We start from the raw sequence: 144,179 nt of genomic DNA on the forward strand, positions 1-144,179 counted from the left end.
ATAGACCAGGGCCATATTCCCTATATAATACTCTACTGTAGACCAGGGCCCTACTCCCTATAATATAATACTCTACTTCAGACCAGGGCCCTATTCCCTATATAATACTCTACTGTAGACCAGAGCCCTATTCCCTATATAATACTCTACTATAGACCAGGGCCCTATTCCCTATATAATCCTGTACTTTATAACAGGGCCCTACTCCCTATAATATACTCTACTTCAGACCAGGGCCCTATTCCCTATATATTACTCTACTTTAGACCAGGGCCCTATTCCTCATATAATACTCTACTGTAGACCAGGGCCCTATTCCCTATTTAATACTCTACTGTAGACCAGGGTCCTATTCCCTATATAATACTCTACTTTAGATCAGGGTCATATTCCCTATATAATACTCTACTTTAGATCAGGGCCATATTCCCTATATAGTACTCTACGTTAGACCAGGGCCCTATTCCCTATATAATACTCTACTGTAGACCAGGGCATTATTCCCTATATAATACTCTACTTTAGACCAGGGCCCTATTCCCTATATAATACTCTACTCTAGACCAGGGCCCTATTCCCTATATAATACTCTACTGTAGACCAGGGTCCTATTCCCTATATAATACTCTACTTTAGACCAGGGCCCTATTCCCTATATAATACTCTACTGTAGACCATGGTCCTATTCCCTATATAATACTCTACTTTAGACCAGGGCCATATTCCCTATATAATACTCTACGTTAGACCAGGGCCCTATTCCCTATATAATACTCTACTGTAGACCAGGGCCGTATTCCCTATATAATACTCTACTTTAGACCAGGGCCCTATTCCCTATATAATACTCTACTGTAGACCAGGACCATATTCCCTATATAATACTCTACTTAAGACCAGGGCCCTATTCCCTATATAATACTCTACTGTAGACCAGGGCCATAATCCCTATATAATACTGTACTTTAAACCAGGGCCATATTCCCTATATAGTACTCAACCTTACACCAGGGCCCTATTCCCTATATAATACTCTACTTAAGACCAGGGCCCTATTCCCTATATAATACTCTACTATAGACCAGGGCCCTATTCCCTATATAATCCTCTACTTTAGACCAGGGTCATATTCCCTATATAATACTCTCCTGTAGACCAGGGCAATATTCCCTATATAATACTCTACTTTAGACCAGGGCCCTATTCCCTATATAATACTAAACTGTAGACCAGGGCCCTATTCCCTATATAATACTCTACTTTAGATCAGGGCCCTATTCCCTATACTATAATACTCTACTTTAGACCAGGGCCCTATTCCCTATAATACTCTACTATAGACCAGGGCCATATTCCCAATATAATACTCTACATTAGACCAGGGCTCTATTCCCTATATAATACTCTACTTTAGAAGAGGTCCCTATTCCCTATATAATACTCTACTTTAGACCAGGGCCCTATTCCCTATATAATACTCTACTTAATACCAGGGCCATATTCCCTATATAGTACTCTACTATAGACCAGGGCCATATTCCCTATATAATACTCTACTATAGACCAGGGCCCTATTCCCTATATAATACTCTACTTCAGACCAGGGCCCTATTCCCTATATAATACTCTACTTAATACCAGGGCCATATTCTCTATATAGTACTCTACTATAGACCAGGGCCATATTCCCTATATAATACTCTACTGTAGACCAGGGCCCTACTCCCTATAATATAATACTCTACTTCAGACCAGGGCCCTATTCCCTATATAATACTCTACTGTAGACCAGGGCCCTATTCCCTATATAATACTCTACTATAGACCAGGGCCCTATTCCCTATATAATCCTGTACTTTATAACAGGGCCCTACTCCCTATAATATACTCTACTTCAGACCAGGGCCCTATTCCCTATATATTACTCTACTTTAGACCAGGGCCCTATTCCTCATATAATACTCTACTGTAGACCAGGGCCCTATTCCCTATTTAATACTCTACTGTAGACCAGGGTCCTATTCCCTATATAATACTCTACTTTAGATCAGGGTCATATTCCCTATATAATACTCTACTTTAGATCAGGGCCATATTCCCTATATAGTACTCTACTTTAGACCAGGGCCCTATTCCCTATATATTACTCTACTTTAGACCAGGGCCCTATTCCCTATATAATACTCTACTTAATACCAGAGCCCTATTCCCTATATAATACTCTACTTTAGACCAGGGCCATATTCCCTATATAATACTATACTTTAGGCCAGGGCCCTATTCCCTATATAATACTCTACATTAGACCATGGCCCTATTCCCTATATAATACTCTACTGTAGACCAGGTCCCTATTCCCTATATAATACTCTACTGTAGACCAGGGCATTATTCCCTATATAATACTCTACTTCAGACCAGGGCCCTATTCCCTATATAATACTCTACTTTAGACCAGGGCATTATTCCCTATATAATACTCTACTTTAGACCAGGGCCCTATTCCCTATATAATACTCTACTGTAGACCAGGGCATTATTCCCTATATAATACTCTACTTAAGACCAGGGTCCTATTCCCTATATAATACTCTATTGTAGACCAGGGCCATATTCCCTATATAATACTCTACTGTAGACCAGGGTCCTATTCCCTATATAATACTGTACTTTAGACCAGGGCCATATTCCCTATATAATACTCTACTTTAGACCAGGTCCCTATTCCATATATACTACTCTACTGTAGACCATGGTCTTATTCCCTATATAATACTCTACTTTAGACCAGGGCCATATTCCCTATATAATACTCTACTTTAGGCCAGGGCCCTATTCCCCATATAATACTCTACTTAAGACCAGGGCCCTATTCCCTATATTATACTCTACTGTAGACCAGGGCATTATTCCCTATATAATACTCTACTTTAGACCAGGGCCCTATTCCCTATACTATACTCAACATTAGACCAGGGTCCTATTCCCTATATAATACTCTACTCTAGACCAGGGCTCTATTCCCTATATAATACTCTACTTAAGACCAGGGTCCTATTCCCTATATAATACTCTACTGTAGACCAGGGCCATATTCCCTATATAATACTCTACTTAATACCAGGGCCCTATTCCCTATATAATACTCTACTTTAGACCAGGTCCCTATTACATATATACTACTCTACTGGAGACCAGGGCCTTGTTCCCTATATAATACTCTACTTTAGACCAGGGCCATATTCTCTAAATAATACTCTACTATACACCAGGACCCTATTCCCTATATAATACTCTACTTTAGACCAGGGCCATATTCTCTAAATAATACTCTACTATACACCAGGGCACTATTCCCTATATAATACTCTACTTAAGTATATGGCCCTATTCCATATATAATACTCTACTGTAGACAAGGGTCCTATTCCCTATATAATACTCTACTTTAGACCAGGGCCCTATTCCCTATATAATACTCTACTTTAGACCAGGGCCATATTCCCTATATAATACTCTACTTTAGACCAGGGCCATATTCCCTATATAATACTCTACTTTAGACCAGGGCCATATTCCCTATATAATACTCTACTTTAGACCAGGGCCCTATTCCCTATATAATACTCTACTTTAGACCAGGTCCCTATTCCCTATATAATACTCTACTGTAGACCAGGGCCCTATTCCCTATATAATACTCTACTTTAGACCAGGGCCCTATTCCCTATATAATACTCTACTTTAGACCAGGGCCCTATTCCCTATATAATACTCTACTGTAGACCAGGGCCCTATTCCCTATATAATACTCTACTTTAGACCAGGGCCATATTCCCTATATAATACTCTACTTTAGACCAGGGCCATATTCCCTATATAATCCTCTACTTTAGACCAGGGCTATATTCCCTATATAATACTCTACTTTAGACCAGGGCCATATTCCCTATATAATACTCTACTTTAGACCAGGGCCCTATTCCCTATATAATACTCTACTGTAGACCAGGGCCCTATTCCCTATATAATACTCTACTTTAGACCAGGGCCCTATTCCCTATATAATACTCTACTTTAGACCAGGGCCATATTCCCTATATAATACTCTACTTTAGACCAGGGCCCTATTCCCTATATAATACTCTACTTTAGACCAGGTCCCTATTCCCTATATAATACTCTACTGTAGACCAGGGCCCTATTCCCTATATAATACTCTACTTTAGACCAGGGCCCTATTCCCTATATAATACTCTACTTTAGACCAGGGCCCTATTCCCTATATAATACTCTACTGTAGACCAGGGCCCTATTCCCTATATAATACTCTACTTTAGACCAGGGCCATATTCCCTATATAATACTCTACTTTAGACCAGGGCCATATTCCCTATATAATCCTCTACTTTAGACCAGGGCTATATTCCCTATATAATACTCTACTTTAGACCAGGGCCATATTCCCTATATAATACTCTACTTTAGACCAGGGCCCTATTCCCTATATAATACTCTACTGTAGACCAGGGCCCTATTCCCTATATAATACTCTACTTTAGACCAGGGCCCTATTCCCTATATAATACTCTACTTTAGACCAGGGCCATATTCCCTATATAATACTCTACTTTAGACCAGGGCCCTATTCCCTATATAATACTCTACTTTAGACCAGGTCCCTATTCCCTATATAATACTCTACTGTAGACCAGGGCCCTATTCCCTATATAATACTCTACTTTAGACCAGGGCCCTATTCCCTATATAATACTCTACTTTAGACCAGGGCCCTATTCCCTATATAATACTCTACTGTAGACCAGGGCCCTATTCCCTATATAATACTCTACTTTAGACCAGGGCCATATTCCCTATATAATACTCTACTTTAGACCAGGGCCATTTTCCCTATATAATCCTCTACTTTAGACCAGGGCTATATTCCCTATATAATACTCTACTTTAGACCAGGGCCATATTCCCTATATAATACTCTACTTTAGACCAGGGCCCTATTCCCTATATAATACTCTACTGTAGACCAGGGCCCTATTCCCTATATAATACTCTACTTTAGACCAGGGCCCTATTCCCTATATAATACTCTACTTTAGACAAGGGCCCTATTCCCTATATAATACTCTACTGTAGACCAGGGCCCTATTCCCTATATAATACTCGACTTTAGACCAGGGCCCTATTCCCTATATAATATTCTACTGTAGACCAGGGCCCTATTCCCTATATAATACTCTACTTAAGACCATGGCCCTATTCCCTATATAATACTCTACTTTAGACCAGGGCCATATTCCCTATATAATACTATACTTTAGGCCAGGGCCCTATTCCCTATATAATACTATACTTCAGACCAGGGCCCTATTCCCTATATAATACTCTACGTTAGACCAGGGCCCTATTCCCTATATAATACTCTACTGTAGACCAGGGCATTATTCCCTATATAATACTCTACTTTAGACCAGGGCCCTATTCCCTATATAATACTCTACTCTAGACCAGGGCCCTATTCCCTATATAATACTCTACTGTAGACCAGGGTCCTATTCCCTATATAATACTCTACTTTAGACCAGGGCCCTATTCCCTATATAATACTCTACTGTAGACCATGGTCCTATTCCCTATATAATACTCTACTTTAGACCAGGGCCCTATTCCCTATATAATACTCTACTGTAGACCATGGTCCTATTCCCTATATAATACTCTACTTAATACCAGGGCCCTATTCCCTATATAATACTCTACTTTAGACCAGGTCCCTATTACATATATACTACTCTACTGTAGACCAGGGCCCTGTTCCCTATATAATACTCTACTTTAGACCAGGGCCATATTCTCTAAATAATACTCTACTATACACCAGGACCCTATTCCCTATATAATACTCTACTTTAGACCAGGGCCATATTCTCGAAAGAATACTCTACTATACACCAGGACACTATTCCCTATATAATACTCTACTTAAGGATATGGCCCTATTCCATATATAATACTCTACTGTAGACAAGGGTCCTATTCCCTATATAATACTCTACTTTAGACCAGGGCCCTATTCCCTATATAATACTCTACTTTAGACCAGGGCCATATTCCCTATATAATACTCTACTTTAGACCAGGGCCATATTCCCTATATAATACTCTACTTTAGACCAGGGCCCTATTCCCTATATAATACTCTACTTTAGACCAGGTCCCTATTCCCTATATAATACTCTACTGTAGACCAGGGCCCTATTCCCTATATAATACTCTACTGTAGACCAGGGCCCTATTCCCTATACTATAATACTCTACTTTAGACCAGGGCCCTATTCCCTATAATACTCTACTATAGACCAGGGCCATATTCCCAATATAATACTCTACATTAGACCAGGGCTCTATTCCCTATATAATACTCTACTTTAGAAGAGGTCCATATTCCCTATATAATACTCTACTTTAGACCAGGGCCCTATTCCCTATATAATACTCTACTTAATACCAGGGCCATATTCCCTATATAGTACTCTACTATAGACCAGGGCCATATTCCCTATATAATACTCTACTATAGACCAGGGCCCTATTCCCTATATAATACTCTACTTCAGACCAGGGCCCTATTCCCTATATAATACTCTACTTAATACCAGGGCCAATATCTCTATATAGTACTCTACTATAGACCAGGGCCATATTCCCTATATAATACTCTACTGTAGACCAGGGCCCTACTCCCTATAATATAATACTCTACTTCAGACCAGGGCCCTATTCCCTATATAATACTCTACTGTAGACCAGAGCCCTATTCCCTATATAATACTCTACTATAGACCAGGGCCCTATTCCCTATATAATCCTGTACTTTATAACAGGGCCCTACTCCCTATAATATACTCTACTTCAGACCAGGGCCCTATTCCCTATATATTACTCTACTTTAGACCAGGGCCCTATTCCTCATATAATACTCTACTGTAGACCAGGGCCCTATTCCCTATTTAATACTCTACTGTAGACCAGGGTCCTATTCCCTATATAATACTCTACTTTAGATCAGGGTCATATTCCCTATATAATACTCTACTTTAGATCAGGGCCATATTCCCTATATAGTACTCTACGTTAGACCAGGGCCCTATTCCCTATATAATACTCTACTGTAGACCAGGGCATTATTCCCTATATAATACTCTACTTTAGACCAGGGCCCTATTCCCTATATAATACTCTACTCTAGACCAGGGCCCTATTCCCTATATAATACTCTACTGTAGACCAGGGTCCTATTCCCTATATAATACTCTACTTTAGACCAGGGCCCTATTCCCTATATAATACTCTACTGTAGACCATGGTCCTATTCCCTATATAATACTCTACTTTAGACCAGGGCCATATTCCCTATATAATACTCTACGTTAGACCAGGGCCCTATTCCCTATATAATACTCTACTGTAGACCAGGGCCGTATTCCCTATATAATACTCTACTTTAGACCAGGGCCCTATTCCCTATATAATACTCTACTGTAGACCAGGACCATATTCCCTATATAATACTCTACTTAAGACCAGGGCCCTATTCCCTATATAATACTCTACTGTAGACCAGGGCCATAATCCCTATATAATACTGTACTTTAAACCAGGGCCATATTCCCTATATAGTACTCAACCTTACACCAGGGCCCTATTCCCTATATAATACTCTACTTAAGACCAGGGCCCTATTCCCTATATAATACTCTACTATAGACCAGGGCCCTATTCCCTATATAATCCTCTACTTTAGACCAGGGTCATATTCCCTATATAATACTCTCCTGTAGACCAGGGCAATATTCCCTATATAATACTCTACTTTAGACCAGGGCCCTATTCCCTATATAATACTAAACTGTAGACCAGGGCCCTATTCCCTATATAATACTCTACTTTAGATCAGGGCCCTATTCCCTATACTATAATACTCTACTTTAGACCAGGGCCCTATTCCCTATAATACTCTACTATAGACCAGGGCCATATTCCCAATATAATACTCTACATTAGACCAGGGCTCTATTCCCTATATAATACTCTACTTTAGAAGAGGTCCCTATTCCCTATATAATACTCTACTTTAGACCAGGGCCCTATTCCCTATATAATACTCTACTTAATACCAGGGCCATATTCCCTATATAGTACTCTACTATAGACCAGGGCCATATTCCCTATATAATACTCTACTATAGACCAGGGCCCTATTCCCTATATAATACTCTACTTCAGACCAGGGCCCTATTCCCTATATAATACTCTACTTAATACCAGGGCCATATTCTCTATATAGTACTCTACTATAGACCAGGGCCATATTCCCTATATAATACTCTACTGTAGACCAGGGCCCTACTCCCTATAATATAATACTCTACTTCAGACCAGGGCCCTATTCCCTATATAATACTCTACTGTAGACCAGGGCCCTATTCCCTATATAATACTCTACTATAGACCAGGGCCCTATTCCCTATATAATCCTGTACTTTATAACAGGGCCCTACTCCCTATAATATACTCTACTTCAGACCAGGGCCCTATTCCCTATATATTACTCTACTTTAGACCAGGGCCCTATTCCTCATATAATACTCTACTGTAGACCAGGGCCCTATTCCCTATTTAATACTCTACTGTAGACCAGGGTCCTATTCCCTATATAATACTCTACTTTAGATCAGGGTCATATTCCCTATATAATACTCTACTTTAGATCAGGGCCATATTCCCTATATAGTACTCTACTTTAGACCAGGGCCCTATTCCCTATATATTACTCTACTTTAGACCAGGGCCCTATTCCCTATATAATACTCTACTTAATACCAGAGCCCTATTCCCTATATAATACTCTACTTTAGACCAGGGCCATATTCCCTATATAATACTATACTTTAGGCCAGGGCCCTATTCCCTATATAATACTCTACATTAGACCATGGCCCTATTCCCTATATAATACTCTACTGTAGACCAGGGCATTATTCCCTATATAATACTCTACTTCAGACCAGGGCCCTATTCCCTATATAATACTCTACTTTAGACCAGGGCATTATTCCCTATATAATACTCTACTTTAGACCAGGGCCCTATTCCCTATATAATACTCTACTGTAGACCAGGGCATTATTCCCTATATAATACTCTACTTAAGACCAGGGTCCTATTCCCTATATAATACTCTATTGTAGACCAGGGCCATATTCCCTATATAATACTCTACTGTAGACCAGGGTCCTATTCCCTATATAATACTGTACTTTAGACCAGGGCCATATTCCCTATATAATACTCTACTTTAGACCAGGTCCCTATTCCATATATACTACTCTACTGTAGACCATGGTCTTATTCCCTATATAATACTCTACTTTAGACCAGGGCCATATTCCCTATATAATACTCTACTTTAGGCCAGGGCCCTATTCCCCATATAATACTCTACTTAAGACCAGGGCCCTATTCCCTATATTATACTCTACTGTAGACCAGGGCATTATTCCCTATATAATACTCTACTTTAGACCAGGGCCCTATTCCCTATAATATACTCAACATTAGACCAGGGTCCTATTCCCTATATAATACTCTACTCTAGACCAGGGCTCTATTCCCTATATAATACTCTACTTAAGACCAGGGTCCTATTCCCTATATAATACTCTACTGTAGACCAGGGCCATATTCCCTATATAATACTCTACTTAATACCAGGGCCCTATTCCCTATATAATACTCTACTTTAGACCAGGTCCCTATTACATATATACTACTCTACTGTAGACCAGGGCCCTGTTCCCTATATAATACTCTACTTTAGACCAGGGCCATATTCTCTAAATAATACTCTACTATACACCAGGACCCTATTCCCTATATAATACTCTACTTTAGACCAGGGCCATATTCTCTAAATAATACTCTACTATACACCAGGGCACTATTCCCTATATAATACTCTACTTAAGTATATGGCCCTATTCCATATATAATACTCTACTGTAGACAAGGGTCCTATTCCCTATATAATACTCTACTTTAGACCAGGGCCCTATTCCCTATATAATACTCTACTTTAGACCAGGGCCATATTCCCTATATAATACTCTACTTTAGACCAGGGCCATATTCCCTATATAATACTCTACTTTAGACCAGGGCCATATTCCCTATATAATACTCTACTTTAGACCAGGGCCCTATTCCCTATATAATACTCTACTTTAGACCAGGTCCCTATTCCCTATATAATACTCTACTGTAGACCAGGGCCCTATTCCCTATATAATACTCTACTTTAGACCAGGGCCCTATTCCCTATATAATACTCTACTTTAGACCAGGGCCCTATTCCCTATATAATACTCTACTGTAGACCAGGGCCCTATTCCCTATATAATACTCTACTTTAGACCAGGGCCATATTCCCTATATAATACTCTACTTTAGACCAGGGCCCTATTCCCTATATAATCCTCTACTTTAGACCAGGGCTATATTCCCTATATAATACTCTACTTTAGACCAGGGCCATATTCCCTATATAATACTCTACTTTAGACCAGGGCCCTATTCCCTATATAATACTCTACTGTAGACCAGGGCCCTATTCCCTATATAATACTCTACTTTAGACCAGGGCCCTATTCCCTATATAATACTCTACTTTAGACCAGGGCCATATTCCCTATATAATACTCTACTTTAGACCAGGGCCCTATTCCCTATATAATACTCTACTTTAGACCAGGGCCCTATTCCCTATATAATACTCTACTGTAGACCAGGGCCCTATTCCCTATATAATACTCTACTTTAGGCCAGGGCCCTATTCCCTATATAATACTCTACTTTAGACCAGGGCCCTATTCCCTATATAATACTCTACTGTAGACCAGGGCCCTATTCCCTATATAATACTCTACTTTAGACCAGGGCCATATTCCCTATATAATACTCTACTTTAGACCAGGGCCATTTTCCCTATATAATCCTCTACTTTAGACCAGGGCTATATTCCCTATATAATACTCTACTTTAGACCAGGGCCATATTCCCTATATAATACTCTACTTTAGACCAGGGCCCTATTCCCTATATAATACTCTACTGTAGACCAGGGCCCTATTCCCTATATAATACTCTACTTTAGACCAGGGCCCTATTCCCTATATAATACTCTACTTTAGACAAGGGCCCTATTCCCTATATAATACTCTACTGTAGACCAGGGCCCTATTCCCTATATAATACTCGACTTTAGACCAGGGCCCTATTCCCTATATAATATTCTACTGTAGACCAGGGCCCTATTCCCTATATAATACTCTACTTAAGTATATGGCCCTATTCCATATATAATACTCTACTGTAGACAAGGGTCCTATTCCCTATATAATACTCTACTTTAGACCAGGGCCCTATTCCCTATATAATACTCTACTTTAGACAAGGGCCATATTCCCTATATAATACTCTACTTTAGACCAGGGCCATATTCCCTATATAATACTCTACTTTAGACCAGGGCCCTATTCCCTATATAATACTCTACTTTAGACCAGGTCCCTATTCCCTATATAATACTCTACTGTAGACCAGGGCCCTATTCCCTATATAATACTCTACTGTAGACCAGGGCCCTATTCCCTATACTATAATACTCTACTTTAGACCAGGGCCCTATTCCCTATAATACTCTACTATAGACCAGGGCCATATTCCCAATATAATACTCTACATTAGACCAGGGCTCTATTCCCTATATAATACTCTACTTTAGAAGAGGTCCATATTCCCTATATAATACTCTACTTTAGACCAGGGCCCTATTCCCTATATAATACTCTACTTAATACCAGGGCCATATTCCCTATATAGTACTCTACTATAGACCAGGGCCATATTCCCTATATAATACTCTACTATAGACCAGGGCCCTATTCCCTATATAATACTCTACTTCAGACCAGGGCCCTATTCCCTATATAATACTCTACTTAATACCAGGGCCAATATCTCTATATAGTACTCTACTTAATACCAGGGCCATATTCCCTATATAATACTCTACTGTAGACCAGGGCCCTACTCCCTATAATATAATACTCTACTTCAGACCAGGGCCCTATTCCCTATATAATACTCTACTGTAGACCAGAGCCCTATTCCCTATATAATACTCTACTATAGACCAGGGCCCTATTCCCTATATAATCCTGTACTTTATAACAGGGCCCTACTCCCTATAATATACTCTACTTCAGACCAGGGCCCTATTCCCTATATATTACTCTACTTTAGACCAGGGCCCTATTCCTCATATAATACTCTACTGTAGACCAGGGCCCTATTCCCTATTTAATACTCTACTGTAGACCAGGGTCCTATTCCCTATATAATACTCTACTTTAGATCAGGGTCATATTCCCTATATAATACTCTACTTTAGATCAGGGCCATATTCCCTATATAGTACTCTACGTTAGACCAGGGCCCTATTCCCTATATAATACTCTACTGTAGACCAGGGCATTATTCCCTATATAATACTCTACTTTAGACCAGGGCCCTATTCCCTATATAATACTCTACTCTAGACCAGGGCCCTATTCCCTATATAATACTCTACTGTAGACCAGGGTCCTATTCCCTATATAATACTCTACTTTAGACCAGGGCCCTATTCCCTATATAATACTCTACTGTAGACCATGGTCCTATTCCCTATATAATACTCTACTTTAGACCAGGGCCATATTCCCTATATAATACTCTACGTTAGACCAGGGCCCTATTCCCTATATAATACTCTACTGTAGACCAGGGCCGTATTCCCTATATAATACTCTACTTTAGACCAGGGCCCTATTCCCTATATAATACTCTACTGTAGACCAGGACCATATTCCCTATATAATACTCTACTTAAGACCAGGGCCCTATTCCCTATATAATACTCTACTGTAGACCAGGGCCATAATCCCTATATAATACTGTACTTTAAACCAGGGCCATATTCCCTATATAGTACTCAACCTTACACCAGGGCCCTATTCCCTATATAATACTCTACTTAAGACCAGGGCCCTATTCCCTATATAATACTCTACTATAGACCAGGGCCCTATTCCCTATATAATCCTCTACTTTAGACCAGGGTCATATTCCCTATATAATACTCTCCTGTAGACCAGGGCAATATTCCCTATATAATACTCTACTTTAGACCAGGGCCCTATTCCCTATATAATACTAAACTGTAGACCAGGGCCCTATTCCCTATATAATACTCTACTTTAGATCAGGGCCCTATTCCCTATACTATAATACTCTACTTCAGACCAGGGCCCTATTCCCTATAATACTCTACTATAGACCAGGGCCATATTCCCAATATAATACTCTACATTAGACCAGGGCTCTATTCCCTATATAATACTCTACTTTAGAAGAGGTCCCTATTCCCTATATAATACTCTACTTTAGACCAGGGCCCTATTCCCTATATAATACTCTACTTAATACCAGGGCCATATTCCCTATATAGTACTCTACTATAGACCAGGGCCATATTCCCTATATAATACTCTACTATAGACCAGGGCCCTATTCCCTATATAATACTCTACTTCAGACCAGGGCCCTATTCCCTATATAATACTCTACTTAATACCAGGGCCATATTCTCTATATAGTACTCTACTATAGACCAGGGCCATATTCCCTATATAATACTCTACTGTAGACCAGGGCCCTACTCCCTATAATATAATACTCTACTTCAGACCAGGGCCCTATTCCCTATATAATACTCTACTGTAGACCAGGGCCCTATTCCCTATATAATACTCTACTATAGACCAGGGCCCTATTCCCTATATAATCCTGTACTTTATAACAGGGCCCTACTCCCTATAATATACTCTACTTCAGACCAGGGCCCTATTCCCTATATATTACTCTACTTTAGACCAGGGCCCTATTCCTCATATAATACTCTACTGTAGACCAGGGCCCTATTCCCTATTTAATACTCTACTGTAGACCAGGGTCCTATTCCCTATATAATACTCTACTTTAGATCAGGGTCATATTCCCTATATAATACTCTACTTTAGATCAGGGCCATATTCCCTATATAGTACTCTACTTTAGACCAGGGCCCTATTCCCTATATATTACTCTACTTTAGACCAGGGCCCTATTCCCTATATAATACTCTACTTAATACCAGAGCCCTATTCCCTATATAATACTCTACTTTAGACCAGGGCCATATTCCCTATATAATACTATACTTTAGGCCAGGGCCCTATTCCCTATATAATACTCTACATTAGACCATGGCCCTATTCCCTATATAATACTCTACTGTAGACCAGGGCATTATTCCCTATATAATACTCTACTTCAGACCAGGGCCCTATTCCCTATATAATACTCTACTTTAGACCAGGGCATTATTCCCTATATAATACTCTACTTTAGACCAGGGCCCTATTCCCTATATAATACTCTACTGTAGACCAGGGCATTATTCCCTATATAATACTCTACTTAAGACCAGGGTCCTATTCCCTATATAATACTCTATTGTAGACCAGGGCCATATTCCCTATATAATACTCTACTGTAGACCAGGGTCCTATTCCCTATATAATACTGTACTTTAGACCAGGGCCATATTCCCTATATAATACTCTACTTTAGACCAGGTCCCTATTCCATATATACTACTCTACTGTAGACCATGGTCTTATTCCCTATATAATACTCTACTTTAGACCAGGGCCATATTCCCTATATAATACTCTACTTTAGGCCAGGGCCCTATTCCCCATATAATACTCTACTTAAGACCAGGGCCCTATTCCCTATATTATACTCTACTGTAGACCAGGGCATTATTCCCTATATAATACTCTACTTTAGACCAGGGCCCTATTCCCTATAATATACTCAACATTAGACCAGGGTCCTATTCCCTATATAATACTCTACTCTAGACCAGGGCTCTATTCCCTATATAATACTCTACTTAAGACCAGGGTCCTATTCCCTATATAATACTCTACTGTAGACCAGGGCCATATTCCCTATATAATACTCTACTTAATACCAGGGCCCTATTCCCTATATAATACTCTACTTTAGACCAGGTCCCTATTACATATATACTACTCTACTGTAGACCAGGGCCCTGTTCCCTATATAATACTCTACTTTAGACCAGGGCCATATTCTCTAAATAATACTCTACTATACACCAGGACCCTATTCCCTATATAATACTCTACTTTAGACCAGGGCCATATTCTCTAAATAATACTCTACTATACACCAGGGCACTATTCCCTATATAATACTCTACTTAAGTATATGGCCCTATTCCATATATAATACTCTACTGTAGACAAGGGTCCTATTCCCTATATAATACTCTACTTTAGACCAGGGCCCTATTCCCTATATAATACTCTACTTTAGACCAGGGCCATATTCCCTATATAATACTCTACTTTAGACCAGGGCCATATTCCCTATATAATACTCTACTTTAGACCAGGGCCATATTCCCTATATAATACTCTACTTTAGACCAGGGCCCTATTCCCTATATAATACTCTACTTTAGACCAGGTCCCTATTCCCTATATAATACTCTACTGTAGACCAGGGCCCTATTCCCTATATAATACTCTACTTTAGACCAGGGCCCTATTCCCTATATAATACTCTACTTTAGACCAGGGCCCTATTCCCTATATAATACTCTACTGTAGACCAGGGCCCTATTCCCTATATAATACTCTACTTTAGACCAGGGCCATATTCCCTATATAATACTCTACTTTAGACCAGGGCCATATTCCCTATATAATACTCTACTTTAGACCAGGGCCATATTCCCTATATAATACTCTACTTTAGACCAGGGCCATATTACCTATATAATACTCTACTTTAGACCAGGGCCCTATTCCCTATATAATACTCTACTTTAGACCAGGGCCCTATTCCCTATATAATACTCTACTTTAGACCAGGGCCCTATTCCCTATATAATACTCTACTTTAGACCAGGGCCATATTCCCTATATAATACTCTACTTTAGACCAGGGCCCTATTCCCTATATAATACTCTACTTTAGACCAGGTCCCTATTCCCTATATAATACTCTACTTTAGACCAGGGCCCTATTCCCTATATAATACTCTACTTTAGACCAGGGCCCTATTCCCTATATAATACTCTACTTTAGACCAGGGCCCTATTCCCTATATAATACTCTACTGTAGACCAGGGCCCTATTCCCTATATAATACTCTACTTTAGACCAGGGCCATATTCCCTATATAATACTCTACTTTAGACCAGGGCCATTTTCCCTATATAATCCTCTACTTTAGACCAGGGCTATATTCCCTATATAATACTCTACTTTAGACCAGGGCCATATTCCCTATATAATACTCTACTTTAGACCAGGGCCCTATTCCCTATATAATACTCTACTGTAGACCAGGGCCCTATTCCCTATATAATACTCTACTTTAGACCAGGGCCCTATTCCCTATATAATACTCTACTTTAGACAAGGGCCCTATTCCCTATATAATACTCTACTGTAGACCAGGGCCCTATTCCCTATATAATACTCGACTTTAGACCAGGGCCCTATTCCCTATATAATATTCTACTGTAGACCAGGGCCCTATTCCCTATATAATACTCTACTTAAGACCATGGCCCTATTCCCTATATAATACTCTACTTTAGACCAGGGCCATATTCCCTATATAATACTATACTTTAGGCCAGGGCCCTATTCCCTATATAATACTATACTTAAGACCAGGGCCCTATTCCCTATATAATACTCTACGTTAGACCAGGGCCCTATTCCCTATATAATACTCTACTGTAGACCAGGGCATTATTCCCTATATAATACTCTACTTTAGACCAGGGCCCTATTCCCTATATAATACTCTACTCTAGACCAGGGCCCTATTCCCTATATAATACTCTACTGTAGACCAGGGTCCTATTCCCTATATAATACTCTACTTTAGACCAGGGCCCTATTCCCTATATAATACTCTACTGTAGACCATGGTCCTATTCCCTATATAATACTCTACTTTAGACCAGGGCCATATTCCCTATATAATACTCTACGTTAGACCAGGGCCCTATTCCCTATATAATACTCTACTGTAGACCAGGGCCGTATTCCCTATATAATACTCTACTTTAGACCAGGGCCCTATTCCCTATATAATACTCTACTGTAGACCAGGACCATATTCCCTATATAATACTCTACTTAAGACCAGGGCCCTATTCCCTATATAATACTCTACTGTAGACCAGGGCCATATTCCCTATATAATACTGTACTTTAAACCAGGGCCATATTCCCTATATAATACTCTACTCTAGACCAGGGCCCTATTCCCTATATAATACTCTACTGTAGACCAGGGCCCTACTCCCTATAATATACTCTACTTCAGACCAGGGCCCTATTCCCTATATAATACTATACTGTAGACCAGGGCCCTATTCCCTATATAATACTCTACTGTAGACCAGGACCCTATTCCCTATATAATACTCTACTTTATAACAGGGCCCTACTCCCTATAATATACTCTACTTCAGACCAGGGCCCTATTCCCTATATATTACTCTACTTTAGACCAGGGCCCTATTCCCCATATAATACTCTACTTTAGACCAGGGCCCTATTCCCCATATAATACTCTACTTTAGACCAGGGCATTATTCCCTATATAATACTCTACTTTAGACCAGGGCCCTATTCCCTATATAATACTCTAATGTAGACCAGGGCCCTATTCCCTATATAATACTCTACTTTAGACCAGGGCCCTATTCCCTATATAATATTCTACTCTAGACCAGGGCCCTATTCCCTATATAATACTCTACTTAAGACCATGGCCCTATTCCCTATATAATACTCTACTTTAGACCAGGGCCATATTCCCTATATAATACTATACTTTAGGCCAGGGCCCTATTCCCTATATAATTCTCTACTTAAGACCAGGGCCCTATTCCCTATATAATACTCTACGTTAGACCAGGGCCCTATTCCCTATATAATACTCTACTGTAGACCAGGGCATTATTCCCTATATAATACTCTACTTTAGACCAGGGCCCTATTCCCTATATAATACTCAACTCTAGACCAGGGCCCTATTCCCTATATAATACTCTACTGTAGACCAGGGCCCTATTCCCTATATAATACTCTACTTTAGACCAGGGCCCTATTCCCTATATAATACTCTACTGTAGACCAGGGTCCTATTCCCTATATAATACTCTACTGTAGACCAGGGCCATATTCCCTATATAATACTCTACTTTAGACCAGGGCCCTATTCCCTATATAATACTCTACTGTAGACCAGGGTCCTATTCCCTATATAATACTCTACTTTAGACCAGGGCCATATTCCCTATATAATACTCTACTCTAGACCAGGGCCCTATTCCCTATATAATACTCTACTTAATACCAGAGCCCTATCCCTATATAATACTCTACTTTAGACCAGGTCCCTATTCCATATATACTACTCTACTGTAGACCAGGGCCATATTCCCTATATAATACTGTACTTTAGGCCAGGGCCCTATTCCCTATATAATACTCTACTTAAGACCATGGCCCTATTCCCTATATAATACTCTACTTTAGACCAGGGCCATATTCCCTATATAATACTGTACTTTAGGCCAGGGCCCTATTCCCTATATAATACTCTACTTAAGACCAGGGCCCTATTCCCTATATTATACTCTACGTTAGACCAGGGCCCTATTCCCTATATAATACTCTACTGTAGACCAGGGCATTATTCCCTATATAATACTCTACTTTAGACCAGGGCCCTATTCCCTATATAATACTCAACATTAGACCAGGGTCCTATTCCCTATATAATACTGTACTTTAGACCAGGGCCCTATTCCCTATATAATATTCTACTGTAGACCAGGGCCCTATTCCCTATATAATACTCTACTTAAGACCAGGGCATTATTCCCTATATAATACTCTACTTTAGACCAGGGCCCTATTCCCTATATAATACTCTACTCTAGACCAGGACCCTATTCCCTATATAATATTCTACTGTAGACCAGGGTCCTATTCCCTATATAATACTCTACTTTAGACCAGGGCCATATTCCCTATATAATACTCTACGTTAGACCAGGGCCCTATTCCCTATATAATACTCTACTGTAGACCAGGGTCCTATTCCCTATATAATACTATACTTTAGACCAGGGCCATATTCCCTATATAATACTCTACGTTAGACCATGGCCCTATTCCCTATATAATACTCTACTGTAGACCAGGGCCCTATTCCCTATATAATACTCTACTGTAGACCAGGGCCATATTCCCTATAGAATACGGTACTTTAAACCAGGGCCATATTCCCTATATAATACTCTACTCTAGACCAGGGCCCTATTCCCTATATAATACTCTACTGTAGACCAGGGCCCTATTCCCTATATAATACTCTACTTTAGACCAGGGTCCTATTCCCTATATAATACTGTACTTTAAACCAGGGCCATATTCCCTATATAATACTCTACTCTAGACCAGGGCCCTATTCCCTATATAATACTCTACTTTAGACCAGGGCCCTATTCCCTATATAATACTCTACTTAATACCAGGGCCATATTCCCTATATAGTACTCTACTATAGACCAGGGCCATATTCCCTATATAATACTCTACTATAGACCAGAGCCCTATTCCCTATATAATACTCTACTTCAGACCAGGGCCCTATTCCCTATATAATACTCTACTTTAGACCAGGGTCCTATTCCCTATATAATACTCTACTTAATACCAGGGCCATATTCCCTATATAGTACTCTACTTTAGACCAGGGCCCTATTCCCTATATAATACTCTACTTTAGACCAGGGTCCTATTCCCTATATAATACTCTACTTAATACCAGGGCCATATTCCCTATATAGTACTCTACTTTAGACCAGGGCCCTATTCCCTATATAATACTCTACTGTAGACCAGGGCCCTATTCCCTATATAATCCTGTACTTTATAACAGGGCCCTACTCCCTATAATATACTCTACTTCAGACCAGGGCCCTATTCCCTATATATTACTCTACTTTAGACCAGGGCCCTATTCCCCATATAATACTCTACTTTAGACCAGGGCATTATTCCCTATATAATACTCTACTTTAGACCAGGGCCCTATTCCCTATATAATACTCTACTGTAGACCAGGGCCCTATTCCCTATATAATACTCTACTGTAGACCAGGGTCCTATTCCCTATATAATACTCTACTTTAGATCAGGGTCATATTCCCTATATAATACTCTACTTTAGATCAGGGCCATATTCCCTATATAGTACTCTACTTTAGATCAGGGCCCTATTCCCTATATAATACTCTACTTTAGACCAGGGCCCTATTCCCTACATAATACTCTACTGTAGACCAGGGCATTATTCCCTATATAATACTCTACTTTAGACCAGGGCCCTATTCCCTATATAATACTCTACTCTAGACCAGGGCCCTATTCCCTATATAATACTCTACTGTAGACCAGGGTCCTATTCCCTATATAATACTCTACTTTAGACCAGGGCCCTATTCCCTATATAATACTCTACTGTAGACCAGGGTCCTATTCCCTATATAATACTCTACTGTAGACCAGGGCCATATTCCCTATATAATACTCTACGTTAGACCAGGGCCCTATTCCCTATATAATACTCTACTGTAGACCAGGGTCCTATTCCCTATATAATACTCTACTTTAGACCAGGGCCACATTCCCTATATAATACTCTACTTTAGACCAGGGCCCTATTCCCTATATAATACTCTACTGTAGACCAGGTCCCTATTCCCTATATAATACTCTACTGTAGACCAGGGCCATATTCCCTATATAATACTGTACTTTAAACCAGGGCCATATTCCCTATATAATAATCTACTCTAGACCAGGGCCCTATTCCCTATATAATACTCTACTGTAGACCAGGGCCCTATTCCCTATATAATACTGTACTTTAAACCAGGGCCATATTCCCTATATAGTACTCTACTATAGACCAGGGCCCTATTCCCTATATAATACTCTACTTTAGACCAGGGCCCTATTCCCTATATAATACTCTACTTAATACCAGGGCCATATTCCCTATATAGTACTCTACTATAGACCAGGGCCATATTCCCTATATAATACTCTACTATAGACCAGGGCCCTATTCCCTATATAATACTCTACTTCAGACCAGGGCCCTATTCCCTATATAATACTCTACTGTAGACCAGGGCCATATTCCCTATATAATACTCTACTGTAGACCAGGGTCCTATTCCCTATATAATCCTGTACTTTATAACAGGGCCCTACTCCCTATAATATACTCTACTTCAGACCAGGGCCCTATTCCCTATATATTACTCTATTTAGACCAGGGCCCTATTCCCCATATAATACTCTAATTTAGACCAGGGCATTATTCCCTATATAATACTCTACTTTAGACCAGGGCCCTATTCCCTATATAATACTCTACTGTAGACCAGGGTCCTATTCCCTATATAATACTCTACTTTAGATCAGGGTCCTATTCCCTATATAATACTCTACTTTAGACCAGGGCCCTATTCCCTATATAATACTCTACTTAATACCAGAGCCATATTCCCTATATAATACTCTACTTTAGACCAGGGCCATATTCCCTATATAATACTCTACTTTAGGCCAGGGCCCTATTCCCTGTATAATACTCTACTTAAGACCATGGCCCTATTCCCTATATAATACTCTACTTTAGGCCAGGGCCCTATTCCCTATATAATAATCTACTCTAGACCAGGGCCCTATTCCCTATATAATACTCTACTGTAGACCAGGGCCCTATTCCCTATATAATACTCTACTGTAGACCAGGGTCCTATTCCCTATATAATACTGTACTTTAAACCAGGGCCATATTCCCTATATAGTACTCTACTATAGACCAGGGCCCTATTCCCTATATAATACTCTACTTTAGACCAGGGCCATATTCCCTATATAATACTCTACTTAATACCAGGGCCATATTCCCTATATAGTACTCTACTATAGACCAGGGCCATATTCCCTATATAATACTCTACTATAGACCAGGGCCCTATTCCCTATATAATACTCTACTTCAGACCAGGGCCCTATTCCCTATATAATACTCTACTGTAGACCAGGGCCATATTCCCTATATAATACTCTACTGTAGACCAGGGTCCTATTCCCTATATAATCCTGTACTTTATAACAGGGCCCTACTCCCTATAATATACTCTACTTCAGACCAGGGCCCTATTCCCTATATATTACTCTATTTAGACCAGGGCCCTATTCCCCATATAATACTCTACTTTAGACCAGGGCCCTATTCCCTATATAATACTCTACTGTAGACCAGGGTCCTATTCCCTATATAATACTCTACTTTAGATCAGGGTCCTATTCCCTATATAATACTCTACTTTAGACCAGGGCCCTATTCCCTATATAATACTCTACTTAATACCAGAGCCATATTCCCTATATAATACTCTACTTTAGACCAGGGCCATATTCCCTATATAATACTCTACTTTAGTCCAGGGCCCTATTCCCTGTATAATACTCTACTTAAGACCATGGCCCTATTCCCTATATAATACTCTACTTTAGGCCAGGGCCCTATTCCCTATATAATACTCTACTTAAGACCAGGGCCCTATTCCCTATAGAATACTCTACTTAAGACCAGGGCCCTATTCCCTATATAATACTCTACTCTAGACCAGGGCCCTATTCCCTATATAATACTCTACTTAATATCAGGGCCCTATTCCATATATACTACTCTACTGTAGACCAGGGCCATATTCCCTATATAATACTCTACTGTAGACCAGGGCCATATTCCCTATATAATACTCTACTGTAGACCAGGGTCCTATTCCCTATATAATACTGTACTTTAGACCAGGGCCATATTCCCTATATAATACTCTACTCTAGACCAGGGCCCTATTCCCTATATAATACTCTACTTAAGACCAGGGCTCTATTCCATATATACTACTCTACTGTAGACCAGGGCCATATTCCCTATATAATACTCTACTGTAGACCAGGGCCATATTCCCTATATAATACTCTACTGTAGACCAGGGTCCTATTCCCTATATAATACTGTACTTTAGACCAGGGCCATATTCCCTATATAATACTCTACTCTAGACCAGGGCCCTATTCCCTATATAATACTCTACTTAAGACCAGGGCTCTATTCCCTATATAATACTCTACTTTAGACCATGGTCTTATTCCCTATATAATACTATACTGTAGACCAGGGCCCTATTCCCTATATAATACTCTACTTAAGACCAGGGCTCTATTCCCTATATAATACTCTACTGTAGACCAGGGCCCTATTCCCTATATAATACTCTACTTAAGACCAGGGTCCTATTCCCTATATAATACTCTACTGTAGACCAGGGCCCTATTCCCTATATAATACTCTACTTTAGACCAGGTCCCTATTCCATATATACTATTCTACTGTAGACCAGGGCCCTGTTCCCTATATAATACTCTACTTTAGACCAGGGCCATATTCTCTAAATAATACTCTACTATACACCAGGGCCCTATTCCCTATATAATACTCTACTTTAGACCAGGGCCCTATTCCCTATATAATACTCTACTTAAGTATATGGCCCTATTCCATATATAATACTCTACTGTAGACAAGGGTCCTATTCCCTATATAATACTCTACTGTAGACCAGGGCATTATTCCCTATATAATACTCTACTTTAAACCAGGGCCCTATTCCCTATATAATACTCAACATTAGACCAGGGCCATATTCCCTATATAATACTCTACTGTAGACCAGGGCCCTATTCCCTATATAATACTCTACTGTAGACCAGGACCATATTCCCTATATAATACTCAACATTAGACCAGGGCCCTATTCCCTATTTAATACTGTACTTTAGACCAGGGTCATATTCCCTATATAATACTCTACTTTAGACCAGGGCCATATTCCCTATATAATACTCTACTCTAGACCAGGGCCCTATTCCCTATATAATACTCTACTTTAGACCATGCTCTTATTCCCTATATAATACTATACTGTAGACCAGGGCCCTATTCCCTATATAATACTCTACTTAAGACCAGGGTCCTATTCCCTATATAATACTCTACTGTAGACCAGGGCCATATTCCCTATACAATACTCTACTTAATACCAGGGCCATATTCCCTATATAATACTCTACTTTAGGCCAGGGCCATATTCCCTATATAATACTCTACTTTAGGCCAAGGCCCTATTCCCTATATAATACTATACTGTAGACCAGGGCCCTATTCCCTATATAATACTCTACTTAAGACCAGGGTCCTATTCCCTATATAATACTCAACATTAGACCAGGGCTCTATTCCCTATATAATACTCTACTTAAGACCAGGGTCCTACAGCTCTAACAGTTGACCGGGGGCAGCTCTAACAGTTGACCGGGGGCAGCTCTAACAGTGAACCGGGGGCAGCTCTAACAGTTGACCGGGGGGCAGCTCTAACAGTTGACCGGGGGCAGCTCTAGCAGTTGACCGGGGGCAGCTCTAACAGTTGACCGGGGGCAGCTCCAACAGTTGACCGGGGGCAGCTCAAAACAGTTGACCGGGGGGCAGCTCTAACAGTTGACCGGGGGGCAGCTCTAACAGTTGACTGGGGGCAGCTCTAGCAGTTGACCGGGGAAGCTCTAACAGTTGACCGGGGGCAGCTCTAACAGTTGACCGGGGGCAGCTCTAACAGTTGACCGGGGGGCAGCTCTAGCAGTTGACCGGGGGCAGCTCTAACAGTTGACCGGGGCAGCTCTAGCAGTTGACCGGGGCAGCTCTAACAGTTGACCGGGGGCAGCTCTAGCAGTTGACCGGGGCCAGCTCTAGCAGTTGACCGGGGGGCAGCTCTAGCAGTTGACCGGGGGTAGCTCTAACAGGACAAAAATTTGACTTGTTGGAAAGGTGGCATCCTATGACGGTACCAGTTGACAGTCACTGAGCTCTTCAGTACGGCCCATTCTACTGCCAATGTTTGTCTATGGAGATTGCATGGCTGTGTGATTTTATACACCTTTTAGCAACGCGTGTTGCTGTAGTAGCTGAATCCACTGAGGGGATGTTGTGGCGGGCGGATTAGTATTAGCATTAGTTTAAATGATAGGTGTGTACAATCCTGTTAGTCTGGTTGTGTAAGAGGCTGTTGTCACCTAACTCTGTATCTAGATTCACCACGGCTCTGTAACTCTGTATCTAGGTTCACCACGGCTGGGCACAGCTCGTGTTCTTACCCCCCCTGTCTGAAACTTGCATGTTCGGAACGAGGAACGAGACAAACTGTTCTTAGTACGAGAACACAAGACTATGGGGTTGGTTTGACACGTTGAGACAGTTGTGGTGGTTTAAGAACAAGGTTGGGCTATACTTAAAAATAATTATAATAATATGTAACTAGGCAAGTCCGTTAAAGAACAAATTATTATTTACAATGACGGCCCTAGGAACAGTGGGTTAACTGCCTTGTTCAGGGGCGGAACGACAGATTTTTACCTTGTCAGCTCGGGGATTCAATCTAACAACCTTTTGGTTACTGGCCCGACTCTCTAACCACTAGGCCACCTGCCGCCCCAAATATATAAGGCAAGCCCCAACTCAGAATCATGGGGCTCTGCCCCTCTGTTCACTCTGTGTGCATGTAGGGACCTGCTCCCTTATTAATACGTGAATAACAGATGTTTGATTTAAGTATAACTCAGACTTGTGTGATAAGTTTGTCTCTCCTCGTTTGATTATACAGAAATAACCACCACAGTGTCCACATACTTTTGCATATATAGTGTATATCCTTGTCCTCTCCTTGGTTGAATTAGGGGGCGTCTTATAGAAAAATAAAACATTTATAATTGAAGTCAGTAACCATAGTAAGTCACATAAATAGACGTCAACATCAGCCAATCAGCATAATACAACATGTGACGGTCTTATTTAGAAAATAAGTGTTCTGTTTCAAGGTAACCTCGATCATATATGTAATGTTTGTCTCTTTACAGTTCTGAACTAACCACAATCTGTCCTTCCCAGCACAGTTCATGATGTGGTGGGAATGATGTGATTTACTGTATTTAGTCATAAATAGCAGGGATTCTACCATGCTAACTCCAGTTGAACTGCTAGCATTCAATGTATCCTAAATACACAAAAATAAAAAATAATTTAAAAAAAGTAATTTGGTAATGACGTACAATAAAAATATCTTCTCAAGTCATATTTACCTTTATTTTTCTATAATCTCCCTCCAAGTAGATAAACTTTTGAAAAAACGTTATAATCATGTAATTTTTTTGTTGTGGTGGTATTGACACTTAGAGACGATACTTAGAGACGATACTTAGAGACGATACTTAGAGACGATACTTAGAGACGATACTTAGAGACGATACTTAGAGACGATACTTAGAGACGATACTTAGAGACGATAGCAGAGGGTCAAAAGCCTGGGTGTGAGACAGGACAAAAACAGTGCAAAACGGTGAAATCCACACATGAAATGCTTTAGAAAATAACATTTAAAAAAAACATTGGTAGCTGAAAAAAAAAGTTGAAGGTTATTTTAGTCTCTACTTAATGAATGCGAGAAAAAAAATATATATAAATAAACATTTTATCTTAAAAATCTAACCCATCTATGGAGACTGTTTAGTGCCAGAAATAAGGTGTTAAATAACACGTTTCCTGATCTTTCTGATCTCAGACACGTCAGAACAATCTTTCTTTAGATTGTTTTGGGGGGACCATCTGATCCATGTCGTGTATCTGTTATTCAATGCGTCTGTATGGGGCTAATAGCAGTAAGACCAAAACGTATTTTTGTTGTTGTTGAAATAATGTTATATATATTTTTGGGATACTTAAAGGTTTTGTTTTTTGCTTCAAAAGCAGCTCAAACACAACACAACTACACAATATTTGCTGCGGCCAACAGAGGGAGTCCTCTGCATGAACAGTGTTTAAGCCACAGATCACAAATCTCGCGAGAGTTGAGTTGGTCAAACCGTTTCCTCATTCACCGCTTGAACATTACAGTAGTCGAAAAGAATCTTAGACAGCTATTAATGATGAATATTGGGGAAAGTGGTGGAATGTGTTAAAACAATCTTAGACAGCTATTAATGATGAATATTGGGGAAAGTGGTGGAATGTGTTAATTGTAGGGGTGCCCATGGAGCCGGGGATCAGACATGTCCCGTGCGAGAGAGGCAGGTTGAGGTTACCAGGGTAGAGAGAGTAGAGCAGAAGTTGTTTAATTTAATGATTAGAGTAGGGGGGGGTGGTAATTTTATTTGATATAATTTAGAAATTAGTGAGTGTAGCGTTAGATGGTCGGTTATTTATTTAGTACATGTTTATTTTTCAAGTAAAGTATAAAGGGAGTTGAACTCCAGTCTGTAGGTGGCGCTAATGCAACACATTGGAAGCCCGTACATAAATCCGCTACTGAGTTGTATTAGTCTATAAATAAATCTCGTCGCCAGAATTCATCTCTCCCCTGTCTTATTCGACTAGTATTTTTGAAAGTTCAAGGATAATAATTCAGCCATGTTTATTGCTTGCCAACATTTTACTCCCTCTATGTTTAATATAACACACATACATTAATTATTAATTTCGGTTGCCTATCCTGACGTGAAGTTTGTTATTTAGAAACGATTTAACTCTAGCCACAAAATGACGGAAATTCGGGACGACAACATTGTACCGGAAAACACCCCCCCCCTGCTCGTTGAGAGTTCTGCTCTTCAGTCCGGTGTCAGTTTAGCCGACATTACACCTGCGCCGTTAAACCTCGTCGAAGACCAGACGTAATGAGAGGCTTTCGAGGAGCTGCTTTACTCACTTCGCTGTTGGTAAGCACAACAACATTGTGTTTCAATGTATTTTATCATATAATCATCTAACGTTGCCGATATACAGGTTCGGTTATGACTTGTGATGGATGCACTTGTGTAGTTACTGTATCAAGCTAAATGACTTTTTGGTTTAATGCATTTCAAAACGCAACCTCAGTCCTGGAGACCTGGGTGTTTTCGTTCCAGCCATTAACAAGCATCAACTATCTACGGTTTCTGCACCTTCAGTCTTTACATACATTTGATTCACGTGTAGTGCTGGGCTGGAATAAAACCATGCTCACCTCTCCAGAGGAGAGGATTTGGAGAATCTGCAGAAGACTAAACTAGTTTACTACTTTGGTTCAGACCTCTCTTTTGTTGCTGTAGTTTTAAAACAATTAGTTAAGCTAGTTATAACAACTGAAACAGCTAGTTATCAGCTAGTTATCAGCTAGTTATAACAACTGAAAGCAGCTAGTTATCAGCTAGTTATCAGCAACTGAAAGCAGCTAGTTATCAGCTAGTTATCAGCTAGTTATCAGCAACTGAAAGCAGCTAGTTATCAGCTAGTTATCAGCTAGTTATCAGCAACTGAAAGCAGCTAGTTATCAGCTAGTTATCAGCAACTGAAAGCAGCTAGTTATCAGCTAGTTATCAGCAACTGAAAGCAGCTAGTTATCAGCTAGTTATCAGCTAGTTATCAGCAACTGAAAGCAGCTAGTTATCAGCTAGTTATCAGCTAGTTATCAGCAACTGAAAGCAGCTAGTTATCAGCTAGTTATCAGCAACTGAAAGCAGCTAGTTATCAGCTAGTTATCCGCTAGTTATCAGCTAGTTATCAACAACTGAAAGCAGCTAGTTATCAGCAACTGAAAGCAGCTAGTTATCAGCTAGTTATCAGCAGCTGAAAGCAGCTAGTTATCAGCTAGTTAACAGCTAGTTATCAGCTAGTTATCAACAACTGAAAGCAGCTAGTTATCAGCTAGTTATCAGCTAGTTATCAGCAACTGAAAGCAGCTAGTTATCAGCTAGTTAACAGCTAGTTATCAGCTAGTTATCAGCAACTGAAAGCAGCTAGTTATCAGCTAGTTATCCGCTAGTTATCAGCTAGTTATCACCTAGTTATCACCTAGTTATCAGCTAGTTATCAGCTAGTTATCACCTAGTTATCAGCTAGTTATCAGCTAGTTATCCGCTAGTTATCAGCTAGTTATCAGCTAGTTATCAGCTAGTTATCCGCTAGTTATCACCTAGTTATCAGCTAGTTATCAGCTATTGTTGTAAAGCAAAGCTGCAATCAGCAGTTTCCGGTGAAAAGAGAAATGTACCAATGGGGTTATGGAGTCAGGACTGAGTTAGATGTGTGCCGGTTGGAGACCATCCATGATATCAAAACGTTTTAACCATGTTTTGAGGCTATACAGGGTTTTTTGTATTTTACATTTATTATAAACTTAAAATGGACGACGAAGAAAAGCTCAAATCCAGTCTATTCACCCACTGGTTCATTCAGCTGCAAAGACAAAGCATGATGACACAACATGTATTTATCACCTCCTACTAGGCGGGTCAACTCCGAACACAGCCAATGCATCTCTGTTGCTAGGGAGGAACTGAATTCCTCTCACTGGTGTAGTGGGCAGCAGGCAGCCTAGTGGTTAGAGTCGTTGGACTAGTAACTGAAAGGTTCAAAGATTTAATCCCTGAACTGACAAGGTACAAATCTGTCGTTCTGCCCCTGAACAAGGCAGTTAACCCACTGTTCCTAGGCCGCCATTGTGAATAAGAATTTGTTCTTAACTGACTTGCCCAGTTAAATAAAGGTAAAGATATATATATATATATATATATATATATATATATATATATACAAAAAAAAGTCACGGCCCTGCCTGATGCTAGAACCTGTGTATCTGTGTGAGAGAGGACTGTAGTAGGGGGGTCGTTGTGGTGGGCCCCTCTGTGTGAGATAGGACTGTAGTAGGAGGGTTGTTGTGGTGGGCCCCTCTGTGTGAGATAGGACTGTAGTAGGGGGGTCGTTGTGGTGGGCCCCTCTGTGTGAGATAGGACTGTAGTAGGAGGGTTGTTGTGGTGGGCCCCTCTGTGTGAGAGAGGACTGTAGTAGGGGGGTCGTTGTGGTGGGCCCCTCTGTGTGTGAGAGGACTGTAGTAGGAGGGTCGTTGTGGTGGGCCCCTCTGTGTGAGAGAGGACTGTAGTAGGGGGGTCGTTATGGTGGGCCCCTCTGTGTGAGATAGGACTGTAGTAGGGGGGTCGTTGTTGTGGGCCCCTCTGTGTGAGAGAGGACTGTAGTAGGAGGGTTGTTGGGGTGGGCCCCTCTGTGTGAGAGAGGACTGTAGTAGGAGGGTTGTTGTGGTGGGCCCCTCTGTGTGAGATAGGACTGTAGTAGGAGGGTTGTTGGGGTGGGCCCCTCTGTGTGAGAGAGGACTGTAGTAGGAGGGTTGTTGTGGTGGGCCCCTCTGTGTGAGAGAGGACTGTAGTAGGGGGGTCGTTGTGGTGGGCCCCTCTGTGTGAGATAGGACTGTAGTAGGAGGGTTGTTGTGGTGGGCCCCTCTGTGTGAGATAGGACTGTAGTAGGGGGGTCGTTGTGGTGGGCCCCTCTGTGTGAGATAGGACTGTAGTAGGAGGGTTGTTGTGGTGGGCCCCTCTGTGTGAGAGAGGACTGTAGTAGGGGGGTCGTTGTGGTGGGCCCCTCTGTGTGTGAGAGGACTGTAGTAGGAGGGTCGTTGTGGTGGGCCCCTCTGTGTGAGAGAGGACTGTAGTAGGGGGGTCGTTGTGGTGGGCCCCTCTGTGTGAGATAGGACTGTAGTAGGGGGGTCGTTGTTGTGGGCCCCTCTGTGTGAGAGAGGACTGTAGTAGGAGGGTTGTTGGGGTGGGCCCCTCTGTGTGAGAGAGGACTGTAGTAGGAGGGTTGTTGTGGTGGGCCCCTCTGTGTGAGATAGGACTGTAGTAGGAGGGTTGTTGGGGTGGGCCCCTCTGTGTGAGAGAGGACTGTAGTAGGAGGGTTGTTGTGGTGGGCCCCTCTGTGTGAGAGAGGACTGTAGTAGTAGGGTCGTTGGGGTGGGCCCCTCTGTGTGAGAGAGGACTGTAGTAGGGGGGTCGTTGTGGTGGGCCCCTCTGTGTGAGAGAGGACTGTAGTAGGAGGGTTGTTGTGGTGGGCCCCTCTGTGTGAGAGAGGACTGTAGTAGGAGGGTTGTTGTGGTGGGCCCCTCTGTGTGAGAGAGGACTGTAGTAGGAGGGTCGTTGTGGTGGGCCCCTCTGTGTGAGAGAGGACTGTAGTAGGGGGGGCGTTGTGGTGGGCCCCTCTGTGTGAGAGAGGACTGTAGTAGGAGGGTCGTTGTGGTGGGCCCCTCTGTTTGAGATAGGACTGTGGTGGGCCCCTCTGTGTGAGAGAGGACTGTAGTAGGGGGGTCGTTGTGGTGGGCCCCTCTGTGGTTTTTTGTATTTTACATTTATTATAAACTTAAAATGGACGACGAAGAAAAGCTCAAATCCAGTCTATTCACCCACTGGTTCATTCAGCTGCAAAGACAAAGCATGATGACACAACATGTATTTATCACCTCCTACTAGGCGGGTCAACTCCGAACACAGCCAATGCATCTCTGTTGCTAGGGAGGAACTGAATTCCTCTCACTGGTGTAGTGGGCAGCAGGCAGCCTAGTGGTTAGAGTCGTTGGACTAGTAACTGAAAGGTTCAAAGATTTAATCCCTGAACTGACAAGGTACAAATCTGTCGTTCTGCCCCTGAACAAGGCAGTTAACCCACTGTTCCTAGGCCGCCATTGTGAATAAGAATTTGTTCTTAACTGACTTGCCCAGTTAAATAAAGGTAAAGATATATATATATATATATATATATATATATATACAAAAAAAAGTCACGGCCCTGCCTGATGCTAGAACCTGTGTATCTGTGTGAGAGAGGACTGTAGTAGGGGGGTCGTTGTGGTGGGCCCCTCTGTGTGAGATAGGACTGTAGTAGGAGGGTTGTTGTGGTGGGCCCCTCTGTGTGAGATAGGACTGTAGTAGGGGGGTCGTTGTGGTGGGCCCCTCTGTGTGAGACAGGACTGTAGTAGGAGGGTTGTTGTGGTGGGCCCCTCTGTGTGAGAGAGGACTGTAGTAGGGGGGTCGTTGGGGTGGGGCCCTCTGTGTGAGAGAGGACTGTAGTAGGGGGGTCGTTGTGGTGGGCCCCTCTGTGTGAGAGAGGACTGTAGTAGGGGGGTCGTTGTGGTGGGCCCCTCTGTGTGAGAGAGGACTGTAGTAGGGGGGTCGTTGTGGTGGGCCCCTCTGTGTGAGAGAGGACTGTAGTAGGAGGGTTGTTGTGGTGGGCCCCTCTGTGTGAGAGAGGACTGTAGTAGGAGGGTTGTTGTGGTGGGCCCCTCTGTGTGAGATAGGACTGTAGTAGGAGGGTTGTTGTGGTGGGCCCCTCTGTGTGAGAGAGGACTGTAGTAGGGGGGTCGTTGTGGTGGGCCCCTCTGTGTGAGAGAGGACTGTAGTAGGGGGGTCGTTGTGGTGGGCCCCTCTGTGTGAGAGAGGACTGTAGTAGGAGGGTCGTTGTGGTGGGCCCCTCTGTGTGAGAGAGGACTGTAGTAGGGGGGTCGTTGTGGTGGGCCCCTCTGTGTGAGAGAGGACTGTAGTAGGGGGGTCGTTGTGGTGGGCCCCTCTGTGTGAGATAGGACTGTAGTAGGGGGGTCGTTGTGGTGGGCCCCTCTGTGTGAGATAGGACTGTAGTAGGGGGGTCGTTGTGGTGGGCCCCTCTGTGTGAGATAGGACTGTAGTAGGGGGGTCGTTGTGGTGGGCCCCTCTGTGTGAGAGAGGACTGTAGTAGGGGGGTCGTTGTGGTGGGCCCCTCTGTGTGAGATAGGACTGTAGTAGGGGGGTCGTTGTGGTGGGCCCCTCTGTGTGAGAGAGGACTGTAGTAGGGGGGCCGTTGTGGTGGGCCCCTCTGTGTGAGAGAGGACTGTAGTAGGGGGGTCGTTGGGGTGGGGCCCTCTGTGTGAGATAGGACTGTAGTAGGGGGGTCGTTGTGGTGGGCCCCTCTGTGTGAGATAGGACTGTAGTAGGGGGGTCGTTGTGGTGGGCCCCTCTGTGTGAGATAGGACTGTAGTAGGGGGGTCGTTGTGGTGGGCCCCTCTGTGTGAGAGAGGACTGTAGTAGGGGGGCCGTTGTGGTGGGCCCCTCTGTGTGAGAGAGGACTGTAGTAGGGGGGTCGTTGGGGTGGGGCCCTCTGTGTGAGAGAGGACTGTAGTAGGGGGGTCGTTGTGGTGGGCCCCTCTGTGTGAGAGAGGACTGTAGTAGGGGGGTCGTTGTGGTGGGCCCCTCTGTGTGAGAGAGGACTGTAGTAGGGGGGTCGTTGTGGTGGGCCCCTCTGTGTGAGAGAGGACTGTAGTAGGGGGGTCGTTGTGGTGGGCCCCTCTGTGTGAGAGAGGACTGTAGTAGGAGGGTCGTTGTGGTGGGCCCCTCTGTGTGAGAGAGGACTGTAGTAGGGGGGTCGTTGTGGTGGGCCCCTCTGTGTGAGATAGGACTGTAGTAGGGGGGTCGTTGTGGTGGGCCCCTCTGTGTGAGAGAGGACTGTAGTAGGGGGGTCGTTGTGGTGGGCCCCTCTGTGTGAGAGAGGACTGTAGTAGGAGGGTTGTTGTGGTGGGCCCCTCTGTGTGAGAGAGGACTGTAGTAGGAGGGTTGTTGTGGTGGGCCCCTCTGTGTGAGATAGGACTGTAGTAGGAGGGTTGTTGTGGTGGGCCCCTCTGTGTGAGAGAGGACTGTAGTAGGGGGGTCGTTGTGGTGGGCCCCTCTGTGTGAGAGAGGACTGTAGTAGGGGGGTCGTTGTGGTGGGCCCCTCTGTGTGAGAGAGGACTGTAGTAGGAGGGTCGTTGTGGTGGGCCCCTCTGTGTGAGAGAGGACTGTAGTAGGGGGGTCGTTGTGGTGGGCCCCTCTGTGTGAGAGAGGACTGTAGTAGGGGGGTCGTTGTGGTGGGCCCCTCTGTGTGAGATAGGACTGTAGTAGGAGGGTCGTTGTGGTGGGCCCCTCTGTGTGTGAGAGGACTGTAGTAGGAGGGTCGTTGTGGTGGGCCCCTCTGTGTGAGAGAGGACTGTAGTAGGGGGGTCGTTGTGGTGGGCCCCTCTGTGTGAGATAGGACTGTAGTAGGGGGGTCGTTGTTGTGGGCCCCTCTGTGTGAGAGAGGACTGTAGTAGGAGGGTTGTTGGGGTGGGCCCCTCTGTGTGAGAGAGGACTGTAGTAGGAGGGTTGTTGTGGTGGGCCCCTCTGTGTGAGATAGGACTGTAGTAGGAGGGTTGTTGGGGTGGGCCCCTCTGTGTGAGAGAGGACTGTAGTAGGAGGGTTGTTGTGGTGGGCCCCTCTGTGTGAGAGAGGACTGTAGTAGGGGGGTCATTGTGGTGGGCCCCTCTGTGTGAGAGAGGACTGTAGTAGGGGGGTTGTTGTGGTGGGCCCCTCTGTGTGTGAGAGGACTGTAGTAGGAGGGTCGTTGTGGTGGGCCCCTCTGTGTGAGAGAGGACTGTAGTAGGGGGGTCGTTGTGGTGGGCCCCTCTGTGTGAGATAGGACTGTAGTAGGGGGGTCGTTGTGGTGGGCCCCTCTGTGTGAGATAGGACTGTAGTAGGAGGGTTGTTGTGGTGGGCCCCTCTGTGTGAGATAGGACTGTAGTAGGGGGGTCGTTGTGGTGGGCCCCTCTGTGTGAGATAGGACTGTAGTAGGAGGGTCGTTGTGGTGGGCCCCTCTGTGTGTGAGAGGACTGTAGTAGGAGGGTCGTTGTGGTGGGCCCCTCTGTGTGAGAGAGGACTGTAGTAGGGGGGTCGTTGTGGTGGGCCCCTCTGTGTGAGATAGGACTGTAGTAGGGGGGTCGTTGTTGTGGGCCCCTCTGTGTGAGAGAGGACTGTAGTAGGAGGGTTGTTGGGGTGGGCCCCTCTGTGTGAGAGAGGACTGTAGTAGGAGGGTTGTTGTGGTGGGCCCCTCTGTGTGAGATAGGACTGTAGTAGGAGGGTTGTTGGGGTGGGCCCCTCTGTGTGAGAGAGGACTGTAGTAGGAGGGTTGTTGTGGTGGGCCCCTCTGTGTGAGAGAGGACTGTAGTAGGGGGGTCGTTGTGGTGGGCCCCTCTGTGTGAGAGAGGACTGTAGTAGGGGGGTTGTTGTGGTGGGCCCCTCTGTGTGTGAGAGGACTGTAGTAGGAGGGTCGTTGTGGTGGGCCCCTCTGTGTGAGAGAGGACTGTAGTAGGGGGGTCGTTGTGGTGGGCCCCTCTGTGTGAGATAGGACTGTAGTAGGGGGGTCGTTGTGGTGGGCCCCTCTGTGTGAGATAGGACTGTAGTAGGAGGGTTGTTGTGGTGGGCCCCTCTGTGTGAGATAGGACTGTAGTAGGGGGGTCGTTGTGGTGGGCCCCTCTGTGTGAGATAGGACTGTAGTAGGAGGGTCGTTGTGGTGGGCCCCTCTGTGTGTGAGAGGACTGTAGTAGGAGGGTCGTTGTGGTGGGCCCCTCTGTGTGAGAGAGGACTGTAGTAGGGGGGTCGTTGTGGTGGGCCCCTCTGTGTGAGATAGGACTGTAGTAGGGGGGTCGTTGTTGTGGGCCCCTCTGTGTGAGAGAGGACTGTAGTAGGAGGGTTGTTGGGGTGGGCCCCTCTGTGTGAGAGAGGACTGTAGTAGGAGGGTTGTTGTGGTGGGCCCCTCTGTGTGAGATAGGACTGTAGTAGGAGGGTTGTTGGGGTGGGCCCCTCTGTGTGAGAGAGGACTGTAGTAGGAGGGTTGTTGTGGTGGGCCCCTCTGTGTGAGAGAGGACTGTAGTAGGGGGGTCGTTGTGGTGGGCCCCTCTGTGTGAGATAGGACTGTAGTAGGAGGGTTGTTGTGGTGGGCCCCTCTGTGTGAGATAGGACTGTAGTAGGGGGGTCGTTGTGGTGGGCCCCTCTGTGTGAGATAGGACTGTAGTAGGAGGGTTGTTGTGGTGGGCCCCTCTGTGTGAGAGAGGACTGTAGTAGGGGGGTCGTTGTGGTGGGCCCCTCTGTGTGTGAGAGGACTGTAGTAGGAGGGTCGTTGTGGTGGGCCCCTCTGTGTGAGAGAGGACTGTAGTAGGGGGGTCGTTGTGGTGGGCCCCTCTGTGTGAGATAGGACTGTAGTAGGGGGGTCGTTGTTGTGGGCCCCTCTGTGTGAGAGAGGACTGTAGTAGGAGGGTTGTTGGGGTGGGCCCCTCTGTGTGAGAGAGGACTGTAGTAGGAGGGTTGTTGTGGTGGGCCCCTCTGTGTGAGATAGGACTGTAGTAGGAGGGTTGTTGGGGTGGGCCCCTCTGTGTGAGAGAGGACTGTAGTAGGAGGGTTGTTGTGGTGGGCCCCTCTGTGTGAGAGAGGACTGTAGTAGTAGGGTCGTTGGGGTGGGCCCCTCTGTGTGAGAGAGGACTGTAGTAGGGGGGTCGTTGTGGTGGGCCCCTCTGTGTGAGAGAGGACTGTAGTAGGAGGGTTGTTGTGGTGGGCCCCTCTGTGTGAGAGAGGACTGTAGTAGGAGGGTTGTTGTGGTGGGCCCCTCTGTGTGAGAGAAGACTGTAGTAGGAGGGTCGTTGTGGTGGGCCCCTCTGTGTGAGAGAGGACTGTAGTAGGGGGGGCGTTGTGGTGGGCCCCTCTGTGTGAGAGAGGACTGTAGTAGGAGGGTCGTTGTGGTGGGCCCCTCTGTTTGAGATAGGACTGTGGTGGGCCCCTCTGTGTGAGAGAGGACTGTAGTAGGGCGGTCGTTGTGGTGGGGCCCTCTGTGTGAGAGAGGACTGTAGTAGGAGGGTTGTTGGGGTGGGCCCCTCTGTGTGAGAGAGGACTGTAGTAGGAGAGTCGTTGTGGTGGGCCCCTCTGTGTGAGAGAGGACTGTAGTAGGAGGGACGTTGTGGTGGGCCCCTCTGTTTGAGATAGGACTGTGGTGGGCCCCTCTGTGTGAGAGAGGACTGTAGTAGGGGGGTCGTTGTGGTGGGCCCCTCTGTGTGAGAGAGGACTGTAGTAGGAGGGTTGTTGTGGTGGGCCCCTCTGTGTGAGAGAGGACTGTAGTAGGAGGGTTGTTGTGGTGGGCCCCTCTGTGTGAGAGAGGACTGTAGTAGGAGGGTCGTTGTGGTGGGTCCCTCTGTGTGAGAGAGGACTGTAGTAGGAGGGTCGTTGTGGTGGGCCCCTCTGTGTGAGAGAGGACTGTAGTAGGAGGGTCGTTGTGGTGGGCCCCTCTGTGTGAGAGAGGACTGTAGTAGGGGGGTCGTTGTGGTGGGCCCCTCTGTTTGAGATAGGACTGTGGTGGGGGGGTCGTTGTGGTGGGCCCCTCTGTTTGAGATAGGACTGTGGTGGGCCCCTCTGTGTGAGAGAGGACTGTAGTAGGAGGGTCGTTGTGGTGGGCCCCTCTGTTTGAGATAGGACTGTGGTGGGCCCCTCTGTGTGAGAGAGGACTGTAGTAGTGGGGTCGTTGTGGTGGGGCCCTCTGTGTGAGAGAGGACTGTAGTAGGAGGGTTGTTGGGGTGGGCCCCTCTGTGTGAGAGAGGACTGTAGTAGGAGAGTCGTTGTGGTGGGCCCCTCTGTGTGAGAGAGGACTGTAGTAGGAGGGACGTTGTGGTGGGCCCCTCTGTGTGAGATAGGACTGTAGTAGGAGGGTCGTTGGGGTGGGCCCCTCTGTGTGAGAGAGGACTGTAGTAGGGGGGCCGTTGTGGTGGGCCCCTCTGTGTGAGAGAGGACTGTAGTAGGAGGGTCGTTGTGGTGGGCCCCTCTGTGTGAGAGAGGACTGTAGTAGGGGGGCCGTTGTGGTGGGCCCCTCTGTGTGAGAGAGGACTGTAGTAGGAGGGTCGTTGGGGTGGGCCCCTCTGTGTGAGAGAGGACTGTAGTAGGGGGGCCGTTGTGGTGGGCCCCTCTGTGTGAGAGAGGACTGTAGTAGGGGGGTCGTTGTGGTGGGCCCCTCTGGCCCTCCTCCCAGGGGTGACCTGGAGCTGAATTCCTCACTCCTCCCTAGTTCCCCAGCTGGCCTCCTCCTCCCTAGTTCCCCGGCTGGCCTCCTCCTCCCTAGTTCCCCAGCTGGCCTCCTCCTCCCTAGTTCCCCGGCTGGTATCTTTCCATACAGCCATATCCTATCCATCCTTGTCTGACTCAGTATTTTTCCATACAGCCAGTTCCTATCCATCCTTGTCTGACTCAGTAACTTTCCATACAGCCAGTTCCTATCCATCCTTGTCTGACTCAGTAACTTTCCATACAGCCAGTTCCTATCCATCCTTGTCTGACTCAGTATCTTTCCATACAGCCAGTTCCTATCCATCCTTGTCTGACTCAGTATCTTTCCATACAGCCAGTTCCTATCCATCCTTCCCCTTGTCTGACTCAGTAACTTTCCATACAGCCAGTTCCTATCCATCCTTCCACTTGTCTGACTCAGTAACTTTCCATACAACCAGTTCCTATCCATCCTTCCCCTTGTCTGACTCAGTAACTTTCCATACAGCCAGTTCCTATCCATCCTTGTCTGACTCAGTATCTTTCCATACAGCCAGTTCCTATCCATCCTTCCCCTTGTCTGACTCAGTAACTTTCCATACAGCCAGTTCCTATCCATCCTTCCCCTTGTCTGACTCAGTATCTTTCCATACAGCCATTTCCTATCCATCCTTGTCTGACTCAGTATTTTTCCATACAGCCAGTTCCTATCCATCCTTGTCTGACTCAGTAACTTTCCATACAGCCAGTTCCTATCCATCCTTGTCTGACTCAGTAACTTTCCATACAGCCAGTTCCTATCCATCCTTGTCTGACTCAGTATCTTTCCATACAGCCAGTTCCTATCCATCCTTCCCCTTGTCTGACTCAGTATCTTTCCATACAGCCAGTTCCTATCCATCCTTCCCCTTGTCTGACTCAGTAACTTTCCATACAGCCAGTTCCTATCCATCCTTGTCTGACTCAGTAACTTTCCATACAGCCAGTTCCTATCCATCCTTCCCCTTGTCTGACTCAGTATCTTTCCATACAGCCAGTTCCTATCCATCCTTGTCTGACTCAGTATCTTTCCATACAGCCAGTTCCTATCCATCCTTGTCTGACTCAGTATCTTTCCATACAGCCAGTTCCTATCCATCCTTCCCCTTGTCTGACTCAGTAACTTTCCATACAGCCAGTTCCTATCCATCCTTCCCCTTGTCTGACTCAGTATCTTTCCATACAGCCATTTCCTATCCATCCTTGTCTGACTCAGTATTTTTCCATACAGCCAGTTCCTATCCATCCTTGTCTGACTCAGTAACTTTCCATACAGCCAGTTCCTATCCATCCTTGTCTGACTCAGTAACTTTCCATACAGCCAGTTCCTATCCATCCTTGTCTGACTCAGTATCTTTCCATACAGCCAGTTCCTATCCATCCTTGTCTGACTCAGTATCTTTCCATACAGCCAGTTCCTATCCATCCTTCCCCTTGTCTGACTCAGTAACTTTCCATACAGCCAGTTCCTATCCATCCTTCCCCTTGTCTGACTCAGTAACTTTCCATACAGCCAGTTCCTATCCATCCTTCCCCTTGTCTGACTCAGTAACTTTCCATACAGCCAGTTCCTATCCATCCTTGTCTGACTCAGTATCTTTCCATACAGCCAGTTCCTATCCATCCTTCCCCTTGTCTGACTCAGTAACTTTCCATACAGCCAGTTCCTATCCATCCTTCCCCTTGTCTGACTCAGTAACTTTCCATACAGCCAGTTCCTATCCATCCTTCCCCTTGTCTGACTCAGTAACTTTCCATACAGCCAGTTCCTATCCATCCTTCCCCTTGTCTGACTCAGTAACTTTCCATACAGCCAGTTCCTATCCATCCTTCCCCTTGTCTGACTCAGTAACTTTCCATACGGCCAGTTCCTATCCATCCTTGTCTGACTCAGTATCTTTCCATACAGCCAGTTCCTATCCATCCTTGTCTGACTCAGTATCTTTCCATACAGCCAGTTCCTATCCATCCTTCCCCTTGTCTGACTCAGTATCTTTCCATACAGCCAGTTCCTATCCATCCTTGTCTGACTCAGTATCTTTCCATACAGCCAGTTCCTATCCATCCTTGTCTGACTCAGTATCTTTCCATACAGCCAGTTCCTATCCATCCTTGTCTGACTCAGTATCTTTCCATACAGCCAGTTCCTATCCATCCTTGTCTGACTCAGTATCTTTCCATACAGCCAGTTCCTATCCATCCTTGTCTGACTCAGTATCTTTCCATACAGCCAGTTCCTATCCATCCTTGTCTGACTCAGTATCTTTCCATACAGCCAGTTCCTATCCATCCTTGTCTGACTCAGTATCTTTCCATACAGCCAGTTCCTATCCATCCTTGTCTGACTCAGTATCTGTCCATACAGCCAGTTCCTATCCATCCTTCCCCTTGTCTGACTCAGTATCTTTCCATACAGCCAGTTCCTATCCATCCTTGTCTGACTCAGTATCTTTCCATACAGCCAGTTCCTATCCATCCTTGTCTGACTCAGTATCTTTCCATACAGCCAGTTCCTATCCATCCTTGTCTGACTCAGTATCTTTCATTACAGCCAGTTCCTATCCATCCTTGTCTGACTCAGTATCTTTCCATACAGCCAGTTCCTATCCATCCTTCCCCTTGTCTGACTCAGTAACTTTCCATACAGCCAGTTCCTATCCATCCTTCCCCTTGTCTGACTCAGTATCTTTCCATACAGCCAGTTCCTATCCATCCTTCCCCTTGTCTGACTCAGAATCTTTCCATACAGCCAGTTCCTATCCATCCTTGTCTGACTCAGTATCTTTCCATACAGCCAGTTCCTATCCATCCTTGTCTGACTCAGTATCTTTCCATACAGCCAGTTCCTATCCATCCTTCCCCTTGTCTGACTCAGTAACTTTCCATACAGCCAGTTCCTATCCATCCTTCCCCTTGTCTGACTCAGTAACTTTCCACACAGCCAGTTCCTATCCATCCTTCCCCTTGTCTGACTCAGTAACTTTCCATACAGCCAGTTCCTATCCATCCTTGTCTGACTCAGTATCTTTCCATACAGCCAGTTCCTATCCATCCTTCCCCTTGTCTGACTCAGTAACTTTCCATACAGCCAGTTCCTATCCATCCTTCCCCTTGTCTGACTCAGTAACTTTCCATACAGCCAGTTCCTATCCATCCTTCCCCTTGTCTGACTCAGTAACTTTCCATACAGCCAGTTCCTATCCATCCTTCCCCTTGTCTGACTCAGTAACTTTCCATACAGCCAGTTCCTATCCATCCTTCCCCTTGTCTGACTCAGTAACTTTCCATACGGCCAGTTCCTATCCATCCTTGTCTGACTCAGTATCTTTCCATACAGCCAGTTCCTATCCATCCTTGTCTGACTCAGTATCTTTCCATACAGCCAGTTCCTATCCATCCTTGTCTGACTCAGTATCTTTCCATACAGCCAGTTCCTATCCATCCTTCCCCTTGTCTTACTCAGTATCTTTCCATACAGTCAGTTCCTATCCATCCTTCCCCTTGTCTGACTCAGTAACTTTCCATACAGCCAGATCCTATCCATCCTTGTCTGACTCAGTAACTTTCCATACAGCCAGTTCCTATCCATCCTTGTCTGACTCAGTATCTTTCCATACAGCCAGTTCCTATCCATCCTTGTCTGACTCAGTATATTTCCATACAGCCAGTTCCTATCCATCCTTGTCTGACTCAGTATCTTTCCATACAGCCAGTTCCTATCCATCCTTGTCTGACTCAGTATCTTTCCATACAGTCAGTTCCTATCCATCCTTCCCCTTGTCTGACTCAGTATCTTTCCATACAGCCAGTTTCTATCCATCCTTCCCCTTGTCTGACTCAGTATCTTTCCATACAGCCAGTTCCTATCCATCCTTCCCCTCGTCTGACTCAGTAACTTTCCATACGGCCAGTTCCTATCCATCCTTGTCTGACTCAGTATCTTTCCATACAGCCAGTTCCTATCCATCCTTCCCCTTGTCTGACTCAGTAACTTTCCATACAGCCAGTTCCTATCCATCCTTCCCCTTGTCTGACTCAGTATCTTTCCATACAGCCAGTTCCTATCCATCCTTGTCTGACTCAGTAACTTTCCATACAGCCAGTTCCTATCCATCCTTGTCTGACTCAGTATCTTTCCATACAGCCAGTTCCTATCCATCCTTGTCTGACTCAGTATCTTTCCATACAGCCAGTTCCTATCCATCCTTCCCCTTGTCTGACTCAGTATCTTTCCATACAGCCAGTTCCTATCCATCCTTGTCTGACTCAGTATCTTTCCATACAGCCAGTTCCTATCCATCCTTGTCTGACTCAGTATCTTTCCATACAGCCAGTTCCTATCCATCCTTGTCTGACTCAGTATCTTTCCATACAGCCAGTTCCTATCCATCCTTGTCTGACTCAGTATCTTTCCATACAGCCAGTTCCTATCCATCCTTGTCTGACTCAGTATCTTTCCATACAGCCAGTTCCTATCCATCCTTGTCTGACTCAGTATCTTTCCATACAGCCAGTTCCTATCCATCCTTGTCTGACTCAGTATCTTTCCATACAGCCAGTTCCTATCCATCCTTGTCTGACTCAGTATCTTTCCATACAGCCAGTTCCTATCCATCCTTCCCCTTGTCTGACTCAGTATCTTTCCATACAGCCAGTTCCTATCCATCCTTGTCTGACTCAGTATCTTTCCATACAGCCAGTTCCTATCCATCCTTGTCTGACTCAGTATCTTTCCATACAGCCAGTTCCTATCCATCCTTGTCTGACTCAGTATCTTTCCATACAGCCAGTTCCTATCCATCCTTGTCTGACTCAGTATCTTTCCATACAGCCAGTTCCTATCCATCCTTCCCCTTGTCTGACTCAGTAACTTTCCATACAGCCAGTTCCTATCCATCCTTCCCCTTGTCTGACTCAGTATCTTTCCATACAGCCAGTTCCTATCCATCCTTCCCCTTGTCTGACTCAGAATCTTTCCATACAGCCAGTTCCTATCCATCCTTGTCTGACTCAGTATCTTTCCATACAGCCAGTTCCTATCCATCCTTGTCTGACTCAGTATCTTTCCATACAGCCAGTTCCTATCCATCCTTCCCCTTGTCTGACTCAGTAACTTTCCATACAGCCAGTTCCTATCCATCCTTCCCCTTGTCTGACTCAGTAACTTTCCACACAGCCAGTTCCTATCCATCCTTCCCCTTGTCTGACTCAGTAACTTTCCATACAGCCAGTTCCTATCCATCCTTGTCTGACTCAGTATCTTTCCATACAGCCAGTTCCTATCCATCCTTCCCCTTGTCTGACTCAGTAACTTTCCATACAGCCAGTTCCTATCCATCCTTCCCCTTGTCTGACTCAGTAACTTTCCATACAGCCAGTTCCTATCCATCCTTCCCCTTGTCTGACTCAGTAACTTTCCATACAGCCAGTTCCTATCCATCCTTCCCCTTGTCTGACTCAGTAACTTTCCATACAGCCAGTTCCTATCCATCCTTCCCCTTGTCTGACTCAGTAACTTTCCATACGGCCAGTTCCTATCCATCCTTGTCTGACTCAGTATCTTTCCATACAGCCAGTTCCTATCCATCCTTGTCTGACTCAGTATCTTTCCATACAGCCAGTTCCTATCCATCCTTGTCTGACTCAGTATCTTTCCATACAGCCAGTTCCTATCCATCCTTGTCTGACTCAGTATCTTTCCATACAGTCAGTTCCTATCCATCCTTCCCCTTGTCTGACTCAGTATCTTTCCATACAGCCAGTTTCTATCCATCCTTCCCCTTGTCTGACTCAGTATCTTTCCATATAGCCAGTTCCTATCCATCCTTCCCCTTGTCTGACTCAGTAACTTTCCATACGGCCAGTTCCTATCCATCCTTGTCTGACTCAGTATCTTTCCATACAGCCAGTTCCTATCCATCCTTCCCCTTGTCTGACTCAGTAACTTTCCATACAGCCAGTTCCTATCCATCCTTCCCCTTGTCTGACTCAGTATCTTTCCATACAGCCAGTTCCTATCCATCCTTGTCTGACTCAGTAACTTTCCATACAGCCAGTTCCTATCCATCCTTGTCTGACTCAGTATCTTTCCATACAGCCAGTTCCTATCCATCCTTGTCTGACTCAGTATCTTTCCATACAGCCAGTTCCTATCCATCCTTCCCCTTGTCTGACTCAGTATCTTTCCATACAGCCAGTTCCTATCCATCCTTGTCTGACTCAGTATCTTTCCATACAGCCAGTTCCTATCCATCCTTGTCTGACTCAGTATCTTTCCATACAGCCAGTTCCTATCCATCCTTGTCTGACTCAGTATCTTTCCATACAGCCAGTTCCTATCCATCCTTGTCTGACTCAGTATCTTTCCATACAGCCAGTTCCTATCCATCCTTGTCTGACTCAGTATCTTTCCATACAGCCAGTTCCTATCCATCCTTGTCTGACTCAGTATCTTTCCATACAGCCAGTTCCTATCCATCCTTGTCTGACTCAGTATCTTTCCATACAGCCAGTTCCTATCCATCCTTGTCTGACTCAGTATCTTTCCATACAGCCAGTTCCTATCCATCATTCCCCTTGTCTGACTCAGTATCTTTCCATACAGCCAGTTCCTATCCATCCTTGTCTGACTCAGTATCTTTCCATACAGCCAGTTCCTATCCATCCTTGTCTGACTCAGTATCTTTCCATACAGCCAGTTCCTATCCATCCTTGTCTGACTCAGTATCTTTCCATACAGCCAGTTCCTATCCATCCTTGTCTGACTCAGTATCTTTCCATACAGCCAGTTCCTATCCATCCTTCCCCTTGTCTGACTCAGTAACTTTCCATACAGCCAGTTCCTATCCATCCTTCCCCTTGTCTGACTCAGTATCTTTCCATACAGCCAGTTCCTATCCATCCTTCCCCTTGTCTGACTCAGAATCTTTCCATACAGCCAGTTCCTATCCATCCTTGTCTGACTCAGTATCTTTCCATACAGCCAGTTCCTATCCATCCTTGTCTGACTCAGTATCTTTCCATACAGCCAGTTCCTATCCATCCTTCCCCTTGTCTGACTCAGTAACTTTCCATACAGCCAGTTCCTATCCATCCTTCCCCTTGTCTGACTCAGTAACTTTCCACACAGCCAGTTCCTATCCATCCTTCCCCTTGTCTGACTCAGTAACTTTCCATACAGCCAGTTCCTATCCATCCTTGTCTGACTCAGTATCTTTCCATACATCCAGTTCCTATCCATCCTTCCCCTTGTCTGACTCAGTAACTTTCCATACAGCCAGTTCCTATCCATCCTTCCCCTTGTCTGACTCAGTAACTTTCCATACAGCCAGTTCCTATCCATCCTTCCCCTTGTCTGACTCAGTAACTTTCCATACAGCCAGTTCCTATCCATCCTTCCCCTTGTCTGACTCAGTAACTTTCCATACAGCCAGTTCCTATCCATCCTTCCCCTTGTCTGACTCAGTAACTTTCCATACGGCCAGTTCCTATCCATCCTTGTCTGACTCAGTATCTTTCCATACAGCCAGTTCCTATCCATCCTTGTCTGACTCAGTATCTTTCCATACAGCCAGTTCCTATCCATCCTTGTCTGACTCAGTATCTTTCCATACAGCCAGTTCCTATCCATCCTTCCCCTTGTCTGACTCAGTATCTTTCCATACAGTCAGTTCCTATCCATCCTTCCCCTTGTCTGACTCAGTAACTTTCCATACAGCCAGATCCTATCCATCCTTGTCTGACTCAGTAACTTTCCATACAGCCAGTTCCTATCCATCCTTGTCTGACTCAGTATCTTTCCATACAGCCAGTTCCTATCCATCCTTGTCTGACTCAGTATATTTCCATACAGCCAGTTCCTATCCATCCTTGTCTGACTCAGTATCTTTCCATACAGCCAGTTCCTATCCATCCTTGTCTGACTCAGTATCTTTCCATACAGTCAGTTCCTATCCATCCTTCCCCTTGTCTGACTCAGTATCTTTCCATACAGCCAGTTCCTATCCATCCTTCCCCTTGTCTGACTCAGTATCTTTCCATACAGCCAGTTCCTATCCATCCTTCCCCTCGTCTGACTCAGTAACTTTCCATACGGCCAGTTCCTATCCATCCTTGTCTGACTCAGTAACTTTCCATACAGCCAGTTCCTATCCATCCTTCCCCTTGTCTGACTCAGTATCTTTCCATACAGACAGTTCCTATCCATCCTTCCCCTTGTCTGACTCAGTATCTTTCCATACAGCCAGTTCCTATCCATCCTTCCCCTCGTCTGACTCAGTATCTTTCCATACAGCCAGTTCCTATCCATCCTTGTCTGACTCAGTATCTTTCCATACAGACAGTTCCTATCCATCCTTCCCCTTGTTCTGACTCAGTATCTTTCCATACAGCCAGTTCCTATCCATCCTTGTCTGACTCAGTATCTTTCCATACAGCCAGTTCCTATCCACCCTTGTCTGACTCAGTATCTTTCCATACAGCCAGTTCCTATCCATCCTTGTCTGACTCAGTATCTTTCCATACAGCCAGTTCCTATCCATCCTTGTCTGACTCAGTATCTTTCCATACAGCCAGTTCCTGTCCATCCTTCCCCTTGTCTGACTCAGTATCTTTCCATACAGCCAGTTCCTATCCATCCTTGTCTGACTCAGTATCTTTCCATACAGCCAGTTCCTATCCATCCTTGTCTGACTCAGTAACTTTCCATACAGCCAGTTCCTATCCATCCTTCCCCTTGTCTGACTCAGTATCTTTCCATACAGCCAGTTCCTATCCATCCTTGTCTGACTCAGTATCTTTCCATACAGCCAGTTCCTATCCATCCTTGTCTGACTCAGTATCTTTCCATACAGCCAGTTCCTATCCATCCTTGTCTGACTCAGTAACTTTCCATACAGCCAGTTCCTATCCATCCTTCCCCTTGTCTGACTCAGTATCTTTCCATACAGCCAGTTCCTATCCATCCTTGTCTGACTCAGTATCTTTCCATACAGCCAGTTCCTATCCATCCTTGTCTGACTCAGTATCTTTCCATACAGCCAGTTCCTATCCATCCTTCCCCTTGTCTGACTCAGTATCTTTCCATACAGCCAGTTCCTATCCATCCTTCCCCTTGTCTGACTCAGTATCTTTCCATACAGCCAGTTCCTATCCATCCTTGTCTGACTCAGTATCTTTCCATACAGCCAGTTCCTATCCATCCTTGTCTGACTCAGTAACTTTCCATACAGCCAGTTCCTATCCAATCAGAACGCATGGTTTTCATGTGTTTCCATTCCATCCACTCCATTCCAGCCATTACTCTGAGCCCGTCCTCCAGTCAGCAGCCTCCGGTGGTCCACATCATTTAGAGGTCCAGACATGAGTGTATCAACTCCATTTAACTGTGTTCCATGTTTGTCCTGTTTCCAGATCTACCTCCCGCCGGTCCAGATGACTTATATCTTTGTCTATGGGACTCTGAAGAAGGGTCAGCCCAACTCCTTCAGGATGCTGCCGGACCAAGGGAACGGGAAAGCAGAGTTCTGTGGTCACGCCCGCACCGTAGACGTCTACCCGCTGGTGATCGCTGGGAAGTACAACATCCCCTACCTGCTGAACCGCCCCGGGGAAGGTCACAGGGTCCAGGGGGAGGTGTACAGGGTGGATGACACCATGCTGAGCTTCCTAGACGCCTTCGAGGGCTGCCCCACCATGTACCAACGCACCTCCGTTCAGATAGAGCTGGAGGACTGGAAGGTGGAGGGGACAGAGAGGAGCCCAGGCAGCATGATGGAGGCCTTCTTCTACAGCACCACCTCCTACCAGCCTGCCTGGCTCAAACACAACTTCTATGGGAACTACGACGCCTACGGAGACCATGGCTTGGTGTACGTCGACAGGGAGGACAGAGTTCCACTGAAGGATCTATAACCTGGGTGCCATCATGGTAGCAGCACCAGCAGGTCTGGGACCTGGCTAGAGGATAGATAGGCTGCTACACAGGATAGCTTTTTAGATATGTTGTTTTTACAGTTAACTACTTTCTACTGTCCAGGGATGCAAACTGCTGAGGGCCCTAAAAGGAGACACTTTGTTGTTGTTACACTGAAACATGTAATAAATCCCTGCTAGGGAGAAATGCAGGTTTTAACTAATTAAACAAAGAATATGATCAACATGATCTGTCTGTGTGTAAAATAAAAAGTGGTTCATGTGAACCAAACTCACAGCTAAAACATGTAAAGAAAACAATCCAATGTTATTTGTTGCCTAAACTTTACTGCAAATGACACTCAAGTCTTCAGAAAAAAACAATACACTGATATTACAGTTACCATGACAGCCTTTATAATAGAACGCTTGTTACCATGACAGCCTTTATAATAGAACGCTTGTTACCATGACAGCCTTTATAATAGAACGCTTGTTACCATGACAGCCTTTATAATAGAACGCTTGTTACCATGACAGCCTTTATAATAGAACGCTTGTTACCATGACAGCCTTTATAATAGAACGCTTGTTACCATGACATAGATGATGGCTTCTGCCGCCGTTGTAAAGATTGGCTCTAGATACTGTCGTGTCGTTGACTATCATTAAATGTGAAGACTGTATATTATCGATTCTCTGTGTAATTTAATTATGCGACTAAACTAATCATGTAACTTTAATTAACTAGGAAGTCGGGGCACCACGGGAACATATAAAAAGTTTCAACCTTTCAATAACTGTTCAGATATTTTCATATCTGCACGAACCCTAGCATAGAATCATGAATCGGCGATATACAAATTGTCTTAATTATTTATTTACTAACTAACTTAATCAATCACAGAATTACATCAACACACACACACACAATTAGTTATACATTGGGTACTAAACAAGTCCCTAGTGGACGAAACCGGTATGACAGCTTGGTAGACAAAGGAAAGGGGGTGGGGACCGCTCAAGAGCGGGAGACTCATAGAAATTGCTAGTACTTTGAAAATAAATTGTAATTTACATATTTCCGAGTGTCTTGTCTCTCTGTGGTCTCCGGTCCGTCTGATGGAGAGAGTCAACAGAAAAGTCTCGGGTTGCGTTCCTAATGGATACGTCAGGCGTACGCCATGTTGTCGCATAGAATAGGTGTTTTCGGAGGTTGTCTATTCTTCGTCCAAGGTTACGTACATTTCCAGCTGCAGACTGAAAAGACCTCGTCTAACATTTGTTCCTTCGGTGGAAATGTTTTTAGAGTTGAATCATTTCTAGCCGTGTGGCCAACGCTGTATGGTCTCCTCGGCCTATAGAGTTGTAGTTCTTAACTATTTCACATGTAGCTACCCCTTCCTGTTTTCTGATGTAAGGGCCTATAGAGTTGTAGTTCTTAACCATTTCACATGTAGCTACCCCTTCCTGTTTTAAGGGCCTATAGAGTTGTAGTTCTTAACCATTTCACATGTAGCTACCCCTTCCTGTTTTAAGGGCCTATAGAGTTGTAGCCATTTCAACGTGGGGACTCCGTCCCGGCGTTCTGACTTAATGTAACATTTTGTAGGACGTGGTTTTATACTCAATGGAAGAAGGGGCGATTTCATGACGCCTGATGTAATGTCTGGCCACTGACTCGTTAAACTTTTTATATGAAAATCAATACTCTCATTTAGAAGGCTAACATCACATTAAATCTTTTCACAAATAGTTTCATATTTACTCATTTTATCCAACATCTAGACGTACATCTGAGAAGTGTACACAGAGATACAGTCATGTGGGTCTCCTGTCTTTCAGGAGGTCACCAAATGAACCAAACTCGACGTGATTGGTCTTTAGGTACCCACGGACTATTCCCACGTTCTCAAAAATATGGAAATATTGTTTAGTATATACACCCGAAAGGGCCACATCATGGCAACGCAGACAGGTGCTTAGTAAAGTAACCTAGAGTAAAGTGAGCCGGTACTCCAGAGGTGAAGAGAGGGCAGGGTGAAAGAAGAGGCCTAAAGGACAGGAAGGAGCCGTCTAGAAGAGGGTTGATCAGTGTCCTCTTAGTCCTCACTGGCTCCGTGGTCAGTAAGGATCCTTCCTCTGGGTCAGGAGGGGTCGACTAGCTTAACAGGTAGCACTACGGATCACCTCCATCCACCTGGAGACAGACAGACAGGTTAGAGACAGACAGGTAGCACTACGGATCACCTCCATCCACCTGGAGACAGACAGACAGGTTAGAGACAGACAGGTAGCACTACCACACTACTGAAGACAACACTACTGAAGACAACACCACACTACTGAAGACAACACTACTGAAGACAACACTACTGGAGACAACACTACTGAAGACAACACTACTGAAGACAACACTACACTACTGAAGACAACACTACTGAAGACAACACTACACTACTGAAGACAACACTACACTACTGAAGACAACACTACACTACTGAAGACAACACTACTGTAGACAACACTACTGAAGACAACACTACTGGAGACAACACTACTGAAGACACCAATACACTACTGAAGACAACACTACTGAAGACAACACTACTGAAGACAACACTACTGGAGACAACACTACTGAAGACAACACTACTGAAGACAACACTACACTACTGAAGACAACACTACACTACTGAAGACAACACTACTGGAGACAACACTACTGGAGACAACACTACTGAAGACAACACTACTGAAGACAACACTACTGAAGACAACACTACTGAAGACAACACTACTGAAGACACCACTACACTACTGAAGACAACACTACTGAAGACAACACTACTGGAGACAACACTACTGAAGACAACACTACTGGAGACAACACTACACTACTGAAGACAACACTACTGAAGACAACACTACTGAAGACAACACTACTGGAGACAACACTACTGGAGACAACACTACACTACTGAAGACAACACTACTGAAGACAACACCACACTACTGAAGACAACACTACTGGAGACAACACTACTGAAGACAACACTACTGAAGACAACACTACTGGAGACAACACTACTGAAGACAACACAACACTACTAGAGACATCACTACTGAAGACAACACTACTGAAGACAACACTACTGAAGACAACACTACTGTAGACAACACTACACTACTGAAGACAACACTACTGGAGACAACACTACTGAAGACAACACTACTGAAGACAACACTACTGAAGACAACACTACTGAAGACAACACTACACTACTGAAGACAACACTACTGAAGACAACACTACTGAAGACAACACTACTGAAGACAACACTACTGAAGACAACACTACTGAAGACAACACTACTGAAGATAACACTACTGGAGACAACACTACTGAAGACAACACTACACTACTGAAGACAACACTACTGGAGACAACACTACTGAAGACAACACTACTGAAGACAACACTACTGAAGACAACACTACACTACTGAAGACAACACTACTGAAGACAACACTACTGAAGACAACACTACACTACTGAAGACAACACCACTGAAGACAACACTACTGGAGACAACACTACTGAAGACAACACTACACTACTGAAGACAACACTACTGAAGACAACACTACTGGAGACAACACTACTGAAGACAACACTACTGAAGACAACACTACTGAAGACAACACTACACTACTGAAGACAACACTACTGGAGACAACACTACACTAATGAAGACAACACTACTGAAGACAACACTACTGGAGACAACACTACTGAAGACAACACTACTGAAGACAACACTACTGAAGACATCACTACTGGAGACAACACTACTGAAGACAACACTACTGAAGACAACACAACACTACTGAAGACAACACTACTGTAGACAACACCACACAATAATAAGACAACACCACACAACAGGTTGGCAAGGCGACTGACCTCTGGAAGGTGTAGTGGCTCTCTGATCTGAAGTAGTACACGTGAGACTTGAAGTGGAGCTTGAAAACATAGTCCTTCTGGATGTTCTCTGTCTCCGCGGGAACCGTCAACGAGTAGCCTAGCAACGGGAGGCTGGCCAGAGGGTAGTCATCCTATAGAGGACAGAGAGGCCCTTTAGACTACTGCATCCCATAATAAATACTATATAATACACTACTCAGAGGGTAGTCATCCTATAGAGGCCCTTTAGACTCCTGCATCCCATAATAAATACTATATAATATACTACTCAGAGGGTAGTCATCCTATAGAGGCCCTTTAGACTACTGCATCCCATAATAAATACTATATAATATACTACTCAGAGGGTAGTCCTCCTATAGAGGCCCTTTAGACTACTGCATCCCATAATAAATACTATATAATACACTACTCAGAGGGTAGTCATCCTATAGAGGCCCTTTAGACTACTGCATCCCATAATAAATACTATATAATACACTACTCAGAGGGTAGTCCTCCTATAGAGGCCCTTTAGACTCCTGCATCCCATAATAAATACTATATAATACACTACTCAGAGGGTAGTCATCCTATAGAGGCCCTTTAGACTACTGCATCCCATAATAAATACTATATAATACACTACTCAGAGGGTAGTCATCCTATAGAGGCCCTTTAGACTACTGCATCCCATAATAAATACTATATAATACACTACTCAGAGGGTAGTCATCCTATAGAGGCCCTTTAGACTACTGCATCCCATAATAAATACTATATAATACACTACTCAGAGGGTAGTCATCCTATAGAGGCCCTTTAGACTACTGCATCCCATAATAAATACTATATAATACACTACTCAGAGGGTAGTCATCCTATAGAGGCCCTTTAGACTACTGCATCCCATAATAAATACTATATAATACACTACTCAGAGGGTAGTCATCCTATAGAGGCCCTTTAGACTACTGCATCCCATAATAAATACTATATAATATACTACTCAGAGGGTAGTCATCCTATAGAGGCCCTTTAGACTACTGCATCCCATAATAAATACTATATAATACACTACTCAGAGGGTAGTCATCCTATAGAGGCCCTTTAGACTACTGCATCCCATAATAAATACTATATAATACACTACTCAGAGGGTAGTCATCCTATAGAGGCCCTTTAGACTACTGCATCCCATAATAAATACTATATAATACACTACTCAGAGGGTAGTCATCCTATAGAGGCCCTTTAGACTACTGCATCCCATAATAAATACTATATAATACACTACTCAGAGGGTAGTCATCCTATAGAGGCCCTTTAGACTACTGCATCCCATAATAAATACTATATAATACACTACTCAGAGGGTAGTCATCCTATAGAGGCCCTTTAGACTACTGCATCCCATAATAAATACTATATAATACACTACTCAGAGGGTAGTCATCCTATAGAGGCCCTTTAGACTACTGCATCCCATAATAAATACTATATAATACACTACTCAGAGGGTAGTCATCCTATAGAGGCCCTTTAGACTACTGCATCCCATAATAAATACTATATAATACACTACTCAGAGGGTAGTCATCCTATAGAGGCCCTTTAGACTACTGCATCCCATAATAAATACTATATAATACACTACTCAGAGGGTAGTCATCCTATAGAGGCCCTTTAGACTACTGCATCCCATAATAAATACTATATAATACACTACTCAGAGGGTAGTCATCCTATAGAGGCCCTTTAGACTACTGCATCCCATAATAAATACTATATAATACACTACTCAGAGGGTAGTCATCCTATAGAGGCCCTTTAGACTACTGCATCCCATAATAAATACTATATAATACACTACTCAGAGGGTAGTCATCCTATAGAGGCCCTTTAGACTACTGCATCCCATAATAAATACTATATAATACACTACTCAGAGGGTAGTCATCCTATAGAGGCCCTTTAGACTACTGCATCCCATAATAAATACTATATAATACACTACTCAGAGGGTAGTCATCCTATAGAGGCCCTTTAGACTACTGCATCCCATAATAAATACTATATAATACACTACTCAGAGGGTAGTCATCCTATAGAGGCTCTTTAGACTACTGCATCCCATAATAAATACTATATAATACACTACTCAGAGGGTAGTCATCCTATAGAGGCCCTTTAGACTACTGCATCCCATAATAAATACTATATAATATACTACTCAGAGGGTAGTCATCCTATAGAGGCCCTTTAGACTACCGCATCCCATAATAAATACTATATAATACACTACTCAGAGGGTAGTCATCCTATAGAGGCCCTTTAGACTACCGCATCCCATAATAAATACTATATAATATACTACTCAGAGGGTAGTCATCCTATAGAGGCCCTTTAGACTACTGCATCCCATAATAAATACTATATAATACACTACTCAGAGGGTAGTCATCCTATAGAGGCCCTTTAGACTACTGCATCCCATAATAAATACTATATAATACACTACTCAGAGGGTAGTCATCCTATAGAGGCCCTTTAGACTACTGCATCCCATAATAAATACTATATAATACACTACTCAGAGGGTAGTCCTCCTATAGAGGCCCTTTAGACTACTGCATCCCATAATAAATACTATATAATATACTACTCAGAGGGTAGTCATCCTATAGAGGCCCTTTAGACTACTGCATCCCATAATAAATACTATATAATACACTACTCAGAGGGTAGTCATCCTATAGAGGCCCTTTAGACTACTGCATCCCATAATAAATACTATATAATACACTACTCAGAGGGTAGTCCTCCTATAGAGGCCCTTTAGACTACTGCATCCCATAATAAATACTATATAATACACTACTCAGAGGGTAGTCATCCTATAGAGGCCCTTTAGACTACTGCATCCCATAATAGTAGGTTTATATAGGTTAAGGTTAGGTTAGAGTTAGGTTAAGGTTAGGTTAGAGTTAGGTTAAGGTTAGAGTTAGGTTAGAGTTAGGGTTAGGTTAGAGTTAGGTTAGAGTTAGGGTTAGGTTAGAGTTAGGGTTAGGTTAGAGTTAGGGTTAGGTTAGAGTCAGGGTTAGGTTAGAGTTAGGTTAAGGTTAGAGTTAGGTTAGAGTTAGGTTAAGGTTAGAGTTAGGTTAGAGTTAGGGTTAGGTTAGAGTCAGGGTTAGGTTAGAGTTAGGTTAAGGTTAGAGTTAGGTTAGAGTTAGGGTTAGGTTAGAGTTAGGGTTAGGTTAGAGTTAGGTTAAGGTTAGGTTAGAGTTAGGTTAAGGTTAGAGTTAGGTTAGAGTTAAGGTTAGAGTTAGGTTAAGGTTAGAGTTAGGTTAGAGTTAGGTTAAGGTTAGAGTTAGGTTAGAGTTAGGTTAAGGTTAGAGTTAGGTTAAGGTTAGAGTTAGGTTTAGGTTAGAGTTAGGTTAGAGTTAGGATTAGGTTAGAGTTAGGTTAGGGTCCTTACCTGATGTGACTTGTAGAAGAACAGGCTGAAGTTGGTAAAGACCACCCAGAGTTTCTGCCATCCATTACTGTTCTTAAACTTCCTCAGCAGGTTACCTGATAACTGGTTCTGATTGGGGGACAGAGGACCAATAGGAAGAGACATTAACACAGGAGTAACCAATAGGAATAGAGATGAACACGGGTTGTCTGGTCTTGAAGTTACAATGCTCTCCATCGGGTTATAACACACCTCTCTGTACCGGGTTATAGCACACCTCTCTGTATCGGGTTATAACACACCTCTCTGTATCAGGTTATAACACACCTCTCTGTACCAGGTTATAACACACCTCTCTGTATCAGGTTATAACACACCTCTCTGTACCAGGTTATAACACACCTCTCTGTACCAGGTTATTATAACACACCTCTCTGTACCAGGTTAAAACACACCTCTCTGTATCGGGTTATAACACACCTCTCTGTACCAGGTTATAACACATCTCTCTGTATCAGGTTATAACACACCTCTCGGTACCAGGTTATAACATACCTCTCTGTACCAGGTTATAACACACCTCTCTGTACCAGGTTAAAACACACCTCTCTGTATCGGGTTATAACACACCTCTCTGTATCGGGTTATAACACACCTCTCTGTATCGGGTTATAACACACCTCTCTGTACCAGGTTATAACACACCTCTCTGTACCAGGTTATAACACACCTCTATCTACCAGGTTATAACACACCTCTATCTACCAGGTTATAACACACCTCTATCTACCAGGTTATAACACACCTCTATCTACCAGGTTATAACACACCTCTATCTACCAGGTTATAACACACCTCTATCTACCAGGTTATAACACATCTCTATCTACCAGGTTATAACACACCTCTCTGTATCAGGTTATAACACACCTCCCTGTACCAGGTTATAACACACCTCTCTGTACCAGGTTAAAACACACCTCTCTGTATCAGGTTATAACACACCTCTCTGTATCAGGTTATAACACACCTCTCTGTATCGGGTTATAACACACCTCTCTGTATCAGGTTATAACACACCTCTCTGTATCAGGTTATAACACACCTCTCTGTACCAGGTTATAACACACCTCTCTGTATCAGGTTATAACACACCTCTCTGTATCAGGTTATAACACACCTCTCTGTACCAGGTTATAACACACCTCTCTGTATCAGGTTATAACACACCTCTCTGTATCAGGTTATAACACACCTCTCTGTATCAGGTTATAACACACCTAAGGGTCAGGTAGGTAGAGAAGACATAGAGGTTAGACAGAGACAGAGAGGTTAGACAGACACAGAGAGGTTAGACAGACACAGTACTGAGGGTCAGGTACGTAGAGAAGACAGAGAGGTTAGACAGAGACAGAGAGGTTAGACAGACACAGAGAGGTTAGACAGACACAGAGAGGTTAGACAGACACAGAGAGGTTAGACAGACACAGAGAGGTTAGACAGACACAGAGAGGTTAGACAGACACAGTACTGAGGGTCAGGTACGTAGAGAAGACAGAGAGGTTAGACAGAGACAGAGAGGTTAGACAGAGACAGAGAGGTTAGACAGACACAGTACTGAGGGTCAGGTACGTAGAGAAGACAGAGAGGTTAGACAGAGACAGAGAGACAGAGACAGAGAGGTTAGACAGACACAGAGAGGTCAGACAGAGACAGAGAGGTTAGACAGACACAGAGAGGTCAGTACCTCCACAGCCACACTAAAGTCCACCATGGACACGGAGGTGTTGCGGTGCCAGCAGACATGAACCGTAGTGTTTCCTCTCTGTGCTGCCTGACGCTCCAATGAGCTACGAGACGCACTCAGCTCCTCCTCTGACTCCGCCTCCACACCGCCCTCCTCTGGAGACTCTGAGAACAGCAGAGAGAGGAATTCATAAAGAGTTGATGAACAGAAACAGAGGACAAGCTGTTCTTTCCCCCGGTCCGACAAGTTGAAGGTCTCTAGGAGAACAAAACATCCTCGTCACAAAACCTAAATAAGAGAAGTGATCAGATGGACTCAAAGCTCGTGTTACAGGCTACATGTCTATACAGTTTGGTCGTGTTGCAGGCTACATGTCTATACAGTTTGGTCGTGTTACAGGCTACATGTCTATACAGTTTGGTCGTGTTGCAGGCTACATGTCTATACAGTTTGGTCGTGTTACAGGCTACATGTCTATACAGTTTGGTCGTGTTGCAGGCTACATGTCTATACAGTTTGGTCGTGTTGCAGGCTACATGTCTATACAGTTTGGTCGTGTTACAGGCTACATGTCTATACAGTTTGGTCGTGTTACAGGCTACATGTCTATACAGTTTGGTCGTGTTACAGGCTACATGTCTATACAGTTTGGTCGTGTTGCAGGCTACATGTCTATACAGTTTGGTCGTGTTGCAGGCTACATGTCTATACAGTTTGGTCGTGTTACAGGCTACATGTCTATACAGTTTGGTCGTGTTACAGGCTACATGTCTATACAGTTTGGTCGTGTTACAGGCTACATGTCTATACAGTTTGGTCGTGTTGCAGGCTACATGTCTATACAGTTTGGTCGTGTTACAGGCTACATGTCTATACAGTTTGGTCGTGTTACAGGCTACATGTCTATACAGTTTGGTCGTGTTGCAGGCTACATGTCTATACAGTTTGGTCGTGTTACAGGCTACATGTCTATACAGTTTGGTCGTGTTACAGGCTACATGTCTATACAGTTTGGTCGTGTTACAGGCTACATGTCTATACAGTTTGGTCGTGTTACAGGCTACATGTCTATACAGTTTGGTCGTGTTGCAGGCTACATGTCTATACAGTTTGGTCGTGTTGCAGGCTACATGTCTATACAGTTTGGTCGTGTTACAGGCTACATGTCTATACAGTTTGGTCGTGTTGCAGGCTACATGTCTATACAGTTTGGTCGTGTTACAGGCTACATGTCTATACAGTTTGGTCGTGTTACAGGCTACATGTCTATACAGTTTGGTCGTGTTACAGGCTACATGTCTATACAGTTTGGTCGTGTTACAGGCTACATGTCTATACAGTTTGGTCGTGTTACAGGCTACATGTCTATACAGTTTGGTCGTGTTACAGGCTACATGTCTATACAGTTTGGTCGTGTTACAGGCTACATGTCTATACAGTTTGGTCGTGTTGCAGGCTACATGTCTGTACAGTATGGTGGTGTTACAGGCTACATGTCTATACAGTTTGGTCGTGTTACAGGCTACATGTCTATACAGTTTGGTCGTGTTACAGGCTACATGTCTATACAGTTTGGTCGTGTTGCAGGCTACATGTCTATACAGTTTGGTCGTGTTACAGGCTACATGTCTATACAGTTTGGTCGTGTTACAGGCTACATGTCTATACAGTTTGGTCGTGTTACAGGCTACATGTCTATACAGTTTGGTCGTGTTGCAGGCTACATGTCTATACAGTTTGGTCGTGTTACAGGCTACATGTCTATACAGTTTGGTCGTGTTACAGGCTACATGTCTATACAGTTTGGTCGTGTTGCAGGCTACATGTCTATACAGTTTGGTCGTGTTACAGGCTACATGTCTATACAGTTTGGTCGTGTTACAGGCTACATGTCTATACAGTTTGGTCGTGTTACAGGCTACATGTCTATACAGTTTGGTCGTGTTGCAGGCTACATGTCTATACAGTTTGGTCGTGTTGCAGGCTACATGTCTATACAGTTTGGTCGTGTTACAGGCTACATTTCTGTCAGTTAGGGCTCAGCCTGTACTCTGTGGGAAGGTTAGTTAGGGCTCAGCCTGTACTCTGTGGGAAGGTTAGTTAGGACTCAGCCTGTACTCTGTGGGAAGGTTAGGTTAGTTAGGGCTCAGTCTGTACTCTGTGGGAAGGTTAGGTTAGTTAGGACTCAGCCTGTACTCTGTGGGAAGGTTAGGTTAGTTAGGACTCAGCCTGTACTCTGTGGGAAGGTTAGGTTAGTTAGGGCTCAGCCTGTACTCTGTGGGAAGGTTAGGTTAGTTAGGACTCAGCCTGTACTCTGTGGGAAGGTTAGGTTAGTTAGGGCTCAGCCTGTACTCTGTGGGAAGGTTAGGTTAGTTAGGACTCAGCCTGTACTCTGTGGGAAGGTTAGGTTAGTTAGGACTCAGCCTGTACTCTGTGGGAAGGTTAGTTAGGGCTCAGCCTGTACTCTGTGGGAAGGTTAGTTAGGGACTCAGCCTGTACTCTGTGGGAAGGTTAGTTAGGGCTCAGCCTGTACTCTGTGGGAAGGTTAGTTAGGGCTCAGCCTGTACTCTGTGGGAAGGTTAGTTAGGGCTCAGCCTGTACTCTGTGGGAAGGTTAGGTTAGTTAGGGCTCAGCCTGTACTCTGTGGGAAGGTTAGTTAGGGCTCAGCCTGTACTCTGTGGGAAGGTTAGTTAGGGCTCAGCCTGTACTCTGTGGGAAGGTTAGGTTAGTTAGGACTCAGCCTGTACTCTGTGGGAAGGTTAGTTAGGGCTCAGCCTGTACTCTGTGGGAAGGTTAGGTTAGTTAGGACTCAGCCTGTACTCTGTGGGAAGGTTAGGTTAGTTAGGGCTCAGCCTGTACTCTGTGGGAAGGTTAGGTTAGTTAGGACTCAGCCTGTACTCTGTGGGAAGGTTAGGTTAGTTAGGACTCAGCCTGTACTCTGTGGGAAGGTTAGTTAGGGCTCAGCCTGTACTCTGTGGGAAGGTTAGTTAGGGCTCAGCCTGTACTCTGTGGGAAGGTTAGTTAGGACTCAGCCTGTACTCTGTGGGAAGGTTAGTTAGGGCTCAGCCTGTACTCTGTGGGAAGGTTAGTTAGGGCTCAGCCTGTACTCTGTGGGAAGGTTAGGTTAGTTAGGGCTCAGCCTGTACTCTGTGGGAAGGTTAGTTAGGGCTCAGCCTGTACTCTGTGGGAAGGTTAGTTAGGGCTCAGCCTGTACTCTGTGGGAAGGTTAGGTTAGTTAGGACTCAGCCTGTACTCTGTGGGAAGGTTAGGTTAGTTAGGGCTCAGTCTGTACTCTGTGGGAAGGTTAGGTTAGTTAGGGCTCAGCCTGTACTCTGTGGGAAGGTTAGGTTAGTTAGGGCTCAGCCTGTACTCTGTGGGAAGGTTAGTTAGGACTCAGCCTGTACTCTGTGGGAAGGTTAGTTAGGGCTCATGGCCTGTGGGCCCTTTAACTCCCTCTGTAGAAGTAGTAGTAGTAGTAGGTACTATGACTTACTGCTCTCTGATCGACTGGTGGACTGTAAATCAGAGGAAAGACCATTCATCTGTTCAGCCAGGTCTAGGGGTCAGGTACTATGACTTACTGCGGTCTGATCGACTGGTGGACAGTAGGTCTGTTACTCTGCTCTACCACGTCTAGGGGTCAGGGGTCAGGTACTATGACTTACTGCGGTCTGATCGACTGGTGGACAGTAGGTCTGTTACTCTGCTCTACCACATCTAGGGGTCAGGGGTCAGGTACTATGACTTACTGCGGTCTGATCGACTGGTGGACAGTAGGTCTGTTACTCTGCTCTACCACATCTAGGGGTCAGGGGTCAGGTACTATGACTTACTGCGGTCTGATCGACTGGTGGACAGTAGATCAGAGGAAGGTCTGTTACTCTGCTCTACCAGGGGTCAGGTACTATGACTTACTGCGGTCTGATCGACTGGTGAACAGTAGGTCTGTTACTCTGCTCTACCAGGTCTAGGGGTCAGGGGTCAGGTACTATGACTTACTGCGGTCTGATCGACAGGTGGACAGTAGATCACAGGAAGGTCTGTTACTCTGCTCTACCAGGACTACAGCCATCCTGATGTCCTCCATCCATTTCACCATCTCTGATACACAACTAGGTACAGAGTACAGACATGGGTTAGATGCACAGCTAGGACCTCTCTGATGACTGAATGTGGCCCCCGGGGCTAAATGAGTTTAACACCTCTGCTCTAGAACACCCTAGAACATTCTAAACCACCATGGAACACTCTAGAACACTGAAACATTCTAAACCACCCTGGAACACTCTAGAACACTGAAACATTCTAAACCACCCTGGAACACTCTAGAACACTGAAACATTCTAAACCACCCTGGAACACTAGAACACTGAAACATTCTAAACCACCCTGGAACACTCTAGAACACTGAAACATTCTAAACCACCCTGGAACACTAGAACACTGAAACATTCTAAACCACCCTGGAACACTAGAACACTGAAACATTCTAAACCACCCTGGAAAACTGTAAAACACCATAAAACATCTTGAAAACTGTAAAACACCCTGAAACATCTAGAACACCTTTACCTTGCTGCCACGACGACAGACTGGCGCTGACCAAACAGAGTGAAGGAATGAGGAACTCCCCACTCATCCTCACTCTCCCTGATCTGAGGACACAGACACGGATCAGAGGAGAGTGACTTCTACTGATGTACAGCTGTGTTATGTTATCTGAAGCTAACAGCATGGGGCCAGCTTCCCGGACACACATTAAGTCTAATCCTGGAATAAAAAGCATGTTTTCTCTATATATCTGGCGTTTTAGTCCGGGACTAGGCTTAATGTGTGTCCAGGAAACTGGCCCATAATGTTATGGTTCAGGTTCTGGAGACTCTTACTGTCATGCCGTAGAGAGGCAGCTGGCCGTGAACTTTGAACTGGTTGTCTGCTGTCATACCTCTGCTGGTGTACACCAGGGAATCACTGAACTGGAGGAGGAGGAGAGAGTGAGGAACACAGAGATATGAGACATCACTGAACTGGAGGAGAGAGGGAGGAACACAGACAGGGATAGGGTGAGTGAGGAGCAGAGGAGTCATGTGACAGGAAGTAGGAAGTAATGACTAACCAGGAAGAACATTCTCTGCTGTAGTCCTTTCCCTGAGAGCTTACTGAGACAGCCCAGTCTGATAAACTCCTGGATGGGTTACAGAAACAAAACACACAGAGTAAACAACAACATGTCTGGAAGTTAGATACACACAGAGTAAACAACAACATGTCTGGAAGTTACATAAACACAGAGTAAACAACAACATGTCTGGAAGTTAGATACACACAGAGTAAACAACAACATGTCTGGAAGTTAGATACACACAGAGTAAACAACAACATGTCTGGAAGTTACATACACACAGAGTAAACAACAACATGTCTGGAAGTTACATACACACAGAGTAAACAACAACATGTCTGGAAGTTACATACACACAGAGTAAACAACAACATGTCTGGAAGTTACATACACACAGAGTAAACAACGACATGTCTGGAAGTTAGATACACACAGAGTAAACAACAACATGTCTGGAAGTTAGATACACACAGAGTAAACAACAACATGTCTGGAAGTTACATAAACACAGAGTAAACAACAACATGTCTGGAAGTTAGATACACACAGAGTAAACAACAACATGTCTGGAAGTTACATACACACAGAGTAAACAACGACATGTCTGGAAGTTAGATACACACAGAGTAAACAACAACATGTCTGGAAGTTACATACACACAGAGTAAACAACAACATGTCTGGAAGTTACATACACACAGAGTAAACAACAACATGTCTGGAAGTTACATACACTTAGGACAACATGAGGATTGATGTACGACAACTTGGAATAAATCAGTACAATAGTTGTCAGAGCAAAGCCAGGGACAACTGTTATCTTATCCTGCCCGGTATAACCAGGTCCTGGATCCCTGTCAGAGCTGTTCTCTTACCCTGCCCGGTATAACCAGGTCCTGGATCCCTGTCAGAACTGTTCTCTTACCCTGCCCGGTATAACCAGGTCCTGGATCCCTGTCAGAGCTGTTCTCTTACCCTGCCCGGTATAACCAGGTCCTGGATCCCTGTCAGAGCTGTTCTCTTACCCTGCCCGGTATAACCAGGTCCTGGATCCCTGTCAGAGCTGTTCTCTTACCCTGCCCGGTATAACCAGGTCCTGGATCCCTGTCAGAGCTGTTCTCTTACCCTGCCCGGTATAACCAGGTCCTGGATCCCTGTCAGAACTGTTCTCTTACCCTGCCCGGTATAACCAGGTCCTGGATCCCTGTCAGAACTGTTCTCTTACCCTGCCCGGTATAACCAGGTCCTGGATCCCTGTCAGATCTGTTCTCTTACCCTGCCCGGTATAACCAGGTCCTGGATCCCTGTCAGAACTGTTCTCTTACCCTGCCCGGTATAACCAGGTCCTGGATCCCTGTCAGATCTGTTCTCTTACCCTGCCCGGTATAACCAGGTCCTGGATCCCTGTCAGATCTGTTCTCTTACCCTGCCCGGTATAACCATGTCCTGGATCCCTGTCAGATCTGTTCTCTTACCCTGCCCGGTATAACCAGGTCCTGGATCCCTGTCAGATCTGTTCTCTTACCCTGCCCGGTACAGCCAGGTCCTGGATCCCTGTCAGAACTGTTCTCTTACCCTGCCCGGTATAACCAGGTCCTGGATCCCTGTCAGAGCTGTTCTCTTATCCTGCCCGGTATAACCAGGTCCTGGATCCCTGTCAGAACTGTTCTCTTACCCTGCCCGGTATAACCAGGTCCTGGATCCCTGTCAGAGCTGTTCTCTTACCCTGCCCGGTATAACCAGGTCCTGGATCCCTGTCAGATCTGTTCTCTTACCCTGCCCGGTATAACCAGGTCCTGGATCCCTGTCAGAGCTGTTCTCTTACCCTGCCCGGTACAACCAGGTCCTGGATCCCTGTCAGAGCTGTTCTCTTACCCTGCCCGGTATAACCAGGTCCTGGATCCCTGTCAGAACTGTTCTCTTACCCTGCCCGGTATAACCAGGTCCTGGATCCCTGTCAGAGCTGTTCTCTTACCCTGCCCGGTATAACCAGGTCCTGGATCCCTGTCAGAGCTGTTCTCTTACCCTGCCCGGTATAACCAGGTCCTGGATCGCTGTCAGAACTGTTCTCTTACCCTGCCCGGTATAACCAGGTCCTGGATCCCTGTCAGAGCTGTTCTCTTACCCTGCCCGGTATAACCAGGTCCTGGATCCCTGTCAGAGCTGTTCTCTTACCCTGCCCGGTATAACCAGGTCCTGGATCCTTGTCAGAACTGTTCTCTTACCCTGCCCGGTATAACCAGGTCCTGGATCCCTGTCAGAGCTGTTCTCTTACCCTGCCCGGTATAACCAGGTCCTGGATCCCTGTCAGAACTGTTCTCTTACCCTGCCCGGTATAACCAGGTCCCGGATCCCTGTCAGATCTGTTCTCTTACCCTGCCCGGTATAACCAGGTCCTGGATCCCTGTCAGATCTGTTCTCTTACCCTGCCCGGTATAACCAGGTCCTGGATCCCTGTCAGAACTGTTCTCTTACCCTGCCCGGTATAACCAGGTCCTGGATCCCTGTCAGAACTGTTCTCTTATCCTGCCCGGTATAACCAGGTCCTGGATCCCTGTCAGATCTGTTCTCTTACCCTGCCCGGTATAACCAGGTCCTGGATCCCTGTCAGATCTGTTCTCTTACCCTGCCCGGTATAACCAGGTCCTGGATCCCTGTCAGAACTGTTCTCTTACCCTGCCCGGTATAACCAGGTCCTGGATCCCTGTCAGATCTGTTCTCTTACCCTGCCCGGTATAACCAGGTCCTGGATCCCTGTCAGATCTGTTCTCTTACCCTGCCCGGTATAACCAGGTCCTGGATCCCTGTCAGATCTGTTCTCTTACCCTGCCCGGTATAACCAGGTCCTGGATCCCTGTCAGAACTGTTCTCTTACCCTGCCCGGTATAACCAGGTCCTGGATCCCTGTCAGATCTGTTCTCTTACCCTGCCCGGTATAACCAGGTCCTGGATCCCTGTCAGAGCTGTTCTCTTACCCTGCCCGGTATAACCATGTCCCGGATCCCTGTCAGAGCTGTTCTCTTACCCTGCCCGGTATAACCAGGTCCTGGATCCCTGTCAGAGCTGTTCTCTTACCCTGCCCGGTATAACCAGGTCCTGGATCCCTGTCAGAACTGTTCTCTTACCCTGCCCGGTATAACCAGGTCCTGGATCCCTGTCAGAGCTGTTCTCTTACCCTGCCCGGTATAACCATGTCCCGGATCCCTGTCAGAGCTGTTCTCTTACCCTGCCCGGTATAACCAGGTCCTGGATCCCTGTCAGAACTGTTCTCTTACCCTGCCCGGTATAACCAGGTCCTGGATCCCTGTTAGAACTGTTCTCTTACCCTGCCCGGTACAACCAGGTCCTGGATCCCTGTCAGATCTTTCTTCAGTTCTAGAAGCTTCTGGATGTTCTCCATCTTCATCATGGTTCCCTGAAGCTGCAGCACCATCTCTGATATATCAGCTAGGGCAGCTAGAGGAAGAGAGTTAGTACACACACCATCTCTGATATATCAGCTAGGGCAGCTAGAGGAGGAGAGTTAGTACACACACCATCTCTGATATATCAGCTAGGGCAGCTAGAGGAGGAGAGTTAGTACACACACCATCTCTGATATATCAGCTAGGGCAGCTAGAGGAGGAGAGTTAGTACACACACCATCTCTGATATATCAGCTAGGGCAGCTAGAGGAGGAGAGTTAGTACACACACCATCTCTGATATATCAGCTAGGGCAGCTAGAGGAGGAGAGTTAGTACACACACCATCTCTGATATATCAGCTAGGGCAGCTAGAGGAGGAGAGTTAGTACACACACCATCTCTGATATATCAGCTAGGGCAGCTAGAGGAGGAGAGTTAGTACACACACCATCTCTGATATATCAGCCAGGGCAGCTAGAGGAGGAGAGTTAGTACACACACCATCTCTGATATATCAGCCAGGGAAGCTAGAGGAGGAGAGTTAGTACACACACCATCTCTGATATATCAGCTAGGGCAGCTAGAGGAGGAGAGTTAGTACACACACCATCTCTGATATATCAGCTAGGGCAGCTAGAGGAGGAGAGTTAGTACACACACCATCTCTGATATATCAGCTAGGGCAGCTAGAGGAGGAGAGTTAGTACACACACCATCTCTGATATATCAGCTAGGGCAGCTAGAGGAGGAGAGTTAGTACACACCATCTCTGATATATCAGCTAGGGCAGCTAGAGGAAGAGAGTTAGTACACACCATCTCTGATATATCAGCTAGGGCAGCTAGAGGAGGAGAGTTAGTACACACACCATCTCTGGTATATCAGCTAGTGCAGCTAGAGGAAGAGAGTTAGTACACACACCATCTCTGGTATATCAGCTAGGGCAGCTAGAGGAGGAGAGTTAGTACACACCATCTCTGATATATCAGCTAGGGCAGCTAGAGGAGGAGAGTTAGTACACACCATCTCTGATATATCAGCTAGGGCAGCTAGAGGAAGAGAGTTAGTACACACACCATCTCTGATATATCAGCTAGGGCAGCTAGAGGAGGAGAGTTAGTACAGGTGAATGCACCAATTTGTAAGTCGCTCTGGATAAGAGCGTCTGCTAAATGACTTAAATGTAAATGTAAATGTACACACACCATCTCTGGTATATCAGCTAGTGCAGCTAGAGGAAGAGAGTTAGTACACACACCATCTCTGGTATATCAGCTAGAGGAAGAGAGTTAGTACACACACCATCTCTGTTATATCAGCTAGGGCAGCTAGAGGAGGAGAGTTAGTACACACACCATCTCTGATATATCAGCTAGGGCAGCTAGAGGAGGAGAGTTAGTAAACACACCATCTCTGATATATCAGCTAGGGCAGCTAGAGGAAGAGAGTTAGTACACACCATCTCTGATATATCAGCTAGGGCAGCTAGAGGAGGAGAGTTAGTACACACACCATCTCTGGTATATCAGCTAGTGCAGCTAGAGGAAGAGAGTTAGTACACACACCATCTCTGGTATATCAGCTAGGGCAGCTAGAGGAAGAGAGTTAGTACACACACCATCTCTGTTATATCAGCTAGGGCAGCTAGAGGAGAGTTAGTACACACACCATCTCTGATATATCAGCTAGGGCAGCTAGAGGAGGAGAGTTAGTACACACACCATCTCTGATATATCAGCTAGGGCAGCTAGAGGAGGAGAGTTAGTACACACACCATCTCTGGTATATCAGCTAGGGCAGCTAGAGGAAGAGAGTTAGTACACACCATCTCTGATATATCAGCTAGGGCAGCTAGAGGAAGAGAGTTAGTACACACCATCTCTGATATATCAGCTAGGGCAGCTAGAGGAAGAGAGTTAGTACACACACCATCTCTGGTATATCAGCTAGGGCAGCTAGAGGAGGAGAGTTAGTACACACCATCTCTGATATATCAGCTAGGGCAACTAGAGGAGGAGAGTTAGTACACACCATCTCTGATATATCAGCTAGGGCAGCTAGAGGAGGAGAGTTAGTACACACACCATCTCTGATATATCAGCTAGGGCAGCTAGAGGAGGAGAGTTAGTACACACCATCTCTGATATATCAGCTAGGGCAGCTAGAGGAGGAGAGTTAGTACACACACCACCTCTGATATATCAGCTAGGGCAACTAGAGGAGGAGAGTTAGTACACACCATCTCTGATATATCAGCTAGGGCAGCTAGAGGAGGAGAGTTAGTACACACACCATCTCTGATATATCAGCTAGGGCAGCTAGAGGAGGAGAGTTAGTACACACACCATCTCTGGTATATCAGCTAGGGCAGCTAGAGGAGGAGAGTTAGTACACACCATCTCTGATATATCAGCTAGGGCAGCTAGAGGAGGAGAGTTAGTACACACACCATCTCTGATATATCAGCTAGGGCAGCTAGAGGAGGAGAGTTAGTACACACCATCTCTGATATATCAGCTAAGGCAGGTAGAGGAAGAGAGTTAGTACACACACCACCTCTGATATATCAGCTAGGGCAGCTAGAGGAGGAGAGTTAGTACACACACCATCTCTGATATATCAGCTAAGGCAGGTAGAGGAAGAGAGTTAGTACACACACCATCTCTGATATATCAGCTAGGGCAGCTAGAGGAGGAGAGTTAGTACACACACCATCTCTGATATATCAGCTAGGGCAACTAGAGGAGGAGAGTTAGTACACACACCACCTCTGATATATCAGCTAGGGCAACTAGAGGAGGAGAGTTAGTACACACCATCTCTGATATATCAGCTAAGGCAGGTAGAGGAAGAGAGTTAGTACACACCATCTCTGATATATCAGCTAGGGCAACTAGAGGAGGAGAGTTAGTACACACACCATCTCTGATATATCAGCTAAGGCAGGTAGAGGAAGAGAGTTAGTACACACCATCTCTGATATATCAGCTAGGGCAACTAGAGGAGGAGAGTTAGTACACACACCATCTCTGATATATCAGCTAAGGCAGGTAGAGGAAGAGAGTTAGTACACACCATCTCTGATATATCAGCTAGGGCAGCTAGAGGAAGAGAGTTAGTACACACACCATCTCTGATATATCAGCTAGGGCAGCTAGAGGAGGAGAGTTAGTACACACACCATCTCTGATATATCAGCTAGGGCAGCTAGAGGAGGAGAGTTAGTACACACCATCTCTGATATATCAGCTAGGGCAGCTAGAGGAGGAGAGTTAGTACACACACCATCTCTGATATATCAGCTAGGGCAGCTAGAGGAAGAGAGTTAGCACACACCATCTCTGATAGGGCAGCTAGAGGAGCAGGGCTCTCTGCTGTAACCTACCTCTGCTGTCTCTGAAGTCTTGGTGTGTGGGGGGGTAGTGTTTACACAGTCTCTCCAGAATCAGTTTGTAGTGCAGCAGGCGATGCAGGGGGCGCAGCAGGAACATGTTGAGGGACAGGTAACACACCTTCTGCTGCTCAAACTCTCGACACACCTCCTCCAGCCGCTGGGACGCACGGCACGAACGCTCCAACTCAACCAACACCTCACCGTGACGCTGCAGGAGGGACGTCAACTGCTGCTGGGGCAGAGAGGAGAGGGGTAGGTTAGGTAGAAGATGTAGGGGTTAGAGAGAGAGGAGAGGGGTAGGTTAGGTAGAAGATGTAGGGGTTAGAGAGAGAGGAGAGGGGTAGGTTAGGTAGAAGATGTAGGGGTTAGAGAGAGAGGAGAGGGGTAGGTTAGGTAGAAGATGTAGGGGTTAGCGAGAGAGGAGAGGGGTAGGTTAGGTAGAAGATGTAGGGGTTAGAGAGAGAGGAGAGGGGTAGGTTAGGTAGAAGATGTAGGGGTTAGAGAGAGAGGAGAGGGGTAGGTTAGGTAGAAGATGTAGGGGTTAGAGAGAGAGGAGAGGGGTAGGTTAGGTAGAAGATGTAGGGGTTAGAGAGAGAGGAGAGGGGTAGGTTAGGTAGAAGATGTAGGGGTTAGAGAGAGAGGAGAGGGGTAGGTTAGGTAGAATATGTAGGGGTTAGAGAGAGAGGAGAGGGGTAGGTTAGGTAGAAGATGTAGGGGTTAGAGAGAGAGGAGAGGGGTAGGTTAGGTAGAAGATGTAGGGGTTAGAGAGAGAGGAGAGGGGTAGGTTAGGTAGAAGATGTAGGGGTTAGAGAGAGAGGAGAGGGGTAGGTTAGGTAGAAGATGTAGGGGTTAGAGAGAGAGGAGAGGGGTAGGTTAGGTAGAAGATGTAGGGGTTAGAGAGAGAGGAGAGGGGTAGGGTAGGTAGAAGATGTAGGGGTTAGAGAGAGAGGAGAGGGGTAGGTTAGGTAGAAGATGTAGGGGTTAGAGAGAGAGGAGAGGGGTAGGTTAGGTAGAAGATGTAGGGGTTAGAGAGAGAGGAGAGGGGTAGGGTAGGTAGAAGATGTAGGGGTTAGAGAGAGAGGAGAGGGGTAGGTTAGGTAGAAGATGTAGGGGTTAGAGAGAGAGGAGAGGGGTAGGTTAGGTAGAAGATGTAGGGGTTAGAGAGAGAGGAGAGGGGTAGGGTAGGTAGAAGATGTAGGGGTTAGAGAGAGAGGAGAGGGGTAGGTTAGGTAGAAGATGTAGGGTTAGAGAGAGAGGAGAGGGGTAGGTTAGGTAGAAGATGTAGGGGTTAGAGAGAGAGGAGAGGGGTAGGTTAGGTAGAAGATGTAGGGGTTAGAGAGAGAGGAGAGGGGTAGGTTAGGTAGAAGATGTAGGGGTTAGAGAGAGAGGAGAGGGGTAGGTTAGGTAGAAGATGTAGGGGTTAGAGAGAGAGGAGAGGGGTAGGTTAGGTAGAAGATGTAGGGGTTAGAGAGAGAGGAGAGGGGTAGGTTAGGTAGAAGATGTAGGGGTTAGAGAGAGAGGAGAGGGGTAGGTTAGGTAGAAGATGTAGGGGTTAGAGAGAGAGGAGAGGGGTAGGTTAGGTAGAAGATGTAGGGGTTAGAGAGAGAGGAGAGGGGTAGGTTAGGTAGAAGATGTAGGGGTTAGGGAGAGAGGAGAGGGGTAGGTTAGGTAGAAGATGTAGGGGTTAGAGAGAGAGGAGAGGGGTAGGTTAGGTAGAAGATGTAGGGGTTAGAGAGAGAGGAGAGGGGTAGGTTAGGTAGAAGATGTAGGGGTTAGAGAGAGAGGAGAGGGGTAGGGTAGGTAGAAGATGTAGGGGTTAGAGAGAGAGGAGAGGGGTAGGTTAGGTAGAAGATGTAGGGGTTAGAGAGAGAGGAGAGGGGTAGGTTAGGTAGAAGATGTAGGGGTTAGAGAGAGAGGAGAGGGGTAGGTTAGGTAGAAGATGCAGGGTTAGAGAGAGAGGACTGTTAGCTGCTACTGTATAGATGCCAACTCCATGTGATTATCATGTTCAATCCCATGAGGTACTCCTACATATTCATCAGATGGCTGTAGTCTGTCTCCTCTGCTCTCATCCTTCTAGACCTATCGGCTGCCTTTGATACTGTGAACCATCAGATCCTCCTCTCCACCCTCTCCGAGCTGGGCATCTCCGGCGCGGCCCACGCTTGGATTGCGTCCTACCTGACAGGTCGCTCCTACCAGGTGGCGTGGCGAGAATCTGTCTCCGTACCACGTGCTCTCACTACTGGTGTCCCCCAGGGCTCTGTTCTAGGCCCTCTCCTATTCTCGCTATACACCAAGTCACTTGGCTCTGTCATATCCTCACATGGTCTCTCCTATCATTGCTATGCAGACGACACACAATTAATCTTCTCCTTTCCCCCCTCTGATAACCAGGTGGTGAATCGCATCTCTGCATGTCTGGCAGACATATCAGTGTGGATGACGGATCACCACCTCAAGCTGAACCTCGGCAAGACGGAGCTGCTCTTCCTCCCGGGGAAGGACTGCCCGTTCCATGATCTCGCCATCACGGTTGACAACTCCATTGTGTCCTCCTCCCAGAGTGCTAAGAACCTTGGCGTGATCCTGGACAACACCCTGTCGTTCTCAACTAACATCAAGGCGGTGACCCGTTCCTGTAGGTTCATGCTCTACAACATTCGCAGAGTACGACCCTGCCTCACGCAGGAAGCGGCGCAGGTCCTAATCCAGGCACTTGTCATCTCCCGTCTGGATTACTGCAACTCGCTGTTGGCTGGGCTCCCTGCCTGTGCCATTAAACCCCTACAACTCATCCAGAACGGCGCAGCCCGTCTGGTGTTCAACTTTCCCAAGTTCTCTCACGTCACCCCGCTCCTCCGCTCTCTCCACTGGCTTCCAGTTGAAGCTCGCATCCGCTACAAGACCATGGTGCTTGCCTACGGAGCTGTGAGGGGAACGGCACCTCCGTACCTTCAGGCTCTGATCAGGCCCTACACCCAAACAAGGGCACTGCGTTCATCCACCTCTGGCCTGCTCGCCTCCCTACCTCTGAGGAAGTACAGTTCCCGCTCAGCCCAGTCAAAACTGTTCGCTGCTCTGGCACCCCGATGGTGGAACAAACTCCCTCACGACGCCAGGTCAGCGGAGTCAATCACCACCTTCCGGAGACACCTGAAACCCCACCTCTTTAAGGAATACCTAGGATAGGATAAAGTAATCCTTCTAACCCCCCCCCCCCCTTAAAAGAGTTAGATGCACTATTGTAAAGTGGTTGTTCCACTGGATATCATAAGGTGAATGCACCAATTTGTAAGTCGCTCTGGATAAGAGCGTCTGCTAAATGACTTAAATGTAAATGTAAATGTAGTCAGACTCCACCTATAACCCACAGGTCAATACTCTGAGGACATGTTGAAGGGCAGATATCTGTCCTGTACCTTTAACCCCTGAATGTTCTTCAGCATGACGTCCCCGACACGCTGGTAGTCTCCTTTAATGTGGGCGTTGGACCGCCCCTCCCTGGAGACAGAGAAAGACATGGTTACCTGCTTCTGACCCCTCCCTGGAGACAGAGAAAGACATGGTTACCTGCTTCTGACCCCTCCCTGGAGACAGAGAAAGACATGGTTACCTGTTTCTGACCCCTCCCTGGAGACAGAGAAAGACATGGTTACCTGCTTCTGACCCCTCCCTGGAGACAGAGAAAGACATGGTTACCTGCTTCTGACCCCTCCCTGGAGACAGAGCAGTATTCACTAGGTCTGTACTCTCTCAGTAACCCGTCTGTCCATCTCTCTCAGTGACACCATAGTGAGGGTAGTAACCCGTCTGTCCATCTCTCTCAGTGACACCATAGTGAGGGTAGTAACCCGTCTGTCCATCTCTCTCAGTGACACCATAGTGAGGGTAGTAACCCGTCTGTCCATCTCTCTCAGTGACACCATAGTGAGGGTAGTAACCCATCTGTCCATCTCTCTCAGTGACACCATAGTGAGGGTAGTAACCTGTCTGTCCATCTCTCTCAGTGACACCATAGTGAGGGTAGTAACCCGTCTGTCCATCTCTCTCAGTGACACCATAGTGAGGGTAGTAACCCGTCTGTCCATCTCTCTCAGTGACACCATAGTGAGGGTAGTAACCCGTCTGTCCATCTCTCTCAGTGACACCATAGTGAGGGTAGTAACCCATCTGTCCATCTCTCTCAGTGACACCATAGTGAGGGTAGTAACCCGTCTGTCCATCTCTCTCAGTGACACCATAGTGAGGGTAGTAACCCGTCTGTCCATCTCTCTCAGTGACACCATAGTGAGGGTAGTAACCCATCTGTCCATCTCTCTCAGTGACACCATAGTGAGGGTAGTAACCCATCTGTCCATCTCTCTCAGTGACACCATAGTGAGGGTAGTAACCCGTCTGTCCATCTCTCTCAGTGACACCATAGTGAGGGTAGTAACCCGTCTGTCCATCTCTCTCAGTGACACCATAGTGAGGGTAGTAACCCATCTGTCCATCTCTCTCAGTGACACCATAGTGAGGGTAGTAACCCGTCTGTCCATCTCTCTCAGTGACACCATAGTGAGGGTAGTAACCCGTCTGTCCATCTCTCTCAGTGACACCATAGTGAGGGTAGTAACCCGTCTGTCCATCTCTCTCAGTGACACCATAGTGAGGGTAGTAACCTGTCTGTCCATCTCTCTCAGTGACACCATAGTGAGGGTAGTAACCCATCTGTCCATCTCTCTCAGTGACACCATAGTGAGGGTAGTAACCCGTCTGTCCATCTCTCTCAGTGACACCATAGTGAGGGTAGTAACCCGTCTGTCCATCTCTCTCAGTGACACCATAGTGAGGGTAGTAACCCGTCTGTCCATCTCTCTCTGTGACACCATAGTGAGGGTAGTAACCCGTCTGTCCATCTCTCTCAGTGACACCATAGTGAGGGTAGTAACCCGTCTGTCCATCTCTCTCAGTGACACCATAGTGAGGGTAGTAACCCGTCTGTCCATCTCTCTCAGTGACACCATAGTGAGGGTAGTAACCTGTCTGTCCATCTCTCTCAGTGACACCATAGTGAGGGTAGTAACCCGTCTGTCCATCTCTCTCAGTGACACCATAGTGAGGGTAGTAACCCGTCTGTCCATCTCTCTCAGTGACACCATAGTGAGGGTGGATTCACCTGGTCTGTCCTCTCAGAGGAGCAGTATTCACTAGGTCTGTCCTCTCAGAGGAGCAGTATTCACTAGGTCTGTCCTCTCAGTGGAGCAGTATTCACCTGGTCTGTCCTCTCAGAGGAGCAGTATTCGCTAGGTCTGTCCTCTCAGAGGAGCAGTATTCACTAGGTCTGTCCTCTCAGAGGAGCAGTATTCACCAGGTCTGTCCTCTCAGAGGAGCAGTATTCACTAGGTCTGTCCTCTCAGAGGAGCAGTATTCACTAGGTCTGTCCTCTCAGTGGAGCAGTATTCACCTGGTCTGTCCTCTCAGAGGAGCAGTATTCGCTAGGTCTGTCCTCTCAGAGGAGCAGTATTCACTAGGTCTGTCCTCTCAGAGGAGCAGTATTCACTAGGTCTGTACTCTCAGAGGAGCAGTATTCACTAGGTCTGTACTCTCAGAGGAGCAGTATTCACTAGGTCTGTCCTCTCTGAGGAGCAGTATTCACTAGGTCTGTCCTCTCAGAGGAGCAGTATTCACTAGGTCTGTCCTCTCAGAGGAGCAGTATTCACCAGGTCTGTCCTCTCAGAGGAGCAGTATTCACTAGGTCTGTCCTCTCAGAGGAGCAGTATTCACTAGGTCTGTCCTCTCAGAGAAGCAGTATTCATTAGGTCTGTCCTCTCAGAGGAGCAGTATTCACTAGGTCTGTCCTCTCAGAGGAGCAGTATTCACTAGGTCTGTCCTCTCAGAGGAGCAGTATTCACTAGGTCTGTCCTCTCAGAGGAGCAGTATTCACTAGGTCTGTCCTCTCAGAGGAGCAGTATTCACCAGGTCTGTCCTCTCAGAGGAGCAGTATTCACCAGGTCTGTCCTCTCAGAGGAGCAGTATTCACCAGGTCTGTCCTCTCAGAGGAGCAGTATTCACCAGGTCTGTCCTCTCAGAGGAGCAGTATTCACCAGGTCTGTCCTCTCAGAGGAGCAGTATTCACCAGGTCTGTCCTCTCAGAGGAGCAGTATTCACCAGGTCTGTCCTCTCAGAGGAGCAGTATTCACTAGGTCTGTCCTCTCAGAGGAGCAGTATTCACTAGGTCTGTCCTCTCAGAGGAGCAGTAGTCACTAGGTCTGTCCTCTCAGAGGAGCAGTATTCACTAGGTCTGTCCTCTCAGAGGAGCAGTATTCACCTGGTCTGTCCTCTCTGAGGAGCAGTATTCACTAGGTCTGTCCTCTCAGAGGAGCAGTATTCACTAGGTCTGTCCTCTCAGAGGAGCAGTATTCGCTAGGTCTGTCCTCTCAGAGGAGCAGTATTCACCAGGTCTGTCCTCTCAGAGGAGCAGTATTCACCTGGTCTGTCCTCTCTGAGGAGCAGTATTCACTAGGTCTGTCCTCTCAGAGGAGCAGTATTCACCAGGTCTGTCCTCTCAGAGGAGCAGTATTCACTAGGTCTGTCCTCTCAGAGGAGCAGTATTCACTAGGTCTGTCCTCTCAGAGGAGCAGTATTCACTAGGTCTGTCCTCTCTGAGGAGCAGTATTCACTAGGTCTGTCCTCTCAGAGGAGCAGTATTCACTAGGTCTGTCCTCTCAGAGGAGCAGTATTCACTAGGTCTGTCCTCTCTGAGGAGCAGTATTCACTAGGTCTGTACTCTCAGAGGAGCAGTATTCACTAGGTCTGTACTCTCAGAGGAGCAGTATTCACTAGGTCTGTCCTCTCTGAGGAGCAGTATTCACTAGGTCTGTACTCTCAGAGGAGCAGTATTCACTAGGTCTGTCCTCTCTGAGGAGCAGTATTCACTAGGTCTGTCCTCTCAGAGGAGCAGTATTCACTAGGTCTGTCCTCTCAGAGGAGCAGTATTCACTAGGTCTGTCCTCTCAGAGGAGCAGTATTCACCAGGTCTGTCCTCTCAGAGGAGCAGTATTCACCAGGTCTGTCCTCTCAGAGGAGCAGTATTCACCAGGTCTGTCCTCTCAGAGGAGCAGTATTCACCAGGTCTGTCCTCTCAGAGGAGCAGTATTCACCAGGTCTGTCCTCTCAGAGGAGCAGTATTCACCAGGTCTGTCCTCTCAGAGGAGCAGTATTCACTAGGTCTGTCCTCTCAGAGGAGCAGTATTCACTAGGTCTGTCCTCTCAGAGGAGCAGTAGTCACTAGGTCTGTCCTCTCAGAGGAGCAGTATTCACTAGGTCTGTCCTCTCAGAGGAGCAGTATTCACCTGGTCTGTCCTCTCTGAGGAGCAGTATTCACTAGGTCTGTCCTCTCAGAGGAGCAGTATTCACTAGGTCTGTCCTCTCAGAGGAGCAGTATTCACCAGGTCTGTCCTCTCAGAGGAGCAGTATTCACCAGGTCTGTCCTCTCAGAGGAGCAGTATTCACCAGGTCTGTCCTCTCAGAGGAGCAGTATTCACCAGGTCTGTCCTCTCAGAGGAGCAGTATTCCCCAGGTCTGTCCTCTCAGAGGAGCAGTATTCACTAGGTCTGTCCTCTCAGAGGAGCAGTATTCGCTAGGTCTGTCCTCTCAGAGGAGCAGTATTCACCAGGTCTGTCCTCTCAGAGGAGCAGTATTCACCTGGTCTGTCCTCTCTGAGGAGCAGTATTCACTAGGTCTGTCCTCTCAGAGGAGCAGTATTCACTAGGTCTGTCCTCTCAGAGGAGCAGTATTCACCTGGTCTGTCCTCTCAGAGGAGCAGTATTCACCAGGTCTGTCCTCTCAGAGGAGCAGTATTCACTAGGTCTGTCCTCTCAGAGGAGCAGTATTCACTAGGTCTGTCCTCTCAGAGGAGCAGTATTCACCTGGTCTGTCCTCTCTGAGGAGCAGTATTCACTAGGTCTGTCCTCTCAGAGGAGCAGTATTCACCTGGTCTGTCCTCTCAGAGGAGCAGTATTCACCTGGTCTGTCCTCTCAGAGGAGCAGTATTCACCTGGTCTGTCCTCTCTGAGGAGCAGTATTCACTAGGTCTGTCCTCTCAGAGGAGCAGTATTCACCTGGTCTGTCCTCTCAGAGGAGCAGTATTCACTAGGTCTGTCCTCTCTGAGGAGCAGTATTCACTAGGTCTGTCCTCTCAGAGGAGCAGTATTCACCAGGTCTGTCCTCTCAGAGGAGCAGTATTCACCAGGTCTGTCCTCTCAGAGGAGCAGTATTCACCAGGTCTGTCCTCTCAGAGGAGCAGTATTCACCAGGTCTGTCCTCTCAGAGGAGCAGTATTCACCAGGTCTGTCCTCTCAGAGGAGCAGTATTCACTAGGTCTGTCCTCTCAGAGGAGCAGTAGTCACTAGGTCTGTCCTCTCAGAGGAGCAGTATTCACTAGGTCTGTCCTCTCAGAGGAGCAGTATTCACCTGGTCTGTCCTCTCTGAGGAGCAGTATTCACTAGGTCTGTCCTCTCAGAGGAGCAGTATTCACTAGGTCTGTCCTCTCAGAGGAGCAGTATTCACCAGGTCTGTCCTCTCAGAGGAGCAGTATTCACCAGGTCTGTCCTCTCAGAGGAGCAGTATTCACCAGGTCTGTCCTCTCAGAGGAGCAGTATTCACCAGGTCTGTCCTCTCAGAGGAGCAGTATTCACCAGGTCTGTCCTCTCAGAGGAGCAGTATTCACCAGGTCTGTCCTCTCAGAGGAGCAGTATTCACTAGGTCTGTCCTCTCAGAGGAGCAGTAGTCACTAGGTCTGTCCTCTCAGAGGAGCAGTATTCACTAGGTCTGTCCTCTCAGAGGAGCAGTATTCACCTGGTCTGTCCTCTCTGAGGAGCAGTATTCACTAGGTCTGTCCTCTCAGAGGAGCAGTATTCACTAGGTCTGTCCTCTCAGAGGAGCAGTATTCACCAGGTCTGTCCTCTCAGAGGAGCAGTATTCACCAGGTCTGTCCTCTCAGAGGAGCAGTATTCACCAGGTCTGTCCTCTCAGAGGAGCAGTATTCACCAGGTCTGTCCTCTCAGAGGAGCAGTATTCACCAGGTCTGTCCTCTCAGAGGAGCAGTATTCACTAGGTCTGTCCTCTCAGAGGAGCAGTATTCGCTAGGTCTGTCCTCTCAGATGAGCAGTATTCACCAGGTCTGTCCTCTCAGAGGAGCAGTATTCACCTGGTCTGTCCTCTCTGAGGAGCAGTATTCACTAGGTCTGTCCTCTCAGAGGAGCAGTATTCACTAGGTCTGTCCTCTCAGAGGAGCAGTATTCACCTGGTCTGTCCTCTCAGAGGAGCAGTATTCACCAGGTCTGTCCTCTCAGAGGAGCAGTATTCACTAGGTCTGTCCTCTCAGAGGAGCAGTATTCACTAGGTCTGTCCTCTCAGAGGAGCAGTATTCACCTGGTCTGTCCTCTCTGAGGAGCAGTATTCACTAGGTCTGTCCTCTCAGAGGAGCAGTATTCACCTGGTCTGTCCTCTCAGAGGAGCAGTATTCACCTGGTCTGTCCTCTCAGAGGAGCAGTATTCACCTGGTCTGTCCTCTCTGAGGAGCAGTATTCACTAGGTCTGTCCTCTCAGAGGAGCAGTATTCACCTGGTCTGTCCTCTCAGAGGAGCAGTATTCACTAGGTCTGTCCTCTCTGAGGAGCAGTATTCACTAGGTCTGTCCTCTCAGAGGAGCAGTATTCGCTAGGTCTGTCCTCTCAGAGGAGCAGTATTCACTAGGTCTATCCTCTCAGTGGAGCAGTATTCACTAGGTCTGTCCTCTCAGAAGAGCAGTATTCACCTGGTCTGTCCTCTCAGAGGAGCAGTATTCACTAGGTCTATCCTCTCAGTGGAGCAGTATTCACCTGGTCTGTCCTCTCAGAGGAGCAGTATTCACCTGGTCTGTCCTCTCAGAGGAGCAGTATTCACTAGGTCTATCCTCTCAGTGGAGCAGTATTCACTAGGTCTGTCCTCTCAGTGGAGCAGTATTCACCTGGTCTGTCCTCTCAGAGGAGCAGTATTCACTAGGTCTGTCCTCTCTGAGGAGCAGTATTCACTAGGTCTGTCCTCTCAGAGGAGCAGTATTCGCTAGGTCTGTCCTCTCAGAGGAGCAGTATTCACTAGGTCTATCCTCTCAGTGGAGCAGTATTCACTAGGTCTGTCCTCTCAGAAGAGCAGTATTCACCTGGTCTGTCCTCTCAGAGGAGCAGTATTCACTAGGTCTATCCTCTCAGTGGAGCAGTATTCACCTGGTCTGTCCTCTCAGAGGAGCAGTATTCACTAGGTCTGTCCTCTCAGAGGAGTAGGATTCACTAGGTCTGTCCTCAGAGGAGCAGTATTCACTAGGTCTGTCCTCTCAGAGGAGCAGTATTCACTAGGTCTGTCCTCTCAGAGGAGCAGTATTCACTAGGTCTGTCCTCTCAGAGGAGCAGTATTCACTAGGTCTGTCCTCTCAGAGGAGCAGTATTCACTAGGTCTGTCCTCTCAGAGGAGCAGTATTCACTAGGTCTGTCCCCTCAGAGGAGCAGTATTCACTAGGTCTGTCCTCTCAGAGGAGCAGTATTCACTAGGTCTGTCCTCTCAGAGGAGCAGTATTCACTAGGTCTGTCCCCTCAGAGGAGCAGTATTCACTAGGTCTGTCCTCTCAGAGGAGTAGTATTCACTAGGTCTGTCCTCTCAGAGGAGCAGTATTCACTAGGTCTGTCCTCTCCACCGGGGTCTCTGAGGGGTCCTCCACCAGGGTCTCTGATGATGATCAGTCCTGTATGACCGGCTGCTGTAGTGACTCACTGGGTGATACACTGAAGAGTGGTGCTGAATACCTGGACGGACACACACACACACACACACACACACACACACACACACACACACACACACACACACACACACACACACACACACACACACACACACACACACACACACACACACACACACACACACACACACACACACACACACACACACACACACACACACACACACACACACACTCCTCACCATTGCTGCAGCCTCTGCTCCACCTCCTTGAGGAAGGCCTGGTGGAACTGATAGACTGGATCATAGTTGGTGTTGATCAGAGTCCTCACTGAGTCTGGCAGGACTTCCTCTTTACCCAGCACAGCCTGGAATGACTGGGACACAACACAGCTGTTAGACTTCCTGTTTACCCAGCACATCCTGGAATGACTGGGACACAACACAGCTTCCCCATTAAATAAAGGTGGAAAATACAAAACGGCTGAGAGAGAGCGAGAGCGAGAGAGAGACAGAGAGGGAGGGAGAGCAGGACAGACAATAGGCAGTAGCCCACCGCTCACCGTACTAACATGCTGATTACTGCTGATCTAAAGAGTCATTTTATGGTCACTACTAGTCTTACCATAGTTACTACTAGTCTTTACTACTACCACTGTTACTACTAGTCTTACCATAGTTACTACTAGTCTTTACTACTACCACTGTTATTACTAGTCTTACCACTGTTACTACTAGTCTTACCACTGTTACTACTAGTCTTACCATAGTTACTACTAGTCTTACCATAGTTACTACTAGTCTTACCACTGTTACTACTAGTCTTACCATAGTTACTACTAGTCTTACCACTGTTACTACTAGTCTTACCACTGTTACTACTAGTCTTACCATAGTTACTACTAGTCTTACCACTGTTACTACTAGTCTTACCACTGTTATTACTAGTCTTACCACTGTTACTACTAGTATTACCATAGTTACTACTAGTATTACCACTGTTACTACTAGTATTACCATAGTTACTACTAGTCTTACCATAGTTACTACTAGTCTTACCACTGTTACTACTAGTCTTACCATAGTTACTACTAGTCTTACCATAGTTACTACTAGTCTTACCACTGTTACTACTAGTCTTACCATAGTTACTACTAGTCTTACCACTGTTACTACTAGTCTTACCACTGTTATTACTAGTCTTACCATAGTTACTACTAGTATTACCACTGTTACTACTAGTCTTACCATAGTTACTACTAGTATTACCACTGTTACTACTAGTCTTACCACTGTTACTACTAGTCTTACCACTGTTATTACTAGTCTTACCACTGTTACTACTAGTATTACCATAGTTACTACTAGTCTTACCACTGTTACTACTAGTATTACCATAGTTACTACTAGTCTTACCATAGTTACTACTAGTCTTACCACTGTTACTACTAGTCTTACCATAGTTACTACTAGTCTTACCATAGTTACTACTAGTCTTACCACTGTTACTACTAGTCTTACCATAGTTACTACTAGTCTTACCACTGTTACTACTAGTCTTACCACTGTTATTACTAGTCTTACCATAGTTACTACTAGTCTTACCACTGTTACTACTAGTCTTACCATAGTTACTACTAGTCTTACCACTGTTACTACTAGTCTTACCACTGTTACTACTAGTCTTACCATAGTTACTACTAGTCTTACCACTGTTACTACTAGTCTTACCACTGTTACTACTAGTCTTACCATAGTTACTACTAGTCTTACCATAGTTACTACTAGTCTTACCACTGTTACTACTAGTCTTACCACTGTTACTACTAGTCTTACCATAGTTACTACTAGTCTTACCACTGTTACTACTAGTCTTACCACTGTTATTACTAGTCTTACCATAGTTACTACTAGTCTTACCACTGTTATTACTAGTATTACCATAGTTACTACTAGTCTTACCACTGTTATTACTAGTCTTACCACTGTTACTACTAGTCTTACCACTGTTATTACTAGTCTTACCATAGTTACTACTAGTCTTACCACTGTTATTACTAGTATTACCACAGTTATTGCTAGGCTCACCACGGTTACCACTAGTCTTACCACTGTTACAACTAGTCTTACCACTTATTACTAGTCTTACCATGGATAGAACTAGTCTTATAGTCTTACCAGGGTTAAAACTAGTCATACCAGGGTTATAACTATTCATACCAGGGTTACAACTAGTCTTACCACGTTTATAACAAATCGTACCATGTTTATAACTAGTCTTACCACGGTTATAACTAGTCTTACCACATTATTTATAACTAGTCTTACCACGTTTATAACTAATCTTACCACGTTTATAACTAGTCTTACCACGTTTATAACTAGTCTTACCACGTTTATAACTAGTCTTACCACGTTTATAACTAGTCGTACCACGTTTATAACTAGTCGTACCACGGTTAAAACTAGTCGTACCACGGTTAAAACTAGTCGTACCACGGTTATAACTAATCTTACCAAGGTTATAACTAGTTTTACCAGGGTTATAACGAATCTTACCACGGTTATAACTAGTCTTACCACGGTTACAACTAGTCTTACCACGGTTACAACTAGTCTTACCACGGTTACAACTAGTCTTATCACGGTTATAACTAGTCTTACCACGGTTATAACTAGTCTTACCACGGTTATAACTAGTCTTACCACGATTATAACTAGTCTTACCACAGTTACAACTAGTCTTACCACGGTTATAACTAGTCTTATCACGGTTACAACTAGTCTTACCACGGTTATAACTAGTCTTACCACGGTTATAACTAGTCTTACCACGGTTATAACTAGTCTTACCACGGTTATAACTAGTCTTACCATGGTTATAACTAGTCTTACCACGGTTATAACTAGTCTTACCACGGTTATAACTAGTCTTACCACGGTTATAACTAGTCTTACCACGGTTATAACTAGTCTTACCACGGTTATAACTAGTCTTACCAGGGTTATAACTAGTCTTACCAGGGTTATAACTAGTCTTACCACGGTTATAACTAGTCTTACCACGGTTACAACTAGTCTTACCAGGGTTATAACTAGTCTTACCACGTTTATAACTAGTCTTACCAGGGTTATAACTAGTCTTACCACGGTTATAACTGCCATGTCCTTCTGGAAGGTTCTCTCTGTGGTGAGAAGCTCCTTGGCGATGAAGTAGGCCTGGTCAGTCGGGAACTTCTGGAAGAAAGAGGGAGGAAATGTAAGAGAGGGCAACACAACATGAATACCCTCAAACACCAAGGCGGATTAGAGCAGAGGGCGTTTATTAGTCTGTCTTGTGTTTTGTTTCAATCTAAGCATATATCCTGCTTCAGCTAACCATCCTAAATGTCATTAGACATGAGGAGTTGTTGGTGTAACAGTGATGGTACAGGCCTACTATAATATACTATTATGTTAGGCTCAGTAATTAACATGCTAACTAATCATGAGGAGTTGTTGGTTTAACAGCGATGGTACAGGCCTACTATAATATACTATTATGTTAGGCTCAGTAATTAACATGCTAACTAATCATGAGGAGTTGTTGGTGTAACAGTGATGGTACAGGCCTACTATAATATACTATTATGTTAGGCTCAGTTATTAACATGCTAACTAATCATGAGGAGTTGTTGGTTTAACAGCGATGGTACAGGCCTACTATAATATACTATTATGTTAGGCTCAGTAATTAACATGCTAACTAATCATGAGGAGTTGTTGGTGTAACAGTGATGGTACAGGCCTACTATAATATACTATTATGTTAGGCTCAGTTATTAACATGCTAACTAATCATGAGGAGTTGTTGGTGTAACAGTGATGGTACAGGCCTACTATAATATACTATTATGTTAGGCTCAGTTATTAACATGCTAACTAATCATGAGGAGTTGTTGGTGTAACAGTGATGGTACAGGCCTACTATAATATACTATTATGTTAGGCTCAGTTATTAACATGCTAACTAATCATGAGGAGTTGTTGGTTTAACAGCGACGGTACAGGCCTACTATAATATACTATTATGTTAGGCTCAGTAATTAACATGCTAACTAATCATGAGGAGTTGTTGGTTTAACAGCGACGGTACAGGCCTACTATAATATACTATTATGTTAGGCTCAGTAATTAACATGCTAACTAATCATGAGGAGTTGTTGGTTTAACAGTGACGGTACAGGCCTACTATAATATACTATTATGTTAGGCTCAGTAATTAACATGCTAACTAATCATGAGGAGTTGTTGGTGTAACAGTGATGGTACAGGCCTACTATAATATACTATTATGTTAGGCTCAGTAATTAACATGCTAACTAATCATGAGGAGTTGTTGGTGTAACAGTGATGGTACAGGCCTACTATAATATACTATTATGTTAGGCTCAGTTATTAACATGCTAACTAATCATGAGGAGTTGTTGGTGTAACAGTGATGGTACAGGCCTACTATAATATACTATTATGTTAGGCTCAGTAATTAACATGCTAACTAATCATGAGGAGTTGTTGGTGTAACAGCGACGGTACAGGCCTACTATAATATACTATTATGTTAGGCTCAGTAATTAACATGCTAACTAATCATGAGGAGTTGTTGGTGTAACAGCGACGGTACAGGCCTACTATAATATACTATTATGTTAGGCTCAGTAATTAACATGCTAACTAATCATGAGGAGTTGTTGGTTTAACAGTGACGGTACAGGCCTACTATAATATACTATTATGTTAGGCTCAGTAATTAACATGCTAACTAATCATGAGGAGTTGTTGGTTTAACAGCGACGGTACAGGCCTACTATAATATACTATTATGTTAGGCTCAGTAATTAACAAGCTAACTAATCATGAGGAGTTGTTGGTTTAACAGCGACGGTACAGGCCTACTATAATATACTATTATGTTAGGCTCAGTAATTAACATGCTAACTAATCATGAGTCAAATGTGATCTGGCTTTGATTCAGCTTTGATCTTTACTACATGAAGTGAGAAGTGAACCTTCCATTTGAAATAATAATAATAATAATAATAATAATAAGTAATGAGTAGGACTATTAGATATGGGCAACATATCTTGATGAGATCTAGCCTGGTAAAGTGGAATACCACAGTTCCTTACAGACTCTCACTAGCCTGGTAAAGTGGGATACCACAGTTCCTTACAGACTCTCACTAGCCTGGTAAAGTGGGATACCACAGTTCCTTAAAGACACTCACTAGCCTGGTAAAGTGGGATACCACAGCTCCTTACAGACTCTCACTAGCCTGGTAAAGTGGGATACCACAGCTCCTTACAGACTCTCACTAGCCTGGTAAAGTGGGATACCACAGTTCCTTACAGACTCTCACTAGCCTGGTAAAGTGGGATACCACAGCTCCTTACAGACTCTCACTAGCCTGGTAAAGTGGGATACCACAGTTCCTTACAGACTCTCACTAGCCTGGTAAAGTGGGATACCACAGCTCCTTACAAACTCTCACTAGCCTGGTAAAGTGGGATACCACAGCTCCTTAGACTCTCACTAGCCTGGTAAAGTGGGATACCACAGCTCCTTAGACTCTCACTAGCCTGGTAAAGTGGGATACCACAGTTCCTTAGACTCTCACTAGCCTGGTAAAGTGGGATACCACAGTTCTAATTAGTTCTACTACAGTTCCTAGAGACTCTCTAACAAAGTAGAACAGTACTGTCCTATGGGCTGGATCGCTCTCTCAAGAGTATGGGGACATGTCCTCCCCCCATCCTCCAATCTCTCACCCTCTCTCTCTTTCCCTCCCTCTCCCTCTCTCACCCTCCCTCCCTCTCTCACCCTCCCTCTCTCACCCACTCTCTCTTTCCCTCCCTCTCCCACCTCCCACCCTCCCTCTCTCCCTCCCTCTCCCACCTTCCCTCCCTCCCTGAAAGACAAACCTTCCTCCGAACCTCGTCTTCATCATCCGTGCGAACGTAGCCAGCGTCGGTGAACAGTGGGGATGAGAGAGGGGAGGAATGGGCGTTGATGAGCGAGGGCTGGTGCCCGTTGAGGCTCTGACCCGGGCCGAAGGGAAAGGCTTTCTGCCCCTTCACCACCACTGGAGGGCTGGCCAATGGGGAGTCAGAGAGATCAGAGCTGCCTGAGATCACACCTGGAAGAGAGGAGGGGACAGGAACGAGTCAGAGCTGCTTGAGATCACACCTGGAAGAGAGGAGGGGACAGGAACAAGTCAGAGCTGCCTGAGATCACACCTGGAAGAGGGGAGGGGACAGGAACGAGTCAGAGCTGCCTGAGATCACACCTGGAAGAGAGGAGGGGACAGGAACGAGTCAGAGCTGCCTGAGATCACACCTGGAAGAGAGGAGGGGACAGGAACGAGTCAGAGCTGCCTGAGATCACACCTGGAAGAGAGGAGGGGACAGGAACGAGTCAGAGCTGCCTGAGATCACACCTGGAAGAGAGGAGGGGACAGGAACGAGTCAGAGCTGCCTGAGATCACACCTGGAAGAGAGGAGGGGACAGGAACGAGTCAGAGCTGCTTGAGATCACACCTGGAAGAGAGGAGAGGACAGGAATGAGTCAGAGCTGCCTGAGATCACACCTGGAAGAGGGGAGGGGACAGGAACGAGTCAGAGCTGCCTGAGATCACACCTGGAAGAGAGGAGGGGACAGGAACGAGTCAGAGCTGCCTGAGATCCTGGGAGACGCGCCTGACCCTGGGGGACGCGCCTGACCCTGGGGGACGCGCCTGACCCTGGAGGACACACCTGACCCTGGGAGACACACCTGACCCTGGGAGACACACCTGACCCTGGGAGACACACCTGACCCTGGGAGACACACCTGGCCCTGGAGGACACACCCCCCTCCCCCCCGCAGAATATCTCATCCAGCTCGGAGGAGAGGAGGGGGGGAGTGGCCAACATGGAACGACCCTTCATGTTAGACAACTCATCGTGTTACGTCCCTGCTCTGACTGACTTGGTTAGAGTTACCATACCTGTTCCTACCCACAAACTGCTGCCCCTCCTGGACCCCCTTCGCGCTCCTGTTAACCCCCCGACCCCGAACCATAACACCCAGCGGTTCAACCTCATCATTGACATGTGTGTGAGCGTCTGGCCTCGTTCTCTATCTATACCAGAACAGTGGATGTAGGAGACAGAAGAGCTGCTGCCTTCAGCTGCCTGCTAGACTGGACCTGAGATCTGCTGCTCTGGGTGTCTGGTGGAGGGTAGGGCCTGGCCCTCTGGTCCCCTCGGTCCAGCCTGGTGGCCGTTGGTCACTGTAGGGTCGTCCACCGGGGCCTGGAGGGTCAACCTGAGAGGAGAGTCTGTCTGGTCCACCGAGACACTCTGGAGAGGAGGGAGAGAGAGAAGTTAAAGGGGTACTCTGGAGAGGAGGGAGAGAGAGAAGTTAAAGGGGTACTCTGGAGAGGAGGGAGAGAGAGAAGTTAAAGGGGACACTGGAGAGGAGGGAGAGAGAGAAGTTAAAGGGGTACTCTGGAGAGGAGGGAGAGAGAGAAGTTAAAGGGGTACTCTGGAGAGGAGGGAGAGAGAGAAGTTAAAGGGGTACTCTGGAGAGGAGGGAGAGAGAGAAGTTAAAGGGGACACTCTGGAGAGGAGGGAAGTTAAAGGGGACACTCTGGAGAGGAGGGAAGTTAAAGGGGTACTCTGTGATATAAAGAGCAGAACACACGCTAACTCTATTCCTTCTCCTATGAATCAAAGAGAGAAAGGTCACTGTGATATACTGACCTCTTGTGGCACTGTGGATGTCTTTCTGTCCTGGGCTGCCAGGCTGCTGCCAGACACCTTCTTACTGTGTTTCCTGATGGGCAGAGAGGAGACAGGTGAAGTCTCAGTCTATCAACTGTTGAGGTAAAGGGACATGGGAACGTCGAGCCACAGACACGCCTCAGGGGAAGAGAGGCTGACGTCCAGACCAGGTGAAGTCTCAGTCTATCAACTGTTGAGGTAAAGGGACATGGGAACGTCGAGCCACAGACACGGGGGAAGAGAGGCTGACGTCCAGACCAGGTGAAGTCTCAGTCTATCAACTGTTGAGGTAAAGGGACATGGGAACGTCGAGCCACAGACACGCCTCAGGGGAAGAGAGGCTGACGTCCAGACCAGGTGAAGTCTCAGTCTATCAACTGTTGAGGTAAAGGGACATGGGAACGTCGAGCCACAGACACGCCTCAGGGGAAGAGAGGCTGACGTCCGGACCAGGTGAAGTCTCACCTTTCAAACGGGACCTTTTGGAACGCTGAGTCCTTGACGTAATCAAACACCTGCTTCTGTGTCCGACCGCTGCAGATATAGAGAGACAGAGCATGTTGAAACACAGAGGTCTGATGAAGCAGTCCCTGTAAAAGGACTGTCAGTGAAAGGCCCTGATACAATAGGAAAGGTCACATTGATGAGGCCAGTACCAATCTGTGTTGTTGTTGCTGGTTAATATGCATTTATCATGTAGTGTCCACTCAGGCCCCTCCTCTACCAGCTCCACCCACTCAGGCCCCTCCTCTACCAGCTCCACCCACTCAGGCCCCTCCTCTACCAGCTCCACCCACTCAGGCCCCTCCTCTACAAGCTCCACCCACTCAGGCCCCTCCTCTACCAGCTCCACCCACTCAGGCCCCTCCTCTACAAGCTCCACCCACTCAGGCCCCTCCTCTACCAGCTCCACCCACTCAGGCCCCTCCTCTACAAGCTCCACCCACTCAGGCCCCTCCTCTACCAGCTCCACCCACTCAGGCCCCTCCTCTACAAGCTCCACCCACTCAGGCCCCTCCTCTACAAGCTCCACCCACTCAGGCCCCTCCTCTACAAGCTCCACCCACTCAGGCCCCTCCTCTACCAGCTCCACCCACTCAGGCCCCTCCTCTACAAGCTCCACCCACTCAGGCCCCTCCTCTACCAGCTCCACCCACTCAGGCCCCTCCTCTACCAGCTCCACCCACCCACCCAGCCAGCCTCCCTAAACCTCTACAAGCTCCACCCACCCACCCAGCCAGCCAGCCTACCTAAACCTCTACAAGCTCCACCCACCCACCCAGCCAGCCTCCCTAAACCTCTACAAGCTCCACCCAGCCAGCCAGCCTCCCTAAACCTCTACCAGCTCCACCCACTCAGCCTCCCTAAACCTCTACAAGCTCCACCCAGCCAGCCAGCCTCCCTAAACCTCTACAAGCTCCACCCAGCCAGCCAGCCTCCCTAAACCTCTACAATCTCCACCCACCCACCCAGCCAGCCTCCCTAAACCTCTACAAGCTCCACCCACCCACCCAGCCAGCCTCCCTAAACCTCTACAAGCTCCACCCACCCACCCAGCCAGCCAGCCTCCCTAAACCTCTACAGGCTCCACCCACTCAGCCTTTCTAAACCTCTACAGGCTCCACCCACCCACCCACCCAGCCTCCCTAAACCTCTACAGGCTCCACCCACCCACCCAGCCAGCCTCCCTAAACCTCTACAAGCTCCACCCACCCACCCACCCAGCCTCCCTAAACCTTTACAGGCTCCACCCACTCAGCCTCCCTAAACCTCTACAGGCTCCACCCACCCACCCAGCCAGCCAGCCTCCCTAAATCTCTATAGGCTCCACCCACCCACCCACCCAGCCAGCCTCCCTAAACCTCTACAGGCTCCACCCAGCCTACCTAAACCTGAAGGAGGACCCCCTGGCGAAGAGAACAGCTTTGGCTTTGGGCTTGGGTTCCTCAAACAGTCTGAAGAAGGCGTGATACTCCACACATATTTTCCAGTAGATTTTACAGCAGTCTCTACTGGCCATCACAAACTCCAGAGTGTCCTGGTATGCACTCTGCTGCAGGGGGGGGTACAGCACAGACATAGTCAACACATAGCATTGGTTAGACCAGGAGAAACATGGGCTGTGTTCATCTATGCCTCTAATATAAACCACTGCTGTTGGAACCACTTCATAACTGTTGAATATTGCTGTGAATTTTACAACCAATCAACCAATCAGAATGTAGTATTCTGCCGTGGTGTAAGGACTTACATTGAGGTCTGGTCTGAGTTTGATGAGAAACCGTTTCCTCTTGAAGCTGAGCTTGCGGACTTTAGACCAGTTAAAAGCATTGATCTTAGTGTGTCCCTATAGGAGAGAGTTTAGACCAGTTAAAAGCATTGATCTTAGTGTCTCTATAGGAGAGAGTTTAGACCAGTTAAAAGCATTAATCTTAGTGTCCCCCTATAGGAGAGAGTTTAGACCAGTTAAAAGCATTGATCTTAGTGTCCCCCTATAGGAGAGAGTTTAGACCAGTTAAAAGCATTGATCTTAGTGTCCCCCTATAGGAGAGAGTTTAGACCAGTTAAAAGCATTGATCTTAGTGTCCCCCTATAGGAGAGAGTTTAGACCAGTTAAAAGCATTGATCTTAGTGTCCCCCTATAGGAGAGAGTTTAGACCAGTTAAAAGCATTGATCTTAGTGTCCCTATAGGAGAGAGTTTAGACCAGTTAAAAGCATTGATCTTAGTGTGTCCCTATAGGAGAGAGTTTAGACCAGTTAAAAGCATTGATCTTAGTGTCTCTATAGGAGAGAGTTTAGACCAGTTAAAAGCATTGATCTTAGTGTCCCTATAGGAGAGAGTTTAGACCAGTTAAAAGCATTGATCTTAGTGTCCCTATAGGAGAGAGTTTAGACCAGTTAAAAGCATTGATCTTAGTGTCCCCCTATAGGAGAGAGTTTAGACCAGTTAAAAGCATTGATCTTAGTGTCCCTATAGGAGAGAGTTTAGACCAGTTAAAAGCATTGATCTTAGTGTCCCTATAGGAGAGAGTTTAGACCAGTTAAAAGCATTGATCTTAGTGTCCCCCTATAGGAGAGAGTTTAGACCAGTTAAAAGCATTGATCTTAGTGTCCCCCTATAGGAGAGAGTTTAGACCAGTTAAAAGCATTGATCTTAGTGTCCCTATAGGAGAGAGTTTAGACCAGTTAAAAGCATTGATCTTAGTGTCCCCCTATAGGAGAGAGTTTAGACCAGTTAAAAGCATTGATCTTAGTGTGTCCCTATAGGAGAGAGTTTAGACCAGTTAAAAGCATTGATCTTAGTGTCTCTATAGGAGAGAGTTTAGACCAGTTAAAAGCATTAATCTTAGTGTCCCCCTATAGGAGAGAGTTTAGACCAGTTAAAAGCATTGATCTTAGTGTCCCCCTATAGGAGAGAGTTTAGACCAGTTAAAAGCATTGATCTTAGTGTCCCCCTATAGGAGAGAGTTTAGACCAGTTAAAAGCATTGATCTTAGTGTCCCCCTATAGGAGAGAGTTTAGACCAGTTAAAAGCATTGATCTTAGTGTCCCCCTATAGGAGAGAGTTTAGACCAGTTAAAAGCATTGATCTTAGTGTCCCTATAGGAGAGAGTTTAGACCAGTTAAAAGCATTGATCTTAGTGTGTCCCTATAGGAGAGAGTTTAGACCAGTTAAAAGCATTGATCTTAGTGTCCCCCCTATAGGAGAGAGTTTAGACCAGTTAAAAGCATTGATCTTAGTGTCCCCCTATAGGAGAGAGTTTAGACCAGTTAAAAGCATTGATCTTAGTGTCCCTATAGGAGAGAGTTTAGACCAGTTAAAAGCATTGATCTTAGTGTCCCCCTATAGGAGAGAGTTTAGACCAGTTAAAAGCATTGATCTTAGTGTCCCTATAGGAGAGAGTTTAGACCAGTTAAAAGCATTGATCTTAGTGTCCCTATAGGAGAGAGTTTAGACCAGTTAAAAGCATTGATCTTAGTGTCCCCCTATAGGAGAGAGTTTAGACCAGTTAAAAGCATTGATCTTAGTGTCCCCCTATAGGAGAGAGTTTAGACCAGTTAAAAGCATTGATCTTAGTGTCTCTATAGGAGAGAGTTTAGACCAGTTAAAAGCATTGATCTTAGTGTCCCTATAGGAGAGAGTTTAGACCAGTTAAAAGCATTGATCTTAGTGTCCCTATAGGAGAGAGTTTAGACCAGTTAAAAGCATTGATCTTAGTGTCCCCCTATAGGAGAGAGTTTAGACCAGTTAAAAGCATTGATCTTAGTGTGTCCCTATAGGAGAGAGGAGTTTCAGTTGGTTGGACAACATTCATACAGACATGACATAGTATTCTGTATCACAGAGAACACTTCCCAGACAGTCTCAAGACTGTTGGAAAGGCATTCCAGGTGAAGCTGGTTGAGAGAATGCCAAGTGTGAGAAAAGGGTGGCTACTTTGAAGAATCTAAATCGTAAAATATGCTGGACTGGTGTAACGCTCGCCGCCATTGGACTCTGGAGCAGTGGAAATGTGTTCTCTGGATTGACGAATCACACTTCACATCTGGCAGTCCGACGGACTAACCTGGGATTGGCGGATGCCAGTACAATGCTACTTGCCCCAATGCATAGTGCCAACTGTAAAGTTTGGTGGAGGAGGAATAATGGTCTGGGGCTGTTTTTCATGGTTCGGGCCCCTTAGTTCCAGTGAATAATGGTCTGGGGCTGTTTTTCATGGTTCGGGCCCCTTAGTTCCAATCATGTAGTGTATATATATATTTTTTTCTGTGTGTGGAAAGAACAGCTGACTGAAGAGCGGACAGCTGGGCATTCGTGCGTTTGAGTCCGTTTCTGCTGTGACATAGACTCCACAAAGTGATGAAACTTTATTGTTCCTCGGTAAGCATGGTGCTAGACAAATAAGTCTTCGGTTGCCTAGGCAACGCCCCCATCCCTTTTTTATTTTTTTCTCCAAATGGTTGTTACGGTGACCGTGGTCATTTGGCTGACCAATAACCCTCATCCAAAATGCCATGCCAGTCACAGCCCTAAGTGGTATGAAGAGGATTCCTAACGGCAGCATTACTCAAATCTAATGTTATTTGTCACATGAATACATCAGGTGTAGTAGACCTCACAGTGAAATGCTGAATACAACAGGTGTAGTAGACCTCACAGTGAAATGCTGAATACAACAGGTGTAGTAGACCTCACAGTGAAATGCTGAATACAACAGGTGTAGTAGACCTCACAGTGAAATGCTGAATACAACAGGTGTAGTAGACCTTACAGTGAAATGCTGAATACAACAGGTGTAGTAGACCTCACAGTGAAATGCTGAATACAACAGGTGTAGTAGACCTCACAGTGAAATGCTGAATACAACAGGTGTAGTAGACCTTACAGTGAAATGCTGAATACAACAGGTGTAGTAGACCTCACAGTGAAATGCTGAATACAACAGGTGTAGTAGACCATACAGTGAAATGCTGAATACAACAGGTGTAGTAGACCATACAGTGAAATGCTGAATACAACAGGTGTAGTAGACCATACAGTGAAATGCTGAATACAACAGGTGTAGTAGACCATACAGTGAAATGCTGAATACAACAGGTGTAGTAGACCTCACAGTGAAATGCTGAATACAACAGGTGTAGTAGACCTCACAGTGAAATGCTGAATACAAGAGGTGTAGTAGACCTTACAGTGAAATGCTGAATACAACAGGTGTAGTAGACCTTACAGTGAAATGCTGAATACAACAGGTGTAGTAGACCTTACAGTGAAATGCTGAATACAACAGGTGTAGTAGACCTTACAGTGAAATGCTGAATACAACAGGTATAGTAGACCTTACAGTGAAATGCTGAATACAACAGGTATAGTAGACCTTACAGTGAAATGCTGAATACAACAGGTGTAGTAGACCTCACAGTGAAATGCTGAATACAACAGGTGTAGTAGACCTCACAGTGAAATGCTGAATACAACAGGTGTAGTAGACCTCACAGTGAAATGCTGAATACAACAGGTGTAGTAGACCTCACAGTGAAATGCTGAATACAACAGGTGTAGTAGACCTTACAGTGAAATGCTGAATACAACAGGTGTAGTAGACCTCACAGTGAAATGCTGAATACAACAGGTGTAGTAGACCTCACAGTGAAATGCTGAATACAACAGGTGTAGTAGACCTCACAGTGAAATGCTGACTTACAAGCCTTTAACCAACAATGCAGTTTTAAGAAAATACCAACAAACAAAAAAAGGTAAGAGATCAGAAATAAACTCCCATGATCCTGGTGGATAAATATCTGGTGCACATATTACCCAGCAGTACCTGAAACACCAGCAGTCCAATATGAGACACAGCCAGACTGAGCTTGGTCCCCTCTCGGTCCTTAGCAGGGTGGAGTCTGACTCCATACATCTCCAACCGCCGGGCCATCTCCAATAGCTGATAGTCTGACTCGGCTGGCGTCTGGCCGCTGGGGACAAACAGGACACAGACCAACGCTTTAGTATGTCATAGTCTGACTCGGCTGGCGTCTGGGGACACACAGGACACAGACCAACGCTTTAGTATGTCATAGTCTGACTCGGCTGGCGTCTGGCCTCTGGGGACACACAGGACACAGACCAACGCTTTAGTATTTCATAGTCTGACTCGGCTGGCGTCTGGCCTCTGGGGACACACAGGAGACAGACCAACGCTTTAGTATTTCATAGTCTGACTCGGCTGGCGTCTGGCCTCTGGGGACACACAGGACACAGACCAACGCTTTAGTATTTCATAGTCTGACTCGGCTGGCGTCTGGCCTCTGGGGACAAACAGGACACAGACCAACGCTTTAGTATTTCATAGTCTGACTCGGCTGGCGTCTGGCCGCTAGGGACACACAGGACACAGACCAACGCTTTAGTATTTCATAGTCTGACTCGGCTGGCGTCTGGCCTCTGGGGACAAACAGGACACAGACCAACGCTTTAGTATTTCATAGTCTGACTCGGCTGGCGTCTGGCCGCTGGGGACAAACAGGACACAGACCAACGCTTTAGTATTTCATAGTCTGACTCGGCTGGCGTCTGGGGACACACAGGACACAGACCAACGCTTTAGTATTTCATAGTCTGACTCGGCTGGCGTCTGGCGTCTGGGGACAAACAGGACACAGACCAACGCTTTAGTATTTCATAGTCTGACTCGGCTGGCGTCTGGCGTCTGGGGACACACAGGACACATACCAACGCTTTAGTATTTCATAGTCTGACTCGGCTGGCGTCTGGGGACACACAGGACACAGACCAACGCTTTAGTATTTCATAGTCTGACTCGGCTGGCGTCTGGCGTCTGGGGACACACAGGACACATACCAACGCTTTAGTATTTCATAGTCTGACTCGGCTGGCGTCTGGCGTCTGGGGACAAACAGGACACAGACCAACGCTTTAGTATTTCATAGTCTGACTCGGCTGGCGTCTGGGGACACACAGGACACAGACCAACGCTTTAGTATTTCATAGTCTGACTCGGCTGGCGTCTGGGGACACACAGGACACAGACCAACGCTTTAGTATTTCATAGTCTGACTCGGCTGGCGTCTGGCCTCTGGGGACACACAGGACACAGACCAACACTTTAGTATTTCATAGTCTGACTCGGCTGGCGTCTGGCCTCTGGGGACACACAGGACACAGACCAACACTTTAGTATTTCATAGTCTGACTCTGCTGGCCTCTGGGGACACACAGGACACAGACCAACGCTTTAGTATTTCATAGTCTGACTCGGCTGGCGTCTGGCCTCTGGGGACAAACAGGACACAGACCAACACTTTAGTATTTCATAGTCTGACTCGGCTGGCGTCTGGCCTCTGGGGACACACAGGACACAGACCAACACTTTAGTATTTCATAGTCTGACTCGGCTGGCGTCTGGCCGCTAGGGACACACAGGAGACAGACCAACACTTTAGTATTTCATAGTCTGACTCGGCTGGCGTCTGGGGACACACAGGACACAGACCAACGCTTTAGTATTTCATAGTCTGACTCGGCTGGCGTCTGGCCTCTGGGGACACACAGGACACAGACCAACACTTTAGTATTTCATAGTCTGACTCTGCTGGCCTCTGGGGACACACAGGACACAGACCAACGCTTTAGTATTTCATAGTCTGACTCGGCTGGCGTCTGGCGTCTGGGGACACACAGGACACAGACCAACGCTTTAGTATTTCATAGTCTGACTCGGCTGGCGTCTGGCCTCTGGGGACACACAGGACACAGACCAACGCTTTAGTATTTCATAGTCTGACTCGGCTGGCGTCTGGCCTCTGGGGACACACAGGACACAGACCAACGCTTTAGTATTTCATAGTCTGACTCGGCTGGCGTCTGGCCTCTGGGGACACACAGGACACAGACCAACGCTTTAGTATTTCATAGTCTGACTCGGCTGGCGTCTGGCCTCTGGGGACAAACAGGACACAGACCAACACTTTAGTATTTCATAGTCTGACTCGGCTGGCGTCTGGCCTCTGGGGACACACAGGACACAGACCAACGCTTTAGTATTTCATAGTCTGACTCGGCTGGCGTCTGGCCTCTGGGGACACACAGGACACAGACCAACACTTTAGTATTTCATAGTCTGACTCGGCTGGCGTCTGGGGACACACAGGACACAGACCAACGCTTTAGTATTTCATAGTCTGACTCGGCTGGCGTCTGGCCGCTAGGGACACACAGGAGACAGACCAACACTTTAGTATTTCATAGTCTGACTCGGCTGGCGTCTGGGGACACACAGGACACAGACCAACGCTTTAGTATTTCATAGTCTGACTCGGCTGGCGTCTGGGGACACACAGGACACAGACCAACGCTTTAGTATTTCATAGTCTGACTCGGCTGGCGTCTGGGGACACACAGGACACAGACCAACGCTTTAGTATTTCATAGTCTGACTCGGCTGGCGTCTGGCCTCTGGGGACACACAGGACACAGACCAACGCTTTAGTATTTCATAGTCTGACTCGGCTGGCGTCTGGCCTCTGGGGACACACAGGACACAGACCAACGCTTTAGTATTTCATAGTCTGACTCGGCTGGCGTCTGGCCTCTGGGGACACACAGGACACAGACCAACACTTTAGTATTTCATAGTCTGACTCGGCTGGCGTCTGGGGACACACAGGACACAGACCAACGCTTTAGTATTTCATAGTCTGACTCGGCTGGCGTCTGGGGACACACAGGACACACACCAACACTTTAGTATTTCATAGTCTGACTCGGCTGGCGTCTGGCCTCTGGGGACACACAGGAGACAGACCAACACTTTAGTATTTCATAGTCTGACTCGGCTGGCGTCTGGGGACACACAGGACACAGACCAACGCTTTAGTATTTCATAGTCTGACTCTGCTGGCGTCTGGGGACACACAGGACACATACCAACGCTTTAGTATTTCATAGTCTGACTCGGCTGGCGTCTGGCCTCTGGGGACACACAGGACACAGACCAACGCTTTAGTATTTCATAGTCTGACTCGGCTGGCGTCTGGCCTCTGGGGACAAACAGGACACAGACCAACGCTTTAGTATTTCATAGTCTGACTCGGCTGGCGTCTGGCGTCTGGGGACACACAGGACACAGACCAACACTTTAGTATTTCATAGTCTGACTCGGCTGGCGTCTGGCGTCTGGGGACACACAGGACACAGACCAACGCTTTAGTATTTCATAGTCTGACTCGGCTGGCGTCTGGCCTCTGGGGACACACAGGACACATACCAACGCTTTAGTATTTCATAGTCTGACTCGGCTGGCGTCTGGGGACACACAGGACACAGACCAACGCTTTAGTATTTCAACATCACGTTGGACCAGTTCCACTGTTTCATCTGTACCATTGTCATCAACATGTTGACTAATTCAGTGCAACAGCCTTAAAGGAAAGCTTGGTTGTAAATCTGATAACTAATAAAACTAACAAAACATTATACTAATATAATCCATTAAACTAACAAAACTAACAACTAATAGGATCCATTAAACTAATAGGATCCATTAAACTAATAGGATCCATTAAACTAATAGGATCCATTAAACTAATAGGATCCATGAACATAATGCTTAACCAATATGTTGGACTAATATATTGCCCTCCGCCTCCCCACCAACACACGAGAGACTTTGAGTTACTAAATCTGCTGAGTGGAAATAGTTTCCTGTTTCCTGTATGTGGGCCTGAATTAGACCATCCTTCCTGCTCTGATCTGGGCTGGCTGGTCTCCTGAGGGACAGCGGTTGGTTTGGGGGGTGGAGAGGGGCCCGGTTTGGTAGGACAGACACAGAGGGTGGAGGGGGTAGAGGGGGTTGGTAGGGCAGACAGAGAGGGTAGAGGGGTTTGGTAGGGCAGGGTAGAGGGGTTTGGTAGGGCAGACAGAGAGGGTGGAGGGGGTTGGTAGGGCAGACAGAGAGGGTAGAGGGGGTTGGTAGGGCAGACAGAGAGGGTGGAGGGGGTTGGTAGGGCAGACAGAGAGGGTAGAGGGGGTTGGTAGGGCAGACAGAGAGGGTGGAGGGGGTTGGTAGGGCAGACAGAGAGGGTAGAGGGGGTTGGTAGGGCAGACAGAGAGGGTAGAGGGGGTTGGTAGGGCAGACAGAGAGGGTAGAGGGGGTTGATAGGGCAGACAGAGAGGGTAGAGGGGGTAGAGGGGGTTGGTAGGGCAGACAGAGAGGGTGGAGGGGGTAGATAGGGCAGACAGAGAGGGTAGAGGGGGTTGGTAGGGCAGACAGAGAGGGTGGAGGGGGTTGGTAGGGCAGACAGAGAGGGTAGAGGGGGTAGAGGGGGTTGGTAGGGCAGACAGAGAGGGTAGAGGGGGTAGAGGGGGTTGGTAGGGCAGACAGAGAGGGTGGAGGGGGTAGAGGGGGTTGGTAGGGCAGACAGAGAGGGTAGAGGGGGTAGAGGGGGTTGGTAGGGCAGACAGAGAGGGTAGAGGGGGTAGAGGGGGTTGGTAGGGCAGACAGAGAGGGTAGATGGGGTAGAGGGGGTTGGTAGGGCAGACAGAGAGGGTAGAGGGGGTAGGTAGGGCAGACAGAGAGGGTAGAGGGGGTAGAGGGGGTTGGTAGGGCAGACACAGAGGGTGGAGGGGGTAGAGGGGGTTGGTAGGGCAGACAGAGAGGGTAGAGGGGTAGAGGGGGTTGGTAGGGCAGACAGAGAGGGTAGATGGGGTTGGTAGGGCAGATAGAGAGGGTAGAGGGGGTTGGTAGGGCAGACAGAGAGGGTGGAGGGGGTAGAGGGGGTTGGTAGGGCAGACAGAGAGGGTAGAGGGGGTTGGTAGGGCAGACAGAGGGGGTAGAGGGGGTTGGTAGGGCAGACAGAGAGGGTAGAGGGGGTTGGTAGGGCAGACAGAGAGGGTAGATGGGGTTGGTAGGGCAGATAGAGAGGGTAGAGGGGGTTGGTAGGGCAGACAGAGAGGGTGGAGGGGGTAGAGGGGGTTGGTAGGGGAGACACAGAGGGTAGAGGGGGTTGGTAGGCCAGACAGAGAGGGTAGAGGGGGTAGAGGGGGTTGGTAGGGCAGACAGAGAGGGTAGAGGGGGTTGGTAGGGCAGACAGAGAGGGTAGAGGGGGGTTGGTAGGGCAGACAGAGAGGGTAGAGGGGGTTGGTAGGCCAGACAGAGAGGGTAGAGGGGGTTGGTAGGCCAGACAGAGAGGGTAGAGGGGGTTGGTAGGCCAGACAGAGAGGGTAGAGGGGGTAGAGGGAGTAAAAGAAGAACAGTAACCTGACATCTGATCCTAGATCTGTGGTTAGGGACAACGTCTACACCCAGGGAAGACTAGAGGGCATCTGATCCTAGATCTGTGGTTAGGGACAACGTCTACACCCAGGGAAGACTAGGGGTCATCTGATCCTAGATCTGTGGTTAGGGACAATGTCTACACCCAGAGAAGACTAGGGGTCATCTGATCCTAGATCTGTAGTTAGGGACAACGTCTACACCCAGGGAAGACTAGATCTTAGGACTGGTGCCCATCTCTGGGAGAGAGAGCAGAGGAGGGAGGGATGAGAGAGCAGAGGAGGGAGGGATGAGAGAGCAGAGGAGGGAGGGATGAGAGAGCAGAGGAGGGGCTGGGAGAGAGAGCAGAGGAGGGAGGGATGAGAGAGCAGAGGAGGGGCTGGGAGAGAGAGCAGAGGAGGGGCTGGGATGAGAGAGCAGAGGAGGGGCTGGGAGAGAGAGCAGAGGAGGGAGGGATGAGAGAGCAGAGGAGGGAGGGATGAGAGAGCAGAGGAGGGGCTGGGAGAGAGAGCAGAGGAGGGAGGGATGAGAGAGCAGAGGAGGGAGGGATGAGAGAGCAGAGGAGGGGCTGGGATGAGAGAGCAGAGGAGGGAGGGATGAGAGCAGAGGAGGCGCTGGGAGAGAGAGCAGAGGAGGGAGGGATGAGAGAGCAGAGGAGGGAGGGATGAGAGAGCAGAGGAGGGGCTGGGAGAGAGAGCAGAGGAGGGGCTGGGATGAGAGAGCAGAGGAGGGGCTGGGAGAGAGAGCAGAGGAGGGGCTGGGAGAGAGAGCAGAGGAGGGGCTGGGATGAGAGAGCAGAGGAGGGGCTGGGAGAGAGAGCAGAGGAGGGGCTGGGAGAGAGAGCAGAGGAGGGGCTGGGATGAGAGAGCAGAGGAGGGGCTGGGAGAGAGAGCAGAGGAGGGGCTGGGAGAGAGAGCAGAGGAGGGGCTGGGAGAGAGAGCAGAGGAGGGGCTGGGAGAGAGAGCAGAGGAGGGGCTGGGATGAGAGAGCAGAGGAGGGGCTGGGAGAGAGAGCAGAGGAGGGGCTGGGAGAGAGAGCAGAGGAGGGGCTGGGAGAGAGAGCAGAGGAGGGAGGGATGAGAGAGCAGAGGAGGGGCTGGGAGAGAGAGCAGAGGAGGGAGGGATGAGAGAGCAGAGGAGGGAGGGATGAGAGAGCAGAGGAGGGTGGGAGAGAGAGCAGAGGAGGGAGGGATGAGAGAGCAGAGGAGGGAGGGATGAGAGAGCAGAGGAGGGAGGGATGAGAGGGAGGAAGTGGGTCCTGGCACACACCCAAGGAATGGATGAGTCATCTCAGCTGGAATTCTGGGAAAGGAAGGACAGGGACAGTCTTGTTCCATCAGTCCCACAATAGTTTTACAGGGAAGACAGGAAGGCAGGGCGCGCCAAGAGGAGCTTTATAGATAACCATCTCTAACCATCGATGTGGACACGACACTGTTCTGAGGCTGGCTGGCTGCTAGACACGACACGACAGTAGTGCATTACACAACACTGTTCTGAGGCTGGCTGGCTGCTAGACACGACAGTAGTGCATTACACAACACTGTTCTGAGGCTGGCTGGCTGCTAGACACGACAGTAGTGCATTACACAACACTGTTCTGAGGCTGGCTGGCTGCTAGACACGACAGTAGTGCATTACACAACACTGTTCTGAGGCTGGCTGGCTGCTAGACACGACAGTAGTGCATTACACAACACTGTTCTGAGGCTGGCTGGCTGCTAGACACGACAGTAGTGCATTACACAACACTGTTCTGAGGCTGGCTGGCTGCTAGACACGACAGTAGTGCATTACACAACACTGTTCTGAGGCTGGCTGGCTGCTAGACACGACAGTAGTGCATTACACAACACTGTTCTGAGGCTGGCTGGCTGCTAGACACGACAGTAGTGCATTACACAACACTGGGCCTGAGGCTGGCTGGCTGCTAGACACGACAGTAGTGCATTACACAACACTGTTCTGAGGCTGGCTGGCTGCTAGACACGACAGTAGTGCATTACACAACACTGGGCCTGAGGCTGGCTGGCTGCTAGACACGACAGTAGTGCATTACACAACACTGGGCCTGAGGCTGGCTGGCTGCTAGACACGACAGTAGTGCATTACACAACACTGGGCCTGAGGCTGGCTGGCTGCTAGACACGACAGTAGTGCATTACACAACACTGGGCCTGAGGCTGGCTGGCTGCTAGACACGACAGTAGTGCATTACACAACACTGGGCCTGAGGCTGGCTGGCTGCTAGACACGACAGTAGTGCATTACACAACACTGTTCTGAGGCTGGCTGGCCGCTAGACACGACAGTAGTGCATTACACAACACTGTTCTGAGGCTGGCTGGCTGCTAGACACGACAGTAGTGCATTACACAACACTGTTCTGAGGCTGGCTGGCTGCTAGACACGACACGACAGTAGTGCATTACACAACACTGTTCTGAGGCTGGCTGGCTGCTAGACACGACAGTAGTGCATTACACAACACTGTTCTGAGGCTGGCTGGCTGCTAGACACGACAGTAGTGCATTACACAACACTGTTCTGAGGCTGGCTGGCCGCTAGACACGACAGTAGTGCATTACACAACACTGGGCCTGAGGCTGGCTGGCTGCTAGACACGACAGTAGTGCATTACACAACACTGTTCTGAGGCTGGCTGGCCGCTAGACACGACAGTAGTGCATTACACAACACTGGGCCTGAGGCTGGCTGGCTGCTAGACACGACAGTAGTGCATTACACAACACTGTTCTGAGGCTGGCTGGCTGCTAGACACGACAGTAGTGCATTACACAACACTGGGCCTGAGGCTGGCTGGCTGCTAGACACGACAGTAGTGCATTACACAACACTGTTCTGAGGCTGGCTGGCCGCTAGACACGACAGTAGTGCATTACACAACACTGTTCTGAGGCTGGCTGGCTGCTAGACACGACAGTAGTGCATTACACAACACTGTTCTGAGGCTGGCTGGCCGCTAGACACGACAGTAGTGCATTACACAACACTGTTCTGAGGCTGGCTGGCTGCTAGACACGACAGTAGTGCATTACACAACACTGTTCTGAGGCTGGCTGGCTGCTAGACACGACAGTAGTGCATTACACAACACTGTTCTGAGGCTGGCTGGCTGCTAGACACGACAGTAGTGCATTACACAACACTGTTCTGAGGCTGGCTGGCCGCTAGACACGACAGTAGTGCATTACACAACACTGGGCCTGAGGCTGGCTGGCTGCTAGACACGACAGTAGTGCATTACACAACACTGTTCTGAGGCTGGCTGGCCGCTAGACACGACAGTAGTGCATTACACAACACTGTTCTGAGGCTGGCTGGCTGCTAGACACGACAGTAGTGCATTACACAACACTGTTCTGAGGCTGGCTGGCTGCTAGACACGACAGTAGTGCATTACACAACACTGTTCTGAGGCTGGCTGGCTGCTAGACACGACAGTAGTGCATTACACAACACTGTTCTGAGGCTGGCTGGCTGCTAGACACGACAGTAGTGCATTACACAACACTGTTCTGAGGCTGGCTGGCTGCTAGACACGACAGTAGTGCATTACACAACACTGGGCCTGAGGCTGGCTGGCTGCTAGACACGACACGACAGTAGTGCATTACACAACACTGTTCTGAGGCTGGCTGGCTGCTAGACACGACAGTAGTGCATTACACAACACTGTTCTGAGGCTGGCTGGCTGCTAGACACGACAGTAGTGCATTACACAACACTGTTCTGAGGCTGGCTGGCTGCTAGACACGACACGACAGTAGTGCATTACACAACACTGTTCTGAGGCTGGCTGGCTGCTAGACACGACAGTAGTGCATTACACAACACTGTTCTGAGGCTGGCTGGCTGCTAGACACGACAGTAGTGCATTACACAACACTGTTCTGAGGCTGGCTGGCTGCTAGACACAACACGACAGTAGTGCATTACACAACACTGGGCCTGGCTACTGATGTACATCAAGATTCATCTACAGCAGCTAAATCACCATCTAACTTCTCATCTTTCTGATGTAATCTGTCATGTGCCTTTTACTGAGGAGAGGCTTCTGTCAGTCTACCATCAAGGCCTGATTGGTGGAGTGCTGCAGAGATGGTTGTCCTTCTGGAAGGTTCTCCCATCTCCACAGAGGAACTCTGGAGCTCTGTCAGAGTGACCATCGGGGTCTTGGTCACCTCCCCTTTTCTATTTAAGGCCACTGTGTTCTTGGGGACTTTCCCCCAGATCTGTACCTCGACACAGTCCTTGCAAACATTTCTAAAAACCTGTTTTTGCTTTGTCATTATGATTTTCAATCAATTTTAGAATAAGGCTGTAACGTAACAAAATGTGTAAAAGGTCAAGGGGTCTGAATACTTTCCGAAGGCGCTGTATATTCCCCCAAAACATGATTGGTTACTGATTAGTATGCGGTTGCATCAAACATACATTTTACAATCTGCAAATGTTTGAATTCCCACTTTAATTACGGAACAAGTAAATACATGATTTCCGCCAGCCAACATTCTGAATAGCAGCATTGTGACACAGTAGGCCTGCAGCTCCGTGAAACATGAGGTGAAACACGACAACCCAAAGAAACACGAGGTGAAACACGAGGTGAAACACGAGGTGAAACATGACAACCCAATATAAATAAACATGTCTCCATTAATAACTTCTTCTTAATAGGGGGCGCTGTTTTCACTTTGGGAAAAAATCGTGTCCAAATTAAAAGGCCTCGTACTCTGTTCTAGATCATACAATATGCATATTATTATTACTATTGGATAGAAAACACTCTGAAGTTTCTAAAACTGTTTGAATTATATCTGTGAGTAAAACAGAACTCATTTGGCAGCAAACTTCCATACAGGAAGTGAAAATTCTGAAAATGGGGCTCTGTGTCAGGGCTTGCCTATTCAACTGGCTTTTATTTATGGATCTGTATGCACTTCATACGCCTTCCACTAGATGTCAACAGGCAGTAGAATGTTGAATGGGGTGTCTAGCTTGATGTGAGACCGAATGAGAGCTTTTGGAGTGACAGGTCCGCCCTATCGTCAGTATTCAGCTGCGCACAGGGGAACTCCACATTGTCTTCTGAAAAGCGTTCGGTATACACGGCGAAATGCTCCGGCTCTGATTTTATTGGATACATATGAGAAAAACATCATAAAGTAGGATTTTCAACCGAGTTTGACCAGTTTATTCGACGTTTATTGGGACTTTTTCATTTCAGGCGCAACGATTTCTTGGACATGTGCCCTCCACATGGCTAGCCAAGTTGCTAATTTGTTAATTCGACAAAAGAAATGGACATTCTAAAACAAAACAACGATTTATTCTGGAACTAGGACTCCTTGCACAACATTGTGATGGAAGATCATCAAAAGTAAGAGAATATTTATGATGTTATTTCGTATTTTTGTGGTATATGTTGGCTCCAACAAGGCGGAGAATATGTGAGCGCTGTCTCACAATATTGCAAGCTGTATGTTGTACTAAAGTTATTTTTTTTAAATCTAACACAGCGGTTGCATTAAGAACCAGTGTATCTTTCATTTGCCATACAACAAGTATTTTTTAGTAAAGTTTATGGTTAGATTACGTGACTGTCCAAAATATCTCTGGACAATTTGGTGCATCATGGCTACATATTCACAATGTAAAACCAGGATTTGTACCTCTAAATATGCACATTTTCGAACAAAACATAAATGTATTGTATAACATGATGTTATAAGACTGTCATCTGATGAAGTTGTTCAAAGGTTAGTGATTAATTTTATCTCTATTTCTGGGTTTTGTGAAAGCTATGTTGACGGTGAATAAATGGCGTTGTGTGTTTGGCTATTGTGGTGAGCTAATATAAATATATATTGTGTTTTCGCTGTAAAACACTTTAAAAAAATCGGAAATATTGGCTGGATTCACAAGATGTTTATCTTTCATTTGCTGTACACCATGTATTTTTCATAAATGTTTTATGATGAGTATTTATGTATTTCACGTTGCTCTCTGTAATTATTCTGGCTGTTTTGGTGCTATTTGTGATGGTGGCTGCAATGTAAAACTACGATTTATACCTCAAATATGCACATTTTCGAACAAAACATAAATGTATTGTATAACATGATGTTATAAGACTGTCATCTGATGAAGTTGTTCAAGGTTAGTGATTAATTTTATCTCTATTTGAGGGTTTTGTGAAAGCTACCTATGCGGTGAAAATATGCCGTTGTGTGTTTGGCTATTGTGGTGAGCTAATATAAATACATATTGTGTTTTCGCTGTAAAACATTTTAAAAATCGGAAATGATGGCTGGATTCACAAGATGTTTATCTTTCATTTGCTGTATTGGACTTGTGATTTCATGAAAATTATATTATATGATATCCCTGTCGCGTTAGGCTAGGCTATGCTAGTCAGCTTTTTTGATGAGGAGGATCCCGGATCCGGGAGAGAGAAGCGGTAGAGGTTTTAAAGCCAAACACCAGCACCACATCATCTGGTAGCCTATCGATAGGAAACCGCGTAGACATCGCCATTTCAGAACCGGTAGTCTACACTTTGTACGTGACCCAAACTCCAATTTTGCAGGAGGGTCCAGAGAAAGGTAGGGTGACTCACACATGCTTCTGGTGGTACTCTGTGATCTTGTCCATCAAGGCGTCCTGGTTTGGCATGTACTTGTTGTGCAGAAGGTGCTGAAAACTCTGGACCTCGTCAAAGTCCCCGATCTCAGCTGTGGAGAGAAGAGAGGAGAGAGCGAGAAAGAGGGAGAGATAGTAGAAGAAACGAGAGGGAGGAGAAGAGAGAGAGGAGAGACGAGAGGGAGGAGAAGAGAGAGAGGAGAGACGAGAGGGAGGAGAAGAGAGAGAGGAGAGACGAGAGGGAGGAGTGTTACTGAATAACTAAGAGAAGAGTTCAATTCACAGACGTCACCCCACTAGAGCCTGAACTGGCAGGTATTCCCTCTGTATCAGGTACTCAGCAACAGTCTCTCCAGATTACCCAAAGGTGATGAGAACTGGCAGGTATTCCCTCTGTACCAGGTACTCAGCAACAGTCTCTCCAGATTACCCAGAGGTGATGAGAACTGGCAGGTATTCCCTCTGTATCAGGTACTCAGCAACAGTCTCTCCAGATTACCCAGAGGTGATGAGAACTGGCAGGTATTCCCTCTGTACCAGGTACTCAGCACCAGTCTCTCCAGATTACCCAAAGGTGATGAGAACTGGCAGGTATTCCCTCTGTATCAGGTACTCAGCACCAGTCTCTCCAGATTACCCAGAGGTGATGAGAACTGGCAGGTATTCCCTCTGTACCAGGTACTCAGCACCAGTCTCTCCAGATTACCCAAAGGTGATGAGAACTGGCAGGTATTCCCTCTGCATCAGGTACTCAGCAACAGTCTCTCCAGATTACCCAAAGGTGATGAGAACTGGGAGGGATTCCCTCTGTATCAGGTACTCAGCAACAGTCTCTCCAGATTACCCAAAGGTGATGAGAACTGGACAGGTTCCATGGCAACTAAGTGATTCTGAATTTGCTCCGTGGTTCTGACGATTTGTCTGACAGGTATTTGTATGTATTCAGAGAATTGGTTCAGCCTGAATGACAATGGCTCCTCTAAGCATATTAACTACCTCATCAACTCAGTGTGGAACTCAATACCGGCACTGGAGCCGGTAGTAAAATAAATCAGGAAGCTCTAACTATACTATAATAGACAGTATGCATCAGGAAGCTCTAACTATACTATAATAGACAGTATGCATCAGGAAGCTCTAACTATACTATAATAGACAGTATACATCAGGAAGCTCTAACTATACTATAATAGACAGTATGCATCAGGAAGCTCTAACTATACTATAATAGACAGTATGCATCAGGAAGCTCTAACTATACTATAATAGACAGTATGCATCAGGAAGCTCTAACTATACTATAATAGACAGTATGCATCAGGAAGCTCTAACTATACTATAATAGACAGTATGCATCAGGAAGCTCTAACTATACTATAATAGACAGTATGCATCAGGAAGCTCTAACTATACTATAATAGACAGTATGCATCAGGAAGCTCTAACTATACTATAATAGACAGTATGCATCAGGAAGCTCTAACTATACTATAATAGACAGTATGCATCAGGAAGCTCTAACTATACTATAATAGACAGTATGCATCAGGAAGCTCTAACTATACTATAATAGACAGTATGCATCAGGAAGCTCTAACTATACTATAATAGACAGTATGCATCAGGAAGCTCTAACTATACTATAATAGACAGTATTCTTACACTGGACGATATGGGAGACCAGCAGAGCAGCACTAGTGTCGCTGCAGGTCAGACGTCCACACGCCAGATCATGCTTTATCTGGAGAGCAAACAGGTACCTGAGAGAGAGAGAGAGAGAGAGAGAGAGAGAGAGAGAGAGAGAGAGAGAGAGAGAGAGAGAGAGAAAGAGAGAGAGACAGAGAGAGAGAGAGAGAGAGAGAGAGAGAGAGAGAGACAGAGAGACAGAGAGAGAGAGAGAGAGAGGAGAGAGAGACAGAGAGAGAGACAGAGAGAGAGACAGAGAGAGAGACAGAGAGAGAGAGAGAGATAATATTTCCCATTTAGCTTAGTTTTGTTTTGTCTTTCGTACCAGGTCATGTGTCTTCTCAGTCATGTTGACACTGGTCTACTACTGTTGCTTTAATGTATTGTTGTTCTGATTAATATTGTTGTTGTAGCTGTTATTAATGGTAATCCCATGTCCACTACTACTATTATTATTGCTGTTAGTCCCACCATTTATTTATATATAAATATATATATATTTTGTGTATATATATACATATATATTTTATTTAAATTTTTCGATATGTATACTTTGACAATGTAAGTAATAATAACTTGCCATGTCAATAAAGTCAATTGAATTGAATTGAATTGAGAGAGAGACAGAGAGAGAGAGAGACAGAGAGAGAGAGAGACAGAGAGAGAGAGAGAGAGAGAGAGAGAGAGACAGGAGAGAGAGAGAGAGAGCGACCAAGAGAGAGAGAGAGAAGAGAGAGAGGATATGCATGGTAACTATTACCTATGGTCTGCACAGGCAGAAACCTGGTTTGTAATGGCATAGTCTTGAAAACCAAACCCGCCTTCCAGGGTTAGATAAAAGTCACGTCAGTTGCCTTGACAGAGGGAATCTACAAACAGCCTGAGAATGTTGCCAAGCCATAAAACAGCCCCCTGAGCAAGGCAGTTAACCCACTGTTCCCCGGGGCCCTGAGCAAGGCAGTTAACCCACTGTTCCCCGGGCCCTGAGCAAGGCAGTTAACCCACTGTTCCCCGGGCCCTGAGCAAGGCAGTCAACCCACACTAGGTGACACCGCGTCTCGTCCCTCGACACTAGGTGACACCGCGTCTCGTCCCTCGACTCTAGGTGACACCGCGTCTCGTCCCTCGACTCTAGGTGACACCGCGTCTCGTCCCTCGACTCTAGGTGACACCGCGTCTCGTCCCTCGACTCTAGGTGACACCGCGTCTCGTCCCTCGACTCTAGGTGACACCGCGTCTCGTCCCTCGACTCTAGGTGACACCGCGTCTCGTCCCTCGACTCTAGGTGACACCGCGTCTCGTCCCTCGACTCTAGGTGACACCGCGTCTCGTCCCTCGACACTAGGTGACACCGCGTCTCGTCCCTCGACACTAGGTGACACCGCGTCTCGTCCCTCGACTCTAGGTGACACCGCGTCTCGTCCCTCGACTCTAGGTGACACCGCGTCTCGTCCCTCGACTCTAGGTGACACCGCGTCTCGTCCCTCGACTCTAGGTGACACCGCGTCTCGTCCCTCGACTCTAGGTGACACCGCGTCTCGTCCCTCGACTCTAGGTGACACCGCGTCTCGTCCCTCGACACTAGGTGACACCGCGTCTCGTCCCTCGACTCTAGGTGACACCGCGTCTCGTCCCTCGACACTAGGTGACACCGCGTCTCGTCCCTCGACACTAGGTTACACCGCGTCTCGTCCCTCGACACTAGGTTACACCGCGTCTCGTCCCTCGACACTAGGTTACACCGCGTCTCGTCCCTCGACACTAGGTTACACCGCGTCTCGTCCCTCGACAGTAGGTTACACCGCGTCTCGTCCCTCGACACTAGGTTACACCGCGTCTCGTCCCTCGACAGTAGGTTACACCGCGTCTCGTCCCTCGACACTAGGTTACACCGCGTCTCGTCCCTCGACACTAGGTTACACCGCGTCTCGTCCCTCGACACTAGGTTACACCGCGTCTCGTCCCTCGACAGTAGGTTACACCGCGTCTCGTCCCTCGACAGTAGGTTACACCGCGTCTCGTCCCTCGACACTAGGTTACACCGCGTCTCGTCCCTCGACACTAGGTTACACCGCGTCTCGTCCCTCGACAGTAGGTTACACCGCGTCTCGTCCCTCGACACTAGGTTACACCGCGTCTCGTCCCTCGACAGTAGGTTACACCGCGTCTCGTCCCTCGACACTAGGTTACACCGCGTCTCGTCCCTCGACAGTAGGTTACACCGCGTCTCGTCCCTCGACAGTAGGTTACACCGCGTCTCGTCCCTCGACAGTGGGTTACACCGCGTCTCGTCCCTCGACAGTGGGTTACACCGCGTCTCGTCCCTCGACAGTGGGTTACACCGCGTCTCGTCCCTCGACAGTAGGTTACACCGCGTCTCGTCCCTCGACACTGGGTTACACCGCGTCTCGTCCCTCGACAGTGGGTTACACCGCGTCTCGTCCCTCGACAGTAGGTTACACCGCGTCTGGTCCCTCCACAGTAGGTTACACCGTGTCTCGTCCCTCGACAGTAGGTTACACCGCGTCTCGTCCCTCCACAGTAGGTTACACCGCGTCTCGTCCCTCGACAGTAGGTTACACCGCGTCTCGTCCCTCGACAGTAGGTTACACCGCGTCTCGTCCCTCGACAGTAGGTTACACCGTGTCTCGTCCCTCGACAGTAGGTTACACCGTGTCTCGTCCCTCGACAGTAGGTTACACCGTGTCTCGTCCCTCGACAGTAGGTTACACCGTGTCTCGTCCCTCGACAGTAGGTTACACCGTGTCTCGTCCCTCGACAGTAGGTTACACCGTGTCTCGTCCCTCGACAGTAGGTTACACTGTGTCCCCTTCTCTCTTTGATGGTTCAGGGTGTGTTTGTTGAGGAGAGAAGACTTGTCCACTCTTACCGTGTCCTCCAGCAGCTGTGTGTGGTCAGGAGGAGAGAAGACTTGTCCACTCTTACCGTGTCCTCCAGCAGCTGTGTGTGGTCAGGAGGAGAGAAGGCTTGTCCACTCTTACCGTGTCCTCCAGCAGCTGTGTGTGGTCAGGAGGAGAGAAGGCTTGTTCACTCTTACCGTGTCCTCCAGCAGCTGTGTGTGGTCAGGAGGAGAGAAGGCTTGTTCACTCTTACCGTGTCCTCCAGCAGCTGTGTGTGGTCAGGAGGAGAGAAGGCTTGTCCACTCTTACCGTGTCCTCCAGCAGCTGTGTGTGGTCAGGAGGAGAGAAGGCTTGTTCACTCTTACCGTGTCCTCCAGCAGCTGTGTGTGGTCAGGAGGAGAGAAGGCTTGTCCACTCTTACCGTGTCCTCCAGCAGCTGTGTGTGGTCAGGAGGAGAGAAGGCTTGTCCACTCTTACCGTGTCCTCCAGCAGCTGTGTGTGGTCAGGAGGAGAGAAGGCTTGTCCACTCTTACCGTGTCAGCTCCTCCAGCAGCTGTGTGTGGTCAGGAGGAGAGAAGGCTTGTCCACTCTTACCGTGTCCTCCAGCAGCTGTGTGTGGTCAGGAGGAGAGAAGGCTTGTCCACTCTTACCGTGTCCTCCAGCAGCTGTGTGTGGTCAGGAGGAGAGAAGGCTTGTCCACTCTTACCGTGTCAGCTCCTCCAGCAGCTGTGTGTGGTCAGGAGGAGAGAAGACTTGTCCACTCTTACCGTGTCAGCTCCTCCACCAGCTGTATGTGGTCAGGGGGGAAGAACTTCACCACAAAACGAAGGATGGTGTTCTTAGGGCCTGTGGAGAGAGACAGAGAGAGAGAGAGAGAGAGAGAGATACAACAGAGACAGAGAGAGAGAGAGAGAGAGAGAGAGAGAGAGAGAGAGAGAGATACAACAGAGACAGAGAGAGAGAGAGATAAGAGAGAGAGATACGACAGAGAGAGAGACAGAGAGACAGAGAGAGAGAGAGAGAGAGAGAGATACAACAGAGACAGAGAGAGAGAGAGAGACAGAGAGAGATACGACAGAGAGAGAGACAGAGAGACAGAGAGAGATACAACAGAGACAGAGAGAGAGAGAGAGAGAGAGAGAGAGAGAGAGAGAGAGAGAGAGAGAGAGAGAGAGAGAGAGAGAGAGAGAGACAGAGAGAGACAGAGAGAGAGACAGAGAGACAGAGAGAGAGATACGACAGAGAGAGAGACAGAGAGACAGAGAGAGATACAACAGAGACAGAGAGACAGAGACAGAGACAGAGAGAGAGAGAGAGAGAGAGAGAGAGAGAGAGAGAGAGAGAGAGAGAGAGAGAGAGAGAGAGACAGAGAGAGAGACAGAGAGAGAGACAGAGAGACAGAGAGAGAGATACGACAGAGAGAGAGACAGAGAGACAGAGAGAGATACAACAGAGACAGAGAGAGAGAGAGAGAGAGAGAGAGAGAGAGAGAGAGAGAGAGAGAGAGAGAGAGAGAGAGAGAGAGAGAGAGAGAGAGAGAATGAGTTACAGGACAAAATAAAAACCCTCCAACCCAAAAAGCCCTGTGGTGTTGATGGTATCCTTAATGAAATGATCAAATATACAGACAACAAATTCCAATTGGCTATATTAAAACTCTTTAACATCGTCCTTAGCTCTGGCATCTTCCCCAATATTTGGAACCAAGGACTGATCACCCCAATCCACAAAAGTGGAGACAAATTTGACCCCAATAACTACCGTGGAATATGCGTCAACAGTAACCTTGGGAAAATACTCTGCATTATCATTAACAGCAGACTCGTACATTTCCTCAATGAAAACAATGTACTGAGCAAATGTCAAATTGGCTTTTTACCAAATTACCGTACAACAGACCATGTATTCACCCTACACACCCTAATTGACAACCAAACAAACCAAAACAAAGGCAAAGCCTTCTCATGCTTTGTTGATTTCAAAAAAGCCTTCGACTCAATTTGGCATGAGGGTCTGCTATACAAATTGATGGAAAGTGGTGTTGGGGGTAAAACATACGACATTATAAAATCCATGTACACAAACAACAAGTGTGCGGTTAAAATTGGCAAAAAACACACACATTTCTTCTCACAGGGTCGTGGGGTGAGACAGGGATGCAGCTTAAGCCCCACCCTCTTCAACATATATATCAACGAATTGGCGCGGGCACTAGAACAGTCTGCAGCACCCGGTCTCACCCTACTAGAATCCGAAGTCAAATGTCTACTGTTTGCTGATGATCTGGTGCTTCTGTCACCAACCAAGGAGGGCCTACAACAGCACCTAGATCTTCTGCACAGATTCTGTCAGACCTGGGCCCTGACAGTAAATCTCAGTAAGACCAAAATAATGGTGTTCCAAAAAAGGTCCAGTCGCCAGGACCACAAATTCCATCTAGACACCGTTGCCCTAGAGCACACAAAAAACTATACATACCTCGGCCTAAACCTCAGCACCACAGGTAACTTCCACAAAGCTGTGAACGATCTGAGAGACAAGGAGGCAAGAAGGGCATTCTATGCCATCAAAAGGAACATAAATTTCAACATACCAATTAGGATCTGGCTAAAAATACTTGAATCAGTCATAGAGCCCATTGCCCTTTATGGTTGTGAGGTCTGGGGTCCGCTCACCAACCAAGATTTCACAAAATGGGACAAACACCAAATTGAGACTCTGCATGCAGAATTCTGCAAAAATATCCTCCGTGTACAACGTAGAACACCAAATAATGCATGCAGAGCAGAATTAGGCCGATACCCACTAATTATCAAAATCCAGAAAAGAGCCGTTAAATTCTACAACCACCTAAAAGGAAGCGATTCCCAAACCTTCCATAACAAAGCCATCACCTACAGAGAGATGAACCTGGAGAAGAGTCCCCTAAGCAAGCTGGTCCTGAGGCTCTGTTCACAAACACAAACACACCCCACAGAGCCCCAGGACAACAGCACAATTAGACCCAACCAAATCATGAGAAAACAAAAAGATAATTACTTGACACATTGGAAAGAATTAACAAAAAAACAGAGCAAACTAGAATGCTATTTGGCCCTAAACAGAGAGTACACAGTGGCAGAATACCTGACCACTGTGACTGACCCAAACTTAAGGAAGGCTTTGACTATGTACAGACTCAGTGAGCATAGCCTTGCTATTGAGAAAGGCCGCCGTAGGCAGACATGGCTCTCAAGAGAAGACAGGCTATGTGCACACTGCCCACAAAATGAGGTGGAAACTGAGCTGCACTTCCTAAACTCCTGCCAAATGTATGACCATATCAGAGACACATATTTCCCTCAGATCACAGAGATCCACAAAGAATTCGAAACCAAATCCAATTATGATAAACTCCCATATCTACTGGGTGAAATTCCACAGTGTGCCATCACAGCAGCAAGATTTGTGACCTGTTGCCACAAGAAAAGGGCAACCAGTGAAGAACAAACACCATTGTAAATACAACCCATATTTATGTTTATTTATTTTAACTTGTGTGCTTTAACCATTTGTACATTGCTACAACACTGTATATATATATAATATGACACTTGTAATGTCTTTATTGCTTTGAAACTTCTGTATGTGTAATGTTTACTGTTAATTTGTATTGTTTATTTCACTTTTGTATATTATCTACCTCACTTGCTTTGGCAATGTTAACACATGTTTCCCATGCCAATAAAGCCCCTTGAATTGAATTGAATTGAATTGAGAGAGAGAGAGAGAGAGAGACAGAGATACAACAGAGAGAGAGAGAGATACAACAGAGAGACAGAGAGAGCATCGTCTTACAACTAATGTAGTTAAAAAGGGTTGTCCTCTCAGTACTATATTCCACTAGTACTATACAGGGTTGTCCTCTCAGTACTATATTCCACTAGTACTATACAGGGTTGTCCTCTCAGTACTATATTCCACTAGTACTATACAGGGTTGTCCTCTCAGTACTATATTCCACTAGTACTATACAGGGTTGTCCTCTCAGTACTATATTCCACTAGTACTATACAGGGTTGTCCTCTCAGTACTATATTCCACTAGTACTATACAGGGTTGTCCTCTCAGTACTATATTCCACTAGTACTATACAGGGTTGTCCTCTCAGTACTATATTCCACTACTACTATACAGGGTTGTCCTCTAGGTACTCACGTCTGATCTGTTTCAGGGTGGGCTTCAGCAGGTCCAACCAGACCTACAACCACAAACAACAATACGCTTCAGAAACACAAACGGTTTATAAGGCTTGTCTGCTTTAAAGCAGCCAGACTCCATACAGCCTGGGGTTAAAGGGGTTAAAGCAGCCAGACTCTATACAGCCTGGGGTTAAAGGGGTTAAAGCAGCCAGACTCCATACAGCCTGGGGTTAAAGGGGTTAAAGCAGCCAGACTCCATACAGCCTGGGGTTAAAGGGGTTAAAGCAGCCAGACTCCATACAGCCTGGGGTTAAAGGGGTTAAAGCAGCCAGACTCTATACAGCCTGGGGTTAAAGGGGTTAAAGCAGCCAGACTCCCTAAAGCCTGGGGTTAAAGGGGTTAAAGCAGCCAGACTCCCTACAGTCTGGGGTTAAAGCAGCCAGACTCCATACAGCCTGGGGTTAAAGGGGTTAAAGCAGCCAGACTCCCTACAGCCTGGGGTTAAAGGGGTTAAAGCAGCCAGACTCCCTACAGCCTGGGGTTAAAGCAGCCAGACTCCATACAGCCTGGGGTTAAAGGGGTTAAAGCAGCCAGACTCCATACAGCCTGGGGTTAAAGGGGTTAAAGCAGCCAGACTCCATACAGCCTGGGGTTAAAGGGGTTAAAGCAGCCAGACTCCATACAGCCTGGGGTTAAAGGGGTTAAAGCAGCCAGACTCCCTACAGCCTGGGGTTAAAGCAGCCAGACTCCCTACAGCCTGGGGTTAAAGCAGCCAGACTCCATACAGCCTGGGGTTAAAGGGTTTAAAGCAGCCAGACTCCATACAGCCTGGGATTAAAGCAGGGGGAATGATGGGGAAAAGAACAAAGACACTGGACAGAGGAACTCTGCCTAGAAGGCCAGCATCCCGGAGTCGCCTCTTCACTGTTGACGTTGAGACTGGTGTTTTGCGGGTACTATTTCATGAAGCTGCCAGTTGAGGACTTGTGAGGCGTCTGTTTCTCAAACTAGACACTCTAATGTACTTGTCCTCTTGCTCAGTTGTGCACCGGGGCCTCCCACTCTTCTTTCTATTCTGGTTAGAGCCAGTTTGCTCTGTTCTGTGAAGGGAGTAGTACACAGCGTTGTACGAGATCTTCAGTTTCTTGGCTATTTCTCACATGGAATAGCCTTTATTTCTCAGAACAAGAATAGACTGACGAGTTTCAGAAGAAAGGTCTTTGTTTCTGGCCATTTTGAGCCTGTAATCGAACCCACACATGCTGATGCTCCAGATACTCAATTAGTCTAAAGAAGGCCCGTTTTATTGCTTCTTTAATCAGAACAACAGTTTCAGCTGTGCTAATATAATTGAAAAAGGGGCCAGTATTGAGAGACACCAGCAGCACTGTCCAGGGGCCAGTATTGAGAGTCACCAGTAGTACTGTCCAGGGGCCAGTATTGAGAGACACCAGTAGTACTGTCCAGGGGCCAGTATTGAGAGACACCAGTAGCACTGTCCAGGGGCCAGTATTGAGAGACACCAGTAGCACTGTCCAGGGGCCAGTATTGAGAGACACCAGTAGCACTGTCCAGGGGCCAGTATTGAGACACCAGCAGCACTGTCCAGGGGCCAGTATTGAGAGTCACCAGTAGTACTGTCCAGGGGCCAGTATTGAGAGACACCAGTAGTACTGTCCAGGGGCCAGTATTGAGAGACACCAGTAGCACTGTCCAGGGGCCAGTATTGAGAGACACCAGTAGCACTGTCCAGGGGCCAGTATTGAGAGACACCAGTAGCACTGTCCAGGGGCCAGTATTGAGAGACACCAGTAGCACTGTCCAGGGGCCAGTATTGAGAGTCACCAGTACCACTGTCCAGGGGCCAGTATTGAGAGACACCAGTACCACTGTCCAGGGGCCAGTATTAAGAGTCACCAGTACCACTGTCCAGGGGCCAGTATTAAGAGTCACCAGTACCACTGTCCAGGGGCCAGTATTAAGAGTCACCAGTACCACTGTCCAGGGGCCAGTATTAAGAGAGTGCAACATCCATGATTTAAAACATTGCAGACAGAAAAGTAGGAATGGCATAAGGCTCTGGGCAGAGGTAGTGAGGTTGAGTACAGGACTCCGTTTGGGACACAGTGTATAAAGAACTTCTGTCTCACCATCATCCTCCTGGGGTTCTGGTACTGTAGACCGAAGTAGTCTCTTTCAGCCAGGTTCAGATGGACACACACCAGGTCAAACAGGGCCTTGGCTGGGGCACGTTGCTGTGGAGAGAGAGAGCAGAACACACACCAGGTCAAACAGGGCCTTGGCTGGGGCACGTTGCTGTGGAGAGAGAGAGCAGAACACACACCAGGTCAAACAGAGCCTTGGCTGGGGCACGTTGCTGTGGAGAGAGAGAGCAGAACACACACCAGGTCAAACAGGGCCTTGGCTGGGGCACGTTGCTGTGGAGAGAGAGAGCAGAACACACACCAGGTCAAACAGGGCCTTGGCTGGGGCACGTTGCTGTGGAGAGAGAGAGCAGAACACACACCAGGTCAAACAGGGCCTTGGCTGGGGCACGTTGCTGTGGAGAGAGAGAGCAGAACACACACCAGGTCAAACAGGGCCTTGGCTGGGGCACGTTGCTGTGGAGAGAGAGAGCAGAACACACACCAGGTCAAACAGGGCCTTGGCTGGGGCACGTTGCTGTGGAGAGAGAGAGCAGAACACACACCAGGTCAAACAGGGCCTTGGCTGGGGCACGTTGCTGTGGAGAGAGAGAGCAGAACACACACCAGGTCAAACAGAGCCTTGGCTGGGGCACGTTGCTGTGGAGAGAGAGAGCAGAACACACACCAGGTCAAACAGGGCCTTGGCTGGGGCACGTTGCTGTGGAGAGAGAGAGCAGAACACACACCAGGTCAAACAGAGCCTTGGCTGGGGCACGTTGCTGTGGAGAGAGAGAGCAGAACACACACCAGGTCAAACAGGGCCTTGGCTGGGGCACGTTGCTGTGGAGAGAGAGAGCAGAACACACACCAGGTTACAGACTGAATTTTTAACATTTTATTTTATCTTTATTTAACCAGGCAAGTCAGTTAAGAACACATTCTTATTTTCAATGACGGCCAGTTGGTTAACAGTTGGTTAACAGTTGGTTAACTGCCTTGTTCAGGGGCAGAATGACAGATTTTTACCTTGTCAGTTTGGGGATTCGATCTTGCAACCTTTAAGTTCCAAGTCCAACGCTCTAACCACTAGGCTACCTGCTAACCCCGACAGCCAAGAGAATGTGAAAGATTGATCCTCCAGTGTTAAAGCATTGGTATCAGAGCCTGGGAACTATGGACCTCATTGGTATCAGAGCCTGGGAACTATGGACCTCATTGGTATCAGAGCCTGGGAACTATGGACCTCATTGGTACCAGAGCCTGGTAGCTATGGACCTCATTGGTATCAGAGCCTGGGAACTATGGACCTCATTGGTACCAGAGCCTGGGGACTATAGACCTCATTGGTACCAGAGCCTGGGGACTATAGACCTCATTGGTACCAGAGCCTGGGGACTATAGACCTCACTGGTATCAGAGCCTGGGAACTATGGACCTCATTGGTACCAGAGCCTGGGAACTATGGACCTCATTGGTACCAGAGCCTGGGAACTATGGACCTCATTGGTATCAGAGCCTGGGAACTATGGACCTCATTGGTATCAGAGCCTGGGAACTATGGACCTCATTGGTATCAGAGCCTGGGAACTATGGACCTCATTGGTATCAGAGCCTGGGAACTATGGACCTCATTGGTACCAGAGCCTGGGAACTATGGACCTCATTGGTACCAGAGCCTGGGGACTATGGACCTCATTGGTACCAGAGCCTGGGGACCTCATTGGTATCAGAGCCTGGGAACTATGGACCTCATTGGTATCAGAGCCTGGGAACTATGGACCTCATTGGTATCAGAGCCTGGGAACTATGGACCTCATTGGTACCAGAGCCTGGGAACTATGGACCTCATTGGTACCAGAGCCTGGGAACTATGGACCTCATTGGTACCAGAGCCTGGGGACTATGGACCTCATTGGTACCAGAGCCTGGGGACCTCATTGGTATCAGAGCCTGGGAACTATGGACCTCATTGGTACCAGAGCCTGGGAACTATGGACCTCATTGGTATCAGAGCCTGGGAACTATGGACCTCATTGGTACCAGAGCCTGGGGGACCTCATTGGTATCAGAGCCTGGGAACTATGGACCTCATTGGTACCAGAGCCTGGGAACTATGGACCTCATTGGTATCAGGGCCTGGGGACTATGGACCTCATTGGTATCAGAGCCTGGGAACTATGGACCTCATTGGTATCAGAGCCTGGGAACTATGGACCTCATTGGTACCAGAGCCTGGGAACTATGGACCTCATTGGTACCAGAGCCTGGGAACTATGGACCTCATTGGTACCAGAGCCTGGGAACTATGGACCTCATTGGTATCAGGGCCTGGGAACTATGGACCTCATTGGTATCAGAGCCTGGAAAATATGGACCTCATTGGTATCAGAGCCTGGGAAATATGGACCTCATTGGTACCAGAGCCTGGGAACTATGGACCTCATTGGTATCAGGGCCTGGGAACTATGGACCTCATTGGTACCAGAGCCTGGGAACTATGGACCTCATTGGTATCAGAGCCTGGGAACTATGGACCTCATTGGTATCAGAGCCTGGGAACTATGGACCTCATTGGTATCAGAGCCTGGGGACTATGGACCTCATTGGTACCAGAGCCTGGGAACTATGGACCTCATTGGTATCAGAGCCTGGGGACTATGGACCTCATTGGTACCAGGGCCTGGGAACTATGGACCTCATTGGTACCAGAGCCTGGGAACTATGGACCTCATTGGTACCAGAGCCTGGGAACTATGGACCTCATTGGTATCAGAGCCTGGGAACTATGGACCTCATTGGTACCAGACCCTGGGAACTATGGACCTCATTGGTACCAGAGCCTGGGGACTATGGACCTCATTGGTAGCAGACCCTGGGAACTATGGACCTCATTGGTACCAGACTCTGGGAACTGTGGGCCTCATCCAAAGCATTGTGATTGCTCAGCATGTCATTCCTCCCACAGAGCTAAATAGTTCCTGTACTCACTGATATGTCGAAGACCTCCGTGACGTCGTCCAGCAGCTGTACCCGGATGGAGACCTGTCGTCCTGGGGGCGTGGTTGGGAGTCGCTGGCCTGGTTCCAGGGGAGACACCCCTAAACTCTCTGGGATCCCCAGCCTCTGGCCAGCCACCGCCCTGTCCCCTGGCTCCACCATGGTATCTCAGTCAGCAGAATCAGCCTCTCTACTACCCTCACACACCTGAGGACAGACAGGGAGACATGTACAGGATCCACTCTGAAAACAAGGACATGTCTGAAGACGGAACTTTTCCCATATAGAGCTATTAGCAGGGCTATTTAGGTTGATTTAGTGTCTCTAACCAGGGAGTTAATTAACATTCTATTAGCAGGGCTATTCAGGTTGATTTAGTGTCTCAAACCAGGGAGGTAATTAACATTCTATTAGCAGGGCTATTTAGGTTGATTTAGTGTCTCAAACCAGGAGGTAATTAACATTCCATTAGCAGGGCTATTTAGGTTGATTTAGTGTCTCAAACCAGGGAGTTAATTAATATTCTATTAGCAGGGCTATTCAGGTTGATTTAGTGTCTCAAACCAGGGAGTTAATTAATATTCTATTAGCAGGGCTATTCAGGTTGATTTAGTGTCTCAAACCAGGGAGTTAATTAATATTCTATTAGCAGGGCTATTCAGGTTGATTTAGTGTCTCAAACCAGGGAGTTAATTAATATTCTATTAGCAGGGCTATTCAGGTTGATTTAGTGTCTCAAACCAGGAGGTAATTAATATTCTATTAGCAGGGCTATTCAGGGTGATTTAGTGTCTCAAACCAGGGAGTTAATTAATATTCTATTAGCAGGGCTATTCAGGTTGATTTAGTGTCTCAAACCAGGGAGTTAATTAATATTCTATTAGCAGGGCTATTCAGGTTGATTTAGTGTCTCAAACCAGGGAGTTAATTAATATTCTATTAGCAGGGCTATTCAGGGTGATTTCGTGTCTCAAACCAGGGAGGTAATTAACATTCTATTAGCAGGGCTATTCAGGTTGATTTAGTGTCTCAAACCAGGGAGGTAATTAACATTCTATTAGCAGGGCTATTTAGGTTGATTTAGTGTCTCAAACCAGGGAGTTTATTAACATTCTATTAGCAGGGCTATTCAGGTTGATTTAGTGTCTCAAACCAGGGAGTTAATTAATATTCTATTAGCAGGGCTATTCAGGGTGATTTAGTGTCTCAAACCAGGGAGGTAATTAACATTCTATTAGCAGGGCTATTCAGGTTGATTTAGTGTCTCAAACCAGGGAGTTAATTAACATTCTATTAGCAGGGTTATTCAGGTTGATTTAGTGTCTCAAACCAGGGAGGTAAATTAACATTCTATTAGCAGGGCTATTTAGGTTGATTTAGTGTCTCAAACCAGGGAGTTAATTAACATTCTTCATCGAGAATATCGGCAAAATGTTATTATTGACAGTGAAAGAAGTGGGATTGCTGTCCCCTTGTTATATAATTGTTACATTTAATATCAATATAGTAATAAAAAAATAGTTTTCCAGGTTGTATTTTGGCGACGCAAATATTGTGTCGCGACTGAGACAACCTGTTTGAATTTGGGTCCTGAGGTAAAACCAGCTGAGAACCACTGCTTTAGAGGACAGAGTGTTGGTTGGTCAGCTGAGAACCACCTGCTTTAGAGGACAGAGTGTTGGTTGGTCAGCTGAGAACCACTGCTTTAGAGGACAGAGTGTTGGTTGGTCAGCTGAGAACCACCTGCTTTAGAGGACAGAGTGTTGGTTGGTCAGCTGAGAACCACCTGCTTTAGAGGACAGAGTGTTGGTTGGTCAGCTGAGAACCACCTGCTTTAGAGGACAGAGTGTTGGTTGGTCAGCTGAGAACCACCTGCTTTAGAGGACAGAGTGTTGGTTGGTCAGCTGAGAACCACCTGCTTTAGAGGACAGAGTGTTGGTTGGTCAGCTGAGAACCACCTGCTTTAGAGGACAGAGTGTTGGTTGGTCAGCTGAGAACCACTGCTTTAGAGGACAGAGTGTTGGTTGGTCAGCTGAGAACCACCTGCTTTAGAGGACAGAGTGTTGGTTGGTCAGCTGAGAACCACCTGCTTTAGAGGACAGAGTGTTGGTTGGTCAGCTGAGAACCACCTGCTTTAGAGGACAGAGTGTTGGTTGGTCAGCTGAGAACCACCTGCTTTAGAGGACAGAGTGTTGGTTGGTCAGCTGAGAACCACCTGCTTTAGAGGACAGAGTGTTGGTTGGTCAGCTGAGAACCACTGCTTTAGAGGACAGAGTGTTGGTTGGTCAGCTGAGAACCACCTGCTTTAGAGGACAGAGTGTTGGTTGGTCAGCTGAGAACCACCTGCTTTAGAGGACAGAGTGTTGGTTGGTCAGCTGAGAACCACCTGCTTTAGAGGACAGAGTGTTGGTTGGTCAGCTGAGAACCACCTGCTTTAGAGGACAGAGTGTTGGTTGGTCAGCTGAGAACCACCTGCTTTAGAGGACAGAGTGTTGGTTGGTCAGCTGAGAACCACCTGCTTTAGAGGACAGAGTGTTGGTTGGTCAGCTGAGAACCACTGCTTTAGAGGACAGAGTGTTGGTTGGTCAGCTGAGAACCACCTGCTTTAGAGGACAGAGTGTTGGTTGGTCAGCTGAGAACCACCTGCTTTAGAGGACAGAGTGTTGGTTGGTCAGCTGAGAACCACCTGCTTTAGAGGACAGAGTGTTGGTTTTCATACTAACAACCTATACATGTTGTTGTGTCCATCTATTCTCTTCCTACAGCTTCTTTACTGACAGTAGATCAGATGATGTTTCAGGAAGCAAGCAGCCGTCCCAGCCTGAGAGGACAGAGACAGAGAACAGAGACCCAGCCTGAGTGGACAGAGACAGAGAACAGAGACCCAGCCTGAGGGGACGGAGACAGAGAACAGAGACCCAGCCTGAGAGGACAGAGACAGAGAACAGAGACCCAGCCTGAGCGGACAGAGACAGAGACAGAGACCCAGCCTGAGAGGACAGAGACAGAGAACAGAGACCCAGCCTGAGCGGACAGAGACAGAGACAGAGACCCAGCCTGAGGGGACGGAGACAGAGAACAGAGACCCAGCCTGAGAGGACAGAGACAGAGAACAGAGACCCAGCCTGAGGGGACAGAGACAGAGAACAGAGACCCAGCCTGAGAGGACAGAGACAGAGAACAGAGACCCAGCCTGAGTGGACGGAGACAGAGAACAGAGACCCAGCCTGAGAGGACAGAGACAGAGAACAGAGACCCAGCCTGAGCTGACAGAGACAGAGAACAGAGACCCAGCCTGAGAGGACAGAGACAGAGAACAGAGACCCAGCCTGAGCGGACAGAGACAGAGACAGAGACCCAGCCTGAGAGGACAGAGACAGAGAACAGAGACCCAGCCTGAGAGGACAGAGACAGAGAACAGAGACCCAGCCTGAGCGGACAGAGACAGAGACAGAGACCCAGCCTGAGAGGACAGAGACAGAGAACAGAGACCCAGCCTGAGGGGACAGAGACAGAGAACAGAGACCCAGCCTGAGTGGACAGAGACAGAGAACAGAGACCCAGCCTGAGGGGACGGAGACAGAGAACAGAGACCCAGCCTGAGCTGACAGAGACAGAGAACAGAGACCCAGCCTGAGTGGACGGAGACAGAGAACAGAGACCCAGCCTGAGAGGACAGAGACAGAGAACAGAGACCCAGCCTGAGTGGACAGAGACAGAGACAGAGACCCAGCCTGAGAGGACAGAGACAGAGAACAGAGACCCAGCCTGAGTGGACAGAGACAGAGAACAGAGACCCAGCCTGAGGGGACAGAGACAGAGAACAGAGACCCAGCCTGAGAGGACAGAGACAGAGAACAGAGACCCAGCCTGAGCTGACAGAGACAGAGAACAGAGACCCAGCCTGAGGGGACAGAGACAGAGAACAGAGACCCAGCCTGAGAGGACAGAGACAGAGAACAGAGACCCAGCCTGAGAGGACAGAGACAGAGAACAGAGACCCAGCCTGAGCGGACAGAGACAGAGACAGAGACCCAGCCTGAGAGGACAGAGACAGAGAACAGAGACCCAGCCTGAGGGGACAGAGACAGAGAACAGAGACCCAGCCTGAGTGGACAGAGACAGAGAACAGAGACCCAGCCTGAGGGGACGGAGACAGAGAACAGAGACCCAGCCTGAGCTGACAGAGACAGAGAACAGAGACCCAGCCTGAGTGGACGGAGACAGAGAACAGAGACCCAGCCTGAGAGGACAGAGACAGAGAACAGAGACCCAGCCTGAGTGGACAGAGACAGAGAACAGAGACCCAGCCTGAGAGGACAGAGACAGAGAACAGAGACCCAGCCTGAGTGGACAGAGACAGAGAACAGAGACCCAGCCTGAGAGGACAGAGACAGAGAACAGAGACCCAGCCTGAGAGGACAGAGACAGAGAACAGAGACCCAGCCTGAGCTGACAGAGACAGAGAACAGAGACCCAGGCTGAGAGGACAGAGACAGAGAACAGAGACCCAGCCTGAGTGGACAGAGACAGAGAACAGAGACCCAGCCTGAGCAGCAAGGCCGTGGCCTATTTCCAGAACAGACACAGGTTGCCATGGGAATAGAAGAATTCAGCACAAAAAAGGACAGACAATTACTGTGAGAACCAGGCCAGATACTGTCTGTCTAACAGTATGAACCAGGCCAGATACTGTCTGTCTAACAGTATGAACCAGGCCAGATACTGTCTGTCTAACAGTATGAACCAGGCCAGATAATGTCTGTCTAACAGGATGAACCAGGCCAGATACTGTCTGTCTAACAGGATGAACCAGGCCAGATGCTGTCTGTCTAACAGTATGAACCAGGCCAGATGCTGTCTGTCTAACAGTATGAACCAGGCCAGATACTGTCTGTCTAACAGTATGAACCAGGCCAGATACTGTCTGTCTAACAGGATGAACCAGGCCAGATACTGTCTGTCTAACAGGATGAACCAGGCCAGATACTGTCTGTCTAACAGTATGAACCAGGCCAGATACCGTCTGTCTAACAGTATGAACCAGGCCAGATACCGTCTGTCTAACAGGATGAACCAGGCCAGATACCGTCTGTCTAACAGTATGAACCAGGCCAGATACCGTCTGTCTAACAGTATGAACCAGGCCAGATACCGTCTGTCTAACAGTATGAACCAGGCCAGATACCGTCTGTCTAACAGTATGAACCAGGCCAGATACCGTCTGTCTAACAGTATGAACCAGGCCAGATACCGTCTGTCTAACAGTATGAACCAGGCCAGATACCGTCTGTCTAACAGTATGAACCAGGCCAGATACTGTCTGTCTAACAGTATGAACCAGGCCAGATACTGTCTGTCTAACAGTATGAACCAGGCCAGATACTGTCTGTCTAACAGTATGAACCAGGCCAGATACTGTCTGTCTAACAGTATGAACCAGGCCAGATACTGTCTGTCTAACAGTATGAACCAGGCCAGATACTGTCTGTCTAACAGTATGAACCAGGCCAGATACTGTCTGTCTAACAGTATGAACCAGGCCAGATACTGTCTGTCTAACAGTATGAACCAGGCCAGATACTGTCTGTCTAACAGTATGAACCAGGCCAGATACTGTCTGTCTAACAGTATGAACCAGGCCAGATACTGTCTGTCTAACAGTATGAACCAGCCCAGATACTGTCTGTCTAACAGGATGAACCAGGCCAGATGCTGTCTGTCTAACAGGATGAACCAGGCCAGATGCTGTCTGTCTAACAGTATGAACCAGGCCAGATGCTGTCTGTCTAACAGTATGAACCAGGCCAGATACCGTCTGTCTAACAGTATGAACCAGGCCAGATACCGTCTGTCTAACAGGATGAACCAGGCCAGATACCGTCTGTCTAACAGGATGAACCAGGCCAGATACCGTCTGTCTAACAGTATGAACCAGGCCAGATACTGTCTATCTAACAGTATGAACCAGGCCAGATACTGTCTGTCTAACAGTATGAACCAGGCCAGATACTGTCAGTCTAACAGTATGAACCAGGCCAGATACTGTCTGTCTAACAGTATGAACCAGGCCAGATACTGTCTGTCTAACAGTATGAACCAGGCCAGATACTGTCTGTCTAACAGTATGAACCAGGCCAGATACTGTCAGTCTAACAGTATGAACCTGGCCAGATACTGTCTGTCTAACAGTATGAACCAGGCCAGATACTGTCTGTCTAACAGTATGAACCAGGCCAGATACCGTCTGTCTAACAGTATGAACCAGGCCAGATACTGTCTGTCTAACAGTATGAACCTGGCCAGATACGGTCTGTCTAACAGTATGAACCAGGCCAGATACTGTCAGTCTAACAGTATGAACCAGGCCAGATACTGTCTGTCTAACAGTATGAACCTGGCCAGATACGGTCTGTCTAACAGTATGAACCAGGCCAGATACCGTCTGTCTAACAGTATGAACCAGGCCAGATACCGTCAGTCTAACAGTATGAACCTGGCCAGATACCGTCTGTCTAACAGTATGAACCAGGCCAGATACCGTCTGTCTAACAGTATGAACCAGGCCAGATGCTGTCTGTCTAACAGTATGAACCAGGCCAGATACTGTCTGTCTAACAGTATGAACCAGGCCAGATACTGTCTGTCTAACAGTATGAACCAGGCCAGATACTGTCTGTCTAACAGTATGAACCAGGCCAGATACCGTCTGTCTAACAGTATGAACCAGGCCAGATACTGTCAGTCTAACAGTATGAACCTGGCCAGATACCGTCTGTCTAACAGTATGAACCAGGCCAGATACCGTCTGTCTAACAGTATGAACCAGGCCAGATACTGTCTGTCTAACAGTATGAACCAGGCCAGATACCGTCTGTCTAACAGTATGAACCAGGCCAGATACTGTCTGTCTAACAGTATGAACCAGGCCAGATACTGTCTGTCTAACAGTATGAACCAGGCCAGATACCGTCTGTCTAACAGTATGAACCTGGCCAGATACTGTCTGTCTAACAGTATGAACCAGGCCAGATACTGTCTGTCTAACAGTATGAACCAGGCCAGATACTGTCAGTCTAACAGTATGAACCAGGCCAGATACTGTCTGTCTAACAGTATGAACCAGGCCAGATACTGTCTGTCTAACAGGATGAACCAGGCCAGATACCGTCTGTCTAACAGTATGAACCAGGCCAGATACTGTCAGTCTAACAGTATGAACCAGGCCAGATCCTGTCTGTCTAACAGTATGAACCAGGCCAGATACTGTCAGTCTAACAGTATGAACCAGGCCAGATACTGTCTGTCTAACAGTATGAACCAGGCCAGACACTGTCTGTCTAACAGTATGAACCAGGCCAGATACTGTCTGTCTAACAGTATGAACCAGGCCAGATACTGTCTGTCTAACAGTATGAACCAGGCCAGACACTGTCTGTCTAACAGTATGAACCAGGCCAGACACTGTCTGTCTAACAGTATGAACCAGGCCAGATACCGTCTGTCTAACAGTATGAACCAGGCCAGATACAGTACTTCCCTGTCTAAACCAGGCCAGATAGGGGACTTCCCTGTCTAAACCAGGCCAGATAGAGGACATCCCTGTCTAAACCAGGCCAGATAGGGGACTTCCCTGTCTAAACCAGGCCAGATAGAGGACATCCCTGTCTAAACCAGGCCAGATGCAGTACTTCCCTGTCTAAACCAGGTCAGATAGAGGACTTCCCTGTCTAAACCAGGCCAGATACAGTACTTCCCTGTCTAAACCAGGCCAGATAGAGGACATCCCTGTCTAAACCAGGCCAGATGCAGTACTTCCCTGTCTAAACCAGGCCAGATAGAGGACATCCCTGTCTAAACCAGGCCAGATAGAGGACATCCCTGTCTAAACCAGGCCAGATAGAGGACATCCCTGTCTAAACCAGGCCAGATAGAGGACATCCCTGTCTAAACCAGGCCAGATAGAGGACTTCTCTTTCTGAATCAGAGAGCACTTCATCTGAGTGACCTCATTCGGGGGTCAGTGACCTAACAGCTAACACAGCAACATGTCAGCCAGCTTGCAGGTGAGTCACTAGACTCCTCCATGACGATGACATAAGTCTAGACAACCCAATGGTGTTTTAGCTGGGGACAGACTAAAGCAGAGAGTAACTTTGATATAGACAGACACAGAGGGATTAAAGGAGGTTGAATGATGAGACCCAGTCCCTCAGTCCTCAGGCTATCCTCCTCATCCTCCTCAACATCAGTGGAACCACAGCCCTCAGGCTATCCTCCTCAACGTCAGTGGAACCACAGCCCTCAGGCTATCCTCCTCAACGTCAGTGGAACCACAGTCCTCAGGCTATCCTCCTCAACGTAAGTGGAACCACAGCCCTCAGGCTATCCTCCTCGATGTCAGTGGAACCACAGCCCTCAGGCTATCCTCCTCAACGTCAGTAGAACCACAGTCCTCAGGCTATCCTCCTCGACATCAGTGGAACCACAGCCCTCAGGCTATCCTCCTCAACGTCAGTGGAACCACAGTCCTCAACGTCAGTGGAACCACAGTCCTCAGGCTATCCTCCTCAACGTCAGTGGAACCACAGTCCTCAGGCTATCCTCCTCAACGTCAGTGGAACCACAGTCCTCAGGCTATCCTCCTCAACGTCAGTGGAACCACAGTCCTCAGGCTATCCTCCTCAACGTCAGTGGAACCACAGCCCTCAGGCTATCCTCCTCCACGTCAGTGGAACCACAGTCCTCAGGCTATCCTCCTCAACGTCAGTGGAACCACAGTCCTCAGGCTATCCTCCTCAACGTCAGTGGAACCACAGTCCTCAGGCTATCCTCCTCGATGTCAGTGGAACCACAGCCCTCAGGCTATCCTCCTCAACGTCAGTGGAACCACAGTCCTCAACGTCAGTGGAACCACAGCCCTCAGGCTATCCTCCTCAACGTCAGTGGAACCACAGCCCTCAGGCTATCCTCCTCAACGTCAGTGGAACCACAGTCCTCAGGCTATCCTCCTCAACATCAGTGGAACCACAGCCCTCAGGCTATCCTCCTCAACGTCAGTGGAACCACAGTCCTCAGGCTATCCTCCTCAACGTCAGTGGAACCACAGTCCTCAGGCTATCCTCCTCAACATCAGTGGAACCACAGTCCTCAACGTCAGTGGAACCACAGTCCTCAGGCTATCCTCCTCAACATCAGTGGAACCACGGCCCTCAGGCTATCCTCCTCAACGTAAGTGGAACCACAGTCCTCAGGCTATCCTCCTCAACGTCAGTGGAACCACAGTCCTCAGGCTATCCTCCTCAACGTCAGTGGAACCACAGTCCTCAGGCTATCCTCCACGTCAGTGGAACCACAGTCCTCAGGCTATCCTCCTCAACGTCAGTAGAACCACAGTCCTCAGGCTATCCTCCTCAACGTCAGTGGAACCACAGTCCTCAGGCTATCCTCCTCAACGTCAGTAGAACCACAGTCCTCAGGCTATCCTCCTCAACGTCAGTGGAACCACAGTCCTCAGGCTATCCTCCTCAACGTCAGTGGAACCACAGTCCTCAGGCTATCCTCCTCAACGTCAGTAGAACCACAGTCCTCAGGCTATCCTCCTCAACGTCAGTGGAACCACAGTCCTCAGGCTATCCTCCTCAACGTCAGTGGAACCACAGTCCTCAGGCTATCCTCCTCCACGTCAGTGGAACCACAGCCCTCAGGCTATCCTCCTCAACGTCAGTGGAACCACAGCCCTCAGGCTATCCTCCTCAACGTAAGTGGAACCACAGTCCTCAGGCTATCCTCCTCAACGTCAGTGGAACCACAGTCCTCAGGCTATCCTCCTCGATGTCAGTGGAACCACAGTCCTCAGGCTATCCTCCTCAACGTCAGTAGAACCACAGTCCTCAACGTCAGTGGAACCACAGTCCTCAGGCTATCCTCCTCCACGTCAGTGGAACCACAGTCCTCAGGCTATCCTCCTCAACGTCAGTGGAACCACAGCCCTCAGGCTATCCTCCTCGACGTCAGTGGAACCACAGCCCTCCTCCTCTACCCCCAGAAGGGGTCTACACTAACGGAAGCCAACGGAGATCCATTTGCGCGTCGTTCTCTCTACGTACATGTGTACGGCTAAATGTTTGGAACACAACACAAATGGACCGGCTCCGTTTGGTAGAGCACCGTACTGTCTACAGAACACAACACAAATGGACCGGCTCCGTTTGGTAGAGCACCGTACCGTCTACAGAACACAACACAAATGGACCGGCTCCGTTTGGTAGAGCACCGTACCGTCTACAGAACACAACACAAATGGACCGGCTCCGTTTGGTAGAGCACCGTACCGTCTACAGAACACAACACAAATGGACCGGCTCCGTTTGGTAGAGCACCGTACCGTCTACAGAACACAACACAAATGGACCGGCTCCGTTTGGTAGAGCACCGTACCGTCTACAGAACACAACACAAATGGACCGGCTCCGTTTGGTAGAGCACCGTACCGTCTACAGAACACAACACAAATGGACCGGCTCCGTTTGGTAGAGCACCGTACCGTCTACAGAACACAACACAAATGGACCGGCTCCGTTTGGTAGAGCACCGTACCGTCTACAGAACACAACACAAATGGACCGGCTCCGTTTGGTAGAGCACCGTACCGTCTACAGAACACAACGCAAATGGACCGGCTCCGTTTGGTAGAGCACCGTACCGTCTACAGAACACAACGCAAATGGACCGGCTCCGTTTGGTAGAGCACCGTACCGTCTACAGAACACAACGCAAATGGACCGGCTCCGTTTGGTAGAGCACCGTACCGTCTACAGAACACAACGCAAATGGACCGGCTCCGTTTGGTAGAGCACCGTACCGTCTACAGAACACAACGCAAATGGACCGGCTCCGTTTGGTAGAACACCGTACCGTCTACAGAACACAACGCAAATGGACCGGCTCCGTTTGGTAGAGCACCGTACCGTCTACAGAACACAACGCAAATGGACCGGCTCCGTTTGGTAGAGCACCGTACCGTCTACAGAACACAACGCAAATGGACCGGCTCCGTTTGGTAGAGCACCGTACCGTCTACAGAACACAACGCAAATGGACCGGCTCCGTTTGGTAGAGCACCGTACCGTCTACAGAACACAACACAAATGGACCGGCTCCGTTTGGTAGAGCACCGTACCGTCTACAGAACACAACACAAATGGACCGGCTCCGTTTGGTAGAGCACCGTACCGTCTACAGAACACAACACAAATGGACCGGCTCCGTTTGGTAGAGCACCGTACCGTCTACAGAACACAACACAAATGGACCGGCTCCGTTTGGTAGAGCACCGTACCGTCTACAGAACACAACACAAATGGACCGGCTCCGTTTGGTAGAGCACCGTACCGTCTACAGAACACAACACAAATGGACCGGCTCCGTTTGGTAGAGCACCGTACCGTCTACAGAACACAACACAAATGGACCGGCTCCGTTTGGTAGAGCACCGTACCGTCTACAGAACACAACACAAATGGACCGGCTCCGTTTGGTAGAGCACCGTACCGTCTACAGAACACAACACAAATGGACCGGCTCCGTTTGGTAGAGCACCGTACCGTCTACAGAACACAACACAAATGGACCGGCTCCGTTTGGTAGAGCACCGTACTGTCTACAGAACACAACATTCCAAAGCAGTGAGGTCATCAATGTCAGACCAGACCAGACATGACCGGGCTGGATTCATCTCATCCTATACAACTTCCTTCCAACGTTCTCCTGCTGACTGATCTAAAGACTAAATAGGTGACAGCATCATAGGTTGGGGGATTTGACAGACGACAGAACAGCATGCCACCTTCCTAGAAGAATAGCAGTATTTCAGCTACAGTAGATCCCCAGAGATAAATCAGTATTTCAGCTACAGTAGATCCCCAGAGATAAATCAGTATTTCAGCTACAGTAGATCCCCAGAGATAAATCAGTATTTCAGCTACAGTAGATCCCCAGAGATAAATCAGTATTTCAGCTACAGTAGATCCCCAGAGATAGATCAGTATTTCAGCTACAGTAGATCCCCAGAGATAAATCCGTATTTCAGCTAAAGTAGATCCCCAGAGATAGATCAGTATTTCAGCTACAGTAGATCCCCAGAGATAAATCAGTATTTCAGCTACAGTAGATCCCCAGAGATAAATCAGTATTTCAGCTACAGTAGATCCCCAGAGATAAATCAGTATTTCAGCTACAGTAGATCCCCAGAGATAACTCAGTATTTCAGCTACAGTAGATCCCCAGAGATAAATCAGTATTTCAGCTACAGTAGATCCCCAGAGATAAATCAGTATTTCAGCTACAGTAGATCCCCAGAGATAAATCAGTATTTCAGCTACAGTAGATCCCCAGAGATAACTCAGTATTTCAGCTACAGTAGATCCCCAGAGATAAATCAGTATTTCAGCTACAGTAGATCCCCAGAGATAGATCAGTATTTCAGCTACAGTAGATCCCCAGAGATAAATCAGTATTTCAGCTAAAGTAGATCCCCAGAGATAGATCAGTATTTCAGCTACAGTAGATCCCCAGAGATAAATCAGTATTTCAGCTACAGTAGATCCCCAGAGATAAATCAGTATTTCAGCTACAGTAGATCCCCAGAGATAGATCAGTATTTCAGCTACAGTAGATCCCCAGAGATAAATCAGTATTTCAGCTACAGTAGATCCCCAGAGATAACTCAGTATTTCAGCTACAGTAGATCCCCAGAGATAGATCAGTATTTCAGCTACAGTAGATCCCCAGAGATAAATCAGTATTTCAGCTACAGTAGATCCCCAGAGATAAATCAGTATTTCAGCTACAGTAGATCCCCAGAGATAAATCAGTATTTCAGCTACAGTAGATCCCCAGAGATAAATCAGTATTTCAGCTACAGTAGATCCCCAGAGATAAATCAGTATTTCAGCTACAGTAGATCCCCAGAGATAAATCAGTATTTCAGCTACAGTAGATCCCCAGAGATAAATCAGTATTTCAGCTACAGTAGATCCCCAGAGATAAATCAGTATTTCAGCTACAGTAGATCCCCAGAGATAAATCAGTATTTCAGCTACAGTAGATCCCCAGAGATAGATCAGTATTTCAGCTACAGTAGATCCCCAGAGATAAATCAGTATTTCAGCTAAAGTAGATCCCCAGAGATAGATCAGTATTTCAGCTACAGTAGATCCCCAGAGATAAATCAGTATTTCAGCTACAGTAGATCCCCAGAGATAAATCAGTATTTCAGCTACAGTAGATCCCCAGAGATAGATCAGTATTTCAGCTACAGTAGATCCCCAGAGATAGATCAGTATTTCAGCTACAGTAGATCCCCAGAGATAGATCAGTATTTCAGCTACAGTAGATCCCCAGAGATAAATCAGTATTTCAGCTACAGTAGATCCCCAGAGATAAATCAGTATTTCAGCTACAGTAGATCCCCAGAGATAGATCAGTATTTCAGCTACAGTAGATCCACAGAGATAAATCAGTATTTCAGCTACAGTAGATCCCCAGAGATAGATCAGTATTTCAGCTACAGTAGATCCCCAGAGATAAATCAGTATTTCAGCTACAGTAGATCCCAGAGATAAATCAATATTTCAGCTACAGTAGATCCCCAGAGATAGATCAGTATTTCAGCTACAGTAGATCCCAGAGATAAATCAGTATTTCAGCTACAGTAGATCCCCAGAGATAAATCAGTATTTCAGCTACAGTAGATCCCAGAGATAAATCAGTATTTCAGCTACAGTAGATCCCAGAGATAAATCAGTATTTCAGCTACAGTAGATCCCCAGAGATAAATCAGTATTTCAGCTACAGTAGATCCCCAGAGATAGATCAGTATTTCAGCTACAGTAGATCCCCAGAGATAGATCAGTATTTCAGCTACAGTAGATCCCCAGAGATAGATCAGTATTTCAGCTACAGTAGATCCCAGAGATAAATCAGTATTTCAGCTACAGTAGATCCCCAGAGATAAATCAGTATTTCAGCTACAGTAGATCCCCAGAGATAAATCAGTATTTCAGCTACAGTAGATCCCCAGAGATAAATCAGTATTTCAACTACAGTAGATCCCCAGAGATAGATCAGTATTTCAGCTACAGTAGATCCCCAGAGATAAATCAGTATTTCAGCTACAGTAGATCCCCAGAGATAGATCAGTATTTCAGCTACAGTAGATCCCCAGAGATAAATCAGTATTTCAGCTACAGTAGATCCCCAGAGATAGATCAGTATTTCAGCTACAGTAGATCCCCAGAGATAAATCAGTATTTCAGCTACAGTAGATCCCCAGAGATAGATCAGTATTTCAGCTACAGTAGATCCCCAGAGATAGATCAGTATTTCAGCTACAGTAGATCCCCAGAGATAAATCAGTATTTCAGCTACAGTAGATCCCAGAGATAAATCAGTATTTCAGCTACAGTAGATCCCCAGAGATAAGTCGATCACAATCAGCCACTAGATCAGATCTTCTCACTTTAAGACTGCCAACCTTCCTGAGGCCGACAAGCTGCAATCTAAAGGTTGGAAATAATGGTTGGGACTTGTGGAGCATTACCTGGCCAAAATGGCCCCTATTCCTTATGGGCCCTGGTCAAAAGCATCCAAGATGGTCCCCTATTCCTTATGGGCCCTGGTCAAAAGCACCCAAAATGGCCCCTATTCCTTATGGGCCCTGGTCAAAAGCATCCAAGATGGTCCCCTATTCCTTATGGGCCCTGGTCAAAAGCACCCAAAATGGCCCCTATTCCTTATGGGCCCTGGTCAAAAGCATCCAAGATGGCCCCTATTCCTTATGGGCCCTGGTCAAAAGCACCCAAGATGGCCCCTATTCCTTATGGGCCCTGGTCAAAAGCATCCAAGATGGCCCTCTATTCCTTATGGGCCCTGGTCAAAAGCACCCAAGATGGCCCTCTATTCCTTATGGGCCCTGGTCAAAAGCACCCAAGATGGCCCCTATTCCCTATGGGCCCTGGTCAAAAGCACCCAAGATGGCCCTCTATTCCTTATGGGCCCTGGTCAAAAGCATCCAAGATGGCCCCTATTCCTTATGGGCCCTGGTCAAAAGCATCCAAAATGGCCCCTATTCCTTATGGGCCCTGGTCAAAAGCATCAAAAATGGCCCCTATTCCTTATGGGCCCTGGTCAAAAGCACCCAAGATGGCCCCTATTCCCTATGGGCCCTGGTCAAAAGCACCCAAGATGGCCCCTATTCCCTATGGGCCCTGGTCAAAAGCATCCAAGATGGCCCTCTATTCCTTATGGGCCCTGGTCAAAAGCATCCAAGATGGCCCCTATTCCTTATGGGCCCTGGTCAAAAGCACCCAAGATGGCCCCTATTCCCTATGGGCCCTGGTCAAAAGCATCCAAGATGGCCCCTATTCCTTATGGGCCCTGGTCAAAAGCACCCAAGATGGCCCCTATTCCCTATGGGCCCTGGTCAAAAGCATCCAAGATGGCCCCTATTCCTTATGGGCCCTGGTCAAAAGCACCAAAGATGGCCCCTATTCCCTATGGGCCCTCGTCAAAAGCATCCAAGATGGCCCCTATTCCTTATGGGCCCTGGTCAAAAGCACCCAAGATGGCCCCTATTCCCTATGGGCCCTGGTCAAAAGCACCCAAGATGGCCCCTATTCCTTATGGGCCCTGGTCAAAAGCATCCTAGATGGCCCCTATTCCCTATGGGCCCTGGTCAAAAGCACCCAAGATGGCCCCTATTCCCTATGGGCCCTGGTCAAAAGCACCCAAGATGGCCCCTATTCCCTATGGGCCCTGGTCAAAAGCACCCAAGATGGCCCCTATTCCTTATGGGCCCTGGTGTTCCAATTGGCTAAACTTTAACTCTTTAACATCATCCTCAGCTCTGGCATCTTCCCCAATATTTGGAACCAAGGACTGATCACCCCAATCCACAAAAGTGGAGACAAATTTGACCCCAATAACTACCGTTGGATATGCATCAACAGCAACCTTGGGAAAATCCTCTGAATTATCATTAACAGCAGACTCCTACATTTCCTCAGGGAAAACAATGTACTGAGCAAATTTAAAATGGGCTTTTTACCAAATTGCAGTACAACAGACCATATTCACCGTGCACACCCGAATGGACAAACAAACAAGCCAAAACAAATCACTGTGGTTAACAGTGTTTAGTACAGTATTTATATCAATGAATTGGTGAGGACACTAGAACAGTCTTCAGTACCTGGCCTCACCCTACTAGACTCTGAAGTCAAATGTCTACTGTTTGCTGATGATCTGGTGCTTCTGTCCCCAAATAAGGAGGGCCTACAGCAGCACCTAGATCTTCTGCACAGATTCTGCCAGACCTGGGCCCTGACAGTAAATCTCAGTCAGACCACTACATCAGGCATTCAGAGCATCAAAACCACTAAATCAGGCATTCAGAGCATCAAAACCACTACATCAGGCATTCAGAGCATCAACACCACTAAATCAGGCATTCAGAGCATCAAAACCACTAAATCAGGCATTCAGAGCATCAAAACCACTACATCAGGCATTCAGAGCATCAAAACCACTACATCAGGCATTCAGAGCATCAACACCACTACATCAGGCATTCAGAGCATCAAAACCACTACATCAGGCATTCAGAGCATCAAAACCACTACATCAGGCATTCAGAGCAACAAAACCACTAAATCAGGCATTCAGAGCATCAAAACCACTAAATCAGGCATTCAGAGCATCAAAACCACTAAATCAGGCATTCAGAGCATCAAAACCACTACATCAGGCATTCAGAGCATCAAAACCACTACATCAGGCATTCAGAGCATCAACACCACTACATCAGGCATTCAGAGCATCAAAACCACTACATCAGGCATTCAGAGCATCAGACCCCACAGAGCCATCACCTACAGAGAGATGAACCTGGAGAAGAGTCCCCTCAGCAAGCTGGTCCTGGGGCTCTGTTCACAAACAGACCCCACAGAGCCCCGGGACAGCAACACAATTAGACCCCACAGAGCCCCAGGACAGCAACACAATTAGACCCCACAGAGCCCCGGGACAGCAGCACAATTAGACCCCACAGAGCCCCAGGGCAGCAACACAATTAGACCCCACAGAGCCCCAGGACAGCAACACAATTAGACCCCACAGAGCCCCGGGACAGCAACACAATTAGACCCCACAGAGCCCCGGGACAGCAGCACAATTAGACCCCACAGAGCCCCGGGACAGCAACACAATTAGACCCCACAGAGCCCCAGGACAGCAGCACAATTAGACCCCACAGAGCCCCAGGACAGCAGCACAATTAGACCCAACCAAATCATGAGAAAACAAAAAGATAATTATTTCCAATGTGTCAAGTAATTAACAAAAAAACAGAGCAAACTAGAATGCTATTTGGCCCTAAACAGAGAGTACACAGTGGCAGAATACCGGACCACAGACTGACCCAAACTTAAGGAAGGCTTTGACTATGTACAGACTCAGTGAACATAGCCTTGCTATTGAGAAAGGCCGCCGTAGTAGGCAGACATGGCTCTCAAGAGAAGACAGGCTATGTGCACTATGCCCACAAAATGAGGTGGAAACTGAGCTGCACTTCCTAAACTCCTGCCAAATGTATGACCATATCAGAGACACATATTTCCCTCAGATTACACAGATACACAAAGAATTCGAAAACAAACCCAATCTTGATAAACTCCCATATCTACTGGGTGAAATACCACAGTGTACCATCACAGCAGCAAGATTTGTGACCTGTTGCCACAAGAAAAGGGCAAACAGTGAAGAACAAACACCATTGTAAATACAACCCATATTTATGCTTATTTATTTTCCCTTCTGTACTTTAACTATTTGAACATAATTTGAAATGTCTTTATTGTTTTGGTACTTTTGTGAGTGTAATTTTCACTGTAAAAAAATATTATGTTTTATTTCACTTCTGTTCATTATCTAGTTCACTCGCTTTGGCAAAGTACACATGTTTCCCATGCCAATAAAGCCCTTTGAATTGAGAGAGAGAGACAGAGAGAGACAGAGAGAGACAGAGAGAGAGACAGAGAGAGAGAGAGAGACAGAGAGAGAGAGAGAGAGAGACACAGCACCATGAAGAGGCCTTTTCTTCCTGTGGTAGCAGGCCTAACTAACTGAGGACACATCCCCAGCCTAAGTAGACAGCAGTAAAGACCTCACTGACTAACGTTAACCTAACTAACTGAGGACACATCCCCAGCCTAAGTAGACAGCAGTAAAGACCTCACTGACTAACGTTAACCTAACTAACTGAGGACACATCCCCAGCCTAAGTAGACAGCAGTAAAGACCTCACTGACTAACGTTAACCTAACTAACTGAGGACACATCCCCAGCCTAAGTAGACAGCAGTAAAGACCTCACTGACTAACGTTAACCTAACTAACTGAGGACACATCCCCAGCCTAAGTAGACAGCAGTAAAGACCTCACTGACTAACGTTAACCTAACTAACTGAGGACACATCCCCAGCCTAAGTAGACAGCAGTAAAGACCTCACTGACTAACGTTAACCTAACTAACTGAGGACACATCCCCAGCCTAAGTAGACAGCAGTAAAGACCTCACTGACTAACGTTAACCTAACTAACTGAGGACACATCCCCAGCCTAAGTAGACAGCAGTAAAGACCTCACTGACTAACGTTAACAGCAGTAAAGACCTCACTGACTAACGTTAACAGCAGTAAAGACCTCACTGACTAACGTTAACAGCAGTAAAGACCTCACTGACTAACGTTAACAGCAGTAAAGACCTCACTGACTAACGTTAACAGCAGTAAAGACCTCACTGACTAACGTTAACAGCAGTAAAGACCTCACTGACTAACGTTAACAGCAGTAAAGACCTCACTGACTAACGTTAACAGCAGTAAAGACCTCACTGACTAACGTTAACAGCAGTAAAGACCTCACTGACTAACGTTAACAGCAGTAAAGACCTCACTGACTAACGTTAACAGCAGTAAAGACCTCACTGACTAACGTTAACAGCAGTAAAGACCTCACTGACTAACGTTAACAGCAGTAAAGACCTCACTGACTAACGTTAACAGCAGTAAAGACCTCACTGACTAACGTTAACAGCAGTAAAGACCTCACTGACTAACGTTAACAGCAGTAAAGACCTCACTGACTAACGTTAACAGCAGTAAAGACCTCACTGACTAACGTTAACAGCAGTAAAGACCTCACTGACTAACGTTAACAGCAGTAAAGACCTCACTGACTAACGTTAACAGCAGTAAAGACCTCACTGACTAACGTTAACAGCAGTAAAGACCTCACTGACTAACGTTAACAGCAGTAAAGACCTCACTGACTAACGTTAACAGCAGTAAAGACCTCACTGACTAACGTTAACAGCAGTAAAGACCTCACTGACTAACGTTAACAGCAGTGAAGACCTCACTGACTAACGTTACTTCACTACATCTTTCATTATATCGCTGGTTGAGGAATAAAGTGGAACATTGATGCAGTAATGATTGAAGACCATGTGACCCAACAACTGAATCCATGGCAACAACATCACTTCAACTTCTTTCCAATAGAAACTGAGTATCAACACAGCGCCAGCAGTCTGTTCAGAGGGGTTAAGACTCTCAGCTGGCAGACACTATTAGTGTCCAAGACTTTAGAGTAAAGACTAATGAACACAGGTGATACTACTACAGGTAATACAGCCTTTAGAGTAAAGACTAATGAACACAGGTAATACTACTACAGGTAATACAACCTTTAGAGTAAAGACTAATGAACACAGGTGATACTACTACAGGTAATACAGCCTTTAGAGTAAAGACTAATGAACACAGGTGATACTACTACAGGTAATACAGCCTTTAGAGTAAAGACTAATGAACACAGGTGATACTACTACAGGTAATACAACCTTTAGAGTAAAGACTAATGAACACAGGTGATACTACTACAGGTAATACAGCCTTTAGAGTAAAGACTAATGAACACAGGTGATACTACTACAGGTAATACAACCTTTAGAGTAAAGACTAATGAACACAGGTGATACTACTACAGGTAATACAACCTTTAGAGTAAAGACTAATGAACACAGGTGATACTACTACAGGTAATACAACCTTTAGAGTAAAGACTAATGAACACAGGTGATACTACTACAGGTAATACAACCTTTAGAGTAAAGACTAATGAACACAGGTGATACTACTACAGGTAATACAGCCTTTAGAGTAAAGACTAATGAACACAGGTGATACTACTACAGGTAATACAGCCTTTAGAGTAAAGACTAATGAACACAGGTGATACTACTACAGGTAATACAGCCTTTAGAGTAAAGACTAATGAACACAGGTGATACTACTACAGGTAATACAGCCTTTAGAGTAAAGACTAATGAACACAGGTAATACTACTACAGGTAATACAGCCTTTAGAGTAAAGACTAATGAACACAGGTAATACTACTACAGGTAATACAACCTTTAGAGTAAAGACTAATGGTCAGGCTTCGGAGACGGGCACATCGCGCTCCACTCCCTAGCATACTACTCGCCAATGTCCAGTCTCTTGACAATAAGGTTGATGAAATCCGAGCACGGGTAGCATTCCAGAGAGACATCAGGGATTGCAACGTGCTCTGCTTCACGGAAACATGGCTAACTCAAGGGACGCTAACGGAGTCGGTGCAGCCAGCTGGTTTCTTCATGCATCGCGCCGACAGAAACAAACATCTTTCCGGTAAGAAGAGGGGCGGGGGGGTATGCCTTATGATTAACGAGAAGTGGTGTGATCATCATAACAACACACAGGAACTCAAGTCATTCTGTTCACCTGATCTAGAACTCCTCACAATCAAATGTCGACCGCATTATCTACCAAGGGAATTCTCTTCAATCATAATCACAGCCGTATATATTCCCCCCCAAGCAGACACATCGATGGCCCTGAACGAACTTTATCTGACTCTTTGTAAACTGGAAACCACACACCCTGAGGCTGCATTCATCGTAGCTGGGGATTTTAACAAGGCTAATCTAAAAACAAAACTCCCTAAATTCTATCAGCATATCGATTGTGCTACCAGGGCTGGAAAAACCCTAGATCATTGTTATACTAATTTCCGCGACGCATATAAGGCCCTCCCCCGCCCCCCTTTCGGAAAAGCTGACCACGACTCCATTTTGTTGATTCCAGCCTACAAACAGAAACTCAAACAACAAGCTCCCGCGCTCAGGTCTGTTCAACGCTGGTCCGACCAATCTGAATCCACGCTTCAAGACTGCTTCGATCACGCGGATTGGAATATGTTCCGCATCGCGTCCAACAACAATATTGACGAATATGCTGATTCGGTGAGCGAGTTCATTAGGAAGTGCATTGACGATGTCGTACCCACAGCAACGATAAAAACATTCCCAAACCAGAAACCGTGGATTGACGGCAGCATTCGCGTGAAACTGAAAGCGCGAACCACTGCTTTTAACCAGGGCAAGGTGACCGGAAGCATGACCGAATACAAACAGTGTAGCTATTCTCTCCGCAAGGCAATCAAACAGGCTAAGTCCCAGTACAGAGACAAAATCGAGTCGCAATTCAACAGCTCAGACACAAGAGGTATGTGGCAGGGTCTACAGTCAATCACGGATTACAAAAAGAAAACCAGCCCCGTCGCGGACCAGGATGTCTTGCTCCCAGACAGGCTAAACAACTTTTTTGCCCGCTTTGAGGACAATACAGTGCCACTGACACGCCCCCCTACCAAAACCTGCGGGCTCTCCTTCACTGCAGCCGAGGTGAGTAAAACATTTAAACGTGTTAACCCTCGCAAGGCTGCAGGCCCAGACGGCATTCCCAGCCGCGTCCTCAGAGCATGCGCAGACCAGCTGGCTGGTGTGTTTACGGACATATTCAATCAATCCTTATCCCAGTCTGCTGTTCCCACATGCTTCAAGAGGGCCACCATTGTTCCTGTTCCCAAGAAAGCTAAGGTAACTGAGCTAAACGACTACCGCCCCGTAGCACTCACTTCCGTCATCATGAAGTGCTTTGAGAGACTAGTCAAGGACCATATCACCTCCACCCTACCGGACACCCTAGACCCACTCCAATTTGCTTACCGACCCAATAGGTCCACAGACGACGCAATCGCAACCACACTGCACACTGCCCTAACCCATCTGGACAAGAGGAATACCCATGTGAGAATGCTGTTCATCGATTACAGCTCAGCATTTAACACCATAGTACCCTCCAAACTCGTCATCAAGCTCGAGACCCTGGGTCTCGACCCCGCCCTGTGCAACTGGGTCCTGGACTTCCTGACGGGCCGCCCCCAGGTGGTGAGGGTAGGTAACAACATCTCCACCCCGCTGATCCTCAACACTGGGGCCCCACAAGGGTGCGTTCTGAGCCCTCTCCTGTACTCCCTGTTCACCCACGACTGCGTGGCCATGCACGCCTCCAACTCAATCATCAAGTTTGCGGATGACACTACAGTGGTAGGCTTGATTACCAACAACGACGAGACGGCCTACAGGGAGGAGGTGAGGGCCCTCGGAGTGTGGTGTCAGGAAAATAACCTCACACTCAACGTCAACAAAACAAAGGAGATGATTGTGGACTTCAGGAAACAGCAGAGGGAGCACCCCCCTATCCACATCGACGGGTCAGTAGTGGAGAAGGTGGAAAGTTTTAAGTTCCTCGGTGTACACATCACGGACAAACTGAATTGGTCCACCCACACAGACAGCGTTGTGAAGAAGGCGCAGCAGCGCCTCTTCAACCTCAGGAGGCTGAAGAAATTTGGCTTGTCACCAAAAGCACTCACAAACTTCTACAGATGCACAATCGAGAGCATCCTGTCGGGCTGTATCACCGCCTGGTACGGCAACTGCTCCGCCCACAACCGTAAGGCTCTCCAGAGGGTAGTGAGGTCTGCAGAACGCATCACCAGGGGCAAACTACCTGCCCTCCAGGACACCTACACCACCCGATGTCACAGGAAGGCCATAAAGATCATCAAGGACAACAACCACCCAAGCCACTGCCTGTTCACCCCGCTATCATCCAGAAGGCGAGGTCAGTACAGGTGCATCAAAGCAGGGACCGAGAGACTGAAAAACAGCTTCTATCTCAAGGCCTTCAGACTGTTAAACAGCCACCACTAACATTTAGCGGCCGCTGCCAACATACTGACTCAACTCCAGCCACTTTAAAAATGGGAATTGATGGAAATTATGTAAAAATGTACCACTAGCCACTTTAAACAATGCCACTTAATATAATGTTTACATACCCTACATTACCCATCTCATATGTATATACTGTACTCTATATCATCTACTGCATCTTGCCATCTTTATGTAATACATGTACCACTAGCCACTTTAAACTATGCCACTTTATGTTTACATACCCTACAGTACTCATCTCATATGTATATACCGTACTCTATACCATCTACTGCATCTGCCATGCCGTTCTGTACCACCACTCATTCATATATCTTTATGTAAATATTCTTTATCCCTTTACACTTGTGTGTGTGTGTAAGGTAGTAGTTGTGGAATTGTTAGGTTAGATTACTGTTGGTTATTACTGCATTGTCGGAACTAGAAGCACAAGCATTTCGCTACACTTGCATTAACATCTGCTAACCATGTGTATGTGACTAATAAAATTTGATTTGATTTGATTTGAATTTAATGAACACAGGTGATACTACTACAGGTAATACAACCTTTAGAGTAAAGACTAATGAACACAGGTGATACTACTACAGGTAATACAGCCTTTAGAGTAAAGACTAATGAACACAGGTGATACTACTACAGGTAATACAGCCTTTAGAGTAAAGACTAATGAACACAGGTGATACTACTACAGGTAATACAGCCTTTAGAGTAAAGACTAATGAACACAGGTGATACTACTACAGGTAATACAACCTTTAGAGTAAAGACTAATGAACACAGGTGATACTACTACAGGTAATACAGCCTTTAGAGTAAAGACTAATGAACACAGGTGATACTACTACAGGTAAT

The 144,179-nt window shown here is 46.6% G+C and overlaps 2 protein-coding genes across 3 annotated transcripts; one reads left to right on the plus strand and one right to left on the minus strand.

Annotated features, from left to right (window-relative positions):
• Window positions 1-27,873: 27,873 nt before the first annotated feature.
• On the plus strand, window positions 27,874-48,784 carry LOC139532886 (gamma-glutamylaminecyclotransferase-like). The gene is made up of 2 exons (XM_071331037.1): window positions 27,874-28,200; window positions 47,593-48,784. The coding sequence occupies exons 1-2, from the start codon at window positions 28,159-28,161 to the stop codon at window positions 48,091-48,093; spliced, it is 543 nt and encodes a 180-aa protein (XP_071187138.1). The 5' UTR covers window positions 27,874-28,158; the 3' UTR covers window positions 48,094-48,784.
• Window positions 48,785-48,957: 173 nt separating this feature from the next.
• Window positions 48,958-120,311, minus strand: LOC139532885 (FERM, ARHGEF and pleckstrin domain-containing protein 1-like). Of its 2 annotated transcripts, XM_071331035.1 has the most exons (27): window positions 120,071-120,311; window positions 117,086-117,190; window positions 114,952-114,994; window positions 111,522-111,600; window positions 107,870-107,967; window positions 106,185-106,299; window positions 94,077-94,224; window positions 90,001-90,096; window positions 89,636-89,802; window positions 88,215-88,283; window positions 87,729-87,801; window positions 87,173-87,326; window positions 85,908-86,122; window positions 83,094-83,183; window positions 80,190-80,323; window positions 72,803-72,862; window positions 72,609-72,690; window positions 69,178-69,418; window positions 65,712-65,842; window positions 62,381-62,449; window positions 62,151-62,240; window positions 61,837-61,919; window positions 61,264-61,376; window positions 57,265-57,428; window positions 55,539-55,646; window positions 52,061-52,212; window positions 48,958-50,293 (listed from the first exon to the last, which is right to left on the minus strand). In XM_071331035.1, the coding sequence occupies exons 1-27, from the start codon at window positions 120,239-120,241 to the stop codon at window positions 50,260-50,262; spliced, it is 3,084 nt and encodes a 1,027-aa protein (XP_071187136.1). In that variant the 5' UTR covers window positions 120,242-120,311; the 3' UTR covers window positions 48,958-50,259. The 2 variants fall into 2 exon arrangements, with proteins under 2 accessions (XP_071187136.1, XP_071187137.1); XM_071331036.1 differs by lacking the exon at window positions 72,803-72,862 and having other exon boundaries at window positions 69,178-69,415; window positions 120,071-120,310.
• Between the last annotated feature and the right edge of the window lie 23,868 nt (window positions 120,312-144,179).

The sequence above is a fragment of the Salvelinus alpinus genome, chromosome 10 (genome assembly GCF_045679555.1).
Source record: "Salvelinus alpinus chromosome 10, SLU_Salpinus.1, whole genome shotgun sequence".
Lineage (NCBI taxonomy): Eukaryota > Metazoa > Chordata > Actinopteri > Salmoniformes > Salmonidae > Salvelinus > Salvelinus alpinus.

Coding starts and splice junctions, on each gene's coding strand:
- LOC139532886 (XM_071331037.1), top strand. CDS start 28,159: ATGAGAGGCTTTCGAGGAGCTGCTTTACTCACTTCGCTGTTG. Junction 28,201..47,592: donor CTTTACTCACTTCGCTGTTG/GTAAGCACAACA, acceptor TCCTGTTTCCAG/ATCTACCTCCCGCCGGTCCA.
- LOC139532885 (XM_071331035.1), bottom strand. CDS start 120,241: ATGGTGGAGCCAGGGGACAGGGCGGTGGCTGGCCAGAGGCTGGGGATC. Junction 72,691..72,802: donor CAGGGAGGGGTCAGAAACAG/GTAACCATGTCT, acceptor CTCTGTCTCCAG/GGAGGGGCGGTCCAACGCCC. Junction 61,377..61,836: donor TCTGTCGTCGTGGCAGCAAG/GTAAAGGTGTTC, acceptor CTCTGTACCTAG/TTGTGTATCAGAGATGGTGA.